The 117,131-nt window shown below is 36.9% G+C and overlaps 7 protein-coding genes across 13 annotated transcripts; 2 read left to right on the top strand and 5 right to left on the bottom strand.

Annotated features, from left to right (window-relative positions):
* The first annotated feature begins 20,562 nt into the window (after window positions 1-20,562).
* LOC109094701 (N-acetyltransferase 9-like) lies at window positions 20,563-22,500 on the top strand. 2 transcript variants are annotated; one of them, XM_019108417.2, is made up of 7 exons: window positions 20,563-20,622; window positions 20,837-20,923; window positions 21,012-21,121; window positions 21,242-21,382; window positions 21,459-21,518; window positions 21,617-21,711; window positions 21,797-22,500. In XM_019108417.2, coding segments are annotated over exons 1-7 (654 nt in total). In that variant the 5' UTR covers window positions 20,563-20,620; the 3' UTR covers window positions 21,956-22,500. The 2 variants fall into 2 exon arrangements, with proteins under 2 accessions (XP_018963962.1, XP_018963963.1); XM_019108418.2 differs by having other exon boundaries at window positions 20,615-20,757.
* A 221-nt stretch (window positions 22,501-22,721) lies between these two features.
* On the bottom strand, window positions 22,722-25,888 carry LOC109094702 (leucine-rich repeat-containing protein 59-like). The gene is made up of 8 exons (XM_042767916.1): window positions 25,630-25,888; window positions 25,326-25,450; window positions 25,114-25,173; window positions 24,838-24,996; window positions 24,628-24,732; window positions 24,422-24,494; window positions 24,013-24,201; window positions 22,722-23,290 (listed from the first exon to the last, which is right to left on the bottom strand). The coding sequence occupies exons 2-8, from the start codon at window positions 25,422-25,424 to the stop codon at window positions 23,034-23,036; spliced, it is 942 nt and encodes a 313-aa protein (XP_042623850.1). The 5' UTR covers window positions 25,425-25,450; window positions 25,630-25,888; the 3' UTR covers window positions 22,722-23,033.
* Window positions 25,889-27,379: 1,491 nt separating this feature from the next.
* LOC109094704 (E3 ubiquitin ligase RNF157) lies at window positions 27,380-42,168 on the bottom strand. 3 transcript variants are annotated; one of them, XM_019108423.2, is made up of 20 exons: window positions 41,633-42,168; window positions 40,267-40,385; window positions 39,281-39,369; window positions 37,914-38,060; window positions 37,633-37,750; window positions 37,431-37,497; window positions 37,284-37,327; window positions 36,873-36,920; window positions 36,646-36,717; window positions 36,267-36,426; window positions 35,907-36,019; window positions 34,742-34,977; window positions 34,430-34,538; window positions 33,935-34,043; window positions 33,656-33,837; window positions 32,766-32,831; window positions 32,631-32,679; window positions 31,767-31,886; window positions 30,285-30,319; window positions 29,651-29,787 (listed from the first exon to the last, which is right to left on the bottom strand). In XM_019108423.2, the coding sequence occupies exons 1-19, from the start codon at window positions 41,718-41,720 to the stop codon at window positions 30,285-30,287; spliced, it is 1,971 nt and encodes a 656-aa protein (XP_018963968.1). In that variant the 5' UTR covers window positions 41,721-42,168; the 3' UTR covers window positions 29,651-29,787. The 3 variants fall into 3 exon arrangements, 2 of the variants coding, with proteins under 2 accessions (XP_042623849.1, XP_018963968.1); XM_042767915.1 differs by lacking the exon at window positions 30,285-30,319 and having other exon boundaries at window positions 27,380-29,787; window positions 41,633-42,167; XR_002018624.2 differs by lacking the exons at window positions 29,651-29,787; window positions 30,285-30,319 and having other exon boundaries at window positions 31,794-31,886; window positions 33,661-33,837; window positions 41,633-42,167.
* A 1,867-nt stretch (window positions 42,169-44,035) lies between these two features.
* Window positions 44,036-47,848, top strand: LOC122134038 (serine/arginine-rich splicing factor 2-like). The gene is given in 3 exon segments (XM_042767913.1): window positions 44,036-44,547; window positions 45,354-45,401; window positions 45,403-47,848. Coding segments are annotated over 3 exon segments (660 nt in total). The 5' UTR covers window positions 44,036-44,191; the 3' UTR covers window positions 45,659-47,848.
* Window positions 47,170-52,513, bottom strand: habp2 (hyaluronan binding protein 2). Its single transcript, XM_042767914.1, has 13 exons — window positions 52,340-52,513; window positions 52,205-52,238; window positions 52,008-52,106; window positions 51,796-51,906; window positions 51,591-51,707; window positions 51,288-51,404; window positions 50,820-50,973; window positions 50,647-50,741; window positions 50,291-50,522; window positions 49,924-50,066; window positions 49,103-49,237; window positions 48,866-49,011; window positions 47,170-48,700 (listed from the first exon to the last, which is right to left on the bottom strand). The coding sequence occupies exons 1-13, from the start codon at window positions 52,439-52,441 to the stop codon at window positions 48,539-48,541; spliced, it is 1,647 nt and encodes a 548-aa protein (XP_042623848.1). The 5' UTR covers window positions 52,442-52,513; the 3' UTR covers window positions 47,170-48,538.
* Window positions 52,514-53,436: 923 nt separating this feature from the next.
* Window positions 53,437-103,739, bottom strand: LOC109094528 (dynamin-binding protein-like). 4 transcript variants are annotated; one of them, XM_042767911.1, is made up of 17 exons: window positions 103,630-103,739; window positions 86,232-86,389; window positions 86,024-86,146; window positions 80,819-83,044; window positions 63,231-63,427; window positions 63,043-63,142; window positions 62,810-62,957; window positions 60,694-60,711; window positions 59,250-59,449; window positions 58,950-59,080; window positions 58,758-58,862; window positions 58,469-58,600; window positions 57,794-58,126; window positions 57,525-57,707; window positions 56,189-56,387; window positions 55,455-56,095; window positions 53,437-54,606 (listed from the first exon to the last, which is right to left on the bottom strand). In XM_042767911.1, the coding sequence occupies exons 2-17, from the start codon at window positions 86,374-86,376 to the stop codon at window positions 54,421-54,423; spliced, it is 5,067 nt and encodes a 1,688-aa protein (XP_042623845.1). In that variant the 5' UTR covers window positions 86,377-86,389; window positions 103,630-103,739; the 3' UTR covers window positions 53,437-54,420. The 4 variants fall into 4 exon arrangements, with proteins under 4 accessions (XP_042623845.1, XP_018963966.2, XP_042623846.1 ...); XM_019108421.2 differs by having other exon boundaries at window positions 103,427-103,727; XM_042767912.1 differs by lacking the exon at window positions 60,694-60,711 and having other exon boundaries at window positions 103,427-103,727.
* Window positions 103,740-106,595: 2,856 nt separating this feature from the next.
* Window positions 106,596-116,731, bottom strand: LOC109094710 (carboxypeptidase N catalytic chain-like). Its single transcript, XM_042767910.1, has 9 exons — window positions 115,684-116,731; window positions 113,617-113,813; window positions 112,776-112,931; window positions 109,183-109,359; window positions 108,570-108,681; window positions 107,833-107,972; window positions 107,313-107,412; window positions 107,109-107,227; window positions 106,596-107,031 (listed from the first exon to the last, which is right to left on the bottom strand). Exons 1-9 carry the CDS (start codon window positions 115,916-115,918, stop codon window positions 106,915-106,917), a joined length of 1,353 nt encoding a protein of 450 aa, XP_042623844.1. The 5' UTR covers window positions 115,919-116,731; the 3' UTR covers window positions 106,596-106,914.
* Window positions 116,732-117,131: the final 400 nt, after the last annotated feature.

Genomic DNA, 117,131 nt, shown 5'->3' with positions numbered 1-117,131 from the left:
CTCCTTCAGGATTTTTTGGTAAACAGCAGAATTCATGGTTCCATTTATCACAGCAAGTCTTCCAGGTGCTGAAGCAGCAAAACAGCCCCAGACCATCACACTACCACCACCATATTTTAATGTTGGTATGATGTTCTTTTTAACAGGGGGGCAAGCACTTCTTCACACAGGACCATGTAGTTTTGGAATTTGTTTTCCCTTAATAATAAAAACCTTAATTTAAAAACTATTTATCTTCAACTAATATTAAATTTGTTTGATGATCTGAAACATTAAAGTGTGACAAACATGCAAAAAAAAAAAAAAGAAATCAGGAAGGGGGCCTACACTTTTTCAAACCACATATATATATATATATATGTGTGTGTGTGTGTGTGTGTGTGTGTGTGTGTGTGTGTGTGTGTGTGTGTGTGTGTGTGTGTGTGTGGTGAACTATCCCTTTAAATATAATTAAATGAAAATCGGTTTATATAAATTCAAATCTTAACTCTGAAAAACTGTAAAAAAAGGATGCCAGAAATAATATATCATTTCTAGCAACAGTAGTGTGCCTTAGTTCACATTTGTTTAAATGTTCATGCCATTTGTGATGTAAAACAGCATTTATAAGGCCTGTCACTTGTCATAATATTCCACATGGCAACTCAAGCTTCCCTGTCATGTAGCAGACATTTATATTATGATGTCGTGACAAGAGAAAGTTGACATTCCGTGGCATGTCTCATGACTACAGGGTTCAAGTAAAGCGTTAACTTCATTTTCATTTTCCAGCTCTGCCACAGGATCTAATTATCATCAACATTGCTTCAGGCCATTGCTGCAGTTTCTGGGGGCTTTCATAAAACTCCATCTCATTTCAGTCGACCCTCAATAAGCTGGCACGGTGGGTAGACTGCACCGAAGTAAGAGCTGTTGTCAGTGAGTCTATAATTAACGTGGGTTGAGGCAATGCAGCTGAATTAGCAGAGCTTATGATAGCCTAGAGTGTGAAAGGAGCACAGCAGAGCACAAAAATCCATTTCACACATCGCTCATCCGCTCCTAAAAGCAAAAGCATCACCTCTCCCCTCCGCGGCCTCATGATCGCTCGTATGATCCTTTCAGACCTCATGGTATGAAGACAAATTGCACTGCATGCTCATGGATTCTTTCACACGTTAGTATTACAGGTTCATATGGAGGTTTCAGTTGTTCATAGATGGGTGATGATCTTGTTGAAAGTGATTTTGGTTAACATAGGTCATTACCGCATGGTGTATGCGACACCCCCACAACTATACGGTGGCCTCCTTATGAGCCATGTTATATTATATTATGATTAAGTTTGCATGTCTAGATTGATTTTTTTTTTCTGGACAAAAGCCAACAGAACTCCATTCTAGGGGAGCCCTAAGAGGCCATGCATTTTTTTTTTCTTCTTCTTATTTTGCAGTGATCACATCCTAGCAAAAATGTGTTTTGTCATAATCTTGAGTATTTTCAAACAAGAGAAATAAAACTGACCACATGGTCAAGAATCACTATATTGTCTATAATTATAAAGTTGTAGTTAGTTTGGACATTTGGTAGTGGTCTGTTACTGACAGACATAGAGCCATTTCAGCTTGAGGGAGTCCCTGATCAAAATTAGATTTTTTTATTTTTTATCAAATAAACTTGGTAAGCGTATTAAAAAAAAAAAAAAAAAGTTTTGTGTAAATTTCACACCAAATTGTTTTAGAACTCTACACAGAAAGAGAGAGACTTGAAGTTAAACTATTCAAAAGAGAGCTAAATTGCAAACACCAAATACAAATGCTCATGTATGACATCACCATTTGTGGGCGGAGCCTGACCGCATGGTTTACAGGGAGCCCTGAAGATTTGCCGTATACTTCTTGTCATTTTTCAACTTGTCATTGCAATATCCAGGGCATTTTATTTTATTGACATCTTCCTACAGGCTTCCTTTTGCCAGCTGTGAATTCAGAGGTTTCTAAACTAGTCTTATTATCATTTTAAATTAATTCACAAATTCATTTTTAAATGAGTTCATGGACATACATCAGAAAAATATCCCTAAAGCATTGTAAGTGAGGTACCTTGCAAGCATCACTAATATGTTTTTATCTAAAGGGCACTTCGCAGTATTACCAGCCTCTACATTAAAATCCTGAATGGAGGCTGCACTTCTGTTAGAGGGAAAGAAGTGACAGGGCATATTTGTCAAAATGAGTTTCCTTTTGTCCCTGATAATTAAGAGACACTAAGGATATACTTTTGTTTGAATCACACATAGCTCAGGATGACAGGCCCGCACTCAGGCACCCATCACCTCTCATCACTGCAACTCTCACTGTGCCACACATGGACAAAGAGAACTAACCAATAAAACAGCATTACACAATGCAAATTTGTTTTGAATCATTATTTCGATCAAAGCAGATGTTACAAATAGATGTTATGTTGGATGTTAAGAACCAAAATGAAAACGAAACATTTATTGTACTTCTATATACAAAGTGGGGTCCAAATATTTAAGACATTTTTTTTTTTTCAAAGTATATATCAATAATCAATCCAAGCAAATGTATTACGCTGATAAGGATCATTCTCAAATCATTCCAGATCACATGATAATCCACATGATAATCAGGTTTTACCCAACTAGTGGAGTTCATGCAGCTTGTGTGCTGCTATTAAAGCAAAAAAATTAAGACATTCTGAAATTCATTTTAATTTTTCTATTCTCTCAAATTGTTATGTTGATAATTTAAGGCAACTGGTGAATTGGGTAAACTTTTTTAATCGATTTTTTTATAGATATCACCACAACTCCCTAGTTAATTAATCATTACATTATATTTACATTTAGTCATTTAGCAGATGCTTTTATGCAAATGTATAAAATGCAAAAGACTTACAAATGAGGACAATGGCAGCAATCAAAATCAACAAGAGAGCAATGATATGCAGGTGCTATAACAAGTCTCAGTTAGCTTAATGCAGAAAACGTAGCAAGGTTTATTATGTACTGCACACTGCATAATAGACCTATTTTTTACTAGTGGTCTCAGACATTTGGACCCCACTGTGTAGGTGGCCCACTATAGCTATCTGTAGTTTTTAAATATGAGCAATGTCCTCTCATAATCTGTTCTGGAGGGTGAAAGCAGCAGTGAGGGCTTCAGGCAGTGTTGCCATGGAGAAATATCATCCCAGCCCATCCTTGAAATCCACTGACCTGGCAAGCAACAGGTATCAGCTGGACCTGATGGTTTAATCAGGGATTAATCCAGATATAAACTGTCTTCACATTTGTACCAGGTCTGCGATGCTCACACGTATGAGGTTAGAGGTCACATGCTGCTTGTAAACTAATTTCTCGGGAGACCCAAACACTGGCTAGATTCAGACAGAAATGCAATTATCATGCTTTTATGGACAACACATGAATATGCGATCAGTCATAAATTGATGTTTTTGTTTTTTGTTTTTTAACATGGATGACATCATCTTTTATATAACTAATGTGGCCCAAACCCCCTTTTGTACACGTCATGAATGAAGTACTAAAGCAATCACAGTGTTCAAACTGAGCTTGTCGTTAGTTTGGTTGATATTCAGTCACTGTGCCACAGGTAGTAAACCCATCGAGGTCTTTAATCCCGTCAGTTGCCGTGTTTAATTAGAGTTTCTCTCATCATCTAGGGAATATCACAGTAAATCTCAACACTTTTTAGAGTCATCAGCAAAGCTCACAGTGGGATCATAATTACGGTTGTTGACTCACTACTGGGCCCCAGATGATGTGCATCATTAACAATCTGTTATGACACCACTCTGGCCTGTTTCTGAAGCTGATTTGATAATTGATTTGCACTTTCTTCTTGTGATCAATTTCATATCACTGGCTAAAATGGACTGTTGTTCATTAACAACAAAAGAACAACAAACGATTATAAGCAAATGCAATTTAAATCCAATTTAAAATGCCACAGAGATGCATAACAAATGCATAACAGGCTGAGAGACAGAAATGCTAGCAGCATAATCCAGATCAATGGTCTCTTTGTAATAATACAGATTGTTTAACCTTCATCTGTTTTTTTACCTTTTGATTCGAGCAGCCAAAACCATTGTCATGCCATCAAACAAATACACAGAAAGAGTTGACTTTGCGTTGCGCTATCTGCAGACTCTCCAGCTAACAGCAGAGGCAGCAAGGTGACATCTGGTATCTTTGCACGCAGCCATGTTGACCGCGCTGGACGCCAACCAGTTTGAGGGGCTTCTGGGCACAACACTGAAAAATATTCTATTTTCAGCCCAGAATCACATTTATCAAAATCCCAAAATCTAAGAGTTTCCAAACCTTTGATACAAGCGGTCTGCTTTCTGGGTCAGTATTGAGGGTTATAAAACAGTTAGTTTAACTGGTGTTTTTTTTTGTTGTTTTTTGTTTTTATGTATTTTAATTTCTTCATTTTGTGGTCTTTACCATGATGTTTGACATGTTATATATTTTTATTAATAAATGTATTAATAAATGTAAATTTGCTTTATTTTTAAATTATATTCTATTTATATTTAATTAGACATTAACTGAATTAATTCAAATAAAATTCTATTTAACTTAATACATTATATTATAACTCAATTCAATTATATTTCAAGTAACAAAAAAGTTTTTATTGGTTTTTAGTTTCATTACATACAGTATATAATATATAATATAACATAATATATATATATATATATATATATATATATATATATATATATATATATATATATATATATATATATACATATATAATGAAATATTAACATACAGTACTATGTATACAATAAAAAAGGGTTTTTTTTGGGGGGGGGTTGTTTTTTGATGACAGACTACATAGAAAAGAAAAGTACTTTCTAAAATGTTTCTAGTTTCAAAGAGTTTAAGTTCTCATAAGCAACTATGTTTCTTCTTTCAGAACTTCTATGGAGAAAAGGATTGTTCTTGTGAATATCCTGATTAAATCACCACACATTTGAAGGTTTAAGTGCACATAGTCTTCGCCGGGACTAGGAAAGCAATTGTACGAAACTGTAAATCTTTTGTTTGATGTTGCTTTGACTTTTTGTTGCGGGTGTGTGTCTCTCTGTCTGTCCAGCAGGTTTTTGAAGGTGGAATGGGTATCGTGATTTACAGATAGCGTGTCTCGGCGGCAGAAAGGGTGATGGTCTCCATTCGTCTGTTTCCTTTTGAGTGTCAGCCCAATCAAGAATGGGATTGGCTGTCATGGCTGCCAGGCTGAAGGATGAGGGGAGACTGGCATGGGAGTTCACATCAGACATGTGACTGATGGACTGACTGACTGACTGACTTAATGAGTGAAAGCCAGGTTAGATATTTGAAACATACGCGTCTGTGTCTTAAGAGGTGCCTAACAACCTCCCATCTGTAAAAACACTCCTCTCTAGAGCCTTTGATACAGCAGACATCTATTGAAACACACATACCGACAAGAGCTGTTTGTTTTATAGTGAAATGAAACCAGGTTCATTGTGCTTTCCAGAAGCATCTCCTACATTCAGTTTGTGCTTGACCTGAAGCAAATCCCCAGAAGAGAGCAGATGGCTCCTTTTCTGATGTGTGTGAGAGACTGCCCAGGGACCACAGTCTGAGGTATCAACAACACACACACACACAGTACTCATCTCATCCATACCCACACTCATAACACTTCACTCGAGTGGCTGACTGATGGATGCAAGATTCAGAATGACAGAGAGTCTCCGTAGGTTTTTCTTAAGCAAAAGCAGTAGAGGACAAGGAGAAGGAAATATACATAGAGAAAGACGATAGAGACTGCACTCCCAGTGTGAGCAGAATTAGGTCCGGTCTCAATAGTTGACAGATCCTGGGAAAGAAGCTTATCTAAGAAAACTGAGATGGTGTGGAAGCCCTGGAGATAACATGTCAGGTTTACGCAGAAAAACTCTTGCTACACCTCACCTAAGGGTCACTCTGCGGCCCAGTCAGTCTCAGGTAAATAGCGCTTTAGAGCACTATAGAGATTGTTTGAATCACTACAAGTAATCAAACACCCCTGATTTTGACAAAAATTCAATGTTAAATTTATCTTATGCCGTAAAGTTTGAGTCTGTGCTATGAATCACTAGTCTGTTATGACCTTAAACTTCTTTCATATGCAGCGTAGAACCATTACCACACATTTTAAAGGAATAGTTCATCCAAAAAAATATATTCTGTGATTACCTACTCACTCACATCTTTCCAAACCCATATTCTGTTATATTTACTGTGGCTGAAGAATTCTTTTGCATGCAGTGACAGCTCACAGTAATCTGTCAACATCCTAAAACGACAAAAACACACCATAAAAATACAATAAAAGTAGACTCTTGAGCTACATTTTGAGCCTTCTGAAGCCATATGATAGCTTTGTGTAATGCAAGTCATTATTTACTGAAAATTGCAACATTGGCTCATTGGAAAATGTACCTCTATCTTTTTTTTTTTTTTTTTTGCAAAAATCCAAAAATGTACCAATGAATATAATTGCCTGCAGTTTCCATTTTCCAAATTAACACTAGTGGCAGTAAAACACCAACATAATTTATTCCTTTTACACAAATTATGATTACTGAGGCAGATTATCCATTTAATAAAGATAAATTTTCAGACAGTTCATTGCACAAATCTGTCACAATTTGTAAACTAATACATTTCAACCTTTGCATCACTGACCTTTGCTCACTGGATATTTCATTTCTAAACTGTGTCTGTGAGTGAGTGTGTGTGTGTTTTGTACTCTTTGTAAGCTTTAAAGTGTCACCCCATCCTTGATGTCTGTGTTTTTACTGCAGTGTGGCTAAATTATTGATTTTATTTCTCGTATTTGCGGAGATACCTGTGTCTATATTAGGGATTTCCTGGAGCGTCATCAGTTCTATTACTTCTATGAGGCATATGTGGAGTTTCTGCGTGATAGCACCCTCCGGCTTCCAGTATGAACGAAGCAGACAATACATCCATCCTATTTTGGCTAAAAATAGGGAAAATAATACTTCTCTCAAAATAAATTTTTAACTGTTATTTAGTGTTAAATTATTGCAGTTGGGTTGGGTAGGTTTTATTGTGAATTTATGTTAATTTGTTGTGGTTTGTATTTATCTATTTCCATATACTTTAAACTTTTAATAGCTTTATATTATATTTAACTTTATACTTTTAATATATTGTTCAATTTAATTGGTATCATAAAAAAAAAAAAAAAATCAATAAAAAAAATTATACCCAACCCTTGTGGAAAACCAATGGAAAAGCCCTACTGGGTTTTTGCAGAGGAAATCAGGGTTGTGCCAACTTCCTTTATTTTAATCGATTTAAGAGCTATGGTGATAAGAAAATTTTGGTGTGTGTGTATATATATGTATATATATATATATATATATACACACACACACACACACACACACACACACACACACACACACACACACACACACACACACACACACACACACACACACACACACACACACACACACACACACACACACACACACACACACACAGGCTACTTACATATGCATTTTTGGAACCTGACAAATGTGGTCATTGTAAGCTGTTGTTTTAAGGTACAATTCTAATTTGGCTCTTATGTTATTGATTTCTTTCCTGTTTGTGACCTTTTGCTTATTGGTTTGAATTTGTTCCCTTGTGGTTATTGACTGTTTGGATATCAATCTTTGACCTATTCTGTATTTTGGGCAATACCTACACATTTTTAAGAAAATTCTGAAAATATATCTACAGTACATCCTTGTCTCCAGAGTTCTCCTTAAAAAGCACAAATACAAACAGACTTTAGTTAGCATGAATAAATGAAGCTCCAATTCTACCAGAACAGATAATGTCTAAACATATCAAAATCTTGCACTCTGACGTTTGAGAATAATGCACACCTCTCGTCCTTTCGGCCCATTTTCATAAATGCACACAGCTCCAAGCCTCCTTTCCCCCTACGGCACGGCCATCAATCTTCACTGACATCCTATTAACTCACAACAGACACCAATATCCACAGATAGGTTGCGTTGGCTATGTCTATCCCATTTATTTATTTATTTTCCCATCAATCTTTCACAATATGTAGGATGAAACGTTTAACTGTGGCCCAAAAATAGCCACAGATGTGGAGGAACTAATACATCTGCTAACATGTTATTTCTTTTTTCTCCCTCCTTCTGAAACCGACTCTATATTCTCACTTTACTAGTAGCGTCTCTGCATGCGTCTGACATATGCCATTGTTTGTGTCACTTACAATTCGAAACCAATCAATGGAGCTGACACTTAAAAATATGGATCGAACAGTTAGGCTACCATTGATCTTGGATATTCTGGTTGGACTTTGCAGTTTTCTTCGACAGACTATTTACCCTTAGGAAACTCACAGCGAAACCTGCCAACTTGTGTGAGAGGCACATACTAAACCACACATCAAAATGACGAATCGTCTAAATAATAACACTGATCAAAGAGCTGCTGCACCGTCATCAGTGCTCTGATGAAAGACTCTTGCGATCCCTCCAGGGGAGCAGTAAAGCTGAAAAGCTCTGGATGTCAATGTGCCCTGATGTCTGGTCGATGGGGAGCCAGGATGGCAGGAACAGTTATCAGACATGGATGTGGCATTATCAGTTCAGCAGGCGCTGCTTCCTCAGATTGATCCATCTTAACGAACTCATCACACCCCTGCAGAGAGACGCCCTGATTACATCTGCACGCCACACGGAAGGAGAGAGCCTGCAGAGTTATGGACTGCCCATCACGCATACATGCGCATGATGTACATAACACAGTTTCTTAAACCACACTGTTGCGATACGGATCAACCGACAACCATGCAATGACATTGAAAACCAAAAGTAAAAATTCTGTCATTATTATTCACCCTCATTACATTCCAAACCTGTTTTCTTTTGCTCTAAACACAAACAAAAATCATTGCTTTCACAATGAACAAACGGAAGTTTATGTTGTTTCTCATTGAAAACCTATGGTTCAGGTTAGACATCAATAACATCAAAAATCACTGGTTTTCAAGTGTCTCGTAATCAAATATTGTGATATCAGAGACACAGGTCACATATGTTATTATAACGCAAATTAAGTAATGTGAATTACTGCTACTACAAAAAAAAATACAGTAAAAACATTTATAGTGTGAAATATTACAATGTCTTTCCAAAATCCTTCAGAAATGATTCTATTTTGCTAAATTGGTGCTCATGAAACATTTTATATAATTAGTGTTTCTGCTTAATATTTTTGTGATAACTATTTTTTCAGGATTCTTTGATGAGTAGAAACTTTAAAGAACATAATTTATTTGACATTTTTGTAACAATGTACACGTCTTTATTGTCTCTTTTGATTAATTTGATGTATCTTTACTGAATAAACGTATTATTGTTATTTATTGTTAAAAATGTTAAAACGATTTTTTGTTGTTGTTTTTTTAAGAGCTTGACCTTGAGGAGACATTCTGAATTGTTATTGTATGGGAAAAGAATTATGTGAAGATGTGTTTTATACAGGTTTGGAAAAACATCAAAGTATATTGGCACATAATAACATATTCCAGCAGAGTTTGTCTGTCTTTAGTTGCTGTCACTTGTTATAGTTCAGTGGATTGAAGGGTGTTAGCTTTCAAAGGTTTGCTATTTGAAGAGCGAGTGTGTCCTCAAACAATAGAAAATGTTGAAAAAAGGCAAAAAAAAAGTGGTGACAAGTCTCTTTCATCCTCTTTCATCCCATCAACATTTAGCATCTATTTCTGTAAACTGGCCCAGACAAACAAGCATCCTCAATTCAGTAAGTAGACAAATATGAAATAACCATCCATAAGTAAAGACTGCGGTATTTGTTAATGACATGACAATGTACACACACACCAATGCCATGCTACTTACAGGTTACTTAGATTTTTTTCCTACTGGGTGTCAAATTAAAAGCACCATAAAAGCACATCACAAATAAAGACTCAGAGATGCATTCACTGCTGGTGAGTGAATGCATCAAGCACATCAGTTAAATATATTTCTAGTCTACATCCCACTTTAATTAGGTTTCATTCAATCAATAAAGATTTAACTGAAATAAAGTTAAGTTGTACCCTATCTATATCTTGCCACAAAAAAAATAGGTCATCATTAGTAATTCCTAAAAACACTGTTTGTGCATTTGAGCCAAAACCATTAGGCCCTTCTGAAAGCAATCTGACAGAAGAAGACTAGAGTTGAGTTCAGAGCTTGACAGGTGCACTAGAGCTCGGGTGCACTGATAATTGCTCTCCAGATGAGAGTGAAACCTTCCTTTAGCATCATTAATCAGCTGAATACATTACAATCAAACCAGGATAATTAAGAAGCTAAATTAATTAGAGCAGAAATGGATGCATAAGTGCAAAATATTGCTTTTCCGCTTCCAGGGCCCCCCTTTTCAAAATCGTGCTGCCATTAATGAAGCAATGAGAGTCGTTAAACTTCATGCCTATATTTGCCTCTGACCTGGTTTTAATGAACATGTTTATGAGGCCGTCATGCTGCTTGAACGCTTGGTGGAGTGGCAGATATGACTGGGACTTTAATCCTATTCAGTCAAGTGAGGATATAGCAGTAGCTACTGAATTATTAAATCATGAGACAGGTAAACCTTTTTACACTCTAAATCATGAGTCCTTCTCTTTTAGGGCTGACACAAAAAGCTCTGTTCCAAAACCTAGTGAGCTGCTTATATAGGTAGCTGCCTTCTAAGACAGCATCTGAAATAAAAACTTGTGACCAGCTTACAAAACTTTACATAGTAGGGCTGTCAAATGATTAATCACAATTAATCGCATCCAAAATAAAAATTAAATAGTTATATGTGAAATATAGTATATTTATATATTAAATATATAAAATATTATTAAAATATTTTTATTAATATGAAATATAAGTTTATTTATAATCAACATTTATTTATTGTTTTGCTTAATCTGTCTTTTTAAATTTATTAGTATATCTAAGATGCCTAAATTTTGGAACAGCCTATGCATCAGGAGGACAAATCACAATGTCGTAAAGAAAATTGTTCACCTCAAAATAAAAATTTACTGACATTTTATTTACCCTTACTCACAAATTTGTTTCTTCATCAGAATATAAATTTAGCATGACATCACTTGCTTACCAATGGATCCTCTGCAGTGAATGGGTGCCTTCAGAATGAGTGTTTAAACAGCTGATTAAAGCCTAATCCACTAGTAATTAATCAAATTCAAGTCGATCATCTATCATCTTGTGATGTGAAAAGCTATGTGTTTGTAATAAATAAGTTCATCATTAAGATGTTTTAAACCATTGAGCCTTCTATCCATAATATTGCATTCTCTGTTAAAACAGACGGCTCATCTGAATCAGGAGAGAAATATAAACAGATCAAGCACCGCTGACAAGCGAAAACAGTCCAAAACTGTTCTAAACAAATATGCTGGTGGATTTTGATGTGAGAATTTTTCACTGGAAGATGTGTTATTATGGATGATGGACTCGTATTCTGGCAAGAAATTATGGTTTAAAGTTAAAATGCCTAAATGATGCTTTGTTTCTTGAAAGCACACAGCTTTTGACTGGCAACTGATTGACTGGAGTCATGTTGATTAGTTGTGGATTATTGTGATGTTTTTATCAGCTGTTTGGACTCTCATTCTGATGGCACCCATCTACAAACTTGTCTACATCTTGGATGCCCTAAGGGTGAGAAATTTTCTGCAAATTTTCATTTTTGGATGATTCCTTTATAATGTCTCCTTGAACAACAGCACACTATAACTTTTGGAACAAAGAAACACCTCTATATACCATATAAATAAATAATTCAATCAGTCCATCATATGAGGAACAAAAGGGATTGGCATTGTCATAGAGCATCAGTCTTAAGTTCTGTGACCGTAAATGGCCTGCAAGCACTGTCCTCATACTCCTCTTTGGTGTCAATCAGATGGCACTCATCAGAAGAAAAGGTTGAATCTCAAATCCAGAAGCTGGTCCATGTCAGGTTGTAATTGTTGTCCAAGACATGGACTGCCAGTTCTGTCAGAACTGCTCAGCTTCCTGGCGGAAACAGGAAAAGGACTTACAAGAGACTCTTTCTCAACTTTCTTTCAACTTGTGTGGAAACATTTCCTCGATTAAATGAAAAGATCAGACTCGAATGTACAACTCATTAACAAATTGGATCCACCAATTCATTTGAGAGATCTGATATAAAAGAGAAATCCGTTAACAAACCAGACACTAGTTTTAATTACAGTAGCTTCAGTTAATTACAATGATCCAGTTGATCCAGTTTACAAGATTTGGTCTAAATGATTTGTTCATGAAACAATTATTTGATTCAATAATTCCTTTGTCAACGGTCTCCTCTGTGTCTCCAAACACCTATGCTGTGTATGCTCTTTTGTGTCATCCGCACCACAAGGATGTGCTGTTTTATTTAAAATCAAAGCTAAATACATGTAGAAACAGCGCATGCTTGTGGCGCGGATGACACAGGAGTGCATACACAGCATACGGTGATATGAAGAGACACAGAGGAGACTATGACAAAGGAATTATTGAATAAAGTCGTAATTTATGTTTTCTTCACTTACAAAAAGTATTCTCGTCGCTTTATATAACGCAGATTGCACATGGCAGATGGAGTATTCTGACGCCGACTTTCATACCTTTTATGGACCTTGACACTGTTATTTACTTGGCAGTCTATGGGACAGTCTCAAGCCTCCAGGTTTTCATCCAAAATATCTTAATTGTGTTCTGAAGACGAACTGAGCTTTTACGGGTTTGGAACGACATGGGGGTAAGTGATTAATGACAAAATTTTCAATTTGGGGTGGAGTATCCCTTTCAGTCATCTTTAGACAGGTATTTTATCATTTTTATTTTATTTGTCTACAAACTGTGCCCAATATGTGTCCAGATCAAGTATTTCCCTATGACGCACTGAGTATAATCGTTGTATATAAATAATTAAACAGCATTAACTGTGACAAAAACTGAACTTTAAGGAGTTTAATCCCGGAAAAATGCAGTCACTGTTCTGTAACCACCCATCTAATAAGCGTTTCTCCTCATTGGTCTTTTGTTGTCTTGCCTCTGGGCTACAATGTCTCCTCCTGCTATTTTAATTATGCAGAGAATTCTGCATCTTTGGGTCATAATCATAATTATCTTTTACATATCTTATTAAATGGACCTCATTTCCCCAGAACTAAGCCTCAGCCCTCTATTGACAATCCCTTATGATGAACCATGCAATGAATAATGCATGAATAGTTCACAAAAAGTTATCTTTTTGTTTTCTTCAGTGTTTCAATATCATACACTTTTGGCTTTGTATCATAACAAGAAAGAAACCTAAAAAATCACATTGTGGTATAAAAACATGTTTCAGTGGCAAGAATATATTTATATATATATATAAACAACCAGTTTCACATACTTTTTCCTGTGACTGTATCATATCAAGGTAATGTCTGGAGTTTTACAAGTTCCAGTTTAATTTTCTTCATCATTGATTAAATTTAAAGTGGTGCAATTTAATTACTGCAAGTTATCATTTTGATTAATTTTTTTTTTTTAAAGGTAGTTCTATTTTACAGTTTCAATTTAGTGAGGAAAATTAAATCAATCAGCTCTGACTCCGGTGAGAAGAGTCATTTGAGGTGATTTTCAGCCAAAATGGTTGTGAATAACATGCCCAGGATGGAGCTGAGTTATGTCAAAGTAAAAAAAAAAAAAAAAAAAAAAAAAACACTTTAAAATATTTTCACTGCACAGGTATGATTGACTGGAATGCTTTGAGTATGTAAGTGGAATATAACTAATTGCACCTGGCATTAAACTACAGCTACAGCAAGAATATATGAATGAACGGTTGTGGTCAGATCGTCCACTTCACCTCTCTGTCCTGCCCATGTGTGACGGAGACAGCTCTTTCACATGCACTGCATTATTGTACCCAGCATGAGGACATTTTCACAAGTGTATTTTTCTCCCTGATTATGGCTCTTTATTACCTCTAATTAGCTGTGTTTTTGGGGAGTGTCCTCCAAAAGACACGTCAGGCAACCCAAAGACAAACTACGCCTGGCATATTATCCTGAAAGAGGCTATGGTCCACCACTGATATTGTGATCCTGGGTGAACAGTGTGATCACTAAGACCCCTCTCCCTCACCACCATCTGTCCTTTTCTCAGAGGTCACCCAATCACAGTCACTGTAAGTGGTTGGCATTTGAGACTAGTGTATAACGCAATCAGTGACTAACTCTTATGGTTATAGACTTAAAGCTGAAGTGTCTCATTTTCAAACCACGAATGGTTTTCTTGGACTACCATTCAAAAATTAGTGGTCAGTAAGATTTTTAATCTTTTTTTTATATATAAGAAATGAACTTTAATTAATTAATTAATTACATTTAATATACCAGAACTGACAAATAATAATAATAATAATAAGAAGAATAAAATTGTTCTTGAGCACCAAATCACCCTATTAAAACTCATCATGTGACACTGAAGACTGGAGAAATGACCTCTGATAATTCAGCTTTGCATTACAGATATAAATTATATATTAAAATATAAAAAAACAGAAAGCAGTTATTTGAAAATGTAATATTTAACAATATTTCTGTCTGTACTTTATTTTTTGATCTAAAACATACAGCCTCGGTAAGCATTAAAAATAATAATATAATCTAAAAAAAAATCTTACAGACTCCGAACATTTGAATGGTAGTGTGTATAGAGTGGAACATCACAGTGGATAATTTGGACATGCAAAATGTAACAAAACAAATAACTTTGAAAAATATTCAACTTTGCAAGAAATGCTCAGAAATGTTCCATAAGTTTTCGTGAATGGACAGTGGTTATCATGTTTAGTGCGTGATGAATATGTGTCCAGCATATGTGGTCTTTGAGATCACTGTGTGATTTGGAAACGCTCTGTGGGATCAGTGAGTGGCCAAGTTGTGTCCACGATGTGTGTGTATGTGTGGGTCTTGCAACAGGCTGTGAGAGTGTCACTGTCCCCTCAGTAATTCAGGCCTTCCAGCTGAGATCAGCTCTAATAAACCATCTGCCACGTCATCCTGCTGCATTCCCACTACGCCATCACAGTTCCTCAGTACCTCAGAAAAACTCCCCTAAACGCAGTACACTCAGCCCTGCTATACAGGTTTCCCAATAGAGATGGCATAAATGACAATATTGAAAAATATCAGAGTATGAACTAGTTGAGATGGAACAGCGGAGTTTAAAGAATGACTCATGATTCTTTAATTAAAGTGACCATGCAATCTGACATTATGTTCATTAATTAATATTTAAACATGTACCTTCATATCTCAAGGACAAATGCAGAATGAAAGTGAATACTGTCTGTGAATGAATGAACAACTTAAGTCAAGCAATGTCTACTGTTTTAACACTTTGAACTGAATTTAAAAAGAAGCCAAGAGCGTGATATCACATTCTGCTGTTAATATTCGGGGTCAGATGTACTGTAATTTTATATTAGGTTCAAAGCCTGTGACGGCATTTAATGGCTCAAAACTTTTTGCACTGTACTTCTTAAAGTTGATTAAATAAATTAAAAGTCATCTAAACCTGAACCTCCCTGCTACCTGATGTTAGCTCCATGGCAGGTTCAGTACACATGTTTAATATATTAAGATTGTTAGAATACGTTGTAAAGTGTTCTTAATTTATCTACAAATGAGTTATCTATTTCTGCTGTCCCCAGAAATTTAATTAAGTTTATAATTGCATATAGTATATTAAGGGTTTAACACTGTTTAACACAAGTTAGAGGCTTACACCCAAAACCTTGAAACTTTGATGTTCTGAAATTCTTGCACATCTTGTTTGTTATTTTAATTATGATGCCAAATATTGAATGTGGAACATATTTAAATAAATGCAAATATAGTTTGTGGAACATTCGAAGACTAGAAACTTTATTACATGTATGAGAAATTTTGTACTCTAATACATTGAGATTAATTTTATGTGGGGAAAAATACCCAACTCATGCCATTGGAATTATGGAAACTATTGCAACAAGAATCAGATATGCAATAATAAAATACAAGTGTAATTATGTTCAGTTGTTCTCTGAGAAGGTTCGCAATAGTTTTAGGCTATTAAACTTTAATGGATTCATTTGTATTTTTGTCAACAGTGGCAAAATTAATTAAATATTTCACAAAGTTTCTTTTGGCTTTTAAATGAATGTTGTGGTATAACATAACATTTTCCAGCTTAAATTAAACATACAAGGGAACATATCATGAGTAAAAATCAATTAATAGTAGAACCATTATATTTCACTTTTAAATCAAGCCTGATTTCTTGCTGTAATTTTGCTGTTGTGCATGAAGCTCCAGCAAACATTTCTGGATTGTGACTCTTTCTGGAAGTCGTGGCCTAATGGTTAGAGAGATTGACTCCTAACCCTAAGGTTGTGGGTTTGAGTCTTGGGCCGGCAATACCAAGACTGAGGTGCCCTTGAGCAAGGCACCGAATCCCCAACTGCTCCCCGGGCGCCGCAGCATAAATGGCTGCCCACTGCTCCGGGTGTGTGTGTGTGTGTGTGTGTGTGTTCACTGCTGTGTGTGTGCACTTGGATGGGTTAAATGCAGAGCACGAATTCTGAGTATGGGTCACCATACTTGGCTGTATGTCACGTGACTTTTTTAACTTTTTTTAACTTTTTTATATTTCCCTCACAGAATTGAATAGGCGGGCTCTGTAAGTGACAGATGTCACAAAAGCACTCAGCTAGTCCTTACAATGGTTTTGGTTCTACCTTTGGACAGGATTTAGATATACAAAGTTCAAAGCAGCCAATGGAACAGTGGAGCATGTCTGAAAAACAACCGAGCTATAGCAGGATGTGTTGAATTTATGCATCAGAATTGTAGAAAATAAATCCTGAAATTACAACAGCAGCTTTTCATAAATATAATAACTTCCAAAAGTTTGAGGACCACATTTCATACCAATTTACCTTACATTTATTCCTTTATATGGCTTCAGGGCAAAAAAATGAGTAGTGCATTTTTTTTTTTTTTTTTTTTTTTTTTTTGCATGATGTAAAATGGGAACAAGAAGAAATGAGAAAATTACAATTCACATCAGAGTATGTTAAAATTTGCATTCATCTCCTGATGGAATAAACTGAGGGGAGATTTCAGGGCATGGTTTCAAGTACTTGTCCCAGCAAAGAGGCTAATAAAGGTTAGATGTGATAAATCTTAATTATCTTATTATTCAGTGTTGTTCTTGTTTTCTTATATGGGAAAGAAAAGTGTTTCGAAGTACTCCAGGGCTAGTTGTCATACTTTTTAATCATATTGCTCAGGGTAGGTTTATTTTTTAAATGAAATTTCTAGACAGGTTTGTACCATTAAGTCTTGACTTCATAAAAGTTATTGAACATTTCCTGCAAAAAAAAAATAAATAAAAAAAAAAAACTTTGTGACAACATGCCCTACTAAGATTTTACTGTAAAAGGTTAATCAGCTAAAATTTAATATTTAACTAATTAACAGAAATTGTAAAAAGCAATATTTCATATATCAACTTATTGTAGCAAGTGAAATTGAATTGAATTGAAAACTTGCCTTAATATTAAAAATAAATAATAAAATAAATAAATAAAAATATAAAAAAGAATGCAATCTTAATGATCAGGAAAAATGCAATAAATTAATCACAAGTGAGAATGAAGACATTTGATAATGCTAAAAAAAAGATTTCTATTCCAAATAAATGCTGCTTATACATATTAAATAATGTAAAAGAGATAAAGCAGCACAACTATTTTCAACAATAATATACAAAATACGATAATAATACAAAATGTTTCTTGAGCACCAAATTAACATATTAGAGTGATTTCTGAAGGATCATGTGACACTAAAGACTGAAGTTAAATTAATCTATGCCATCATAAGAATAAATTACATTTTAAAACAATATAAAGCATTAAGAAGTTATTTTTAAACTATAAAATATTTCACAATATTTGTATTTTTACTTATTTGTGATCAAATAAATGCAAATGAGCATAAGAAAACTTTTGAACAGTAGTGTATTTTAAATGTATAGTCAACTCTTGAGTAAATGTTTGCAGTTGTGTAGAGCAAAAATATATTATTGCAATTTTAGTTTGGAGGAAAGAGTTCACAAAATTATCCTTATTTAAATTTAATTTTTTTTTACTAATATATGGCCCTTTGCTGTGTAGCCTTGTTCTCTCCATACCAGTTTCTATGTGACAATAATACAATAAAATCTCTTGTATGCATGTTTCACCCAATTTATAGTTTGATATAAAAGGTCCATGCACATAAATAAGAATAACCGATGTGTTGCTATCCTGCTGTGGCACCCTACTTACTGTCGCAGGTAATGATAGCGTCTGTGGGAAAACTGACATGTTTAAATTGAATAAAATCATCTTTTGCCTGCTGTTAGACACAAGAATGCCTGTATCACAGATGCTCATGTATTATTGCTTATAAACCCGTCACAATAAATGACACAACTTCAGCAGATTTCTGAAATCACAAGAGAGGACAGTCATCAATCATAACTCTCCATTCAAATATTCAGTTGATTTCCTGCAGCGTAACAGGGCATGTCGGGAAGGATCATTAAGTTGAGAAATATTAATTATAAAAATAATCACCTCATGGTTTTTTTTTTCTTTTTTTTTTCTTTTTTTTTGAGGAAAAAATTAATCTTTCCCTTAGCTCCTGCTAAGCTCAGCTGTCTACCTGTTGACTGTCTTTGTGTTTATTTGTATCTACACAGACACATCAATAAGATAGAGAGCAATGATAGAAAGACGGATCGTCTTGTCTCACAGGCGGCTCCCGTAGGACCCCACATACTTATGGCCTCTTCACTGTCACTTAATTCATTACCGCAGAGGAAGCCAGACCGAGGGAACTCCATTAGTCTAATTTTAGAGAAGAGGAAAGATAGACGCTTTCCCTTTCATTAGCACTGACTGATGGCTCGTCACCTTGCACCGCGGATGACTGGCATGAGAGCGATGACAGAAACATGGTGGCGAACACGCCACTTGTCCATAAAGAGTGTCACTTTAGATAGGGGGGAAGGGAAATACATATGATGAGCTGGTCACTTTAAGAACAGACCTGCCCTGCTCACTCAGATACATGACAAACTGCCCTTTTCAAAATGAAATTAACCTCCAGCACTGCTCGCCTGGGTGCCTTATCTGAGGACCACAAAAAGATGATCCAGTGAAAAAGTGATATATAATCAGAATAAATAATACTGTGCAGAAGGAGTAGAATAATAATAATAAAAAGGTAGGCTTATAATGTCAAATCCGATTACCTGGATTCTGAGTTCCAGGAGAGTGACACCTACAAGTAGTCCACCACAATGATCTTTTTTATATGTATATATATATATATATATATATATATATATATATATATATATATATATATTAACTGTGTTAATTATTATTACTTATTTTATATGAATATTATTTAATACAATTATTAAAATATTACTACAATTTTAATACATGTTTCTGACAAACATAAATTGACATACAAAACTAAAAAAAATAGAACAACCTGTTTTTTCCCCATATAAACTAATAAAATATAAATTAAAAATGTCTGAAAACATATATCAGTGGGCTTAAATGTTACACTTACCTACCATAAAGTACTGCATACAATGCAATATATTCCAAGTCATTTGAAGCCATGTAATGGATTTGTACATCTGATACACATAAGAACCAGTGATGTTGACATCTATAATATAGCAAGAACTTTTCAGGTTGCATGCACTGTAGAAGGAGAAGAAATTGTGCACAAATGTAATTGCTTCTTGTCTGTTACATCAAGAATGATTAAATATGCCAGATCTGAAAACAATCATGTAACGTCAAGCAAACTGGAAATTAATTTTTTTTTTTTTTTTTTTTTTTTTTTTTTTTTTTTTTTTTGCCTCATTCACTTATGAGAAAATAGTTGCAAAATAATTACTCCTTTTTTGTTTCATGAAAGAAAGAAAAACATGAAAGCAACAAGAGGGAGAGAAAATAGCTTTTTTGTAGAGCTGCACAATTTGGTAAATAAATAAACACTGCACTTGAACTGCCATATAAGAAGGAGAGTGTACAGATAACGTATAAACAGATGGAACTTCAGGGCCTACAGACAGACATACATCTTTTATTTCAACTGCATTAATAAATATTAAATGCACCAATCAAATTTGTTCATTGAAGTGTTATATAATATACATAGATATACACGTATTATATTTATATACAGTGTTGCTTTTGATTGGTTTGTCTGAATTTCTTTTAAAATCTTTTACAATTTTAAAATTATCATTATGAATGAAGTGTGATCTTTAAACGAAAGGCTGTAGTCCTGCGCCCTCTCGCGTTCCAGAATACCAACGCGCATGCTGATGACGTAGTTCGCCTGCGCCGCTGTTTATGTGAGTTGAATTCATTGAAACTCGTAATATTGTGATACGATTTGTTTAGTATATCGCGGCACGTTGAATGTTTACGTAAATTAAACAGATGGACATAAATTGAGAGACCATTCTGTATTCAAGTTCGATTCTGAGGTATGATGGTGACATAAATGCTACACTGCTAGTTAGAAGATTTAGATAACTGTGTGCCTTAAAACACTTTATTTTACAGGCTGCTTATAATGAGGATAAATGAAGATACATTACTGGAGGGGGAGAAGGTTGTATTAGTACCTTACAATGCAGATCATGTTCCCAGGTATTAATAAGTGGATTGAGTATATCATTTTGTGTCTGCGGGGTTGTAGTCTCAATTCGCTTTAACCTAATCTAACACTCGTTTTCAGGTATCACCAATGGATGTGCTCTCCAGAACTGCAGAAGCTGACTGCATCAGAGCCCCTGACACTGGAGCAGGAATATGACATGCAAAGAAGCTGGAGAGAAGATGATGACAGTGAGTTTCCACCTTTCACACGAACATGTGTCCATGTTAGTGTCCTGCTGACATTCAAGCACAAGCTCGAAATTATCTGTTTCTGTGTTCAGTTTAGTGAAGTGTGATTTTCTCCTTCAGAGTGCACCTTCATCATCTTGGATAAACAGAAATGGGCAGATCCGAGTATACCGGAGCAAGAGTGCATGGTTGGAGATGTAAACATTTTCCTGACAGACCCCAGCGATGCTTCCCTGGCTGAACTGGAGATCATGATTGCAGGTTATAGAGGTTGCAGTGCATTTTAATTCATTCAGATTGGCTTGAGTATGTCAGTAACATCAGATCATTTTTTTAGTGCCCTGCTACAGAGGAAAGGGACTTGGGAAAGAAGTGACACGTATGATGATGTGCTACGGTAAGACAAAGCTGATGATTAAAGATCATCTATTATTAGTAGTGACTACTCCCTATATGTAGTGTTTGTTTTTTGTTTTTTGGAATTTGCCTCACCAGGTATCCATAAACTTGGAATTCAAAAGTTTGAAGTCAAGATCGGTTTGGATAACAAAATCAGCATTGCCATGTTCAAGAATTTCCACTTCAAAGAGGTGAGAATGAATAAAACGACTTCATTCAATAATTGTTTTAGTTCACAAGTAAAAATGTGTTGTTGTTTTTTTGCTGTCTCTGCAGCTCTCCATCAGTGAGGTCTTTCGGGAGGTCACGCTTGGGGTCACCATGAACGAGGCTTTACAGAAGCATGTTTTTGGAAACATGGATTTCATGCTGCAGAGGGAGTATGGGAAGGCACGGGACATCCGACAGGCACTGTTCACACCGTCATCTCTGTGATAATAGTTTGTAGAAGACTATATGTAAAGAGAAAAGTCTTGCAGTGCTTCTCAATATGAAATATTAATCACTCACTGTCACAGAAAGCTGAGGTACCTCTAGTAGTAATTTTTGTCACAATCTCATGTGACAAATTATTTCTGAATTTTTCTAATTCAGAATTAAATGTGATGACTCAACCACACATTCAGTACTGTGTTGTTAGAAATATTATTATCGTATTGTGATTTTAACCTCTTTAGGCATGGAAACTACTATAAACGGACTCCAATTTAGACTTTTTAATTCTCTGTATATTATTTGCATACTGCATGTTTTAAAGAAATAATATATGTGAAGAAAACAGATATTGATTATATTTGTTGCTTATATCGTTGTAAATCTTTGTGAAAATACACAAGATACTAATCAGTTAGTCTTTTATGTATTTGTGTTGTAGTAAATTTATGGCATTTCTCATCCTCGCAACAATACCAACAACAAAATATAGTCTTGAAAACACATTTGTTGTGCATTGATGCTAACAATAAAAAAAATATATATTGTTTTATGATCTCAATGATATGTTTCTTTAAAAAGGAATTCCAAAATTAATTAATTTAATGTCCTGGCAAGCTAACAGTATAGAAGCTTTCAAAGTTTTAGGTAAAAACGTACCTGAGCAAATACAGAGAGCAGTTATTGCAGAAACTTATTATCAGATTCCTTTAAGGTTCAATTTTGCTTTAACCAACTGTAGCACGGGGACAGCAAACATGAGCTAATCTAAAGTTGATCAAATCTTTTATTATAAGATGTTGTGAAACACTATTACATAAGACTCCAAAGGTCACAAATGTTATTATTCATCAACTGTTTCTTGAAGTCCATTTTCCTTTCCCCGGCAGTTTAAAGACATACAAGCAGGATTTTCATTCACAGACGGGTCCATATTGATCACATGGATTATAATTTGTTTTTTTTTAAAGATGCAGCAACGGAAGAAACAATTCCATAGGAATTTCTGCAGACAGGTCTGTGACTTGGTCCCAGCGCGTATCCTGAGAGGCTCAGATCCGTATCATTATCAGACACAGTTTTATGTTCTTAGATCAGACATTTTCTGAATGACCTGCTGCACAACCTCCAGACCCTGAGCCCACCTCACAGTCTCCTCGAAGTGCACGTTGAGTGGAACACAGAACGCCTCCTTCCTCAGTTCAGTCAACTGACAAACTGCTATTACGCTTGCCGCTCCCACAATTAGCAGGAGAAGGAGTTTTAGGAGCAGAGAGAAGAACAGGGAGCAGATGGATCGCTTGGCTTTGGGCACACACTCTGACGCTGTCTTTTTACCTATAGTGAAGTGTAGAACTTAAACTCAAAACATCAACATTGAAACACGCTGTACATATTACATGTACAGCACATATAACATATGGTATAAAACATATATCAACCTGACATTTACAACAGTTCAAAAGTTTGGGGTCAGTATGATTTTTTAAAAAAAAGAAAGAAATTAGTACTTTTGTTTAGAAAGGATGCATTAAATTGATCAAAAGTGACAGTAAAGACATGTATAATTTTATTACTATACCAAAAAAATCTATTTCAAATAAGTGCTCTTCTTTTTTTGAACGTCTATTCATCAAATAATTCTGAAAAGATCACTGCTTCCGCAAAAATATTAAGAAGCAAAACTGTTTTCAACACTGATAATAAGAAATGTTCTTGAGCACTAAATCATACTTTATTTCTGCAGGATCATGTGACACTGAATATTGGAGTAATGGCTTCTGCAAATTCAGCTTTGCCGTCACAGAAATAAATGAAGTTTTAAAGTACATTAAAATAGAAAACTGATATTTTAAATTGTAATAATATTTCACAATATTAATGAATTTTTGAACATCGTTGATAAGCATAAGAGAACATAAAAAAAATATATTAAAATCCAAACTTTTGAACGATACTGTAGATCAAAATACTTTAACATTTTATGAATATAAAGTAATGTAAAGAGTATACGGTGTAATGAAGTAATTAATTGTCAGTTCATGTCAGATAAACTGTACCTTGATTTTGAGCAGCTTTCTTTTTCTTCTCTTTCTTCTTTTTCTGTTGTTTTTGTGAAGCAGAAGTAGCCATCTGAGCTTGATACTCCTTTCTCTTCCTCTCTTTCTCTTCTGCTTTTTTCTTTTTTTGTGCTTCCTTTTCCCTGGCCTCCTTTTCCCTCTGCTTGGCTTCTTTTTTCTTTTCAAGTTCTGTAATGGATTAAAACATATTCTAAAATTAATACATAAAATGAATGCAAATAAATATTTCGGTACTATGTCTAGGTCACTCATATAAGTAAGCCAAAAAGAAATTCCAGTCTAATTTAAAGTTCTAAATTCTGAACTTAAGGTTTTGCTCAGTTAGTAATGCTCATAATATTATTTGCAATAGCTGTAATGCAAGCTGTAGATGTTTTGGGCTTTCTACCTCTCTCTTTCAACAATCGATGTTCTCGTTCCTTTTCTGCTTCTTCCTGTAGTACCTTCATGTGCTGGAGGACCTGAACATAGACAATTTTTTTTTTAATTGTTCATTTTTTTATTGTTTCAAAACTTTGACTATGTGGTAAATAAGCTTATTTATACAGTACAAAACTGCTCTTTGACACTTCTGTTTCAGACCACTCAACTCACCCTGGATGCGCACTGTTTGCACTGCTTCTCATCCAAGCAATCGCCTGCAGCCTTGGCCAGTGTTGGCTCCAATGGGTTATCCTTCAGATCCAGCCATTTCAGACTCTACAACAAACAAATGCCTTCAATTACCGACTGCTACTGATAACAGAGCAAACACTGTTGTTCTAATATTAGAGGATGTTTGCAGGCGTGAGATCCTAAACCCACCTTGAGCTGTGAAAAGCCGACGGGAAGCTTTTTCAGTTTGTTGTTGTATAAATCCAAGTGCTGGAGATTACCGAGTTGCCCAATTTCTTCTGGTAAGCAGACGAGCTGGTTCTTGCTCAGGTCAATTTTGATAAGGTGAGTCAAGCTACAGAATTCAGGCTGGTAAAGTAACAAAAAGAGTACTAAAACATTAAAGAAACTACAAATTACAGCAAATCTGATTTGGTCCCGAATCTGTTTTTTTTTTGTTTTTTTTGTTTTTACAGTTGTACTTACAGTCAGAGCCGTTAGATTATTACAGGACAGATCCAAAACCGTTGCCTTTGGAAATGCTGCCTGCACAGAAATCATTTATTTATTTATTTTCAATGTTTTCTCACATTTTGCCGAATGTTAGGCTAAATAAAAACAGTTGGGAAAAAAAGGTAAACAAACCCAAGGTACACTCAAGATAATTGTAAAGTGAACAAATATGCCGCCACACTTACCAGATCCTTGACTGGCACTTCTGTAAGATTACTGAGACTTAAATCAAGCTCGTTGCCATCAATTTTGTCTTTAATGTTTTCAACTTTGCCTTTAATCATGTTGATGTGCTGCTCCTCACTGGACACTGAATAAAAATACCCAAAGATTAGCAATCAAAGCCACCAACGCATTAAAATGAAAACAAGTTTTGACAGCTAACAGTTAGATGGTTTGGACAACGTAAGAGCGTTTTCATTGATAAAGTTGACTTCAAAAAGCAGCGTTCTGATATTATGTCGAATTGTAAGGAATGAAAGTTCTTACGTTGTTACAGGTGGTAAAAATAGTCCAGACCCACTGCAGAGGAGTAAGTTAGCGTTAGTTGAGTGCAGTGACTGCACTGAAAATCCACGTCACTGCTCGCGCTTGCCAGGACAAAGCCGCTACAAAGCAACCCTGCAAACATTAGCCGAAAAATGCGTAACGGCTAAAGCTAACGCTTCCGGTCTGGCAGTAATACGTGGGAAAGGAGACCAGAGGCCGTTTTTTTTTAATGGATGTCAATGGAGGAGAGGCTTTACTACGCTGAATAAACAGCTTTTTAAAGGAAACGGCTTATCATTTAATGAATCGACAGCCTATCTGCTAATCTTCAATATGTTTTAAACTAAACAACACTTTTGGATTGATCTATTTTTAAAGTTTACCACGAAAAAAAAATGCCGTTTTATAAGAGAAGTCACTGACTATTTGCGACAGATGGGATTCAGCTTACGGCACTTCTCATTCATTCCTATGGTATCCGTAAACGGCGATTGAGTGTAGCACAACTCTTGACTTAAAAAAAAAAAAAAAAATTACAAGGCTGTAATTTGATTGGTAACTAATGGGCACGTGATCAAAGTTAGCCGTTACCAGAGCTCTCTAAAGCTCTGGCCTTTACGCTTAATACAAAAACCCCCTCATCTCCTTATTCGCTTGGTAAGTCTGACGTCACGTGTCACCTCTTCCGTCCAAACGCTTTCAGATACCACGAGAAAACAACAAAAGGTGCTAATATGTTATATAATACTACCAAACAATTTATAATCCTAACCTTTAACTCCATACCGAAATCCCAGATAGTCAGACAATGAAAATGTAAATAAAAATAAATAAATATAAAAAATATTTGTGTTTGGGATGCTGTGAGCATGGAGACTGCTGTAGTGTACACCGTAAGTTTGAAAACGTTTAGCTTAAATGTTTAATATGAATAAACAGTGTTCATAAACGACTGCTGCTGGCTAAATTATCTTAATTTATATATTCCTTATAATTAAAAATAATTACTATTAATTCAGAAATAACTGAATTTCCTGTTTAACACTTACCATGGACATCCATAGAAGAGGTACAAAACATGAGATTTTTCAGTCTGCAGAAAAAGGTTGATAGACAGACAGACAGACGGAAGGTAGGTGGATAGAAGAGGAATGTAGATAGATAGATAGATAGATAGATAGATAGATAGATAGATAGATAGATAGATAGATAGATAGATAGATAGATAGATGGATAGATAGATAGATAGATGGATAGATAGATAGATAGATGTGTGGTAGGGGCAATCTTTGACTGGCTTTTACATCTCTTTTCAGTTAATTTAATTTAATTTGTATTTTATTTGATTATTATTATTATTATTTTTGATGAATGTACGGTACATGTTCTTCACAGTGCTCTGTCACATTTTCTTCACGGAAAGACCAGTTTTGACTAATTTTAGGTCATCATATAACCCACCTGTAAAATTAATATCCTATTCATATATTACCACCTGTAAAATTATGTTGGTTATTAATAAAATACAAAGTAGATTTAGTATTTTACTAAGCTAACTGGTGGATTATATAATTTCACGAAATATACAGACTCTAAGATGATATCCCATAATGTCTATCACAATATTTTTTTACAGCAAATATCTGGCAACTACACTTGAACAGTACATTTGAAAGAAAAAGAGAGTAAAATGAGAAATGAGAGAGTTAAAAAGATACTTTTTTTTTTTTTACAGTGCTCCAAACAAATCTTGTTTTTAAGAAAAAGTTTATTGTGTTTTTGACATTTTGTAATCTTCATTCTACAAAAGTGAATTGATGCAGCCCATTCCTCACATAGGTTTAACTAAGAGTCAGTCCTCCTGGTGCAGAAAGAGGACAGAACAAAAGCAATACAGATAACAAAACTGGTGAAAACCCCTTGAATTTGTCCATGCTCTAGGCATTTTTCTCTCTGCAGGTAAATGTGACATTCTGCTGTAAAACATTCAATGCATGGCTAAGTTTATCTGTAAAGCCTGCAGTCAACAACGTGCTATTATGCGGCTGTATTGCTTGTCTTGTGACTCAGTACCTGTTGCTTACATAGTGTGCAAGCTCAGTGTGGAAGGGCTACACATATAGTGCAAATGTAAAGGTGGAGGATGTCTATTTTCTGACTGCAACTACCATGCGCTTACCACATGCACCGCATATCTGCTCTCAAGGGAAAATCTACTAGTGCATGTGTAATGTATACAATCCCATTTGGAGAAATTTCACACCATTCATATACTACAGTAAACAACACATTGAACAGACTATTACAACAATAACAAGAGCTAAGCTAACATAAAAAAAATAAACATTTTCCACACAAAGGAAAAGCTCTGTTGGTTCTCAAAGTACAACAGACATTTTAAGAGAGTTATTATCACTATTTGATTGTACTGTGAATCCTTTTTTCATTCAGATAGTCCAGACAAGTGCTAATGAATCAAAAAACATAAGGGATGATCATAATGGGATAGCTCAACCAAAAATATAAAATTATTTTAATTTACTCACCTTCATATCATCGTTCCAAACCTGTATGACCTTTTTACTTCTGTAGAACACAATGAAAGTCAATGGGGTCATTTTGGGAAAATTCATTTTTGGTTGAACTATCCCTTTTAGGGATTGAAAAGAGAACACACAGATCAGTAGAAGATTTTCGTAAAGTAAAATAGCCACTAACGTACTATTGGTAAAAACAAAGTGCAAGTTTAAACACTATGAATTCGGTTTGGCAGAACTGTTGAGAAACTGAAAGTTGCTGATTGTTTTTCAAGTTAGTGGCACAATTTTTAAAGTCTTTCCTTCATTTTCAATGTATAATGACTGCTGGAGCTAAGTAAACACTTTCAGTTAAGGATCCCTATAGGAAAGTGCAACACTTTTCAAAAGGAATACATAACAAAAATTACTTTTAAGAGTTTAAGAACTTGTATACCAAAATGCCTGGCATAGCGATCCACATCGGTCCAACAATACACTTCTGAAGAGCTACTTCAGCTTTGCTTCAAGTCTTGGGTACAAATTGACTAACTGTAACATATGCTAAATTGTACCTTAGACATGAAATAAATTAACAATTTTTTTAATCAACACACAAAAAGTAGCTTTATGACATTTAACATACCATCAACAGTAGCAATCTGAGTTACGACCACAGGTGGACGTCACAGGCAAGTTTTCCCAGACATTTCCATTTCCTATGAAAATGTTTGATAATGCTTGGTAGTAAGCAGTTCAGTAGCATCTCCGTGGCCAGACGCGTAATGCTAGTTAGGCAGCTCAGTAGCTTTGTGTCTTTGTAACATGCAGGGCTGTACGTAGAGCTCAAAGTGAGCTGCAGCAAACTGACCAGGGCAGAACATGAGCAAAAATGTGTTATTGCTCTAAAGTTAATATCGTGAAGAGCTGATTGTTCTAATGTCAGTTCTGAAAATTCATCTCACTCTTTTCCATCGCATTCTTTATATCATTGTATCTTGGGTATTGTGGGCAGATTTACAATAGTACAAGTTGATCTGCTGATCTGATGTTGATTGAGATCAGCAGGATTTGATTATTAACTTCAAAAAGCATAGTTGCACAGCCTTGACATGAAGTTTGACTGCTCTCTAAGAGATAAACACTGAAATGCTGCTTGGATCAGAGGTTAGAGTCTTCATCATGGCCTTGTTTTCTAGCCTTTCAGCAGGAGAGCTTACTTGAGTCATCTCTTCATTTGTACGCATGAGGAGGTGGAGCGTTGGCGTAAACGTGGTGCTTTACACAAGTGCCAACACTAAAAGAGCGCTTAAAAACATGACATCTATCACAATGGAGAAGAGAAACCACACAGTCAGTTCTCCCTGGTTTGCATTTAGGATTTGATCCATGAGTAATTGGTGTGGGCACAAGTTTGGGTGGAGGTGGCATGAAGAAAGAGGCAGATATTCCTCTCAGGATTTGAGTAGATATGACTGGGTGGACTGAGGATTTCACACAGCTAGGGGTCCATGATGACATTTGTTCTTTGGGTTTGCCGCCTCATTGGTGACCCCTTGCTGCTCCAGGTTGATGTTGCTGGTGGACGCATGGTGAGTCAAAGGATCCCGTCCAGGATGATAGACGTCGAAGTATAACAGACCTGACAGGATGGATGAGTCCATGTGAGAAGGCATAAAGAAGAGAAAGTAAGAAGGTATGACCATTGGGTAAAATAAAGATGGAAATGTGGAAACGTGATTAAGAAAAAAAATGAAATAAAGAAGAAACTAAAAGAATATCTTGCTGGACCCTTTCCCCCAAATTGGACCATGTATTGGAGATCAATGTTAAAACAACTTTCTTCAGGAACAGAATGTTTTTGCTTCAAACTTTTTGTTTGTCGGTTGGCCAAAATGTCCATCATGCAAATCAATACACTTTTATCCATTGTTCTCCAAGATTTCTGTGAACTGAAATATCCCGCATTGAATATTCACCATGCATCCTAAGTAAATGATGAAAAGGCTCTTTTAATCCACAGAGGTCAAAAGGCAGATCCATAATGAATCCCACTGATGATAACAGTGAATGGCAAAAGACTAAAACGCCTTTGTGAATCCATGACCTCTGTGCATTGTCTTTTAACTTGCTCCGTACCTATTCCTCAATGTGAACAGGACACGAGTCCTCATCTGTCCATTCCACAGACATCCAGGAAGATAGAGAGAAAGAGAGATGGGAAATGATGGAAGGAAAAACAGAGACAGAAAAGAGAGAGAACACAGCACATTTACAGCACATCAAGAGAATCAACCAACCATCCACAGAAAATGAAAGAGAGGAGAAGCTTGGTGCTTAGAGATAATGAGAGAAGATGATAGGGGCCTTCTGAAGCAAAAAACTGCACTTTCACTGGAAACTTTTATCTTTAATGTCTGGGATGTTCAATTCTGAAGTGCCAATTCAAATAAGTGATTTTCATTTTCACCCTAAAAGCAAGACTTGAAGGGGCATTTTACTTATAGTGACCGCAAACAGTATATGGAAACTTAAGTAGCACTTAAAAATGTATGAATGTCATTACATAAAATATCAAACCACATGGCATACTTTTCAAGCAAAACATTTCACAAAAATTCAGGGTTTCTAAACTGACTTTCAAGGACTCCCCCCAAGGGGCCACAAACAATCAGTGAAAAGTAGTCTAAAGCATGTAAAAATATAAGTAAATGTATATTATGTTATATAATATACATATTATAATATATTTTATTATATTATAAATACGTTTAAATGTTTAAAGTTTAAATTTACTGAATTTGACCGTTCATTTGCAAAACATGAGATTAATCACAATTGTTTTATTCTATTGAAAAATAAAACGAAATAAAAAAGTAAATATTTAGCAAACAGCATTTTACACACGTTGATAATATTATTTACAATACAAATGGGTCCATATACACAGAATTTTTTACATTTTATAAAGGGGGTCCCTTGAAAGCGGATCATCATATCTAAGGTCTGTGATATCAAAAAACGCTAATCTAAATTTTGACACTTTTAAGTGTAGCTTATGTGTCCAAATACTTTTTGGGCCGATAGTATATTTTGGACTGTGTAGTAATGATGATGAATAGAAATATGATGATGATGATGACGAATCATATTTTACTATCATGTGAAAAGCTTAAATTTTTGTCCTTCCAGAGAGAATGCTTTCTCTGGATGACAGTAACCAAGAGTTGGAGATTAACAGAATATGCTGGCAAAAGAGGGAAGATGAGCTGAAAAATGAAGGGATGAACGTAGAAATGAAGGGAGATGCAAAGCTACTTTGAGCTGGCAGACACTGAACATGAACTTAGCTATTAGTATGACCCAGAGAGAAAGAAACAAGTCATACATGATATTAACTCACACATACACATGAACACACACAAAAGAGTAGGGTTAAAGGGCATAGCCGCTGTACCAATTAATGCTACACAAAAATTACAGCAAGGTAAAAGGTCGTGCATGAGCAGTGAAAGCCAATAGTGTTTTAGAGCCAGTTGCTGTTTTAAATGGGACACCTTGAAACCGCCTCACCTAATCCCTTACAATCAGAAAGTCCATGTTCGAGAGGTTGCCACTCACCAGCGAATCGGCCGTCAGGAGGCTGCTCATTGTCCAGGCCTGTCATACAGTGGGTGTCAGACTGCCCCTGATTGTTATTGTCAAACTCTGGACAAGGCACCTCACTCCTCCTGCGCCCACCTGCAAGCGAGGTCAGAGGTCAAACAAGAGCAGCCGAGGCAGGGCAGAGCAGCCGAGTGGAGCGCAGCAGTGAGGGGTCAGAGCGATGGGGTGCAGGATGCTACTCGGCAGCCATTTAGTGATGACTGCGGTTGATGGATGCATACATACTCAGGTGAGAGCGAGCGGATGCAATCGCCATGTGCATGAAAATACAACTGATAAAAACTTTGACATTCATTTCTTCACATTAGTAAGCATACAATACATTAAATAAGAAACAGATGAAAAATGGTCTATGCAAAATGGCAATTAGTTACAATAAAAAAAGAAAACAAAAGCAAAACTGCAATCCCGTATACAGCTTTTTCATCAAGCTATTTGTTTAATTAACAATTAGTTGCTCAAAAAATTGTATAGCATTACATAGCATTGTATAGTGCACAATTGTTATAAAAAATAAAATAAATAATAAAATAATAAGTAGAAAGCTGGATACTCATTAAAACTCTATATAATGCCAAATATGCTTGTATATGGGCTGATTAAATAAAACATGAAAATCAAACTACATTCGCAATGTGAAATTTATATTTGTAGTGAGCAACCTTTGGCTCACCTGCAAACACAAGTTATTCATCAAGTAGTGTGTAGGCAGATTTAGAAGCTCTTGTAGATGAAGTACCACCTACATTGCGGTGTTTTCTCTTTAATCTAGTGTACAGTGTCGTGATAAGTACTGCCAATAGCTAAGGTTACAATTACCATGTTCTTTGGTGGGAGATGCACAGTCTTCCTCAGTCACATCATTTCCCTAAGACAGAAATCACAGAGCTGAGCAAATAATAAATAAAAAAGAAATAGCTGGGTTTAAGATGTTTGGCTGTTTGAATGTTTCACCTCTGAATCCTGTTCTTCAAGAATGGCAGCCACAAAGTTATGCCCTTTTGCCTCATTGGGGATTTCCTGTGGACACATGTAAATATGGTCTCTATAAATATGTGTAAATATGAACACAATATATCATTTGCACGAACAGCTCTTGGCATAAATTTATAAATGTTTGTGCAATGGTGACAGTAGAAAGTTTTGGTTACAGTGTTCTGATAATTTTCGACCAATTATTGTTGACCAATCATTTTTCTTTTTTTAATTATTATTTATATTTAAAAAAAAAAACATTTAATAGAGATTGCATTTACAAAGAGCAATTTCCAGCCAATGAAACAGGCAAGGCAAATATATTTATAAAGCACATTTTGTACAAAATGTTTTACATAATGCGGATTTTTAAATCATAAAATAAACATAAAATATGAATAAGAAATAGTTTGAAGTTCAGCATAACTATTATGTCTTTATTGTGTTTTTTTTTTCCTGATTGTGACATTTATTTTTTTTTAAACTAATTTCAAAATTGAAATACACATGCTCAACCAACTGTAGGTTCAACAACAACAACAACAAAAAAAACTCTAGAAAAGACTGAAACATTCACTCAGCAAACATAAACTGAACCTCCTCTACAATTGGTTGAGCACCTGCTTTTCAATTGTGAAAATAGTAAAAAAAAAAAAAAAAAAAAAAAGGTCACAATCAGAAAAAAGTCCACAATAAAGGCAAAATAACAACTCTAGAAAAGACTGCAACACTCACTCTACAAACATAAATGTAACTTTATTTTTTTATTCCTGTTTTCAGGTGGTAAAAACTATAATATCAACATAAACTAAAGCATAACAAGCAAAAGTAATGAATTGTCCTGCTTCTAGGCCTTCTAACTGCCTTACCTCACCCTCATGCTGGAAAGGTGCTCGACTCTCTGCTGGGGTCTCTGCGGACTCCTCTCCCTCAGCACCAGCCATGTAGGATCCAGACATTGAAGAGAGTGTGTCGGTGCTAATCTGAGAGTGCTGACTATGAGAAGACGCCATTGACATCACAGACTGGGCCAGGCTGCTGCTTACTGGGTCTAAACAGCACAGGAAGTGAACAGGAAGACAAACAAATGTAAATGAGTGAGCTCTGGTGTGTGTTTCAGTGAGTTAGATTTAGCTGTAATGCTGTACCCTCTGGGGAGGTGATTGTGGAGGAGAGAGGGGTCCCGTTGCAAGAGGACTGGTCTATGGCCCCGGAGGATGACAGAGTGATGTTGTCACTTTCAGGAGTCACTCCAGACTGGACATTGTATAATATATACACAAATGAAATATTATTACAATTCTGTGCATTCATATTAAGAAGAAACTTTTTTGAACATCAAATCAGCATATTAGATTGATTTCTAAAGACTAAATGAAGAGTAAATGCTGCTGAAAATTAAGCTTTGCTATCACAGGAATAAATGACATTTTAAAATATATTAAAATTGAAAATGTTTATTTTAAATTGTAATAATATTTTATAGTATTAGCGTTTTATTGTATTTTTGGTTTTAAAAATATTCAAAAACTCTTACTTACCCCTAAAATTTTGAATGGAAAAATTATGACAAATGCAAATATATGAAAAGTGCATAAAATAATATGTATAAAAAAAATGTATAAATACTGTAATGCATATACCTCTTGCTGTTCTACATGCAGCTTTCTTCTGCACGTTTGCACTTCAGACTCACTGCATGACTTCTCGTCCTCCTCCTCAGGCAGCACTGAAGAACTCTGGGAGAGGGATCTAGAGAGTTCCCAGAATACACGATTAGCAACGACTCGTTTATCTGCCTGCTTCCTAAGCCCATAATTTAACCTTTAAAAAAAGCTGTAAATTGACAGAAAAGTTTTTTAATAACACCCAGGAAATGTTCTGTAGACATTACTGTAATTACAGTAATACTGAAAATACTACACCATTCAATCCTTCAGTTAGGGTTCACTCACTTAGAGCCACTCTTCTTGTGTTTTACATTCTGACTGGAGTTGACAGAGTGTTCTAGTGGAGAGAGGGAGCGCGTGGGCGTGTGGTGGCTATCACTGCCATATGTGGGCACAGATCCAGAAACATGGCCCCTTGTGAGGCCCTGAAGTGGAGGAGCAGATGGCGACGGGTTCAGGGGCCCATTCAAGGCCTCCAACAGGGACACAGCTTCATAGCCGGGTGGGATGTGCTCTGATGCCTGTAGTAAACATACATGTGGCTGTGAACAACAGTACAGTTTAGAAGCATTACAACATTTTCACTTTTAGTATGAATAGATGGTGAGTACAGATCATTTGTATGTTTTTCATTAAATTGTGCACCTAACTTAACTTAGTGTCCGAATACTTAAACCATTAACCCTAATGTATCATGTTTAATATGCAAAGTCCACCTAAATTATCAACATGATCAAAACTTTGCTGATAAACTTAAGTTTATCATTTAAACCGAATCATGTTGTGTGAATATCAAACATGATACATCAGGCTTTTGAGGAACGTTTATTTGTATATCTCTCAATCATCACTGTATGGCATTACATTATGTTTTGCCCCCCCCCCCCCCCCCCAATAAAAAGAACTACAGAGCTTTGATCATAAAAATTTTAATATTATTTAAATATCATGTTACTAAGACATATTATTGAGGGATATAGAGGGGCAACTGATATTTATTTGCATTTTAAGTAACTAGTCTTCTGTTATAAAGATGTCACTGATTTACATTACAGCCATTACTGTCATCTCACTGTAAATTGCATATTTTTGCTCAGTTTGTGCCTCTTAATACGTGTTTTTTTTTCTCCTCAAGTATGATATCATTTTTAAGGTTCAACAAAACAGTTTAATTTTTTTAAAAATCAGATTTTCTGACTATTATTTCATATGTCAGGCTTTACAGGGTTAAAGTTAATGCTCCTAACAAAGTTGTATGTATTCATCTTACATTTGGCTCTAGGAAAGTATTTATATTGGACCCCTGATGAGCTATTTTCATTTTTTGACATTGACATTTGGGTCTCAGAAAAGCTTCTTTAAATGTATGAATACGTTTTATTTAGCTTTAAATATATTTATTCTGAATAAAGTTTTGTATGAGCATTTTGAAACAAACATAGTGTGTTACCGAGTGCTCCTCTGAATCTGACGTCTGTGAGGTGATAACAGGGTTGAATCCAGTAGGTGTGAGTGGGCTCAGTTTTTTCCTCATCGCTCGAATTTGAAGGAGGGCACGAAACGCTATAGGAATTAATTAAAGGATAAATTTTAAATGAGTCAAATATTTTATCTGTGTCAAAACCAAAAACAGCATCAACTACTGTCTGTATGTCCAATGTTTTATTCAATGAAATACCCATTACAACTTTCATGTATGATACACTATAAACACAAATATAGTCTAGGTTTAGAATTAAATTTTCATAAATATAATAATCTCAATCATAGAGTCCTGTTGAATTAGTTCAGTACAGGGGTTGGTGCTTACGCAGTCGACAGATGGGGCAACAGTTGGCCTGGTAACGCAGTGTGTCTGCGCAGGCATTGCACAGGCACAGGTGTCTGCAGGGCAGGATAAGTGTGTCCCGCACGTCCGATAAACACACCACACATTCAGCGCTGTTGTCACTAATCTCATCTTCAGCCACCTGTAAATGTGAGCGTGTCATTTTTTATAATTTGATTCTAATTAGTGAATGAAAGCTTAAAAATAACAGATGTTATTGATATGGAGAGAGTAGTAACAACTATATCACAGGGAAGAATAAAGCTGATTAAACAATTGACTATATTAATCATTTTGGTAATTTAAATCATTCTACTGTCCTTGAATCTGATTGTTTTTGTGAATGAAGATGATGACTTACCTTTGATTCTTGACTATTGTATTTGTTCTCTATACCGTAGATCTCCTGCAGAAGGTAACTGACACCATCCACCTAAGATAAAATCAAGCTATGCTTAAGAGGTTTATTGAAAATTTGCCACAATCAAAGATTTTTATATTACAAAAGCCATTTAATATGAGTCGACCATCTTGTAAGCTGTAAGATAGCTATAAGTTTTTTTACATAAATAATAAGAGGGCCCTTACCACTTGTTTCTGTTTCAGAGGTTTTACACAGTAACTTCCATCCATGTGCTAGGAGAAAAACATAGCAGCATTATATAATCACTAATTGTCACAAGTAAATGTATTTTTGCTAGACAAACTAAACTGGTTTTAATTATGCCAATAATATTATTTAATATGACTGAATCAATCTGATTACATTAGCAACAAAGATCATTTTAGTGTTAGATCAGGTAGAAATAGTACTACCTCACTTTTTTATAAAAATACAATTTCACAATATAGCTCACAATTTTACTGTTTTTGAAATTTTAGAGATTTCTTCCAAAAAACATTTTTTAAAAATCTTACCAACCCTGACCTTTTGAACGTTTACATTCAAAACATTTCTTTTTTTTTTTTTTTTTTTTTTTTTTTACACAAAAATCATACCTTTTCAAAGGTTGCAAGAAGAACATGGGAGTGTCCCAAGTGTTCTGCACAACAACAAAAACATGGATCAATATATTTATATATATATATTTTTTCATACATATTTCTACATATATATTATAATATATCCTATTACATTAAACTCACCATCTCCCTCATCCACTACTGCTTGTATAACCATGGGGTAGATGTCTTTATCCATGTCAAACAAAAGCTGTGTAACAATAAACCACATTAGCAGATTTAACCAAAGTGCTCTAAGGACATGCATTCACTCTGGCCTATTTTAACCTGCATAACCTGATAAAAACACATAGACACAAAAGGTCACAGCTAGCAGATGTGTTACCTCCTCATCTGCCCACTCTGATAAGTTGACGTAATGAGAGGGCAGACAGAACTGTTGGCAGACGCCGCGTTTGAAATGCACCGTCTCTGACTGCAGAGAGCTGTCCTGCGGCAAGTATCTATCAACAACACACAATGAACAGAGCAATATAACCCAACCTTTGATGTCATTTCCCAACTTGCTGCTCTCTGATCAATTGGTAAAGGCTGAGTTTGAAGTGTTTTATTAATAAATAATCACACAAAGAATACTCAAAGTGTGTGCTTAAGTGCTTAACTTACATTGGCACACCATTGTGAAACTCTTCAATTGCTTGGTAGTATACAGTGATGGCAACTTGTGTGTCGGCATCAAAGGTAAACTCAATATTATAGCAGCTGTGGCTTTTCCCAACTTCCTGTCCAGGCAGCTTCATGTCTTCACTACATCTGCAGTCAAAATTACAAACTTAAAACTCAAAAAAATGTTAATACACAGAACGATAAATAATATTTAATAAATGTATAATACGTTTTGTTCACAAGTGACTATAAAAAGAGTATAAAAACAAATATCTGAATATTTCTAAAAATATAACATTTTTGTGGCTTTCGGCCTATGTCTTTTAGCTTTTGAATCTCAATGCTACTGCACACCTAAAAAAAATGATTTAAAAATTAACCTTTAATTGAAATATGCATTTAAAGTTAACTTTTTTTCTCATCTGGAAAAACTGATGGCTCCCCTGTTGAAAAAAACTGCATATGCAGTTTAGGTATGTTTTGAAGCATGGCAGCTGGTTTAAGCTGGTTTACGTTGGTCCTTAGTTGGTCATGAGCTGGTTTTAAGCTGGTTATGAGCTGGTCCTGAGCAGGAGCTAGTTGCTTAGGACCAGCTTAGGACCAGCATATGGCCAGCTTAAACCAGCTCATAACCATCTTATAACCAGCTCAGGAACATCTTAAAACCAGCTCAACCCAGCTGCCATGCTTCAAAACATACCTAACCAGCATATGCTTTATATATGCATATGCATATGCTTTTTTTTTTCAACAGGGTCATCCCACACTACACAGATTTTCATCTAATAAATGCTCTATAAAATTAGATACAAAATACAAGAAGCAACCAACAAGTAAGTTTAAAATTATGGTTCATGGCTGTAAAAGCTAGCTAATAAAAAAGGAACAATTTCTTCAACATGTTCCACCCAAATGTGCTGTTTTAACAAATACATCCATACAGGAACTCATCACATGATTTCTTTAAAGGGATACTCCACCCCAAAATAAAATTTTTGTCATTAATCACTTACCCCCATGTCGTTCTCCATCACCGTATGCTGTGTATGCTCTTCTGTATCATCCGCGCCACAAGGATGCGCTGTTTTATTTTAAATCAAAGCTAAATACTCATAGAAACAGTGTATCCTTGTGGTGCGGATGACACAGAAGACACTGTTATTTACTTGGCAGTCTATGGGACAGTCTCAAACCTCCAGGTTTTCATCCAAAATATCTCAAATTGTGTTCCAAAGACGAACAGAGCTTTTACGGGTTTGGAACGACGTGGGGGTGAGTGATTAATGACAACATTTTCATTTTGGGGTGGAGTATCCCTTTAAGAGCTCTGTCAGGTGCAGTAAAGATATTTGCGAGGAAAATCTCACCTGACAAGTCGCAGAGTGTCTTTACGGATGTTGATGAGACTGCGGAGGGTCTTGACCGGCTCATTAGGAGGGGGAGCATTGTACGGGAACTACAATCACAAGGGTAAGGAGTCAGAGTAAAGTTATCGATTAGCACTTTGTCCTGTTTTATCAGCTCACATATCTGATCACATATGATCTCTTAAAAACCTGAAAAATTATCTGGACACAAAGCCACATTACAATGAAGGTCATGTACACTGATCTCTGAACAAGTTGTTGTGCTGATTCATGCATGTGTGTGTGTTTGCCATGTAAAAGTGCAATGCACAGGCATGCCCATGTGCCAGAGAGGCATCAAGAGTATGTTTGCTTGTGGGTCAACACTGGGTGAGTCTGTCGCCACCCATCCCCCTCCCTGGAGTTCAGATTGAACGTGGATCTCTGTTTTACTTGCGGTAAGCAGTCGCTTAAATCCACAGCATCACTAGCCTGTCTGCTGAGAAACAGGCCTAGCAACCAATGCATACAGTGTAAATAAAAGACCCACCACATACAGAAATACACGTATGATTTCATAAAAGCACACAAACACAGCACACATACAAACATGTACATAAGAACAGCTATACAGTTACATGTGACATTTGGTCATGTATAATCCTGTGAATTATAGAAGCTTCCACCAACATACAGTAATTCACATTAAACTAACCTAAATATCCAGTTAAAGTAACAGTTCTAAGCAGAGCTCATAGTGGAGTCAGGATTAATAATAATATATAAAAATATTTTAAAATCACTGTTGTTAAAATATCTGTGATTAATATGCAATGAAATAAAGTGAGTCATGAGGCATATTGTTGTGGATCATTTCTGGAAATGAGATATCACACAAGGTAAAATCAATGAACAGATCAAAATCAGTGGATTCATGACCTCCTTTAAAAATCAGTCAAAATGGCTGCATCTAATCTATGTTACCAGGAAATGGAAAGCCATCTTACCACTACTGGTCTGTTGCCTAGGAAGTTGAGGTCAGTATTTTCACCAAAGAGGTAGCCTTCAGGATGAGTTGAATCAAACTTCTCTCCTCCCATTATAAAATGGCTAGCAAAATAACTCCCTGCATGACAACGAACAAAACAAATGTTACAGATATTGAACAATTCAAAATGTATTTGTCACAAACACCTATACGTGCACATCTAGTCACATGTAGAGTGTTCCACAGAGTTCATAATTTGAATTCTGCACATTAGCTTGATTGTAAATGTGCTGAACCCAAAAAAGGTTTTATTCAAAATATGCTTTATGGTTACATCATGTGGTAAAAACAACTGAACTGGTTTTAAGTATAAAAAATATTATTTCACTATTTCAACTGAATTACACCAAGTAATTTTAATGTCAGATCAGGTAGAAATAGCACACAATTTAATTTTTAGTGATAAACATACTACTAAATGGTGTAGAGAAAGGATACACAGATGTAAAAACCTCCATTCCTCCAAAGTGATGTTTGGGCTCAAGATAAATGAAAGGTTTGAAATGAAAATGAAGACAGATCTACTGTAGCAGACTGGAGAACCAATAGATTAAAGAAAGACAAGCTCAAGGGCAGACAGAGGGAAGACAAGGGTAGATAGATGAACAAGCTTGAAACTGGAGCAGGAGGTAGCAAGAATCAGGCACAAGTCCCAAGCTGCACATATCTGGTTACTTGTGGTTAACACATTGACATTCATCTACATGTCTTCTCAAATTTCTAAAGATTTATAAAACAATCATTATAAAACTAACGAGATGAGTTCAGCATTTTCTAAAAATACAGGAAAATACTCTTATCTAAGAATTTACATAGTAAATTAAGTTAGCAAAATCCATGTAAACCACATGGTCACAATTAATTCCTATTACACAGAGTGGACACTCTTATTTTAGGTCAGTTTAATGCTGAGTACAAAATCATCCAAGACATTTACTCTAATTAAAGTGTATTTCGGTAGACTGTAGACACAGCACCACTGGAATAATGGGCCCCATATCAATATAAAGGCAGCATATAGGCCTACTGTGCCTTTCAGAGACAGACTTGCTGACCAAGAAACAGTGGGTGGTGGCTCAGGCTCTCTGGAGTTCAAATGTACAGAAGGACCTTCTCAATTTCAATTACAAGAAGAAGCAAGAAAAATACTTAACTGAATTGTACAAGCAAATTTTATTGTACACATTTTTTCCAATAATTATAAAATAGTATACAATCTAAACAAGCATGGATTTATCTATTATTTCTTTAGATAGATTTTTATTAATATAATATAAAAGGAACAAGAACTATATTTTATTATAATAATATAATATAATTCTTACCGGATTTGGGTGGGTATCTGTAAACAGAACTGGATGGTATATCAACCTCCTCCACTCCTGCATTCTGACGGCTTGTCAAAGCTCCCATTTCTAATAGCTGAAATAATTTTAAAATAAATTAAATAACACTGAATGATTGCAATCCTACTACTGCTGCTGCGTCTTCTTAAGTCCGAGCATCTCCTTCTTCACGCAGAAGTCCTTTTTTGCTCTGCGCTTTATTATTTTTGGCCATGCGCAGGATTAGTTGATGCTCTTAATGCCCTGTAAGCTCCGCACAGAGTCCCTCGTTGTTTTGTCTGCAGACACAAGCTGCCTTTGCGTCCTGCAAACTGTAGCCCTGTTATAAGGCTGTCTCTGCCTCAGTGGTCGGCATCCTTGGCTAAGGTGCGAGGCGGGGTGAGGTGCTCTCTATATGACACAGTTTCTCGGTATGTTTATCATCATCATCCCTGTACCCTCTGTTCTCCGAGCGCTTGAGCGATGGGATGCAGATACGTCTCAGTGATGTAGAAACAGAATAAGAGGATAGAACTGCAGTGGGTGTTAACCATTGTCTGTGAATGGGCGGGGCTTAGGGGCCCGGATGTTGTTTCTTATTAATATATAATTATATGCATATATAAAAACACAACGACAAGAGAAATGCTCTTTCATTGTATATATAATGAACCACATTTTATTAAATATAACTGTTTTATGTATATGAAACATTCCTGTAAATAATAATCAAATATCATTAGGCCTATATCACATCCACCCACTTTTTTTCAGTAATTTTCTGTCAGCTGTTAACAGTGTTACTATGGTAAAAACTATTTGTGGCAAATGCACATGTTACCTGTTACCTTTCTTTGCGCTGATGAGGATAAACCAAATCACAGATGTTTGCGTTTAAACGATAAGGATTTTTAAAAATCGTTTTATAGAAATTGCTTTGACGGATTTTAATTTATATATCATGTACCAATCACTCTAATTAATACATTTAAAAAAGTTATATGTTTAAGTCTACAAAGGTGTCCAGAAAAACAAAACCGTACTGAGATTTGAATGGAGCTCAATGGAATATTAAGCTCTCTGAGCCGCCAGGCGCCCCCTGCCGGAAGTATAAATTATGTCTCAGTAGAAAAGCATTTCAGCTAGAAAGATTTGCTGCTCAGTGATCAGTGCTGTGTTACTGTCCTCAGAAGCGCTATTGGCCACCCCTGACGTCAGGCTTAAATCCAGACTTGGGGTTTTTGCGCAGTACAAACACATCCTGCCTCGCCAAACGTGACCTTCCCCGAATTTTCGGATGTGATTCACTGCAGTGCAGTAAGGGAACCTCAACTGGTGTTCATTCAGTGGCCCTTGTGTCACTCAGCTCTGTTTTAATTTAAACTGAAATGTATTATTTTCAATATTATTCGCATTTGCCACTGTATAAAAAACATTTCACAGACAATACAGTAGCAGTTCAGTAGCAGCCTGCATGTGTGCTGCTTCAAGAGAGCAACTCTGCTGTTTCATTTTCTTTGGTTTCTTCATTTTGTTTTATTATCATTATCAATTAATCATTTATTTATTATTTGATCATTTATATCAGTTGTCAATTAATCATTTGTGTCATTATATTTTATATGTTTCTTTTTATTTTACTTGAGGCCCTGTTCTGTGTTCTTGAAATGCTTGCTATTGTTCGTTTAATCTTATGACTGTGGGGTTTCATGGAATATGTTTCTGTGTTCACAAAGAGACAAACGGAAATATCACAGTTTGAAGGCTCTGTAGGATGTCATTTGGAAGCAGTTTGATATAACAACACATGCTGGCCAGACTGAACATTGAAACATATGCAACTAATATACAATAAGCTCGACTCATTTGTTATTATCATCATCATAATCTTTCAATCTTATAGATGCCATAGACCCGCAAATATAATTTAAAATCCAAAATTTAAAAGGCATAGTCTCTTCGATGAAGACTCAATTTTTACTGTGAAAAATTAATATTATAAATGTCTAAAATATTATTTATGTTACATCATTATAGTAGGCTACCGTATGGTTTATTATTTATTTAGGCCTACTCATTTATTTACTTATCTATTTTATTTTTTATTTTATTATTCATTTTTACGTTTTTTTATACACAGTTTCCCCCTAAACTTTTCCATGGATATATAAAACTATATATAGTTTCTTTCATTGGACTGCTTACTTAAATTTGGATTCTATTTCGAAAATTTGGGTTGAATGAGCATGACGACGTCAAATAAATGATCTTGTTTGTTACAATATTTTTCAAGCAAACTGGTGCTGAAGGAGATTGTGAGCTCAGGTAACCTGTAGTGTCGTTTAGACACCAGAAGTGGCAGTATTTTCTCTCCTTGCAAAGAAAATAAAAGCCACCTCCACCGACCACGAACATCCGGTTACCGCCATTTTAGAGCGTGATCTGCTCTCGGTGTGCTTCTTTGGACGCTCCCGAATGGTTCGATATTTTTCCTGAAAATCTCGCAAGTAGCTCTTTTAATTTTCGCACAACATACTGCAGCAGGGTTTGTGATTCGAGATGAGTTACGGCAGACCTCCGCCCGACGTCGAGGGCATGACATCTTTAAAAGTCGACAATCTGACGTACCGCACGTCCCCTGAAACGCTGCGGCGGGTTTTCGAGAAGTACGGCCGAGTCGGGGACGTCTATATCCCGAGAGACCGGTACACAAAAGAGAGCCGCGGGTTCGCCTTTGTCCGTTTTCATGATAAGCGGGACGCGGAGGATGCAATGGACGCCATGGACGGCGCGCTGCTGGACGGCCGCGAACTGCGCGTGCAAATGGCGCGATACGGGCGCCCGCCAGATTCACATTACAGCCGCCGCGGAGGCCCGCCGAGGAGATACGGGGGACATGGACGGAGAAGCCGAAGGTAAGGCCCACATACGCAATCTCTTTTAATATTTTCATTTTAAACTACTTCAATTTAACGTTACCGTTCAAAGTTCACATCTGAGGCCCGTAAATTTGAGGCCCTCAGGCCTCAAGGTAGCAAAACCACACGTGCTAAAATCATTGTTTTGCTTTTAAACGCGACGTTTTATCGCCGTAAACAACTTAATTCATTGAGTTTGTTTTAAACAGTTTCCCGTTTTAGTATCATTCCGTCGTATCTGTGGCGCAAGTTAGTTACAAAATCGCTCAACGTTGTGAACGAACCAAAATAACGTTAGCAGTTCGTGATCGAATGAATCTTTTGAGTCGATTCTTTTGAATGGACTGTAACGTTTGAGTTTGAAAACCAGCCCCATTCCTAGCGGTTTTATTACGACATTCTATTTAATATAATAATAATAATAATAATAATAATAATAAAAATATTTAGAGGCCATGTGATAACCTAACATTTAAATTGGTATGTTTTTTTTTTAACCTAATTATTTGAAAGAACCGGTTCTTGGAAATTAATCCAACTTGCCATCATTGTGCTACGAGTTTTTGTGGTTTGAATGCGATAACGTGTGGTAATTATACTTGAATAACTGGTTTTGGTTGAAAACGATAAACCTTAAATGTGCATGCAAACAGACGCGTTTTTGTGTATGTTCACATTTAAACGTGTATAAACTACTCACCTTTTAAAGACTGTTTGGTGTTTTGTAATGCTGTAACAACGTGCTGCTTGTTTCTCTGCTCAAACAATCCTCATACTAATTTGTGCATGTAATTCGTTTTTAGCCGTAGTCCTCGGCGCAGGAGGCACAGCAGGTCTCGATCCAGGAGCAGAACGTTCCCGCAGCAGGTCCCGCTACAGCCGATCCAGGTCCTACTCCCGTTCCCGATCTAGGTCCCGTTCCCGCTCCAAAACCCGCACACCACGCAGAAGCAAGTCCAAATCGGCTTCCAGGTCCCGTTCAAGGTCTAAGTCCAAGTCTCGCTCCAGGAGCCATACTCCCAGATCAAACAAAGGATCCAAATCACGGTCCAGATCGAGAAGCAGACCCAAATCTCCAGAGGATACTGGAGCCACTGCTGAATCCTGAGCTGAAACATAGGTGAGCCTAATGCTTTGTATGAAGATACATTCCAAATTTTCTTGCAACTGGGGTAAATTTATAGTCATCCAAGAATTGTAAGGACAAGTGCATCTTTTGTTTTATATATACATTTAATACTAACAGGGATATAGTTAATATCCCTGTTAGTCATTAACTTTTGATTTAATTAAAATTGATTAAAGCAGACCAACTAATGACCCCATTATAACTCAAGCCCAAAGTGATGTAAAGTGAATACTTGCGTGGCTCACTGATCACTTAATGGCTGCTTAATTTTATATTTAATGTTTTCCCCCTCTACTTTCCTCTTCCACCAAGTCCTTCAAGACATCTGCAGATATAGTAGATGCATTATCGTAAAGGAGGTTTCAGGTATTACCCAAGTTTAGTTTGGGGCTGTTATTCACAGCATTTGTCTGGTTTCTCCATTTCTGCATGACTTAAGGGTTTATTTTTAATTCACATCCTAAACCTCACAATGGATGTTTGATTTGGAGCTGTCGTGGGTATGATACCGTAAGTATGTTTGTTTTGAAACGTGTACCAGCCAAAATCCATTGATTTCATCTAAATGTGGAATTCTTTCCTCCAAGCTGCTGATTCCTGTTTGCAAAAGGAGTTTGGGGCAGTTTGAGAGCAGTTAGTGTGTGATCCGACCATTGGCTGCCTGCTGCTGATTGGCGGTTGCTATGGAGCAGGTCGGTCTCATTGAGTGTTGAGGTGGTGTTGAGGTACGTCTTCAGGACAATGGACTGAGACCTTTTCATCATCCTTGTCACAAACTCATGTCTATCGTGGCATAGGCAAAAGCGGGACGGATATGGGGTGTGTTCTCAGAGCTAGTTTAAGCTGTCAGGCTGCTGGGTGTCTGATTTTAAACAGGCCTGTAATTTGTTCTAACTGCCAATAAATTATACCTCAGCTTGCTGACACTTAAAGTGGCTATGAGAAATCAATTTCACCCCCAGGTTTGTTGGTTCTCTACCCATGAGGTTTCTTGCAGAACAAACATCAGGTACATGAGGTTTCTTGCAGAACAAAAATGAGGTCCATAGATTAATTTTAAATATGCAAGTTACTCGTTATGTATGGAAAGTGCCTGTTTGTTCTGTATAACTGAGGACCAGTTATCGAGCGTTGCGTAGTATGCAATGCCTCGTTTTATGACGATTACTGTAGAACTCCCTCTGCTTTGCTGTTTGAAACTAACTAACTTCTTCTTTTCTTCTAGATGATGTCAGCTGGTTGAATCTTCGAGGATCGCACCGAACAGATGTCCATCTGAGGATACTCAAATTATCCATATATCAGACCGAAAGGTTATTGTAATTTGGTCTAAATCTTTTAAATGACTAGTTTTTCTTTGTTGCCCGCAGTTGTTTTTGTCTCATACATTTGAATTTCATGTGATATTAAATGATCTTTATGCCTAAATTGGGCTACTAGGTGAAATCACTTCTCTTCATTTTTGGTAGTTTGTTTTTTGTTTTTGAAACTCCCAGACTAAAGTAAGTTCATTTTAATCAGTTTTTTTGTTCTTAATAAACACTTATTAATGGACAATTTTGGATGATGTGAATATTTCTTTGACCTTAAAGGACTGGGTAGAGACTGAAATTTGGCCACTAAAAAAAACCTTCATATGTAAAACCGTGACATCATAAAGCTTGCTAACTGAGCAGGTGCTGTTATGGTTTAAATGGAAAATTTCACACCATGATTCTAATATTCTCTCTTGTGTATTTTCTATGCACTAGGCGCAGTTGCGTAGCAGTTGAGTTTTGCTGGTTAGCTGTTAAGGTGGCGTGTTGCGGTGCAGAGTGCTTGGCTGTTTCCAGTATTCTCCTGATTGCTCCTGTGTAACGCCTTGATTTGATTTTCTTTAAATTTTGGCTGCAGCATTTATTCTTTTTGCAGAAAGATCCTGTGCAAGTCCTTTTGTGAAAACCTATTATAAGGCCGATATCTGAGCTTATTTCACATCTCCGGAAGAGTTCTATCATTTGTGACATGCTCACTTGGTCATAATTTCCATGTGAATAAAGGTTTTCTTTCTCAGAGCATGGCCGATTTGATGTATACCGAATTGTTTTTTTCAGTGTCTCTTATGTTTGGTGTTATGAAGCAAATTAAACCTTCATTAATCGGAAATAAATTGTGTGTTGATACAAAGTATTGGTATGGTGTGGCGTCATTCATGGATTCACACTCAATGGCTTTTGGTGAGACTTTAAAATCGGAAGTTTTATTCTAAAAGTAAATGAGTCAAGACTTCCTAAACATTTTTATTTTAATATCTGTACAAACACTGATTTATTAACAACTTAATGACTTTGAAAATGTTACACAAGTCTTAAAACAAAAGGCACAATAAATCAGTAATGAGCTAATAAGGTCAGTATGAAGTTAATTTCACCCTATGTTTTTCCTAAATGCATACAGATCATACTGTTAAGAGTTTATCTATGCATATTTATTTTTTTAATCAAAGGTATGGGTCTGCTGGTTAAAAAGGCTTCAATCATTATGTCTGCATATAAACTGCCCCAGCAATTATACCAAAATCCAATGCATAACTGATGCATAGAACCAACCCCCCATACTACAATTTTTTTGGCAGTCCATTACACTCAGACAGGGAAAAGAAAAGTCACTACTTTCATTTGATTTTGACCTTAATATGAACATGAATCACAAAAGTGACATTATTAAAGGGCTAATCCCCCAAAAAACTATTTTTAATTGGTCTGCTGCCTAATGATATATACACACATATTGAATTTTGTTTTTATCAGGTAAAACCTCTTTCAGCTTTTAGGTTATGATATTAACTATCATTGAACTCAAACCTTTTGAGTAGCCATCCTAAACTGCACGCATCTTTTCATTGATCCAGTCAATGAACTTGGTGACACGGGCGTAGATACCGGGCCTGTTCTTCTTACCACAGCTGTCACCCCAACTAACCACACCATAGATGTAATGTGTCTCATCCTTCTGACAAACCAGGGGTCCACCAGAGTCACCCTATAAAAAGTAAAAAAATATATATATATATTTATATATATATTTTAAAAAATTGCATACTGCACCATCAATTTGCACAATCATTTTAAATAATAGTTTGTGTTTGATGTAAATTAATAGAAATTTCACTGAAAGACAAAAAACTCATTTGAGACTGGAACACACCTGACAAGAGTCAGTCTTTCCCTGCATATATCCAGCACACATCATAGAATCATCCAGTCTGTTCCCGTAGACATTACGAGACTTGCAACGCTTCTGAGAGATTAAGAGAACTTTGGCATCCAGCAGCTGAGGAGAGACGGCATGCTCTGGAAGAAAGAGTAATAGACAGATATTCTCAGAGGCAGGTGTTGCTATGGTGAATGTCTACAGTGAAAAAATTGAATATGGAAACCACACCTTTCTCAGTGGCTCCATAGCCTGATATGGTGCAAATTGTTCCATCAGGGAATGAATCGGTGGGAAGACATGCTGCCCTAACGGACCTGGTCTCATTGGCGCACCGTCCATTTATTGCCTTCAATTTCAGCAGGGCTGGCATAGATGAGAAACAAGCACTGTGAGTTGGACATAAGTTGTCACATAACTGGTTTAAAAAAAGATGTTAATACTACTGTAGGCTGTTCACAATGCGATCACTATTACTTAAATTTTTAATAATACACACACCACAAGAAGGATAATGACAGAGTTATAATTCTAATCACTTACAGGTTTTCTTTTTCTTTTTCTTTAAGCTGATGAACGATAAAAAACACTGACAGCCAGAATCCATCCACAGCATGACATAACTGCAGCACACACTTATGATAAACTGAAAATTATTGTGTGTTGGTGTGGACACTAGTTATAGTTATCACTCTTAATCCTGAATGTTTTTTGTTTTGTTTTGTTTTGTTTTGTTTTTATCAAAATGTTATAACGTGCTATTGTGTTCATCCAATCAAGGATATTGAGATCACAAATAATAAAATTAAAATGGGATTTACCAATGTAAATCCTAAAATCTCAAAACTTAAATTATTTCCTAAGTGAAGTTGGTTAGTTTTCTTTTACCCTAACAGCTAGAATGATGGATGGAATGATAGAATGCTAGGATGGATGGATTATAGAATGATTGATATGGCAAGTTAGAATGACAGAATGGTAGACAGACTAAAATAAAACAAGACAGACAGACAGATAGATAGATATGTTCACTTAAATACTGAATCACTGACCTATATCATTATACAGGGCTTCAGCAGTCTCTGTATAGTTCTCATGAACAATGATTTTCTCCACCTCAAGAAACTGTTTTGCAGGATCATCTTTCTCCAGGTTCACACCACCCATCTCCACCCTTACCTCCTCGTTCTCATCACTGCCATGATCATGCAAACCATGCAAACATAGTTTATCAAACTGATATTTGTTGCATATGAATTTTCAAAAGCAAAATACTGTAAAAAGCAAGTACAAAATCATCAATAATATTCAATATAATTTAATGGAATTTGTAACTTAAAGATAACATAAAATAAAAGTAAGAGTTTTCTGATTGAACATTACATAGACCTAATGCAACACCACCATCCCCTAACTCACATGCAGTGGGCAGCAGTCAGGACCCAGCAGGAGTCAATAAGGGTTCCTCCACAGTTGTGGCTGAATGATCCTTTAGAGCCCTTGGGACGGACCTGAAATGAGACCTGCCAGGGATGGGCTGCAGGCAGAGACTTCTTCCCACCAAATATCCTTGGGGCTATCATACTAGCCTGAGTCTTTCCACAGTCAGAAAAGTGCAGTTTTGCAGGGGCTGTGGAGGGTTTTACTGGTTCTGTGAGAGTTTGGTAAATGAGTATATGGTGCAGTTAACACAGACTGCTAGAGCAGGCTGAATAACATATGTTTCTGTTTTTGCATTTATATAAGAGAGAAAAAAGTAGAAGGAAAATGTGTGCCTGGTTCAGAGCATGGCTTGGCATTACAGTAGTCCCACCGGAGATTCCCCTTGTCATTCAAAAAGCACCAGGGCTCCCGGTCTCCATCCGGATTCTTAATTGACAAAGATAATTCTTAAGGCAACATGTTATACCACAAATCATTGTGAGATTTACTAAAACCAAATTCTAACCTGCAGTAATTGTGGGCTCCAATGGTTTCATTCCCTTCAAACTCCTTGAAGGGAATACGATAGTAGTTCCATGGTAAACATTCAATTTCTTCCACTGTCTGACTGACAAAACCTATGTATGATTCCCCATTTCCCTCATAACAATCATTTGGACCTGAATACAAAATGACATAGCATGAGTTTTCGACATAATTACATCTGTTAGTGCAATTGTCACTAAAAACATCAAAACTTTGCCAATAATGGAAGACTAATATATGAAAAATATGTCTTATGAGCAGTTATGTTGTTTGGCAACACTGAAGTTTGCCGTTTACATGAAATCTGTCCCGACAAACACGGTTTGGAAAATCGTTATGTGATGTACAGGCACGTTATTTAAATAGGCCATTTGGGAAAAAGTTAGTGTAGCTTCAAAATACCATTTGGTTTGGCATAAAATTAATGAAAAAAAAAAAAGTTTATTACCAACTTGGCAGAACCTCCCACTGTAATTTTCAGGACATTTGCATGTGAAACTGGCTCTGGTACGGCCTTTAACACACTTTCCTCCATTCAGGCATGGACTCGGGTCACAAGCAGAGGCTAATATTGCAAACATAAGTATAAAAGCAATTAAAAAGACAAACTTAGAAAATAAGTAGTAATTCACTATAAAACTTTTTTAATGAACTCATTCATAATAATCACTAAACTTGCATCTTTACTACTGAAAGAAACACTTTGAAAGTTATTTGCTTTATTTCAGATATGGGAGACAGGGACGCTCACCTTTCTTGCACGTAGGGGCCATGTAGGGGGGGCGGCATTTGCATTCATAAAATGGGGCTTCTTGAATTCTGACACAGTCACCATAACCGCAATTCACTTTTTTACAAACATTCCTCTCTAGAAGATCCCAACATGAAAACTCAAGAACGATACACACTCATACTGATTAATAATTATTTTTAGGTATCGCTTATTAAGATCTCACCATCCTGGCACTTTTTGCCAATGTAAGGCTCTTTACAGATGCATTTGAAGCCGCCACTCTCTAGGACCTCGCATACTCCATTGTTCTGGCATGGGTTTGGGTCACACACTTCTACAGAAGTATTGAACATGATCAGCGTACATATGTTTGTGAGCGCCAACTGAACCCCTTTAATACATTTGCACTGTCTGTTTAAGTACTTAAGTTCTTGCCTGGTTCATCAAAGAAGGAAAAAATCCAATCAATGCTTTCATTAATTTCAGCTGAGGATATTTCCTCTGTGGTGTCATTAACAGTGTAGTCATATATTTCTGTCAAGGGGGCAAGAGAGTTATAATAATGACGTGCATGTGCTAATAAACTTGTAAACACATAAACAGACACCAACCAAAATGTTAAGACTTCTCACCATCAAATAAAGTTAAAATGTCATCCAAAAGACCCTGAAACATTTGACACATTTTCATTCAAATCGCAGCGTAATATCACTCAATTAAACATATATGTTGAAGCTATTTCGAAGCAGTTTCACATGTATACATACCGGTGCAGCTTGGACTGGCAAAGTGAGCCCAGAAAGACCCATCAGAAGCAGAATCACTGGTAACATGATTTCAGGAGTAAAAGATGCATAATCAAACACCATAAAAGTCCCTTGCCTATATTGTGGGCAGTAAATATGTTGACATGTATGTGGATGACTGGACTCATTTCTCTGCTTACTATCTAGCAATCATTACCTAGCAGCATTGATTTTCTGTGTTCTGGCCAGTGAGCCACACTAGATATGCATTAAAACAATATTGTGGTTCAGCTTAATTTTAATGTGAACTGTTGCCAGTGTGTGTGTGTGTGTGTGTGTGTGTGTGTGTGTGTATATATATATATATATATATATAAAATGAATGAATAAATTATGAATGGTATTAATATCAATAAATATTTACCATTTCGTTTTTACCCATGGCTTTATAATGTGAATTCCGCAATCTTGGCATTCAAGAAAAAAAACAAAGAAAGAAAAAAGAAGAAAAATAAACATCTCAATGATTTTGTGTGCAGTATTTGTACATTGATCCACAGTGTTATTGAAGAATCACAGATTTTAGGTCAGTTACCCAGCAGTGTTTACTCTTGAATAAGGTTGACGTAAAATGTCTTTGCTACTGTTTTAGAAAACAACTGACAGCAGTGAAAAAATGATTTCATCTTACATATATTTCAGTTTCGTTTAATGGAAATGATTGTTAATACAACAATAAAAATAGATTTTGTACTTTTCTAATATACTTTTGTATAATGAACGTGAACGTGTCATAACGTGTAGCCAAGTATGGTCTCCCATACATGGAATTTGTGCTCTGCATTTAACCCATCCAAGTGCAGACACACAGCAGTAAGTGGTGAACACACAAACACACATTTTAATTGTGAGCAGTTGGGGATTTGGTGGTTTGCTCAAAGGTCTCACCTCAGTCGTAGTATTGAAGGTGGGAGGGAGGGAGCGCTGTACATTCACTCCCCCTACCTACAATCCCCTGCTAGTACTCAGACCTTTCGGTTATAAGTCCAACTCTCTAACCATTAGGCCACGACTGATATAATTGATAGGCCATGACAAGACATAACAAACAACTGTTGTTCAACTGATTTCTTTTTTATTTAAAAGAGGAGAAATGGATCAGTTCATACTGGAGTGCAGAAGTTCATTCTCAGTAAATACAGCATGAGAGATAAATATTCAGAGTTCTGTTGGTGCAATGAGCTCACGGGTGCCTTGAACTCTCTCACAATGGCTCAAAACATCAATATTAACTTGGAAATGCATTCAAGTGCAAGTGGCAAACTTAATGCTGTCAAAAAATAAAAAGATTAAAAAAAAAAAACACTGTACCTTACAAAAAGTGTCTCTTGCATTTCATTCATATTTTCAGCAATATGATATGGTCACCAGTGATAATATGGTCATCATCTGGGAGCCACAATGGGGAATAAATCCAAACACTTCATATGAATTGTTTTGTTGACATTCACTGAAACCCAGCAAAATCTTTTTTTCTCTCTCTAGAGGTGCACTGTGATTGTCAGATGAAGGAAGGCAACATCTCAAAACACTCCACAATTAAACACTCTTATTTATGGGCATCACCATACTGCCGGTCCTGGAATATCAATCCCATCAGTCTACGTCCAGTGTGAATTGCACATGCCCAATACAATTCCTCCACTCCACTCCAACACATCAAAAGAGATCTATGCTTTCTACGGAGCATTTAAGTGCTAACACTATAAATGGAGTAACCAAGAACAACAGAACATGTCAGATCACTGAATCCAACACCAAACTGCCTCTCAGTCCAAACTATTTATTTTTTCACTCCCATTATTTTAAATTCCACATGCACCATCCTCTATGACCACTAGGAGTCAGGAGTTACATTCATTGACTGTAGTCAATATGGAGGGTATTTATTTTTTTTATCAGTAGCAATGACCAGTTTTTTCATCAGTGCATCTCCTCTATAGTTAAGGCACAATAACGTCCTTTTGTAGTGTTCTCTGTGTAATGAGTTGGCCTGTAGTGGTCTGGGGTAGTTGGGGATTGTTCTTGTACAAATGTCCAGCTCATGTGTACTCAGATTTGCGAATGTAGTTGGATGGGACGTAACCCTTCCGTCCTCCTGCCTCTCCCAGCCACCACTCCTGGTTGCCATTCATGTCATGGAACTCAAGGATTCGGACCTGCTGATTGGCTGAAATGCTGAGCTCATTTGCACACCGTGCACTGAAGGAGTAAAGAGCGTAATATATCTGAAAGAAAATATAAAGTAGGAAAATTAATAATCATTGACAAGAAGTTAAACCTGTTTAGTTATTCTATTATACATTAATATTATAAACCATATATATATATATATATATATATATATATATATATATATATATATATATATATATATATATATATATATATATATATATATATATATATAAAATTTTATGATAATTATTATTATTATTAATTCATATACCAAACTGTTGATTAACATGGTGGTGTATCAATATCAGGGAGTTACAGAAGGTTTTAAAATCAACATAAAATCAAAACTGAACCTAATTATAGGAAGAACCACACATCAAATAATGTGGTTTAATTATTTGGTTACACACAAATCATGTTTATGTTAAATTATATGTATTTTTATAATTTCATTATAAAAAAATCATTATTTAAAATTATTTCATTTCCTAATTACTATACGGTTCAAACTATTAATTTGTACATAATATCTTTAAAGATTAAATGGTGTAACAACTAACTAATAATAACTAATAACGAGAAGATTTTCAACATGACAAAACTGAACCTATTAATATGAAGTTAGCAAAGATGTTAAATGATAGTTTAATACATTTTATTATATTATATTAAACATTTATTACAAATTATATTTATTTTTGTAAATTGAATTTTTCTATTTAAAATAATTATTTAAAATAATTTCATTTATTTAATTGGCATAAAATTAATGCATGCAATGTCTTATTCTCATTTGTTACATATTGAAATTAAAATGGGTTGTGAATGTCATATCATGTTTAAAGTATGCAATCACTGAATTCTGGACTGATATAGTTCTGTTTGCAATATGACATACCTGCTGTCCATCTATCTCATGTTCAGGCTCTGGATCTGTATACTCCTCGGGAGGGTATTGTGGCATTCTCTGCTGTACCGAATAGTCTCCATTTTGTCTCTGCTGTGAGTCGTGGTACCTCGGAGATGGTTCATACCTGGAGTTCTTACTGGAGGGACAAGAATCTGTCTCAGAGAAGTCTGAAGGGTCTCTGTGATTGGTAGGAGTGTTTTTATCAGGGTCTAAAGAGTCTCTGTGATTGGTGGAATTTCTGTAGGAGGGCTCTGAGGGTTCCCTGTTATTTCGACAGGCTGTCTCGGACAGTTCTTTGTGATTGGGAGAGTTTCTGAAGGTAGGGTCAAGGGTATCCCTCTGACTTGTGGAAGAGTAGTTGGTTGAAGAAGCCTCTCTGTTTTTTCTCAGTGTGGTCTCTTGATTCGGGCGAGTGTGTGATTGCTGTGGAGGCATCGCTGTTGTGAAGCTGACAGTCGATGTCTCCTGGTTGAATGTCAGAGTACTGTTACTATTTGGCCGTGAGAACATGGGAGAGGATCCACCGTAGCCCGACTCATTTGATGATTGGCTCTCAATGGAAACATCCGACTGACTCCTGCGTGGATTGTAGGGCTTTAAGAAGGAGCTATACACAAAGCCCTTAGTAACTGAAGGAGAGAGAAAAAAAAAAGTGTGTTCAAGCCAAATGTATTTTAGGAAGTGCTGACACGTGCATCACACACAGATAATGGGATACAAACCTCCATTGTCTATTAGCCAGCGGTTCTGGCTGCCCATGGGGTCTTGCTGCTTAATGACGCCCACTATGTCTCCCTCCAGTATGGACACGTCCAAGTCCTGTGCTGCGTTGAAATTTCTCTCAGCCTGGTAGAGTTTCTCTGGCCCATATCTTGTCAGAAGCCCCGCTCGGTGCTCATCCGTCTGTAGCACGGAGTTTGGCTGCATAATCAGACAGAAATGAGGAACAGAAAGAGAGGAGAATGAATAACAGACAGAAATTTGTCTTTCCTAAACCTGCTGAAAAACATCCGTTTAAAGCAGCCTACAGTGGCTTAATTGTCTGGACTTTCAGACTGACTAGTTGCAAGGGGTTCAAAACAGCTTAAAATCTGGCCTGATCAGTTAACCACCATGGTTTAAGCTGTTTTTAATCTTGGAAGTTTAAGATTAAAGGAGATGTAAAACTAAATACCATTATTGCAAAGAACCACTGTTAGTATTATTTATATACCATTAGTGCTTATTAATATTTTGAATTACTTTCTATATTTATATTTTGAGTTTCAATTTTAACTTGTTTACATTTTAATAATTGTATGTACTTTTGTCTTTTTTTTAGTTTTTTAATATTTCTATTTAACTTTAATTAATTTTTTATTTCAGTTTTAGTATTTTTAGTACTTTATATAACTTATTTTATTTCAATTAGTAGCCAAGCCAATATTTCGATTTTTTAAAAAGTTTTTTTAAGCTTGTTTTTCATCTAATATTAATATTTTATTTTAACTTTATTTAAATTAATTGTCATTCTTATTTGTTTTACACTTTATTTTTTATAATAATTTTTTTTATTTTAGTATTTGTTTAGTAATTTTAGTAATTTAGTAATTTTAGCACTTATTTCAGTTAGTTGTCAAGGCAGTATATTTCTAATCTTCATTTAAGTTTTTTTTTTTAATCTAATACCTTAATTTTATTTTAGCTTAACTTCAATCAATGAAAATGATTTTTATCAGTTTTAGACAACATTGTTAAGAAAACCTGTCTGTGTATGGGGAAGTCATGGCCTAATGGTTAGAGAGTTTGACTCCTAACCCTAAGGTTGTGGGTTCGAGTCTCGGGCCACCAATACCACGACTGAGGTGCCCTTGAGCAAGGCTCCGAACCCCCAACTGCTCCCTGACCACTGCAGCATAAATGGCTGCCCACTGCTCCGAGTGTGTGTGTTCACTGCTGTGTGTGTGCACTTTGGATGGGTTAAATGCAGAGCACGGATTCTGAGTATGGGTCACCATACTTGGCTGTATGTCATGTCACTTTCACTGTTTTGAAACAGGCTGCATTAGGAAAACTCACAGGGCCTTGTTGTTTCTTTGGGTTCTGTTTCTCCAGAGTCTTCCTGTCAAAAGTCTTGCGTACAGTTGTTGTGGGAAGATTGTCGGGAAAGAAACTAAAGCTCTGAAGTAAATCCAACACACGAGTGTGCTCCTCCTGGAACAAGGACACCAGATTTCCTTCTGTACCACCCAAACCAGACAGCTAGAGAGATGTAAACACATAAAATAATTAAGAAGGCCGAAAACATCACAGGATCATTATAGAGCATGATAAAACTATGTCTTCACCTGCAGCAGTGGTGTAAGCTCTCCCAGCGTGAGTGCAATGAAGTCTCTCTGGGCCTGGGTGAAGCCCCTCACGCAGCTGGTGAACAGATCTTCGGCTGCGCGGTGGAACTTGGGCAGCTCATCCAGCAGCTGGGCGTTCAGAGCTTCGTAGTTATTTCTCGCCGTCTGCAGCTCCTCCTGCACACGCTTGTCCTTCAGCCTCTCTGCACGCTCCTTACAGTTGTCATAGTCCAGCAGCTTGTCTCTACGTTTCTGGATCAGTTTGTGGGGACCGGCGAACATATTGAGCAGCTGGGTGAGGGGAGTGATGACTAGGGCTTCTGTCCTCTCCTTCTGCTCAAAGACAGACATGCAGAAATGCATTAAGAAAGAGTCGAGACATAGTTCATGCCAATATCATGAATGGTGAAAAAAAATACAATAAGTGGACTACTAGGAAAACAAAACAAAATGTATGTATGGTTACTAACTGCCCCAAGTCAAAAGAGCCCTTCTCAGAGATTTGTTTCTGTTTGGCCCATTTTGTCACACACCAAATGTTAATCATAAGTCTATCACTTATAAATGTGTTTGAAAACACTTTACCAATGTTAACAGTGACCACTTAAAATGACTGATTGCTGCTTAATACGTTTTTCACTATGAAAGGTAATGTGAGGTGATTTTGATACTCACAAACTCTGTGAACTGTTTGTCGCTGATGCATCGATGAGCTCTTTGAAAACGTTCAGGTTCCATATGCTGTTGCCGTTCTGTGTAGATATCACAGAAACTGATGGCAGACAGCACCTTTACTGAGGCCGACTCCTATTGGATATAAAAGGGTCAGGCAAATTTAGTTCATATACTGAATCAAAAAGCAAATTTGCTCACAAAAAAAAAAAAAAAAAAAAAAAACTGACAAAATGAATGGAAGCACATGGGAAGATTAGTAAAGGACGTAGGCAAAGAATAATCTCAATACCCTTATATGCTGCAGATAGAGGGAGATGTCCCTGATGAAGGATTTGATGAGTCGCTCCTGGAGTCTGAATCTTTTCTCAGCATCCTCAAAAGCTTCATCTTTGATCTAAGAAGGAATGAAGAGCAGTTTGGTTAACACAACTGGATCTCTCAGTCCAGAAATGACGGTGTGGTAGTAGCCGTGCCAGTGTACCTGAGGTGAGATCCCAGTCAGGTGCTTTAAATGGCTGCTCACTCTGTTAGACTTCTTGATGATGGAGTGCATACTCAGCTTTGAGATCTTGTCAATGAGTCGGTCTTCATCGCCTTTGCGGTACTTCACCACTATAGACAACAGATGGTGCTGATGAGTTATGCATCACACTCACAGCCAAATAGCAGACATCCTAGCAATCTCACAGACAGATAGAATAATAGATAGAACGATATACAGAATGATAGATAGATAGAGTGACAAACAGATAGACAGACAGACAGATAAACAGTCACATACCAAGATCCTTTCTCCTTTTGAATTCGTTGATATTGACGTTGATCTCTTTAATGGACATCAAGGCCTCGGCGAGCTGCTTCCTGTCGTGGTGTGACTCAGGAGTGGTGTTTAGCAGTTCCATCAGGAGCAGGGGGTATCGCATCACTCTCTGCACTGGCTTTATCAAGAAGGAACCCAGATTAATATAGTTTGTCTTTCCCCTGTGACAGAACAAAAGGGCGAGAGAGGGAGATAAAGTGAAAAAAAAAAAAAGATTTAGACACTCATCAAGGTAACATTCTTCACCCTCCCCTGACAGTAGCCTGGGGTCACTGAACACACATATTGTTTTCATCCATCAGTTATCCACTGGCTCACTGTCAACCACTTTAAAAAGGGTTACGGTAGACACAGTAGGCTACTATAATAGTCTAACAAAGAGTGCACACTTTCTAACTGATGGGATGAGAACAGAGGAAATCCAAATCCAGAGCTGAAGCATAATTTGGATGTTGCGGAATAGGATATTTCAAAACTAATGAATCTGAATTAAGCATCATGAAGCAACAAGAGTATGTTTAAATAGCTGAGTCACTGCAATTACATTTTTTCGCCCATTGCCAAACAACACTGCTGTTATGAAGGCTCAGTTGCTTAAAATACCACATCATGAGCTCAGAGACTGTGTTAATATTTGTTCCACATGTCACCAGAAAGCATTAGATCAACTGCCAGAAATAAAGTATGAAATAGTTGAAAATATAAACCAGTTTTCCCATTGGTATCATATTCTGACTCAAAATCACTGTTTTGCACAACTTGCATCTAATTTATAGGACTGGAATCGGATCAAATAAAAGCAATTTCAGATTAATTTTGATTCCTAATTGTACAATTCTGATTTTTAAAACATACATCTGACCAGTGTTGTCTGATTCACAAACAAATGACTCTTATGAGCACTTTTTTAGTGAATCAAAAACATACCATGTGATCAGTGTAGTCCGATTCACAAAAAAAAAAAGACTTATTATATGGTTCTTTTCAGTGAATCAAAAACAGACAGTGTAACCTATGTAGTTTGATTCCCAGGAAAATAGTTTAAAATGGAATTTACCAATTCTGAATGAGTCTGAAAAACATTCCTGCATAATATACAGCATTAACAGAGAGATTTTCTTTCTGTATGTAAGAATATGTTATCTAAGTATAACTGAAATATACTCAAACGAATCAAGTTGAATCAGGAAATCTGATTCAGTACCTATCCCTACTCATTTGTGCAAATTTAAGTCAGAATATGACTCAGAATTGACAAGGAAATGATCACAAAACACACAGCACACACACAAGGCCTCCTGGTCACGCACGAACACAAGGAGAAAAGGGTTACGCAGGTTAATAAACGTTCAGCATGCTGTCAGGCGCTTCACATGCAGATGCTTTGGAGTTGCGTTAAACTTACCACTCACGGTATATCCCTCTGTCAGGATAGAGGAAGAAGGAGAGAGAGGAAAGAAGGGGAACAAAACACATTTTCGAGTTAAACCACCTCTGTCTCTTATTAGAAATAGGCTAATGAGATTATCACATATAATGTCCTTGTTTCTCAGCTTATTTTTAAAATAAAAGTTATGTCTTGCCATTATGCGGCAATGAACATGAATGCAGCGGGCAAAAGGGCAAGATGACAAACACTGAAAAACTATTTGTGCACTTGATTAATAAGCTGCCCGTTGCTGGGGCAACTCATGCCATGGGTGACCCGCTTCAGGCGAGCAGTAAGCCTCTGTGGGGCCTCCACTGGCCCCTCTCTGATCTCCCACAGAGAGCCAAAATGAAATGTCAGTCAGAGTCTAGTGCACTCAAGTGTGGAAGTACAAAAGTAATAAAAGACACCAGACATTACTCTTAAGGAGCTTTTTGGAGGATTTACTCCTCTTTTTATGGCTAGCTTCGTAACAGTAACATCCTGCCAGAGAATCAACATGTTAGCAATTTTTTCGACTGGATTCAGAGTCATTTGGTCTAAAGCTAAGCTGTAGTCTTGGCAAAGTGCACATTTATTTTTCAAATGTCTCGATACTCGGGAAAAACAGCTCCATGTTCCCACTACCTACTACGATTGAGTGAAAAACATCTCTGGAACTCCTGGGAAAATCGTCTGAATATTTCCTTGTATACTTTGCTTGATCTGGTAAAGCATTAAAGCAAACTAAACTCGGTGCTAGAAGGAAGTGGCATAGCTTGAAAGATGTAGATGGCAGTACAAATGTTTACAATTGAAACTAGTCAAGAATGAGGTAGCCACTGGCAAATAGTGCTTAAGTTCAAATAAAGCTTAAGATATAATACTAGAGGAACAGTATTAAGATATAATACTAGAGGACAGGAAGCGATTGATGAAAGAGTGAAACCAACAAAGTGGTGAAACTAGGTGAGGTGCATTCCTCTCCCTCCATTCGTGACTAATCCACAATAACAAAGATCTGAGAACTGAGAGACATAATGCTTCTCTGTAATGCAAATAGACTACCATTCAAAAGTTTGGGGTCGGTATGATTTTTCAATGTTTTCAAAAGAAGTCTCTTATGCTCACCAAGGCTGCATTTATTTGATCAAAAATACAGTAGAAGCAGTAATATTGCAAAATATTATTACAATTTAAAATAACTGTTTTCTATTTGAATATATTTTAAAATTTAATTCATTCCTGAATGTTCAGCAGCCATTACTCCAGTCTTCAGTGTCACATGAACCTTCAGAAATCATTCTAATATGCTGATTTACTGCTCAATAACATTTATTATTATTATTAATGTTGGAAAGAGTTGTGCTGCTTAGTATTTTTGTGAAAACAAAGGATCCTTTGATCAGCAGAACATTCAAAATAACATTTTTGTTTTCTCACAGGGTTAAAACAACATCTAATAAAACATGCTTCAGGGATAAAGGGTTTTGGCATAGAGAACATGTTGGAGGATCTTCACCTAGTATTAAAAACTTATTTTAGAGCGGCTATAGACAATCTGGTCTCATCGGTTGGAAAATTGATACAAATTTATTTTTCCAACATTGGGGCTAATTTCATGGAGTTTATTTGCTGTATATAGATCCAACTCTGTTTGCCATTTGTTATTAACATATGAACATATTACTGGTTATATAATACCATAAATAAAACTTGTTTCCTGTCTTGGAATGCCACCGATTCTTCTTCAGCGTCATCCTAAATCCAATCAGATGAGTCCATTTAAAGTAGAAGTAAAAAAATGGACTGGTTCTTTTAGATTTGGAGACTTATGATAGCACGAGTAAGTCAGCACACCCTGTAGCATTGTCTCTGTTGATGATGTATTACTATAAAATTCTATCTATGCCACATGACAGACGAGCCCAGATACCATTAAAACTGACAGGTCATGTGTAACATTAAATAACTCACAATTAGTGTCCAACACAATTTCTTCTCATACACCTACACACTGTTAAATATCATGACTGGCATCAACATGCTTAACTGGATCTGGACATGCGTTGGTAGTGGTGTCTGATTCATTTAAAACAGCAGTGAAAATTACCTGAGCTTCTCTAGACATTCCAACACTTGCTTCTGGATGTTCTCATCCTTCTCATAGGTCTCCAGTAAAGAGATGGCGTCGTCATGATTTTGGCAATAGATCTTGTAAACCTCCTCCAATTCACCTTTGTAGTCCAGGAACACTTGACCTGGAAAAAAAATGATTATGGCAAAACAGCAATATGGATACTGATCTGAATCTATAATGTGAGTTCAGCGATTTTTTGCTCCAACCTATTGAGTCAGTATCCTGGAGGGTCTTGTAAAGCCGACGGGAAAGGTCAATTACAGAGTTGATGTTTCCAAAGAGACCATCAAAATCAATACTCTGGACCTACAGGACATGTGGATATTTAAGATGAGGGTTTGAATGGTTCTCATCACGTAAATACATCATTCATGCTTGTTGAGTGTTTTCTTACCTGTTTTTTCTGCAGAGGGTGAATGATCTCCTTCACACACATCTGAAGATCCTTGATGTAGTCATGTTCTGTCTGCAGAAGCTCCTCGATGACCTTTAATCTTTTCTCCAGCATCCTTTGTTCAGGGTCTTCAGTGGTGGCCGCTGAAGCTGGGGATGATTCCAGAGACTTAGGCTGGGAGGCAAGCAGGGTCATCTCTACAGAGAGAGAAAGAACGAATGTCCTTGTCAACCTCAAACAACTTACAACTTTGTATGCCACTATCAGGCCAGCTTTTATTAGATTTTGAAGAACTTTGTTTTTGATCAAATATGGTGTGAAAAAGCAACATTAGCATGATATATAAAACAACTTTATGGCTGTTGCAGCCAATTAAAATTCAGCATATCAGTTACTATTGGGTGAAAATGGGCAAATAATTAATGTGCATGAGTCTTGCAGTTTTAAAATGTGTTCACCGCACTTTTCAGATAATTCGTATACCTCTAGATAGAATGAGGGATGGACGGATGGATGGATGCCACAATTCACTTTGATTATGCCAGTACAGACATAATTTCACACCAGTCTGAATGGATTACGCTCATTTATAAAACATGAGGAAGAACATGGGAGACATGAATTAAGCTGCTAGTAAGAATGGCAAAGAGAAGGCAGTTTGCTCTGCGTGTTGCCATTGGCTGTCGAAAGGATGTCATGGCTTGGGAGTTTAGTTTGACTGCTCTTTGATCTCTTCGGTCAGAACTGGCACTCAAATGGGTCTGTGGCAGGAGAGTGTGGGAGGGAGATCTGCTCCCACGCATGGGTGCCTTCCCACAATGCTGCCTGAGATAGTGCTTCATGGACATACAAAAGACTGTCAAAGCACACAGTGAGACATGGACCCTCCCAGGAAGCAGGGGAGGCATCTGAGATGGGGCTGGGACTTTACATAAGACAGTGACAGCTATGATAGGAAACCCCAACAAGTTTCAAAATAAACGAAAGACGCAAAATTCTAGGTGAATATGTAACTGTATTCAAGATGTGTCTGTGTGTGGTTGGGGGTGGGGGGGTGACACGAAGTTTCAATTTCGTGTTACAGTCAAAATGCGAAAAAGAGGGACTCATTTAGCTTGCCTCTGGCTTAATACTTCTTAGCCATCTGATGTGGTGACTCACACTGACATCACACTATAATAAATCTTTAATGTTGCTGATTCGGTAAAAACTGATAAGAGATTTGAGCACAAACCAAAAGGCCTTATAATTCTGTTGCACATTTGACCTCTGAAATGTTACAGCATAACAGAAACTGTTCATAACTGCATCTTTAGAACTTCTGTTCTGAGAGACAGGGTAACTGTGTATTAATACTTAATTATTAATATAATGTTAATATAATGAAAGCAATCATGCACAATACAACAAGGGACTTTAAATAATTATTATTAATTAACTAAAAACAATTAATAACTACTCATACTAATAATGTTAATTTTGGCATCTTCTCTATAGCTCTAGGCTTCTGTATGGTCTAACCTGTTGGCAAAAGTAAATAAACAAAACAGGATGTAATTTATAACTACCCTCTAATTTACAGTTATTTTCTCATTCTTTGTACACAGCCCATTAAAGTTTGGCCCATACTAACCAAAGTTTGGTCAATGCGGCATCATTCATCCATGCACTAATTGTTCTACTTCACAGTACACACACATTAGCACTATAATTCAATCTGTTGTGACCCACATCTACTTAACAAGCCCAGCGGCCTAAGTGTTATGGTATTAATTGTTTTGAAAGAGTTAATTTTCAAAGTACGTTCATTCATTCATAGAGTCGGAAACAAAAACAACTTCATTTTCAAAACTGAATCTAAGAATCAGTCATCGAAAAACAATGATGAACAGCTATCATGAATATTGGGGATTTATGGTGGTTATGACTGCACAAGACCAGGGAAGGAAATTCACTAATGAAGGTAATCCACTGTGAAAAGCACAGATTTATTTTACTCTTTCTTTGTCATGCTGAAACATTTACATTGTTCTGAAAATAAAAAACTAATAAAGCTCTATATGATTTTCAATAAGCTATAATTTTACTTAATTAAGCAGAAACCGTAAACCGTTTGTGGTTTATGGTTTTCTATAATGAAACCAAATCTCAAGAAATGAATCAGGTCTGTGTGTGTGAAATGTCTGTAAATGTATGAAACTGAGTGGAAGAGAAACTGAAATAGAGAGCAGAAAAAAAGGTTCAGTATGTGATATAGAACTGGAGCTGTGCTGGACTAGAACTAAGGTTTCATTTCAAGAATGTGTGTTCAAGTGTGCGTAGATTTCTGTATGTGTGCCATGGTCTGGTGAATGGCAGAGACGGTAATCTCGACCAAGCACACACACATACACAATGGCTTCTCTTTCTGTCTCTGTGGACATAAATGAGTGTGACATTATGTTTGGTCTGCTTCCAGGGTCGTGCTCCAGCCAGTAGTTCCCACAATAGCAAACCCAAGGTAGTCCAAAACACACTCACACACAAAAAAACAAATATGGAAACACTACACCCTAAATTTTTTTTAACTTGTTTTCCAACATAAATTGCAAATTAAATTACTTTTCATACATGTTTCTCAAAATTTTTATGACATTTGATATATGTATCAATATTTTTTTCATTTTCTATTTGAAAGCAGCACCTATCAGCTCTCGTAGTTATTTTGACATACTCAATATTCTCTAATTTTATATGATTAGCAAATATATACCAATAATATTGCTAATATTTAATGTATCACCCAGCCCTATTGGTGGGAATAAAATACATATATAACTACATATATATATATATAGAGAGAGAGAGAGAGAGAGAGAGAGAGATATAGAGAGAGAGAGAGAGAGAGAGAGAGAGCGAGAGAGAAACTAAAAACTGATATATATTCTGCTTTTTACTTAAATGATAATATCATTTATAATGAAAAATTTTGCAAAACAGAATCTAAATTCTCAGACTTTTGAGCTTCACTGTACCCTTCATAAGATATTTAATGGTTAAAATACGGCTCAGGAACACACCAAATGATCATAAATCCATCAATGTTTACGCTCCATAAACCACTACTGTTGAATCTGAAAAGACCTTAGTACAACCATGGACAACTAAACTACACATGCTGTTCATTCACAAAGCCAAGAGGCGTAAACTACTGTACACAGCTACACAACACTTCCTCTCTCATACAACATACTCCATGAACCTGACACCGAATTGCATTTCATACTGAACATTTCAATTCATCTACGCAGCAAAGACTTTTTATCTTCAGGCTTGTCTGTGTCGGCGATTCAGCAGCGCTCAAAGAAAGGACAGGGCCTCTAAGACGTCACCCACCTGTTACCCCCCAAACTCCTCATCTTCACTGCCACACACAAACACACACCAGAGGTCACAGGCGATGCATTCCTCTAAAGCCGAGTGGAATAGCTCTGTCCCACTGTATCAACAGGGAAGGCTCTCTCTGAAAGACACAAACTCTATTCTGTCCCAGCATTACCATCTGAATGCATGGGAACCTGCACCATTACAGACAACTGAGCAAGCACAGAGACAGTTACACGCTAAAACCTGGAGCTGGAGTTTTGATGTTGTTAAAAAAATTGCACTGATACTCTCATTTTGGGAGGTCTACTCCGTGTTTTTGGAGTGACCCGCTACTTGGGGCCTGGCCCCACCTCACTGGGCCTGAATTCCATCAAGATCTTGAGGATCTCTCAATGCCAAGGCTTCTTTGCCTTTCATCACTCTTAATCTGTTTCTGTTTAAAGTGGGAGTCTTTGTTCAGGTGTACCAGGGGAGCAGGTGGGCGCCCATTTTATTTTATGTGCATCAAGCTCCAGTGAATTCCAAACATGATTAGCGTTCAACTTATAATTAATGTATTTATTTACTTATCTAATATGACCCTTTAGCAATATAACACATATATGATGCTTTTTTTAAAACTGATTAAATTAAATCACTAGCAAATAACTATATAACTATGAATATAAAAAAAAAAATAATAATAGTACATTTCTACACACACAAACACACATAGAATAATTTTATAGAATTATTTATATAATTGTTTAATAAATAATTAATTTATATAATTATTGTATTTACTATTAATTTTATAGTATTCTAAAATAATATTAATTATTTTATAAAATAGTATTTATAATATTAATATAAATATTTTATATGTATTATTTTCTATAATAAACAATATTATATAGATCATTATATTATAGAAGTATTTGCCATATACATATTAGATTCATGCATTTTATATTATATTCACAATATAATACCTGCTGCAGATTTAGAAGCTTCCAAAAGGGATAGCAAAAACAATAAACAGAGATGTTTATCGATTAAGACAAATATACAAACATAGGAATATAAAATGGCCTCCCCGATATATTACTCTTTCAAAAAACTATCTACAAGGTCAAACGATTAAGTCATTTTGCAAGAACAAATGTTCTACAGAGAAAGCCAACCATTTTATGACTGAAAATGAAATGATAACATTCTTATTCATGTGAAACTCTTTTATGGTCTGACCGTGCTGAGCTGTTTTCATCCCTTTCTAGTCTAAGATCACATTAATTATCAGTTCTGTGTGTTCAAGACAAAGTTCACATAAGACCGCCCATTTACCATGGATACCCTTCACAACTGTCAAGAGAGTAAGTGTGAGAGCGAGACACACATAGTGTGTGAATGAAAGCAGCAAGTTGTTGCAAGCCACAAAAATCCAGTCTTTCAGACAGATTTATGGCACTAGTCAGAATTAAGAACGAAGTAAACAGCTTGGAAAATGACAGTATGTCGCATTCAAATCTTACAAGGCTTACAAGTACGATTGAAATCCTGCATGTACGTGGAATTAATGAAAAAAGAATTTCAAATACATTACATAAGAACAGAAACGGCTAAGACTTCTTCTAAAAAATGATTAGTTACACCACACACTTTCAGTCTCATTCTGGTGCAGAACCCTGCGTCACAGAAACCTGCATGTTTTTTTGTTCAGAAGGCTGCAGGTTCACATTCCAGTTCTCTGTTGTAGTCAGATGTCTGATTTGTGTGGGATGTGACACACCCGTAATAAACATGAGCAAGCATTCCATTAACCAACCCATATCCTCTCAGATGCATGCTTGTTTCAAAATTCCTTTCAAAAAACCTTACTTGGAAATTTAAATAAAGGACATTGTTTGCTGATAGGAGTGAGAACAAATTAAATTTTGTAGCGTTGCAAGTCTACGTCATTTTTAGCATATCTACAAAGTAGGGGTGTGACGAGACACTTATCCCACGAGACGAGACAAGACACGAGACTGGGTTCACGAGAATGAGACGAGATGAGATTTTTAGACTTTTTTTAAAAGAAAACCTCAATGATGTAATATATAGAGAAAAATAGTCTTTTATTCAACTGAAAAACACAAAATGCAAAAAATGTAGGAGCATTTTGAAATCAACTTGTGCTTTATGAAATTAAACTTCTATTATATATCTATATAATATAATATATCTGTTATATGCAGCAATAAACAACATGCAAACTAGAGCTGCACGATTCTGGATAAATTGAAAACCATGTTTTTATATATAAATTGGAGATCACGATTCTCTCACGATTCTGAAGAAAAAATATTAGAAAACTAAACAAAATAACAATTTACTAGTGGTTTTGACAATGTTCATTGATTAAGTCTTTAAAAATTGAACAAGTTTTTGCTGAGGTAAAGCTCCTCTGGATTTATCGCTAAAAAAAAATTCTCAAGTGGCTGATTTGCTTCATTCTAGCAGCGGCCCATCTGTGATAAAACGAACTTGGGCCGAAGGTTAATACACACAACTACACCGAGTGTCGACCTGCCGCACTTACGACAGCTTTCAGCCAAGATTGGCCCATAGAGAAAAAAACGTTTTTTAACCACCTGCGTACTACTCAGATTTGCTAAAATGGCGCTACGCTGATTTAGAGAGACATAGAGGTGAGGAATTGTTGAATAAAGTTATTTTAGTTTTCTTTGTGTACAAAAAGTATTCTCGTCGCTTCATAACATTACGGTTGAATCACTGATGGCAGATGGACTATTCTGACGATGCTTTTCATACTTTCCTGGACCGTGACAGTGTTACTTACTTGGCAGTCTATGGGACAGTCTCAAGCCTACCGGTTTTCATCCAAAATATCTTAAATTGTGTTCCGAAGACGAACAAAGCTTTTACGGGTTTGGAACGACATGGGGGTAAGTGATTAATGACAAAATTTTCATTTTGCAGTGGAGTAACCCTTTAAAACACTCTTTACATAAATCTATTATAGTAAATGTCATATTTTGCTACCTGTTCCCTTCAGCAAGTAGGAAATGTACAGAAATTGAATAAAGTTATCAAACACTAAATTCTAAATTAAATATAAATGAATCCTTAAAGCTACAAAATATTTTTTTCTCTTTTTTCTTTTGTTCTTTGATTAACAGACATCATAGCAGCTGGGTAATTAGAATATTTTTGCTGCTTTAAGAGCTGCCATTGCTGAACATGACGTGGATCTAACACGCGTAGTATTTTCTCACAACTCTTTACCTCTTAACGTATTTTTTTTGCGCACAAAAAGTATTCTCGTAGCTTTGTATAATTACAAATGAACCACTGATGTTACATGGACCATTTTAACGATGATCTTACTACGTTTCTGTGACTTGACTGTGGTAGTAACCTTGCTGTCTATGGAGGGTCAGAGAGCTCTCGGATTTCATCAAAATTATCTTAATTTATGTTCCAAAGATGAACGAAGATCTTACAGGTTTGAAATGACATGAGGGTGAGTAATTATTGACAATTTAATTTAATTTAAATTTAATGAGCTGAAGAGTTGAATCATATATTAGAGGAGGGAGACAGTGCTGGGCTACTCTATGACAGATCTGAAAACCACTGCATTTTTGAGACATGTTCTTAAAAGTGACTAACATATAACAAAAACTTACATGCATGCACAGTTTTAAGGCAGCTTTAATCTTCCTTTTGGTAACTTCATGACTTAACTGAAGACATTGACACTGCATGCTCGTAATTTCTTTTGCGCTTTAATATGAAATGATACACAGCACGCTGCCACATTGGTGCATGCAATTGAAGAGCACATGCTACGAGCACAATATAACATCTGACAGGACATTCTTTACAGACACATGGCCTGACAACATCTCATCTGACTGCAGTTCACTGTTGTTCAACTGAAGCTCCCTCGTCAACTGTACCTTTTCCGCACTCGTTTGACTAGCGCCTGATGCTGAGGTGAAGTTGGAGTGTGCGTATGAAAACAAATAAATGCAATTTTTGTCAAAAAAAAAAAACAAGACAGAGGCAGCAGTTGTAAGTGGGGTGGCCAAACCTAGCTCCACCCCTGAGTTAATAGTGTTAAATATTTTGAACGTGCTAAAAAGATTTTTTTTTTGCATGCGTTAACACATTAATTATGACAGCACTACAAATAAAATTATGAATTATATTGTAGTACATTTTACAAGTACTCTGAACAAAAAAGTGAAATCACTGACTCCTTTTAAGTCAGGATGCTTAGATCCTTAAAAATAAGAACTTTTGGTCTCAAAAGAACACAATGGACTGTTTTATTAATTTTACTAAGCAGCTGGAATACAGTTTGTTTGGCTACTGTGACATTTCAGTTGTCTTCTCTTTCACAGTATAATCATGAACACCTGCAGGTACCCTGTGCAACCTGTCTAGACTCATCACATGTAACATCATCAAAATCTCATTATTATTCTGGGTAATCTTGGTGTTATGCTTGAAAATCAGGTTCACAAAACCACTTCTTTCCCAAAGAACTCTTGATTCACAGAATCTGATATGATCACGCTCATGACTCAACATGCATATTGGTATAGTCATTTAGTTGTATATAATCCCCTTAACAGGCTGAGATTAGCATTACAGAGATCTGTCGTAATTGCATGCATTCTAACACTCTGTTTAAGCACAAATAGGAAGATGTGATATACAGCTCCACCGAGAGCCCTCCCTCTACAGTTACACAAAAAAGGAGCTTTTCTACTATCTTAGCTACTCATGCCACTGTCATTGACAGATCTGTGCTGTTCCAGTCTTGAAGGGTCTGTGTCTGAGTGCTGATAAACTAGAAGAATAGCACTTTGAGTACTTGGAGGAAAAATGACTCCCAGTCTCAACACATGGGTAAATATTCAGCCTCAAGTTAAAAATGCTGAGAGTCAAGGTCAAAACCAATGGTGTGTGGCACTGAGCTGTAATGTAGCATTTGTTTTTCAGGGTATGTGTAAGAGCTCCTGACCTACATGAACTAGCTAATTCCCTCCTCAGCCTGTGACTTAAGGCTTTTGTCTTCCAAGCTGGCCATTGACTTAATGCTGTACAAATGTTGTGTGAGGGTTGGTTGAAGGTTCCCAACTAATCCCCTTCCAGCCCACTGGCATGGGCAGCTGCACAAGGATTACAAAGACCAGCAACAGGCGACTAAATAAATAAAGGCACACCAACTCACTCACACACACACACTTATTTGCATATTATCAGCAGTGTTAGATAATTAGGCTGGTGATTGTTAGTACCAAATGACCTCTAAAAGCCAAAACAGAGGTACAAATTCTGTCAAGCATGAAACAGATGAACTCAGACTATGAGTCAGGCTGGGTCAGCCTGGGCATCCTCTACATGGTGCCCCAAACTCAATGGTAAGACGTCTTTGAAGGCTATATGGATTGGGGGGAGGGTTCTGGTACCAGGCACATCCTAGTCCCTCTTTTCCTCCTCCTCCTCCTCCACACAGAGGTGCTGATTGGAGCACTAGGCTACAGAGGATTACCCTGGGCTGAATTGACCACCTGCTCTGTGTCAGACTTGACACAAGCCAGACGAATCTACCACTGAGACACCCATGGCAAGCACCCATCACCAATCACTGACAACAATAACAAACACTGTCACCTCATGCTAAAAAGCACTGATGAGGCTGCTATAACTGAAGACCATTCATTCTTGACTGTCAGTAGCCCCTTTCACACTGCGATTCCGGAAAATACACGGGTAATGTGTCCCGGAAATCGTTCCCGGGTCGCTAGATTTAGCCCCTTTCACACTGCCAGTGATTACCCGGAATATGTGCGTGCGTTCACACACAACCCGTAAAGGTCCCGTAAAGACACATGACATCAGGATGTTGCGTGTAATGTACAAGTCGAAAACCCTAGGCACATTAACTTTCACTTAAGCTGGCGAATGATCTCAGCGTCAGCGCGGAAAGTGATCTCTAACTGATCTCTGCTTTGTTACAGTTTGCACATATTTTTTTTTTGTCGCGAACGCTGATCTGCCTTCAAAACACCTGGTAAAAGAGTCGCGAGATAATGTGCATCATCACTACGACACACCCTTTACGGCATTAGTTCTGGCTTTTGTTCACACAGAGCTCATTCCGCGACTGAACCCAGCAATGTTACTACGTCCCCAACCCGGGATCGATCCCGGAATCAATCCCGGGACGTGTTTGCGTTCACACAGAAGGCTATCCGGCAATGTTCCGGCAATTTTCCGGGTCCAATGTGCAGTGTGAAAGGGGCTAGTGAAACCTGAAGGAATAGACAAAATTTAAACAGTACAGATATAGACCTGGATCCAGTTTGTATTTCCACAGCATGAGGGTAAGTTCATACGAATTTCTGAATGAACCACTCATTTTAAAATCTTCCTGGTCTACTGACATTTGTTATGATATTTGCTTCAAACATTACAAAGCATATGATAACTTCTTTAACACTACAATAAGTAAATCCACTTCACCAGCTAATTACTCTTCAACAGTGATGCTATAGAAGTATACAGAGCTACCACAAAATCAGAAAAATTCTAAAGATAGTTTCTCTGATGCATAAAGTCTATAGAGTGGCCCCCAAAAATTTGGACAGTAACTGACGTACTGAAGATGTATGAATATCATTGCATTAAAAAACTAAATCACAAACCAAGAGGTAACTTGGTTCTTTTTTCAACAACTTTTTTGTCAATCAACTTTTCTTTCAACATTTATAAAGTTATAGAAGTATTAGTGGCAGCATTATGTTAGATCCAGGTACTGAGTCAGAGTAACCAGTTCATGAAATTAAATTAAACTAAATATGACTAAAAAACATCTAAATACTAAGAATCTTTTTGCAAATGTTTTGCTGGAAAAGATATAAAATAGAAATATTATATTAAAAATTGTTATATAATGTACTTTAAAACAAACACAGCTTAAATGTCTAAATGAGGCCAATGTAAAGTTCACGGAAAAAAGGGCCTGTAAAATCTAATGCAAAATGGTACTTCTTGGCTTTGAACATTTTGTTGTTTTTGTCTGAAGTCACGGTACCATAAAACACATAGTGGTTGTCAAACAAAAGAAAGTCTAAAAAGGAGAGGGAGGGAGGAAGAGAGAAAGAGAGACACAGAGGACAAGGGGGAGACAGACAACAAAACTTCTGAAAAGTAATTAAACCCGTTGGACCAGTTCCCCCCTCCCTGTAAGTTTCCAAGCTCACCTCTGAGGAAAAAAAAAACTGAAACTCAGCTCCACACTGACAGCTTCAATAGACAGTCTCAAAGACATGCATACCTATGCATTAAGATGGTGACTGCACAATCAGCACCTTTGGTATCTCCTGAATTGATTTGGAGATGTCCTAAAGCAGAGCTCCAAGACAAGATCAAAAGAGAGCTAAAAACATAAGTGATATCAATGTGGACATTTCTACAATTGTTAGTTGACAGTTTACAGCCATCTCAAGGTGTGTTTTGCCCCTACTCTAACCTCACAGATTTTTGTCATAGTACTGGATGTGCTACCATTTCTTATGTGCTTTACCTTGTTTCTTTTTCCTGTTGGTGGCAAACTCTGACTTCCTGAGAGAGCTTGGTGCTGTCTTCCTATAGAAGCTGTTCCTGTCAAGTGAACCCATGTAAACAGGCTTCCGTGTCTGGCCTTGACCTTCCAAATACAGTTTTCCTGAACCCGGGCGATCAATGTACTGGTCCTTGTTATCATAACTGAATTTAGCAGGATCCTCGTAAGACCGTCTCTCTTTCAGTGTCTGCTTTTGATAAACATCCTTTTCCCATTCCTCGCAGTGTCTCCCACTGTTGTGGTCAGTACTGCAACCCTCTTGTCTATGTTCTACTGAATTTGACCTTATCTCTCTGCAACGGTCTCTGCTTTTCTGGTCAAACTGATAACTCTCACAACCCTTGTCTTCATAGCAGTCTTTAAAACCACTATCATAACGTTCATCTTTCCAGTAGTTTCTATCATCCTTTTCTCTGTAATCACATTGGTCTCCCTCTCTGTACTGATAAGAGTCTCTTTCTTTAGGTTCAAAGCGATCCCTCTGCTCAGACTGGCTATTTTCTCTGTAATCATACCGGTCTCTCAGTTTGAGGTCATAGTGGTTACGTTTCTTACGTTCGTACCATTCCTTGTCATCTAGTTTAGAGGGGTCCCTTTCTCCTGTTCTTTCTCTACGGTCACAGTAGTCATCTTTCCTAAAGTCACTGCGGATCTTCTCCTTTTCTTTGTAGTCATAGCAATCTCCCTTTCTTTGTACATACCGGTCATAGTCTCTTCGATCGATTGAATCCCTCTCTCTATACCGGTAGTTGTCACCTCTCCTATGGCCTTCCTCACAGTAACTACGGTCATAGCGGTCCCCTTTTCTATCATCACTCTGGTCTTTCCCTCCACGATCATAGTGCTCATACTGGTAATTGTCTCTGGAGTCATAGTGGTCTGCTTCTCTATATCTGTACCTGTCCTTTTTCCTGGTGTCGTAATGTTCGTGATGTTTACTGTCATTGTACTGGTCTCTGTAGTCATAACGGTCATACTTATCCAACTCTTTATGGTCATAGTAATCCCGGCTCCTGCGGTCCCCATCTTTATAACTATTGTGCTCCTTATCATAGTAGTCCTGGTTATCAGGGTCAAAACTGTACGCATCCCGATCTCTGCGACTGTAAGGCTCTCGACCCTCACAGTACTCATCTGATTCCCAAGAGTGGTACCGGGCCACAAAGTCAGGACATTCTTTACTCCTTGGGCTCTGTGCAAAGTCTCTGTGGTCAGCGTAATCCAGTTCTTCCCGGTGCTGATAGAAACAGTGATTGCTGGTCCATTCCTGAGGGTTCCTCGGCTCTTGGTATGCTGCTTCTGGTGATTGATAGAAGAACTCTTGGGGAGGGACCTCTCGGTAAGGAACCTTGTCCCAGTCTTCATATTCCCAGCATTGTTGACGGTACCCATTGGCTTGTCCGAGGTAGGCCTGGTGCTCCCATTGTGCTGGTACAGTTGTGAAGTCCTGAGGGCACATGACTGACTGCTGCTGAAGTTGTTGCTGCTGTTGAAAATGCAGCATTTGTATGCATTTCTCCTTCTCCCAGCCCTCACTCACCAACTCTTCGACGCTCTTACCTCTCTTGGGAGGAGTCCTGTTGAAGTCCCAGGGCACTGGGGCAAATGGCATAGGGTGTCCTAAGACCACCTGTCCCTTCATAATGGCTGTGGGAGTCCACAAACAGGGCAAGCTGTGTTAGCTTCCCCAGATTTCACATTCCAGGTCCAGATGTAGAGAACTCCACCTGACAGACATGCTCAAACTCTCTGTCTCACTCTAACTCTCTTTCTCCGACAGCTGACTGAACAGGACTGTCTGGTTAAGACCTGAGAAACTCAATCTCTCTCTCTCTCTCTCCGCCTACCCAGCCAATAGGAGGAAGAGAGAGAAGGAGCTGGGGGAGGGAAGAAGCAACTGAGAGGAGGCAAAGGGGAGGCATTTAGGGTTAATCATTGAATGTAGTCACATGAATGGATTACAGGGAGGCTGTGATTGGCTGAAGTCTCTGTTTGCAGGAAAACACAGGCTGGACTTAACAAAAGAGGAGGGAGCATTATCCTCTTTATTCCTTAAACTTCTCAAGTGTTTTTAAACTTGGCATTATTCATGAGCAAAGTTGTATATGTCCCTTAAAGACTCTTTTTAGGCTGTTGTGCAACTAGAACAGGGATCTTGAAGCTGTACTTTTTCACAGTTTCTGTTTGTGTTTTTAAAGAAATTAAAGAGGTGTGTACATGCTTTCAAAAACAACATGACACACTGAATGTTCTGTCAAAAGCAGAATCAATGCTTTATCTGTTCTAACTTGCTCATCATACGTTTCAGAGAAGCAAGGTTCCCATGAATGTCATAATCTTCTTTCATGTTTCAACAAGCTGACCTGGGAAAGTTAGACACAGGCCGATTATTCCAGAGAGCACCGTTTACTTTCGAGTGTCTGCACACTGCACAATGGATCATTGTTATGGGCCGCCCCTGGTTTCATAGGCTAGGGCATCTTTTCATGCAAGGAAGAAAAATAAAAGTTATTCACGTGCTTCAGTATACTATATAATTCCCCTCTACACAAAAAAAGAATGTGTCAATGAATACAAATACTAATAATGTGAAAACATGGTAAAAAGAGAACAAGAAAAACTGTGCTGATGTTTTGCTACAAGTACTTAAGGTATTAAAATGCAAAATATTGCTCTAGTTAAGGCTAAAAAAAGAAAGAGAGAATAAGAGATTTTGTGGGTCTGACTGCTTCTCCTCTCCTCTTTATAAACATTGGTATTTTTACAATCAGTGTTTAAGATCTCACATTTCTTTACATGGGGCAGACCGAAACTGTGTGCATGTTGTTTTATACTTCAGAGACATCGGGAGCAACATTCCTCTTGTGTAATGGAGTTATTTTTCTTTGTTTACACAAGTACAACCCTTTGAAATGGCACAAAATTCACATTTAAAGATGGTGCACCTGTAGCAATTCATCAAAAAACATGTTTCAAACATTTCTATCTAAAATCTGCCAAACATAATCTGTTAACTATTTTAGGTTAGATTTTTAGATACTTTAGGGAGGTTTAAACATCACTGTGTAGTTAATGGCTCTTAAGGTCCTGGGACGGGGGAAAAACTTGAAAATCTAATTTAGGACACAGACAAACCTGTGGATGAAAAGCATTCAAGACAGTCACTGTCCCTCAGTAAGTGTCTGTTTCATACATTTTGATTAGTCCAAATCTATCAAAGAACACAACAGGACCAAAAAAGTAATTATAGCAACGAAGCATTCAGATGCATGCTTGTGACAGAGGTGAGGACACAGGTCTCGCATGCCACTCTTCATCGCTGTTATTAGAATAGCCCTCCATCCAATCCCTCACAGCCTTTCCAGCAGGCGACAGGATCATACAGCTCTTCAAAGAGTCTTCTGTTAACCTGAATAGGCTTCCGTGCATGAGACAGGCACAGAAAAGCTGGGAGCTGGAGATTAGATCCAGGAAACAAAAAAGCACGATGCTTTTTATGAGCACCCAAACAGATCCCAATTAGAACAAGTCTGTGGAAGGGGCAACAGAAGTCTAGAACAGGACACTCACTCATAGATACACATATAAATGAATCTGTTAGAAACAAAATCACAACTCTGTCTTTCCTCCAACAACATGGCTATGGAAAGAACTGTTCCCAGAAAGAGAATGATACATGAGAAACATGAGTCTTGTTCAGTCTTGTTTTTTGTCCCATTCAAGAAGAGATGATGAAATAAAAAGCTTGTCTCCTCCCTCCAGCAGAAACCGCTGTTCAGCGATTACTACTCCATAGCTGATAGGCTCTTGACTGACTCTCTGCACTGTAACAATAAATAACCATTGTTTCTACCCTCCCTGTTGAGAAACACACCCTGTTATGATAAATGTGGAGACACACACACACACACACACACACACACACACACACACACACACATGCACACACATATATCTACCTAAATTATTATTACAGAGAAACCCACAAGGAAATAATGCTACTTCCACAATTATGACACCCAATGACTCAATATGACGCACATTGCTATACTCATAAGCATTATAAGCCTAAATAATTTCACTGGGATTTTCTTGTTATCTGTTTACTGCTCAGTGTAAATACATTTTTATTAAAGTCCACAGTTATTTTGGTTGACTAGTTAGGAAAACAACTGTGATTTTTTTTTTTTTTTTGTTGTTGTTACAATTAGTAAACAGCAAAGAGATAAATATAATTATTAATAGGAATAAAGAAGTTTAAATTAAAGTCGATTAAACCACACACACAAACAGTGTTGCTCCGATCCACTTCAGTTAGTCCAAGACATACAGGCGTCACAGAAATCAAGTGATATTCACTAAGACTTGGGCAGTGCTCCAAACCAAAGATATGCATCACTATGTCTGATAATCAATTCTGGGAAGCCACTAACCATGTTTCCATCCACCTATTTTTATGCGCATTTTGGATAATTCGCATAAAAAAAATGCTGGATGGAAATACCAAGATGTGCATAAATTCGAAAAATGTGCATTAAAAACGTATGCGCACAACTGAGTAGGATAAACTTTTTATCCTATAAGAAAAAATTTGCATAAACTATGATGGAAACACATTTTTTACCGAATAAATTCCCCCATGTGCATTTAAAAAGTCATTTGACTTTGCGCTGAGAGACGGGATAACTTGACTAACCAGCAGACCGATCTCGTTCACAGCATCTATATGTTGTTTTGGTCGTTCTGAAATGCCTGAGGAAAGTCTGTCATTAAAGTATTTCTGTATAATTACTGTCTTACATGTCTGCGTTCCCAAACAGCATGCATCCACCTCTAAAAGCAATGACCGCATTTATTGTGTTACGGCTGCTCTCTCTGAAGCGCAAGTAATTTATTACATATGAAAATTATTATATGCACTGGCTCCTAGTTTTCTAAGAGATATTTAGTGCCAGTTTATCAGGAAGTGATGATTTTGTTCTCTTTGACTCGTTAGATGGAAACCATGCTTTATTCGGAAATGTTTTATGTGATATTCCAGTTTTGTGCATAAGTTAATCTGAATCTTTGGATGGAAACATAGCTACTGACCCATTGACCTATTATCAAATCCAAAACCTGATCCAAGTTTCAAACAGAATTCCTTGTTCCTTATACTTGATAACAGATGGCTGTGACTAGCAAGCAGGTTACACCTACTTTATCAAGCAAGATGTGTACACAGCTGTGTGCAAACAGTTTATGTGACATACATAATGGTGTCACGTGCTGTGAACTCAAAAACACCAAGCAAAAAATTTCACGGTCTTCACTAATTACAAAAGCAATCTCACATGAAAAGGAAAAAAAAAAGTTATTTGAAAACTTTATAATACCACATACTAAGAAATACACACACAACTCCTCTCCATCTCATCTCAAGTCTTACCTGGTGCATGTGTGGTTCTGGCTCTAAGAACATGGCCAAAAAGGACTCTGAAACGCACCACAGGCTGAACCAGAGAGCTCCAGAGTCTGGTTCTAAAACTGCTGCCCATGCTCTCTCAAAAACGACCGATTACTATGGTAATGTCCACTACTATATCAAAAAACAGGAGCAGAACTGAGACCGTGATCATGGGAGTAAAGAGACATGCAGAGATAAATGTAGGGATAGAGAGCAAGAGAAAGAGAGCAAGAACACTGGTGCAAAGAGGCCATATATTTCATATGTACATGGTAAAAGTGTAGTCAACAGCAACAGCATTCCATTCATAAGAAATATACCAATGTTAAAGCAATTATAAGGGTAATACCTTTTAAATTATAACTACACATACATCAGACAGTCTATTAGGGGCGAAACAGTTACTTTAGTATTTGTGCAATTAGTTTGTGCAAACACAAAATTTCCACCTAAGATGAGAGGTTTAACAAGATCTGGTACAGAGGGATCACATTGTTTTACTGTGCAGTGAATCATGGCCACAATGCCTCATGTCAGACTTTAACAAATGTGCAAAGACATGATACTCCCAGTGCCACCGTTTACTGACTTTCTCTAGTTTGAGAATCAAAGTGGTTTCTATCCTTTATGGAAAAGGTGCGCCTATCATGTGTTTAGCAATATGCCTAGGTGTGTTCTATTCCCTAGTTAGGTGTGAAGGTCAAGCATAGGCCATCTATGTAAAACCGCTGAATATTACATAACAGTGCTGAGAGAGCATTAGAACAACTGAGACTGATAATTCCTCTTTTAGATTGTAATATCGTTGACAACAACTTTGAGAAGATGTCATCAAACCAGAAAATGCATATTGATATAGATGACAAACTTCTTAGGAAATAAGTTATGTTGACAGACATGGTATGGAAAATTTCAACATAAATAAAAGTTGTACGTGTTGACACACCCAGTACAGTGAACTTTGTCTCGGATGACGTTTCAAAGGCATATCGAAAGCATTTATCAGGAACACCTACAACGTTTAAGATGTAATTTGACCTCAAAAGATTATAATGAATGAATGAATGAATATTAGATTTCAGATACTGAACGTAATCTGTATCTGTTGTAAAAACACAACACATATACTGATGTGAGAGTATTAGTGACTACCTTGTAGCTGCTGCTGTTCCAGGATCAGTGTCTCCATGGTGTATGTGCAGAATTCCAGATTCTCAAGAGCTTGTTGTCTCGAAGTCTCATCCTGCTCTTCTTCGAGCATGGCCTGCAGCTCCTGGGCTGTGTGAGAATACATATCAATGTCTCTTTCCACCTCTTCCAACCTTAAGAGTAACCTATATTGCTCCTGTTCCCCCTCTCTTTCTCTCTCCATTTCTTTCTCCATCTCCAGAACATCCTCTGCATCTTCCACCTCTTCAACAGTCTCTTTCTCTTCTGGCGAGTTATAGAATGGGTTGGAGGTAGGTGGAGGGGGACCTGGCATCACAGAGTTGGTGCGTGGGCATGGAGGAGGTGGGCGTGGCGCTGGACGTGCATGTCTGTAAGGCTGAGGAGCAATACGTCCATTGGTTTGAGGACAATGTGAGTTTGTAGGTGCAGGTGGCCTAAGGACCCGCGGTCTAGGAGGAGGTGGGCGTAGTGTTTTCCGTCTCTCCAGAGAGGAGGAGGCAGAACCAGAAGGAGAGGAAGTGGTGGGCGACAGACGTTCCATCAAGGAGTGGGAGGAGCCTTGGATTATGTCATGCTCATTGCTGTAGTCCATAATGGAGAAGTGGCGGGAAACTTTATTGCCCCTTCCACCACTAACCTCCTCCCATCTGCTCTGTTCTGTGAATCCATTGCCACGACCTGGTAAGCTTTGTTCGAACTCTATCAGCTGCTGAGAAAGCTTGGCTTCAAGATCTCCAGCTGACACAGCCAAAGTCCCCAATGTCTGAGATGTTGGTAACCCATTTGAACCCTGTTTCTGAGCCAATGCCCAGTGGTCGCTGCAGCCCCCAGACATTAGGTGTGCATCATTGACGCTTGCGTGTCGAGTTAACTTCTTCTGCCTGTTCTTCTCAGCAGAGATTTTACTTTTGAAGGGGCTTCTGCTGTCATGAGATGCATAGTTACCACTGTTTCTTGTCCATATGGAATTAGGTGAGGTTCTGGTGGGTGGATTCAGATTTTGTTTCCTTGTGATGGGTGCTGGGGGAGGTTCTCGTAAACTGGTGTGAGAACTGGTGCTATATTTTCGGTTGCTGAGGGCATGTAGACTTGGCCTAGGGGGCAGCTGGGGTCTACCCAAATTGGGGCTGCCCGTTCTGTTACTCTGGACTTCTCTGTGGGCTGAGCTACTTGCTCTGCGGGGTTGTGTGTGAGGGGGTGGGGGTCTTTCTTGTCTTCTTTCTTGTGACTGAACCTGTGATTGATGTAAAGTTGTTTCTCTCCCTTGAGAACTTTGATTGGAGTGCATGTAGTACACCTGCTCATCCTTTCTTTCCTCCTCCCGGCGCTCAAAGTAATCCAGGTCCCACACTGTGTGGTCTTCCTGAGTAGTCCACTCTTGCCCATATTCTGGCACTGTGCAATCTTGTTGAGGTGAGGGAAAATCGGGAGTGTAACACTGTTCTTCTCTCTCAGGTACACTAATTTCACAAATGAATGTCTCGGTTTGTGGGACAACCTGCAGCTGCCCTTGTATCTTGACAAATCGATGAGGGAAAACTCCTCTTCTGCCACGTATTTGTCCCTCCAACCAGCCATCCTCCAGCGTGGTGAGGATACGGATCCTATCACCAGCATCAAAGTCCAGCTCACCAGGTTCAAGGGCCCGGAATTCATAAAGCGCAATACCATATACAGCTCCCTCTTCCTCCTCCTCTTCTTCCTCATGCGGTTGTTGAATCTCCATTTCTGAATTTTCCTCATCCCTCTCTTCCTCATCCCTCTCTTCCTCCTCCCTCCTCTCTTCTTCCTCCATGCCGTAAGCTGGATACTGATGTAGGGTCTGAGGTTCAGGCTCCTCCAGAGGTGAGCGCAGGGGTCCAAGCAGCTCTACAAAGCCCTCAGGGAAAACTCCCGTCCTGCCGTCCAGTTCTCCCTGGAACCAGCCAGGTTCTGGCAGGCCTATGATGGTGATGACATCACCCTCTCGAAAGTCCAGCTCCTCATCCAGCTGGGCGTGAAGGCTCATAAGGGCACTGGCCTGGCCCAGCGCATGTGGGGGAAGCTCGGAGGCCTGGGCAGCTGCACTGCGCTCTGACAGCTGCCTGGATCGCCCGGAAAGCTCCAGCTCTTTAACGCAAGAGATGGGGAAGAGCCCGCGTGAGCCCCATGCATTATGCCCTCTTATCCACACAGCATCCACACTGCTTTCAGCAGCAACTACATCACCTAGCAAGAGAGAGAGAGTAGAAGAAGATAAGCATAAGGATAATAAGGATTGAAATTTCCTCAAAATAAATACTGGCAATAAGTTACAATAAAAAACAATTTGATGAAAATCGCTTGAATCTTTCAGCAACAACTACTGCAAATCTGTCCTGGCTGAATTCCCAGCATATGTAATGAGACCTTTGCAGCTTAATCAGAATGCAGCAGCCCTGCTTATATCTAGGGATGCACTGCAAAACTTCTCACTGCCCTCTAAATGAGTTTTTATTAGTTTTTTTTTCTATTATAAAAAAATATATATAATTCCTAAAAACAAGATAAATTTACTTAGCCTAGCTAGACTGTATCTTAAATTTATTTATGTATTTATGCAATGGCAGCATCTAGGCTACTTCATTTCAGTTCAGTAGGCTAAATTAAAATAAATCAATAAATTAATAATCATTTAAAAAAAGATAAGGGCTAGATAAACAGCATAAATAATATCAAGCATTTAAAATAAGGGTTTTTTTGTCTTACAGCACGGGCATTTATTTATTTTTTTACTTGTTTATACTTAAAAATAAGTACCTCTGGTGCAGTAATTAAAGACACATTCTCTGAAAACAAGTCTGAATACGCAATTCAATCTAAACACAATTCAATGCTATTGACACTTGAAGAAAAGAAAAAAAAAGATCCGAAAGATGACCATTTGCATGTGTTCACAAACCAACAATTGGACTGTCATCTTTGATTGACAACCACAGTGCCCTTCGTCACCCTCACCCAATAGTCCTTCCTCTTCTCTTTACTTTTCTCACACCCAAATAGTGTACATACCTACTACATATGAGAACATGAGGACTTCTGTCAAGCTTAAAATGATCATTAAGAAAATCTGTTGACTTATTTATATAAGGATTTAGGTGGACTATATATTGTATTAGCTGCATTAGTTTTATTTGTTTGAGATTATACTTATTTGTAAAACTAGCATATTTGTTTGCATCCTCGCTAAAGTATCTGCTAAATGTATTAATTGTAAATGAAAATTTAACTAGCAGGTGAGTTATTGTGTTGATGCATATATTTGCACCCAGGGCAAAAGACTACATTTATTTCTTTATGCTGTCCTTGTAAACACATTAGAGCTGTGTGAAGTTCTCTGACTTCTGACCTCAAGTCAGTAAAGTCACTGGTGTGGTCAGTTTTACTTAACAAACACACACACACACACACACACACACACACACACACACACACACACACACACACACACACACATCAACAGGAGCCAGAATGTTCATTAGGGTCACAAGGGCCAAATTCCACACAGTCGCGCTCCGCCTTCCATTGTGTTCAACACATAAACTAGAACAGCGTATATGATCCCCACAGACATGATGGGGAAAAAAAATTCTTCCAGTTGTGTTTTTCACATAAAAATAAAGGAAGTGTGTACTGGACAAATCAGAGTTTCCACATTAGATCAGGACTGGCTACATCTAATGCAATATACAACATAAACAGGCATGTAATATTCAAAACATCAAACACAAAGTACCATTTTCCAAATTAAATGAAAAGAAGAAAAAACCATTACAGATCAGATAGGAATAACAGACAAGTAATACAAAAATATTTTTTGTATTAACTTCTTAGGTTACGACTATCATTTATTCTACACAATATAAACAAACAACTAGTGACATCTAGTGGTGACTAATGCTATTTTCAATTCATGGTTTCCAGTAACATGACTGGATCGAAAACCTGGCGGGAAAAACATCCATAGAACTGCAGCACAAGCCTGTTTATTTTCCAATCCACAAATATTTAGCTCATCTCTCAAAAGGATAAAACAAAGATATGTGAACAAAACATCCATCTGCAATACATATAAAACACCTGCCGCAATATTTCAATTTAAAACTGTTTTCTTTGTAACAATTTGCTGTGGGAAAGCATTTAATGTGAAACTTTGAGCATTGTGTTTATATTCTGGGTTCATTTGCTTGCCTGCGCAAAGTATGCATCATCAATAAGGTTTATGCTGAACTTGACCTTTAAATATCACGGTCTTACTACATTACTACTTAAAGCAAACCTCATAAAAATAACTGGCAGTCAGCCTTGTTTCGCCCTCCATGTGGGTGTTCCTGTAAGGGTGTGATGTCACGTGAAAACTATAAATTGCATGTATAGTTCTCAAAATCTGGAAACTCTGATGATATAAGCTTATATTCTATATGTCAACCAAAACAGACCATAAATAAACTAGATAAACCAGGAATAAAGATGACTGATGACTAAGAGCTTCCACTTTGGATAAACATCTCTACTTGCTAAAACAGCAAACATAGCAATTAAACCTTATAAAGTGTGTTTTCTTCATTTCTGTGGCTACAGCAGAGGTGATCTACAATCTATGGGTCTACAGTCTACTGTATAAAATGAAATATACCTCTCATATATGACATTACGTCACTCTGAGCAAGCAGGATTTATGCTGAAGGAAAGAGAAAATGGCAGTACAAAGAGATTTAACTAGTCACCTACTTAAAGTTTTAACATTATGTACAGATTAGACGTCTTTTTGTTAAAGCAATATCTGTTTCAAAAATAAAAATTCCATTCGTTATTGATAAATAACCCCTCATGATCCAAACCTGCAAGATTTTCTTTCTTACGTGAAACACAAACGTCTTCTGGAAACCATATGATAGCTTTAGTTATGATAGCATAGTTTTTTTCCCACAATCTCCAAAAAATGCAGAATGTCCAAAAGTGTCATTATGGGGACTGTATTATGTTTTTGAATTGTTACATGAATAAAGAAAGTCATATAGGTTTGGAATAACATGAGGTTGAGTAAATAATCTGTTTAAAAGTGCAGTAAGCATCAGCATAATTTTCCCTTTGTTGTAGTATTATTAACCTTAATGGACCTGGATAAAACTCATGCATGTTTAACAACTAAGAGCATAATGTATGTACCTCTCTTTAGTGGTAAGTTTCCAGCATCCACAGAGTTAAAGTCATTGATGCACACATACAGATTCTCTCCTGTCTTGGTGTTTGGGATTGTAACGGGTTCCACAAAAGTGCTGGGAAACTGGCCTGAAGGCAGAAAGAATGAAAAGATATCAACACCGATATCACAGACAGAAGACTACATGTGATGTGAATCCTCACATGACTTTACCTGTGACTCCATCCTTAATTCCAAGCAGCCAAAATTCATCAACAACACTGAGCACTTCAATGACATCTCCAGTGAACAGAGGGAGTTCTTCAGAGACACTGGGAAGGAACTCAAACACGGCACGCACCACCGAACCAGCCTCCATGTTCACTCATCACCTGTGCATCACAAGCAAAGAGAGATTGATTAAACATGACACCTATACAACAAACATATTTTCAATATGGCTTCCCAATGAAATCTAGCTCATACCCAATATTGGGAGCATAGGAAAAGTTCATTTCAGTAATTCAACTCAAATTGTGAAACTTGTGTATTAAATAAATTCAATGCACACAGAATGTAGTTGAAGTCTTTGGTTCTTTTAACAAAAACCCACCAATTCATCTCAACAAATTAGAATACTTCATAAGACCAATAAAAAAAAATATTGTTGGCCTTCTGGAAAGTATGTTCATTTACTGTACATGTACTCAATACTTGGTAGGGGCTCCTTTTGCTTTAATTACTGCCTCAATTTGGCGTGGCATGGAGGTGATCAGTTTGTGGCACTGCTGAGGTGGTATGGAAGCCCAGGTTTCTTTGACAGTGGTCTTCAGCTCATCTGCATTTTTTGGTCTCTTGTTTCTCATTTTCCTCTTGACAATACTTCATAGATTCTCTATTGGGTTCAGGTCTGGTGAGTTTGCTGGCCAGTCAAGCACACCGACACCATGGTCATTTAACCAACTTTTGGTGCTTTTGGCAGTGTGGGCAGGTGCCAAATCCTGCTGGAAAATGGAATCAGTATCTTCAAAAAGCTGGTCAGCAGAAGGAAGCATGAAGTGCTCCAAAATTTCTTGGTAAACGGGTGCAGTGACTTTGGTTTTCAAAAAACACAATGGACCAACACCAGCAGATGACATTGGACCCCAAATCATCACAGACTGTGGAAACTTAACACTGGACTTCAAGCAACTTGGGCTATGAGCTTCTCCACCCTTCCTCCAGACTCTAGGACCTTGGTTTCCAAATGAAATACAAAACTTGCTCTCATCTGAAAAGAGGACTTTGGGCCACTGGGCAACAGTCCAGTTCTTCTTCTCCTTAGCCCAGGTAAGACACCTCTGATGTTGCCTGTGGTTCAGGAGTGGCTTAAGAAGAGGAATACGACAACTGTAGCCAAATTCCTTGACACGTCTGTGTGTGTTGGCTCTTGATGCCTTGACCCCAGCCTCAGTCCATTCCTTGTAAAGTTCACTCAAATTCTTGAATCAGTTTTGCTTGACAATCCTCATAAGGCTGCGGTTCTCTCAGTTGTGCATCTTTTTCTTCCACACTTTTTCCTTCCACTCAACTTTCTGTTAACATGCTTGGATACAGCACTCTGTGAACAGCCAGCTTCTTTGGCAATGAATGTTTGTGGCTTACCCTCCTTGTGAAGGGTGTCAATGATTTTCTTTTGGACAGCTGTCAGATCAGCAGTCTTCCCCATGATTGTGTAGCCTAGTGAACCAAACTGAGAGACCAAATTGAAGGCTCAGGAAACCTTTGCAGGTGTTTTGAGTTGATTAGCTGATTGGCATCTCACCATATTCTAATTTGTTGAGATAGTGAATTTGTGGCTTTTTGATAAATGTGAGCCAAAATCATCACAATTAAAAGAACCAAAGACTTAAACTACTTCAGTCTGTGTGCACTGCATTTATTTAATACAAGAGTTTCACAATTTGAGTTGAATTACTGAAATAAATGAACTTTTCCACAACACTTTTATTTATTGAGATGCACCTGTATTTGTTAGTTGGATGCCCATTCCTGTTAAAGATCTTCACTCATTACACATTTTGAAGTGATGAGCTCAAAACACGATGATGTCAGAACAGCTATTTTGGAAAAAAAGAATCCACATTCATTAGAATACCATGAAATCTATTTATTTTTGTAGTATGTGGTTCTTAAATGATCAAGATTTAGTTAGAAATAATATTTTCTCTCTCTTGGTCCAGTCGAACCAGCTGTTAGGATTTTTCCTTCCCTGGTTCATTTGCACTGGCCCTGAACATTTTTTTAATTTGTTTAACAAAGGCATTTACATAGGAGTTGCATTTTTTTTCGTTAATAAATATCTTTTTTATGATGAAAGTAAAAAGAGTTGTGACTGGCATTTGATCTTGATTTGAAAGTGTGTCCCTGTGTTTTCATCAAGACTACTGCTAAATCTTCAGCAACAAAGTGAAAGAAATCACATTTTATTCAATGTGCATTTAAAGTTTGAAAAGGATGAAATAAACACTGTACAGAAAAATAATGGCAGGAAAACAACTATCCTAACATACAGCGTTAGAAGTGTAGTCTGATTCATGAATAAATGACTCTCATGAGCTGGTTCTTTAAACGAATCATTACCTGTTTGAATCATTTTATTAATCCTTCCTTGAATTAACTAAATCAGTCTTACTCAATTACTGAACTGACTAGTTGTTTTTGACAACATTTAGTTAAAGATACACATTTACTTATGATTTTCTAAAATATTTCGTTTAAAAAATGAACACACAATGAAGTTCAAAAGTTTGGGGGCAATTTTTAAAGAAATTAATATTTTATTTAGCTAATTTTTTTAAGTGACAGTAAAGATATTTATAATGTTACAAACAATATTTTGTAAATAAATGCTGCTCTTCTGAACTTTTGATTAATCAAAGAATCCAGGAATAATGCGTAACTGTTTCTACAAAAATATTATTGCGTAACTCAATCATGTTTTTTCAAGATTAATAATAATAAGAACCATACCGACCCCAAACCTTTGAATAGTAGCATAAATAGTAAAGAATGCATCCTATGTGTACAAACACTAGCCTAAATCTTTTGCACCTCTGCTCATTCAACAGCAACTCCATGTGCAAGCAAACAGAAGTGACAGCATAAATTAATCCCTGATGAGAATGACTAAATAAATGTGTATAATTTAGGGCGACTGAATTCACCTCTCTCTGGACAACATTTCTTCAACCAGCTCAAATGTGTTTATACACCCTAAAAAACACATTAAGTCATCCACATGAGAGCAATAATGGGGTGGAGGCCTTGAGTGGGAGACTGTGCAGTCCAAAGATAATAGACCATGAAGAGTCATAAAGTTCTGTGTGCATGAAGTATACAAGTGTTTGTGACTCTGAAACAATGTGAATTCATATGAAAATATTTATAGGAAAGCATGTTTCTGCCAGAATTAGAAGTTAGATAGTTACAGTATTACTTCATTTAAAAAAAAATGGAGATTGATCTAGCACAATAATAAAGCCAAACCCAACTGAATGGAGAATTAAGTGCCACTGTGAGTGTGTGAATACGAGAGAGACAGAGAAAAATAGTGTGAAAAAGTGTGTCTCTCTCTCGGGACCTCTCGAGTGTCGGGGTGAGGGGTAACAGGTGACCCGACTGAAAGGTGACAGGGGTCACAGTAGGACTCGTCTAACTGCCAGGTGAAAGACTGTGTCTGAAAGTGACATTTTGCCCTCATGTTGCACACAGATGACTGCGTTTGAGTCAGGCATGTGTGATAAAAGTATTTAATATCTTAAAGTGATAGTTCACCCCAAAATTAAAATTCTGTCATTAATTACTCGCCCTCATGTCGTTCTAAACCCGTAAGATCTTCATTCATCTTCAGAACACAAATTAAGATATTTTTGATGAAATCCGAGAGTTTTCTGACCCTGCATAGACAGTAATGCAACTGAAATGTTCCCAGGCTCAGAAAGGTAGCAAGGACATTGTTAAAATAGTCCATGTGACAACAGTGGTTCAACTGTAATTTTATGAAGCTTCAAGAATAGTTTTTGTGTACAAAGAAAACTAAAATAAGGACTTCATTCAACAATTAAGTTCATTAGATGATCATGGGGCATAATGTTATGGTGCTTCGGAAGGCAGTCTAAAACATTAAAATGTGCCTTCATACTACATGCTGCCTGTTAAATGACTGATGGACTGGGAAGAGAGGCAGCTGCTTTTGATTTTGGACATAGCCAGTTTGTGTCAGTTACAGAAAGAATGTACTTACGCAACTCAAGAATATGAGGGAGTATCAAAGCTTTAAGCCTCACGAGAGAGGGTGAACCTTAAATATACCCTTAACATCACTGAGGGTGTTTAAATAACCATTATAATCAGCTAAAAACTGTTGGGTAAAACATATATGCATCCATTGTTTCTCTAAAAGATTTCGAGTATTTCTTGCTTTCACAAGGGGATAAGTGAAACCAGAACACTCATTTGGTAAAATGATTTCAGGCATTTTGCATTCTTCCCTATGTCCTATTCTGCTGTTCTGATCAGCACCCTCTGAAACAATGGAAAATTAGAGACTTGTTGACTCATAAATGGATTCCAGTCATCGGCACACTCTCTGCGCACCACTTCAATCAGCAGAATAAATAAGTTGTCAATGAAGGAAGAACCAACATGAACATGTTCAGACACGAGGGCAAAGCCACAGACACTGTGTGGCTGTGTGTGTAAGACAGTCTCTTTGCTTTACGATCTTCTAAGGGGGAAAAAAAAGAGATCCCAGAGCAAGATTCCAATGAGAGCTGGATATTTCAGTTCATGTGAGTCATCATGTCTTAACATCAGACAAAGAACTGGCATGCTGTTACAGTCTACCTGCAGCTATTTAAAGAAACTGAACAATCCACAAAGAGATTGCAAGATTTAATATGACACAGCTGTTTCACATATCCAATATGCTAAAATAAGTATCTAAGAAAATGCCTTTCATTTACAGTTTAAAGAAAATGTTTAACAGTAAGCTAATTTTTACTGTATATGTTTTATTTTTATAAACATTAATTAGTAGCAAATATATAATAAAATACTGTAATACATTCAGTAATACAGAAACAAGCAGACTAATATATGGTCCTATATATATGGTCCTGCCGGGAGGTGAGGAGGTCACAAAGACAGATTAGTACTCTAGTAAAAATCACTGGTTGACCAGGTATAAATTCATAATTCATTTGTTATCCAACAATTCCAAAGAAAATCTGTTCAACAGCTGAATCCAATTATGCTTACTCAATCATTGCATGTTTATCTTGGCTGCAGGCTGAACACATTAAATGCATTCTGTTCTAAAAAACAACTAATATTTGAGCAGTTAGACAAAAATCTTCTCTTGACGATCACCATTTCTCTGCCTTGGCCAGATTAGATCGATCAGGCTTGATTTATCACAAAAAAAGGCCAATATTAAAATTCTATACTATTTTATCATATAAATTATTAACATTAAAAATGTAAATGCCTCAAGTGAATTTAGGGATCACAACATTATAATGTACAGAATAAAAATGGTGGTTCATTCTGAGATTTGCCCAAGATTATATTTAACAGTCTTATTAAATAATTGTATGTCAGCAAAGTTAATCTAAATGTAAAAACAGGAAATGAGCATGCACAATTAAATATAGAATACTGGCTGATACGATAAACAAACTTACAAAAAATCTCTACTTTCCTACAGCAATCCATCCAGTCCATCTCCCCAATAAAAGCTGATTCTAATTCTCAAACCATGAATAATAAGAAATCATGCCCTGCAGAATCAATGCTGAAATTGTTTTAATGACAATCACATGTCAGTGCTAGGAAAAGTTCATTTGAATTTTAAGGTCATGGAGAACATTAAACAGAAATGATGAGTAAATCTCAGGCTAATAAAGATGAATGAACAAAGCAAACTCGTGAAAGAAAGAGAGGGTCTCTGTATTTGTGTGTGAGTGAGACACTTGGCACTGGAGTGACAGTGGGGGTAAAACGACAGACAGCTTTGTAAACACTCACTCTACAGTCTTTCAAAAGGGTCACACACACTCTCTCTCACACACAAACACCCAAACAGCTGGCGTTAAAGACAAAGAAGCAACTGTGCATCAGACGAAAGATTCAGCATTGAGGATTAATGTGACATAACATCGCTGTTGTTTATCTGTGTTTGTGATACCTTCACACTAGATCACACCTACTAATACAATGTATTTCTCTTTGCTGCTCATCTCTGAAAAAACTGACTTAGGTATAAATCGTTGGAAGAAAAGCTCTTTTTCATGATAAGGTTTTTCTCCTAACCAGCTGTGACCACAAGACAAGACATCAGAGTGAAATCTCACTATTCAAAAATCCTGCTCCACATAAACTGCATATTAAAGACGACATGATGTGTCAAATGTTACTAACATTCTAAGATTTCCAAAGAATATTATTATCCCCATGACAAATTGCTTGCTACGGTATGTGTTCATTTGTATTTTGCTGCACTGTAAAATCTCTAACTTGCAAATTGTTAACTCAGTTTAATGTTTTAAGTCAAGTGGACAAAATGTTAAGTTTACACATAAAAACAAGTTAACTGAATGTTTACTACTATTTCGTCCAATGGATATAAACAAGAAAGTTGAGAAATGTCATAAACTTACTGTCATAACCTCAGCTCCCTGAGAGCCCTCGCAATTGGGAACTCCTCCCCTTCTCCGAAAATCTTGAAACCTTATAGGATAATGCCAGTACAATAAACTGACCAACTGTTGCTAATTATGCAAATCGCATGCAAATACTGACAAGTATATACTGTTAATAAATTGAATTTTACGGGAACTTGGTCTTCATTACATTTATTTTTCCGCTTCTATTTTGTGTTTTACTTCTTTATGTATTTATTCATGTTCAGTGACAACTGTCATTTATTAATGTATTCAGCTAATAACTGTTAAAGTACTGTAATGCTACAATTTCACGTTATTTAAAAAAATAAAAGTACCTAATTGAAATTACATGTAAAACCCTAATAGATGCCACAATATATTACAAAAGCATGCAGATAGAAGAGTAAAAACAATATTAATAGATAACATATAGAAATAATATTAATAATACTAATATTAATTGTAAGGGAAACAGGTCAATTTAGCTCAAAGGGAATCATTTAAGATTTTAAAGGGAATTCGAACAGAATCACTGTTTCACGGCTGATCACTGAAACGGCCAGCGATTCACTGAACGAGCCGTATAACATCAAATCTGCGCTGGATATTAATATCCAAAGTATAGTGAAAACACTATTAATTAGCACAGTAACAAGATCGGCAGTTTTAAGACATTAACTTGTGAGCACAAAACACAAGATACTTCTCTTTTCAATATAAATAAGGCTTTATTAGATAAATCTAAGACATATAAACTAATCTAACACATAAGCACACGCACTCACACATTCACACAAGTTGCAGGAGGATAGAATGTTAGGAAAGAGTGAGTTTAAGAGAATGAAAATGTGAAATCCCAAGTTTACAGCAATACGTGAAATTGCATAGACATGAACAAACACTAATCACTTAATTAACCCTCGCACTGAGTTTCTCAATGAGGTTAAAATTATATTAGATAACACCAGTACAGATGTGAGTCTGGAGGTTACTTGCGTTGCCTGTTTAACGGGGTTCCCTTTGTTGTCGCTGAAAAGGGGGTTTCCCGAAGTTGCTGATTGGCTGGAAGTTCAGTAGTCGTTGAAGTGACGTCTTGGGAAGCCCGTGGTTGGGCGTTGGCTGAAGATGCGGAGTTGTGGGCTGGCTGAAGTTGAACGGGCACTCGAGGTCAGACTCGGAGATACGGCGTTACAAAACTTAACTCAGAACACGAAACTCTCAAACGGAAAAGAAAAGAAGTAAAGTTTGACGAGACTAGGTGGTGTTTCTTCTCATCGTGGCTAAGTAGCAGCAGGCGTGCAGGCCGAAGCACGCTGGAACGGCGCTCGAAGAACGCTAAAAGTGATGACAAAGCATGACTAAAAGCTAAACTGCAAGCAAAGCTAAAAGCCGGCATGACTGATAGCAAAAGCTTGACAAAAGCTAAAAGCTAAAAGCGAAATTTAATGGTGTCCTGAGTATTTAAACTGGCCTTTTGGCCACACCTCAAATGTTGTCTTGACCAATTAGATATTGTCTTTCCTCAGGGTGTTGCATTGTCTGTCCCACCCATTCATAAATCATATGTTATCTTATCAAGCTCGTGGTCCGAATTTTCCCGCTCTTGCAGGGTATAATTTGGACATGATTCCTATAACAAGAATATGATACATTTGACAAATAACTGATGGTCAGAAACGTTTCAAGCAAGAATATTTCAAACACACACATACTAAACATGAATATGATCCCTTAAGCTATTCAAGAGTTATTTAAAAAGACATACACCATAAGTGATTAGAAACATTAAAATCAAATGTGTTGGTTACATAAATGATATGGAGTTGAGCAATGGACTGATATCCATTTAGAAGTCTTTTTTGAGTTCATTTTGGTGCATATATGCATTGGAAGGCATTCTCTGTGCCATTCTGGGGAGTAAGGATATGTCCTGTGGAGACCAGAGGGGTTAACAGGTCTCCTTAGGAATTTCAGTCTGGTTTTGCTAGGTGGGGGGAAGTCAATCCAACGATCTTGTTTAATCTCATGGCTTTACATGTGAGGTTTAGACTGTCCATTTCTTCGATTACTTGCCCCAAATTAGACAATCTCTTCTTCGAATTGAAATTGTCAATAATTGTTCCAATGGTGTTAATGTTGATAGCTGTTCTCTGAAAGAGTTGGTTGGTTATCAGATTGTGGTGCTGGGAGTTGATTTACAACATCCTGCCTTTCTGTGGAATTCGGCTCATGTTTCAACCAGGCTCCCGATCGAATCTTTAATTTGTCTGGTTCACGCTACATAATTAAATAAATACACTAATAATAATGAAAATAAACTATTATCATATCAAATAAACTATTATCTAATCCCTAAATCATGTAGCCCTAAAATCGCGTCTCTTCAGAAGACTTTTTGGTAGATTTTTCCTTTAAGTGTTGTGTTAATAGTTTAAATAGTTTGCTTATTGATCCAGCACATTTGTTGCATTATGGATGTGGCACAAGTAATAGATGGAACAAGATTAAAGTATAAAGTAACAGTAAAGTTTAGCTTCTTTTAAATTATATGCAAGATTTGTTATGACTTTTGATTTAAGACTCGGCTTGTTGTAGAAATTTACTTTTTTTTTTTCTGGCACTTAAATTTAAGAGCATTTTTGTAGTAAATGTTGTTGCATGTCAATTAAAATAAATGTAGGCAAGAGTTTTTTCAGTTTACTTCAGGAATACACAAGTTGTGACAACTCATTTTTTTAAGAGTTTGACTTGTAGTTCACTCAACTTAAAACAGTAGTTTTAGTGAACTTTCATACATGATTTGGCACAACTTAAGTTGAATAAACTCAAAAATACTTTGCAGCTGGTTGCTTTATTTTTTAAACTTAACTCAACTTTTTATTTTTACAGTGATAAAAGCAGCAAAATAAATCAATGCAGATGTAAAGGTAGAATTTGTTTTATTATTATTTCTGAGGGAATAGAGGACAAATGTTGAAAAATAGGAGGCCTTGATGTCATCAGTTGAAAAACAAAGTTATTTAAGAGCCATTTTTGATTTATTATTATGAAAACTTGTATAACCTTCAGAACATGGAATGCCATACTTTTTTGTTAAATATTTACTTGAAGAAGACCCTATAATTTACTAAACATTTTAATAATTTGAGAACACATTCTCTCATAACAATTAATGGTCAAATGACATGCAGGTTAACAAATATTCAATTTTTAAAAATATTTTATGATTTATTTTCATTGTTTGGTTTTATAATTATTTATTAATTTTAATTCTGCATTTTTATGATTTAAATAATTATTAGCTTTTCATCAACTCACAACCCCCCTGCAGTTCCCTCATGAACCCACAAAGGTTTGCAAACTCCAGTTTGGGAAACCCTACTTCAGGAATAATGAATCATCTCATGAAAACCAGGAAAATGTATTAAGAAAGTAAATTTTAAGGTCAATTTTCATTTCATGTTGACTTTAATATAAAATATATTCTGACTGACTGTGATTTAACTGTCACTCAACATTTTCACTTTCATTGTGGACAAATTACCTGCTGGAAACCTGTAGCGTGACGCCAAGTTTAAAACCCCAGCTAAAGCCCACTCACACATTTGTCTTTGCCCTGGTGTACAGGAAGTGTTCATATATCATCCCTTTCCAAACTCTGACAAAGCATTTACATCTCTGTCCTTTCTCTTTAGGTATGATTCGCTGTCATGAGTAGCTGTGATCCAACCCTGGATGGAGTCTAAAAGTGAAAACATCCTTTCCTTGGCCGTAAATCAACCGTCTTCCTCATCCCTCTCCAGATCCAAGACAGTCCCTTAAAAAATCTAACTATCCATTTCCCCTTTTCCCGATTCTCCTGCAGTGTTCACTCTCTGGAACTAGATCTGCTGACCGCCTGCTTTTATTTATTGAAAAGGTCAGATTTCATGCCAACAATAGGAGGGGATATGCGTGGTTCGCTCCCTGCCCCTCTCTGCTATTGCAACACACATTCAGGACTGGAAGCTTCCATATTGTGGCATGGTTCTGCTGCTTTTTATATTACTGTTGGGTGTTTACAGCACTGGCATTGTGCATGCCCACAGTCAGGCATATGACCATTGCATCCATTTAAATGCATTCATTTCAAAACAGCCCTAAATGAGGATCATTCTAGATGAGCTCAAACTAATGTGGCCCCTGTCTCAGCATGGGAGAAAATGCAGCAGATTTTGAACAGATCATGGTTGTGGGTGGTAATAAAGTCATGCAATAAAAACAAGAAGCTGTAAGGCTAATACAATGCCAATGAAAGAGGATATCCATTACGGGATGTGGGCTGTGTCTGAAACTGCCAGTCAGTCAATTACTTAACAGAAAGGGTTTTTGTACGAAGGTACCTCCTAAAAGTGGTTTGCATGGTTTTCCAGACACCATAACATCACATCTAATGATCAAGAACCAATTCAAGTAAGCTTTAGAGATAACCATGCAAATATTTAATGAAATGTTTTCTCAGTAAAATTGCAATCATTAACTAATAAAAATGAAACAAAACACACAACCATGATCCGACCCAAAATTATGTGATAATGTGAATCTTGGCAGGATAATCCCTTATTTTGCAACCTACTAGGGATGTAACAATTCACTCATCTCACGATTTGATTTGATTCGATTCACAATTTTGATTTCACGATTCGATTCACAATTTTTTTAACAAAATGAGATTTAAGACAAATTATAAATTAAATGTGTCCTTTTATTATTGCTTGGACAAAATGCTGCACGATTCTTTGTGAAACTGAAATATAACACTATAATAATATACTCATATAGCTCTTGCATATTTTTGCTCTTTTGTTGGTTTTGATTGCTTCTATTGTCCTCATTTGTAAGTCGCTTGGGATAAAAGCATCTGCTAAATAACAAAATTCAAATATAATGTAAAAGTAAATGACAAAACTACACTGAAATTTTAAAACAAGCCCCAAATCAAATAAATAACTAACATAAAACAAATATCTTCATAAACAAAATAAGCCTTTGTTCTTGCTCTTTCCATTTTAAATTAGAGGCAACCACTGCATTTTAATCATGATCCAAACAAATATGCTGCAAACATGCAACATGAGCAGTTTTTAATCTAAATTAGATTGTATAATTTTGAAATTTGAAGCAAAAACAGAATGATTGGAATTCAGTTTTGTGAAACTATACATTAAAAATATCTGCATGAAACAGAAACAGCAGACGAGCTGAATGAGACCCAGATTAACTCTCTGCCAGCAGATGGTGCTTAAAGCGTTTCCTTGGTTTCCCCTGTAAACAAAGCAGTGCTGCACTTATGAACTTTAATATGCATTATTACACGGCTCTGTGGAATACTTGATTCTGATTGGTAAGTCGCGACATTCCAAGGTATGTTATCCCTCAATAACAACCGGTAAAAGCTAATAACAAAGGCTAATCTGGGTAACAGCAGTCGGCACTGTACTCTTACTTGAACTATTTTTTCTTGGTGGAAGGAACTTTGCATTTGTTTAGCTAATAAAATACTAAAACTCGATTCAAAATGGTGTACAATAATTTAATTATGTCACTTGTATCGCAGACTCGCTCTCCTTTCATACAGATGCAGCTGCTGCCATTTTGCTACGATTGTTTTGTACGCTGTAATGGATTATAAGAGAACTGATAAACTGGTTAGGTTTTATATTCAAATGGAAAAATTGTTTTATAAAGTATATGCGTTCATATGTGCTTCACTTTCACTGGAGGAAACAGCTGTGGTGTGATGAGGAGTGAATGCAGCAAAAACTTAGGCTACAGTAGATGGGGAACCGATTGCGTACCCCATGATATTTTGTAAACTGTCTTTATGACAAAGAACTGCACAGATGAAGATATTATAAAAATCTATCGATAAACACACACCTTGTCCTCTGTTTCTCGCTCTGCGCCGCTGCAGACTGAAAAAGAATGCGCTGAAAGACAGGGAGGAGCCGATCGAAGTCAGCAGCCATTTTCATATGAAATTTAAAGGGGACTTGGGCAATCACAAATTTGTGTACAGTTTATGGAACTAATCGCAAAATTTTAGGGAGGCTGAGTAGCTATTATGACACATATATAGACTCAAAAAATTACAAGTCACAATGTAAGAAAACATTGTTTCAAGGCAAAGACATTTTCAACTCCTCAGTTCTACATGATTCTATTCCCTAATTCAAAGTAATAGCCCAAAAATGACATAATTTAGGTGAAATTATAGACTGCTCTTTTCCATCCCATTACAATGAACAGGAATAAAGCTTTCAAGCATCAAACAGGACTCAAAAGCACCACGGAAATATCTTAAAAATTGGTCCATAAGACTCCTGTCCTGTACATTCTTCTGAAGCTCTAAAAAACAATGTGAGAGAAAAAGACTAAAATTTAAGTTTTAATCCAAGGAAAACTTGACATGAGTGAAGTAAACACTGTCTGATTAATGAACAAACAATTTTCTTTTAATCAAACAGGTGATATGGTTCACAAAACTGGTCTGAAGCTTTGGCTTAATTATTAAAGCAGTATTCATATATGTCATTCACACTTTTTTAAACTTCATTTTTCTCAATGCTTCAGCTTTGCTTCTCATTTAAGACAAAAGAGATAAAGCTCTCACTTTCTTGAATTTTTTTTTTTTTTTTTTTGTACGGCTCTTCTCAGAGCACCCAAATTTCCTCATTCCATCACTTTCTCTGGGTGCCATGTTTCTAGGCTGACAAGGATGGGAGATGTATTTTTGGCAGGTCCGAGTGGAGTTTTATGGGGAAATCCAAGGTTCACAAGAGACCATGCATGGGGAACATTCCCTACACAAACACTGTGTCTTGAGAAGCACAGCCCAGATGTACACGGTTACTATGGAGACCCAGAGGTTTGCAGGCCATGTGTGAAGCCTCTGTTATACTTTCCGTGTCTGCGAGTCCGCTAGTGTCCGCTATGGTGCGCGTGACGAAAAAATCATCATCAGAGAGTGCGCGCGGAGGCTCTGAGCGGACGACCGCGTGCCTCCCATTTTTTATGACCGCGCGGACAAGTGTGCACGGTCAGTAGGCATCAAAAGCACAACTGCACATGTGCAGGCAGTGTGAAGAAGCCCATTGCTACTCGAACCTGTGCAATCCGTCAATAAAAGAATATAAAGACTGCCAGATGTGCAATAATTCTGAGCAATTGTTTGTTCACATGTTTGTTGCAGAGCGGACCATCAGCGTATGCTTTCGGAAGTATAAATGGAAGAAGTCCGCGTCCGCGCTGTCCATGTACACATCCGGATTGCTCATGTGGAAAGTATAACACAGGCTTGAGAGAGGACTTTCAGAAATGCCACATTCTCCCAGACACACCTCCCCCCGACAAACACAACCTTGAGAGGCTGTTCTTTATTTACAGGCTATGCAGAAAACAATCTCCTACAGAGCATCTAATGAGACTACTGGACTACGGCCCACCACTGAGGCTTAAAGAAGCTCAAATGTTTGGCAAAGAGGAATGGTTTTTCCACAGAACATTCAAGAAAAAGCAAGACATAACTATCAGACATTTATCAAGGGAGTCTTTTGAGAGAATGTCACCTAAAATTGCCACCAGGAAGCCACTTTTCTAACCGCAATGTTTCCTGTTACCGTTTATGAAGTTCAGAGCAATTTGCATTAGTGAAATAAGGATCTGAAACAAGTTAATATTATTTTACATGATTGACTTAGGGTCACTGTTTAAAAGAAGAAAAAAATACTCAGAAGGATAAAAGATGTTAGTTGGCCCTAGGGGTGTGAATCTTTGGATAAATAACTCATCAGTTCAATTCACATGTTTTCGATTTAAGAATTTAATTTATTGATTAAATTATATTAAATTTTATTCATAGGTTTTTGATTTGATTCAAGAATTATTCGTTTTTATTATTATTATTTCCCGATTGGATTTGGATTAAATTCAAATTACAATTTACAGGTTTTTCATTCGATTAAAAACAATTTGATTCAACTCACAATGGAATTTATTTTGATTCAGTTCTATTGACCATTCATAGGTTTTCAACTGGGTTCAAGAACGATTTTGCAAATTCTGAATTATTTGATTCTATTTGCAATGAAATTCAAATCAATTTACGCATATAACTAATTAAATTTTTTTATATATGTTTATATTTTTAAATATTGAATGGAACCTTATTGAATCATGACTTTTAGCATCATAAACCCGTTAATGGTTTAACAAATGATCAAACGCTCAAACAAATGCTTTATGATTCCAAAAACTATGCTTCAAGAACAATGCATACAAATCAGCAGAATTTGTAACTAGAATCGTGAGTGAATCATGAAATTTTAGGCAACACAAACACCCCGTCATTTTAGGCAACAAAAAGTGTCATTTAGATCCATGTGAAGCTGGCTATGGATAGAACAGTGATATAAACTATAATCTGGTTCTTACAAACACAAAAGAAGATCATCCACGGGCCACAACTCATTGTCTTTTCAAAAACCATAAAGAAGGGCCTTAAAACAACACAGACATAGACTATCCAAATGACACACATCTCAGATTCATTTAAACTGTGCTTGCCTTCTATCACCTCTGGTGCGGTGTTGCAAATAGCACGTACAAGTCATATGACTTGGCCCCACATGACTTCTATTCTGTACCCTAATCTGACAAGTTCAACTCTTCCTTGGGTCAAATTGAGGAGGCCATGTGCAATATGAGGTCCCAAATTACACAAGGTCCCAAGAACACGGCTGGTGTTCTAGACAAATGGCAGTCATCAGTTGTTGCATGATTCATAGTATCTGCTGAATTTGAATGGTGCACATGACATCAAACAAACTAATATCAATTACAGTATATGGGCTGAGAGATGCATTGCAAGCTTACTGTTGAGTCCAAGAGTCTCAGGAGACAATGATGCTGTCTCACACGGACAATGCCAAATCTCTATTCCCTGATAGTTTTAGATGAAATTTTTCCAACGTCACTTGTGGCTGGAAAAGAATGCCAAGAATGTTCCCAACTTTCTTTTCTCTGGACTACAGTGGAGTGGAGTGAAGTCTCTACATGTTATGAACATACCCTGCACTCTTCAGCAAATCTAATCAAAATGACATCTGGTGATGGGGACAGGTCAAAATCAGCTTGTGTAAAATCACAAATATTATTTTGAGAGGCAAGAGACATTTTACAGGACAACTGTAGTGCATCAATGCATTAGCTGTCATGTTTCAGATACAAGCCACTTCTTATAATATCAACATAAAACTCGAATGACAAGCGTAGACAGGGAATACTACAGCTGACTATTTTTATAATTCAAACACTCCACGTGCAACAAGGAACGTAGTCTCATGTTGGTTTTCTACAACCAGATCTACACACTGATGGCAAATTTTTAATATACTGTATTCAATATATATTCAAAGGAGCACCAAAAATAACTGCTACAAGAACAGCTTATTCATATACTGATCTCTATCTCTCTATATTTATAAATTTGTATGTAAAATTTTGTGTATAATAATATTTATTGATAAATTCCTGTATAAAATTTTGTTATACATACATTGTTCTATAATATGTTATACATGCAATTTTATATATAATACCTTGATTATTTTACATTTCATTCTAAGTCCAATTACTTGCAATACCAGAAAAATGGCTACAGAATTTAATACCTGTGCGATATGCAAAATATGGTTAATTTCTCAACATTATAAGATAATGATCTTATAGTGATCTGTTCATTGCACTATGTTTTATTTACTTTTATTTGCAGTGATGATGATGATGATTTTCAATGAATGAGGCTGAAAATCTGTTTGAAATCATCCTGTAGTCTCAAATTCATTCACTGACATTGATGCTTGTCAACACGTATTAGTCATTACAATAATAAATAACTGAAACATTATTTATATATCTGATGATGCTGACCCATAGTGAGTCGTTGGCAAGGAAACTGAAAAAAGGGAGCAGAATACTCAGACTGATTTAAAATAATTATTTAATAATGTTTTTTAATCAGTTTTGTAGCCTGGTTTGTCCTGTTAGTGAATATTTTTTAACATCAGGATGTCAACATCTATGAAAAACACCAAAGAAAAAAAGCCTAAACCGGTTGCACGGGTACTAACTGTATCAGAGGTCTGAATGACAAACAGCTAGGGTTGCAAAGGGGTGGAAAATTGGACCTCCTGAACGAATTGGACCTCCTGAACGAATACACCCCCTTCACTAAACTACTCAATATTTTGTGTATCACGCTCAGCTTTTTGGTCATTAACGACTTTTAACGAATCGCCTGATCGAAGGTTCAAACAGTGACTCTCTTATAACTTATAAAAAAAAGAGATTCCGACACATACTGTAACAGTGTAACCTGTTGAAAGAGCCACAGGACGAATCGATTCAAAAGATTCGAATCACTAAAAAGAAGCGAAATCCACACTACTAGCGGATAACCTAATCGTGTTTTTATGAAGGAAAAAGGAAACGGATAAAAATGCTAGACGATGCTGGGCAAATACATGCCACGATATTCCCTCAGCACCGCTATGTATTATAAATAAAAAACACTCTAACATATTCAAACAGAAGACATGGCTGTTAAACCTGAACCAGTCGCGGTAACCGAGGCTACCTACGAGCTAAATACAGAATTAAATACAAGATTCCACTTAACGTTACCTGTGTGATCACAAATGCCCGGTTAGACTGCGTTGCTGAAAAGGCTCAACTACAAACCGACAGCAAGGAAACTTTCACTATCCAGTGGATGCTCGTGCGCGTTTCCCTTCTGCCATTAGCTTTGTATCGTTCAATGTTGTTTAGAAATTAAACCTAAGATGAGGGCAACAGGCGTTTCTCCCGCCTGTCATTACTTGGCTCACACGTTGCAGTTGATCCGATCCCGATGGTCATGTACGCCAAGGCGGGATCAGCTGTCATCCCAGCAGGCTGATCCTTACCTCCCTCTAGATGACATCAACATCAACACACCACCCTCTGCTGACACCCACCCCAAATGCAGGGCTGCCTTTAACGTGCCTGAAGAAAAAAATCCCACTAAAGCTGTAACACATGAGGGAAATAATCCAGTGACATTACAGTCTAGTACAATCTGAAAAAATAAATAACGTTGTTGATATTTTATTCCACTGACTGTGTCATAGCCTAATAAAGGCAAACTGAAGTCAAACGGGATGTAATTTTATGTGATCTTATTGTGTGATATTAATAGTTTAGATTTGAATAATGATGTACTGTAGGTTGCAAAAGCTTTTAAATTTAACTAAACTTTTTAACAAAATATTACGAGTGTTTGTTCATCTCTGGGCACTCATGTCATGAAAACTTTTAGAAAATAAACTAAAATACTAAAATACACACTTTTCACACTGAGAATTTGTCCGATAACTTTTGTGGACATACATGCACCTCAGGAGAATTCTGTAATTTTTGTAAATTGTATGAAAGTCATGAACATTTGCTATATCTACCACATCTCAAATGATTTATTGTGTTTAGTAAATTACACTTTAGCATATTTTTTTAAATAAACATTTAAATAAAGTATACAATTTAAAAACTTTGCATAATTTGACAAAATTACAGCAAATGCACTAAAAAATAATTTTATTTACTTGAAACACTTTAATAGGGCAAAATTGTTTGTTGCATTGGAAATTACTTTTGTTTGGTGGAAAAATATTTTCACAAAATTAATAATGAAATTTTATTGAAATGTTATATTATTCTTTGTGTCGGCAGTCTGTCTTGGGGCATGTGTATGTGACAAAAAGCATGGAAAAAGTAGCAATAAAACGTTTCATATAAATATGATATAACAAAAAGAAAAATGTTTTACCAGTTTCAATAAAATCAATCCTTGGAATCTAAAAGTACCCAAAGTTGAAGAAACACCATTATTTTGTCGAATGTTCAGATACAGAGGTTAAAACTATCTGATTATGGTTTCAAGGCTCTCTGACTATGAGATATTCTGCATTTGATGATAGTTGGGGAAAGGACAGCTTTATTACTTTGTGTAGTCTCAGTGTCAATATTATTGTTACAAGGGAACATAATGTTTTAAGTGCTTTCAGAAGTAAGGTTATTTTTGCTGTGTCTGCATTATAGCCATGACTTCCTTACATACAGAAACAATGAAAGGAAGCTGCCTGTGAGGCCCTTGTTTGTAAGGTAGTGCAGAATTGTTACGTCAGATCTTGACCTGTAAATAACACACCCATTATTCTGTGCACAATCTAGTCATCTCCAATTCCTGTCGCCTGACTGGGATCACTTGACTCAGATTCCCTTATAAATTCAGTAACAAAGCTGAAGCCGAGTGGGCATCTACTAGACTAGAGTGAGGGCAGATAATAACAGCTGCTGTGTGGGTTTCATTGTCACATTCAGCTCTGTGTTGTAAGCCGCTCTGACACAACATGCCCATGCCTTCTGAGAAAATGCCAGATCTGTCATATCCTGGAAGCATGAAAAACTTCTGTTGTCCTCTCCTACTGTGACATTTTCATTGAGAAAGACCATGTGAGCTTGAGCTTTTTGTTGCCATTCATTCTTTGTTGATCTATTCATGAACTTGGTGTCACTGATGCATTCTCATTTACAATGAAATCCCGTCACTTCATTTTATGACTTTTTGGACAGTATATTCATGGACTGTAAATGACAGAACATTGATCTTCTGATTTGAAGCAAATCACTAATGGTTGGTATGAATCATAATTTTTCTTGGCACACTTTTTACACAAAATTCCCTTAATTTTCACTCTCACTGACAGCGCAGCTCTCCAAACATCATTATTCTTATTTATGAGAGATTTAGTATGGTTCATATTTTCCAGCTGCAGAGGCTCCTAGTCCTCGTGCGCAACATTCCTGGAGTACATTTTTCCTGTTTTTCAGATGCCATTGTTATTCTGTTTGTGTTTAATAACCAGGAAGAACACAGGAAAATATTAGCATTGTTTACTTCATGTAAATATTTCCATCTTAAAGTAAATGCATTCACTGCAGAATTGAAAACATGAAATGATCAGTTATTATATATATATTGAGTCTGTCTTTGAATCTTCTTGTACTATTCAAGAAAATCATACTGGATACTATATTTAATGCATTTTCTGGTATTAAAATAAATAAATTATACTTGTTTAGGCTACTGGTTTTATAAGAACTTTTTTGGCGAGCACAGTTTCATTTTGATGTTTTTCCTGTTAAAACGGAAAGTTGGAGTATCAAAGGGAATTTTAGCTCTACATAATGTTATGTCATGCTTCTTTTTGTTTCTGTTTTCTGTTATACTCAACACTTTTGAGCAGAGTAATAGCAGTGGCCTTACTGTACCACTACAGCACTGACCCCTAGTGTTCCTTTCACTTCAGTAAGCATGAGTCTGCCTACAATTGAGAATTTTATAATAATGAGATTCTTTCTTAAATATGCACTGAATATATTAATTGGAAAACACCAATGGTTGCTGATTTTAAAACATCATTGCTGATTCTGCTACATCAGCACTTTACATAGTACCTTTACACAAGGATGTACTCGAGTTAGCCTGAACTGCTTTATGGTATTCAATTTAAATTAGAGTTTAGGATGTCCACAGATTATTTCAGTAAATCTTTACTTTGCATGCAAATTGCAAACTAAAATATGCTATCACTTTAACACTTTAAAATTAAAATTTTAAATAATACAGTTTTACAAAATTCACACATGCTCATTACATTACACATTAAACGTGTTCATATTCCTAAAAACAACAATTGTCCAAAGAATAGATGAAAAGACCAATCTTATTATCTTTAAAATGATAAAATGTTTATTTTATTATTAATCACATGAGATAATTAATCTTATACTGATTGATCTCTTATCATATTCAGACATATCACAGACCGAGAAATATGTTATCAAGCTGTTATAAGACATGTACTGTATTTAAGCTCCACAAGAACATGAGAGCAAAATATGGATTTCACAATGACAAACACACGTTTATGCATTTATACAAACAACAAAGAATCTACATAATATAGTAAAATGAGGTTCTTCACAGTGAGAGTCCATGCTTCCCTTTGTTGTTCTTCGGTTTAAAAAGCAAAGACATGTTTTGTCTATGTTGAGGGAAGAGTTCTTGCTCTTTATCTTGGGCCAAGGTTGGTCGGAGGAATTTTAGCCGTTGATGAACCTTTCTTGTTGGAATAAGATTTAACATTCAAGTTTGTCCCTTTTGGTTGAACTTTCAAATAGAAAGGTAACTGGTAAGAAGAACAAAAAAAAATGTTATTGAAAAAAAGTCACTAATGAATAGTGTATTTGGGTTGTTGTTTATCACCTGTACAGCTTCAGCCGGTCCCACTGTTACCATGCTGGTAAAGGGTTGGTATCCTATTGCAGAAGCCGTCACTGTGTAGGTACCCGGCAAGAGCAGACGGAAATAGTCTCCATCCGTTCCTGAAACAGCATCAGATACATTAAAAGAAAGTATTCAAGCATGCACTTACTAAAAATAAGCTTTTAAATGTAGAAAAATGCTCACCGCTGGTGATATCATGGTTTATGCCTGCCACAGAGATCACGGCATTGCTAATTGGGTTGTTGTTCTCATCATAGACCATGCCTTTAATCCCATGGTGCACCTGGAGGACAGGAGACAGTACAGATATGTATCAATTAAGCTTTTGGTTACAGTCAGGCACTGCACTCAAAGTGGTAAACTGATTCCATTCATTACTTTAAATGTGCTGGCGAACAGTGTAAAAATATTTCTTGAATTCAGAGTGAGACACGTGAAGCTCCATATCTAATTTCACATTATAAGTATCTAGGAACATGTTCATTACTTGTTAGTGCCATGGAGAACTAATTTGTCCTTCTTACCTGTGTTTGCTAGAATACTGGCTTCCTTTTTCTTGCTTTTGAATGCAAAGCTCTCTCTCAATTTGCTACATGTTTTGAATGCAGAAAGGTGCGTTTGAACTTCTACTTGTTTCATTAAAGGCAGAGAGAGCTGAGACTAAGGCAGTGAAACGTCAAATGTGAGAAGAGGAGTTCCTCACTTGCTCCATGTAGTACACCAGAGCCTCTCTGTTGGCAAGCCACTCACTGGCTAGAGCTGTCGCTGGAGGAAACTTGTCACAGCTGAGCTCCAGAGTAATCTCAAAGCAGTTTGTATGGAGGTAGTTGAAGTCCTGCATCCCTCAAATACATGAAGTAAAAATTATTCTTAAAGCACACATTAAAAATGTATTACATACAGCACAGTGTTGGCAAGGGTCAGAAATGAACCAATGTTGGGGTCAAAAATGGCACCAAAAATATTCACTTATTTTATAGATCAAACACTTCATAATATGTTGTTAGAAAAATATATTGTTAAATTTATATTTTCAAAAAAAAAAAAAAAAAAAACCTTTCACTCATGAAAAACCTTCATGTCTGCACAAAATACGAACAAGAATTTTGTGTGTGCACGACAAACCATTCACATGCTCATGCTTGACCATTTTCTGCTGTATTTTTTTCTTATGCACATGCCAAAGTTTTTAAGTTTCATTTAAGTTTTGTAATATAACGTCATAAATGTTAATGTAAGATTCATTTTAAAATCAATTTAAATATTGCCCCAAGAAGTTAATTTCTGACTGGCACACGTACTGGTGAAAATCTTGTTTTAAGATAAAAATGCTTGTAATTCCCAAATTTCAACTAAATTACAAGGCTTCTTGATGAGACAAAACCACAAGTCTTGTTGAAGTAATTGAATGAGAGCTGTGGTATGTAAAATATAACCCACCCTTGGACAGAGAGTACCAGCTGGCTCCATTTGTGATTCCTTCATCAAAGTAATCACCGCAGTTCCAGCCCTTATGCATCCAGCTGTGGGCATAGGAGTACGTCTTTGCCAACTACACACACATAGTGCACAAACACAAAAATCTGTAAATATTCACCAGAGAATTGGGGGGAAAAACAATAGCCAATTCTTCATTAGTTGAAGTGTGTGATTTCGGCTCAATTACTGTGCTGGGTTGTCAGTCTAAATTGATCTCATTTGGATGGTATTACTGGGATTTTGGACACATTTCAGCAAAGACATCTTAAACTAATCTTTTTTCTTTTCTTTTTTTTTTTAGAGCAAGCATCACGAAATGAAAGTGCATGATAATGACTGATACACACCTGCCCTTGGTCAAACTAACAAATAAGCCCCGCCCCCAAACAACACACCATTGGTTGAGTCTGTGTTGCCTTTGTAATGGTTTGATAGTGCCTCAGAATCACAGTTATTACACATTTTCAGGGAAATAAACAAAAATGGCATACTTTTGCTAATTGCTTCTGGACATTAAACTTTTTAGAAAAGTAGAAAATTATACACTTAACATTACAATTAAAAAATAGCATACCTTTCTGAATATTTTATCATCAGGGGTAGCTGAGGATATTGTTTTGCCTCTTATTCGGGGCTCACGAGACTTATCAAAAGGGTAGTTGGCGACTACAGCTCCACCGTGGAGGTTAGCCGACAGAACAAAGTTGTAATTCTGCATCCATTTTATCACCGCTAAAGTCTCTGGCTCAACCTGCAAGAACCAAGAATACAGGGGAAAAAACGTTCAGATGAGAAAACATGCATGCTGGGTGCATTATTTCAGGCTTTGTTTTAAGTTTTTGTACCATGACACTCCGACAGTGTTCCTACGGCCTTTGTGGAATATTCTTCCAGCTCTGTTATCTGAGAAATCTGACATGTGGTAATGTGTCCCACAAGAGGTGATGGGGAAATAAACCTCTACCTGGCCCTATTGTATTAAGTGAGATCAATCTGGCCGGCTCCTTGGAGATTGCTGCTGGGTATTGATCCCGTTCATGCTCTGTTTTGAGGAGATGCTGTATTTATTATGCATGGATCTGTATATATAAACATCCAAGGGTCTTTGACCTCAACTGTTATTGATGAGTCAGGTTTCATGCTGTGAACTCGCACAGATGTTTTTCGCCCTGTTAGCTCTGTGCAGTGCGAAGCCCACGCTGGGGTCAGAGGGTCACGAGCAGGGTTTGATGTGAGAGTGACAGCTCTTGACTCACAGAGAAATTATTGGAACGTGTCATACTCCTCTGACTGCAGTTCTTCTTTTGTTGTCCTGAGGGATGTCTGGCTGCCAGTAGACACATACTTCTCCAAAGCTGGAGTTCTCATTTTAGACTGAGGAAAATAAAGAGTTGTTCCTGGAAAGAGCTGTTTAAATGACGCACTCCAAAGGTCTGGCAATTATTTCATTTTATTACATAAAATCAAATAATAATAATAATAATTAATATTCTGTATTATTTCTCTGCCAATTCCAAATAAGCATATTTGTGAATTAATTTGTACTAAAGGTCAGATTTTACTGCTTTCACTGAACCACAAGATTTTCTTTGAAACATTCCTAAATCGTAATAGATTCTCACAGATTAGACTGACTTTATATTACTCAGCAAGTTGTGAAAGGGTAACCAAAATATTCAGAGCTCATGAAGACTAACAGTAGTACAGGCTTAAAAGTCCATTTACAAAATCCAAGGCTCTCTATTTTGTGAAAGGTGGGCCTGTTGGCGGTTGATAGATAGCAGAACGAGAGCTGGGTGTATTACTGACAGACTAATGGAAAGCTTAATTTTGCTGCCCAACTGTAAAAACAAAAACGTTTTTCTTCGCAATGCAGGATACTGGCTTTTATCCTGTATTTCACTTTAGAATGTAACAGTGACTTACTGTGTGCATGTATATTGTTAGAGCAGTAAAAAAAGTCACCCCATGAAAATGTATACAGAAAGTTCCTGTAGCTCCACTTGTAGAATGTGATGTTAGCAACACCAATGTCATGGGCAGAACGAGCCACAGATAACTTAATCTGGGATTCATTCTCAGACTTTCACAAAGTTCTACACATTCCTCATTACTTGTTTTTTAATTATTAAATATTTTGGATAATTTTAGATTTTTATCCTTTTTTTCTTAGTGTCATTCCACAGATTTTTCTCCAAAATCAGTCTGATAATAGGTTTGATTTCCCAAGGAAGTAATTTAACAATATCGATTTTGCTTCCTCTTAAAGATTTCATCTCCAATAATGTTTTTTTTTTTTTTTTTTTTTGCCTATATTTTGATTGAACACTATAGAAATAGACAGAATTAATATTGCCAAATGATGAGATGGTTTCAAAAGAACCTTTAATTATTTTTGGAATCAGACTAAACTGGTTGTAATTTGTGTTTTTGATTCCCTAAAAAGAACTGGTTCATAAAAGTCATGTGATTCAGGAATCCGACTACACTGGTTGCACTGTATGTTTCTTTACTAAAAAGAATCATTTTATGAATTAATTCGGTTTTAGCATTATGTTGAAAAAAATTGTGCAACTTAATATTTTTGTGGAAACTATGGCATTTTTTTGTCAATTTAACACATACTTGCTGAATAAAAGTATTAATTTATTTTTTAAAAAAGCTTTTCATTCATTTCATTAAAAAAACAAAAAAACATACAGACCCCAAACTTTTGACCAGTTGTGTACATACACACGTGGTCAGAATTGTTGGTACCCACGGTAAATACAGTATGATCAAAGAAGGCTATGAAAATAAATCTGCATTGTTAATCCTTTTGATCTTCTATTAAAAAAAAAAAAACACAAAAATCTAACCTTTCATTGGATAATAAGAATTTAAAATGGGGGGAAATATAATTATGAAATAAATGTTTTTCTCTAATACACATTGGACACAATTAACGGCACCCTTTTATTCAATACCTTTTGAAACCTCCATTTGCCAAAATAACAGTTTTCTCCTATAATGCCTAATGAGGTTAGAGAACACCTGACAAGAGATCAGAGACCATTCCTTCATCCAGAATCTCTCCAGATCCTTCAGATTCCCAGCTCCATGCTGGTGCCCCACTCCTTGTCTATAGGGTTCAGGTCAGAGGACTGGAATGGCCATAGCAGAAGCTTGGTTTAGTGCCCAGTGACCCATTTTTGTGTTATTTTTAAGGTTTGTTTTTGGATTATTGTCCTGTTAGAAGATCCAAACATGGCCCATTATAAGATTTCTAACAGAGTCTGTCACTTTTTGATTTTTTATCTGTTGGTATTTGACAGAATCAAAGAAGCCATGTACAGTATCTAAACAAGATGTCCAGGACCTCCAGCAGAAATATAGGCCCACAACATTAAATACAGGGGTACTTTTTATCCCTGTGCTCACCAAACCCATATTGAGTGTTTGCTGCTAAAAAGCTAATTTTTTAGTTACATCTGACCATAGAAGCCCATCCCTTTTGAAGTTCCAGTCGTCTCTGACAACTGTATATGCTGGGGATTGTTTTTTGGATGAGAGCAGTTTCTTTCTTGATTTTTTTTTCTTCTTGAAACCCTCCCAAACAACATGTGGTGTAGGTGCTGTTTGATTTTTTTTTTTTTTTTTTTAAGGTTTCTGACCCCGAGACTTAAAGTCACTTTCTAATTTGTGAAGCTCAATAATCTTTTTCTGGACACCAGAAATATATTCTTTGGTTTTTCTCATTGTGATGGATGATTAAGGGAATATGAACTTTGTTTTCCCTCCTATTTATATTCCTGTGAAACAAGAAGCCATGGCTGGATAATTCAATGTCCATTATCACCCTGGTGTGCTCAAAATTGTAAATATGAATAGGAATATACTTCACAGGTATTTTACTCATAAGAATTTCTAGGGGTACCAATAATTGTGTCCAACGTAGAAAAACATTTATTTCATAATGAGATTTTCCCCCATTTTCAATTGTTTTACTTCAATGAAAGGTTAGATTTTTTTAATTTTGTGTATCGTATTGTCTAAACATCTTTCTGCACTTTCAAATCACTACACAAGTTGCATAACTAATTGCTTGGCTGACCCCTCCCACTCATTTCATTCTAAACAGACAGTGTCTCCTCTCCTATAGCAGTTTATGTGACACTTGATGCCCACCTGTAGTTCCCAGTTGTCTGGTAGTGGCAGGTGGTGGTTTTGGCCGTTCTGCTTCTCATAGTAGTACATAAGAGCATTCAGATCTGGGAAGTTGCGGTTCAGGTCTACCTCCTTTGAGTTTCCACGTCCCACTAAGTAGCCGTTGAACTCTGGACCCTGTAAATCAGAAAAAAGAGCAAATAATCTCCCGTCTTTTAAGTAAACTTTGGGGAAGGATATCACCTTTTAACATTCTCATTATATCGGGTGTGAAACTTATATATAAATTAAACTTACAACTTATAAACTTACATTTATATAGGTACTATGTAAGCGAGTTGGAGCATGTTAAATAAGTCCTGTCTTAATTGAGGTGGTTTTCTCTGCTAGTTTATGTCTGGTCCAGTGAGAAGCTTGATAATTGGGTGTGTGTGGCCACATTCAGCCACCATTTACTGCTGGACATATAATTAATCTCGAGTCTGTATTACTGTAATTTTGCATTCTAGATGTGTGAACGTAGTACAGTAGGTGTTTGGATGCTTTGTTCAAGAAAAAAAAATACTTTGTGTGTATTTTTGTGTGCATTGTTTTATATTTGGATGTTATTTTTTTGTGAGTGCTTATGGTGTAATTAGTCTCAAAAGAAAGCCAGCAATGCACTCTGGGATATGGCTGATTCCTTCATAACAAACTGGGGGCCACTAGAGACTTACAATACTCCCACGCCACAGCTGCCACACTGAATAAATAAGTTTATACATATGCATGGTCGCGTTCGCACAGTTGGTCATGCATTTAGAGCTGTGGTGTTTTAGTACACTTGTTTTACAATTTAGATTAATTACTAAGGGCTGTATACCTGCCTGGCTGCAACCTCATATCCATCGGGGTTCATCGAAGGAAGGATGTGGATCCGTGTGTCGTGGATGAGGTGCGTGATTCGCTCATTTCCTGCCCGGTATTCCTCGCACAAGAACTGGGCTAAGTAGATGAGCAGCTCCCTGCCGAGCACCTCATTCCCATGCATGTTCCCTACGTACTTGAACTCGGGCTCCACTGAAAAACACAGGTCAGGTGACCACCAGTCAGGAAGTCATGAGGTCATAGGGTCACATCCGTGAATAACATGCAAGCAAACATGATCTATGCATGCAAATGAAGCAGTTCAGAAGATGCAACCACATAAATTGCCTACTAAATATTTAAACAGATTATAACTTCTCAGTTTCATTCCAGCAGGAGAAACTGTGCTTTTTTAATATAATGAAATCAAATGGAGATGTTGTCCCTGAAAGCACCATAAAAGTAGTTCAAACAACTTATACATTACATTCTTTTAGACATATAAGAAGGAACAGAAAATATTTATTCACAGAAAATTATGGAACGGCATGAGATTGAGTAAATTATGACACAATTTTCTTTTTTTAGATGATCTATCCCTTTAAAACAAATGAAATGTTTCTACATTGTGCACCAGTGGGGTGCGTTTGAGTAAGATGACACCATAAATGCTAGTTTCAAATATGAATGAATTCAAATTCATAATTTTCCTTTACAAATGCTTTCTGAGTGTTTAACACCGCTGCAGGCCACTCTCATCGAAATTCCTGTCTCACAGCCAGTTGTCAGCTCATTATTCACAATTATCTCTTCTAACAAGTACCAGCAGATTTCTGTTTGTTCTTTTTTGATGCGGAAGTGAGTGACAGAGAGATTGCAGATCTAATTAGCCACTGTTTGCAGGCAAACTCATCACGGTCTTCCCATTAATCATCAATTAATTAAATTATCAATGCTGTGCCTCTTCTCAAAGAGACACTTAAGGAGTGACCTCAACATTTACACATGAAGTGCAAACACTATTTGGAATCTAAAGGGTCAGGTCACAACAACTTTGCCTTCTCTGCTGTACCGGTTCCTGTTTTTGTATTCCATCAGGAACATGTATACATCCTGCAATTCTCTCAGAGGTTTTACCTTTGTATGCATGTTGCCAAGAGAAGCAGATCTTTACATCTGATGGTAAAGATTCATTTGCTTTCATGAGCTGATTTATTAACTCCTTTTGTTGATGGATCTTAACTACTTCCAGTAGCTGAGAGCGGAATGTGTTTTGAATTTGAGTGAACAAAGAAACAAGGTCTACAGACTGAAACAAAAATTTATTGAAAATTTTATTTTATTTATTTATTTATTTTTACTGCAGCAGATGCTTTTTTGCATCTCGTTAGATATATTGGAGTTCTGAGATATCGTTCATGAAAATAAAGACAACTGTTGACGTACAAAATGAATGTGGATAGCATAGCCTAGATAGTGAATGTGTGAACAGGTTGAGAGATTTTTCTCTTCTGGAAATCTAGATGAGACACATGTAAGATTAATGAGGTCCTGTTTGCAATAGAATCATCTGAGAAGCAGAAGTGTCCATTTGCTCTCTGATTCTAGGAGAAACAATTGAGCTGTTAAAGAGTCCGATTTTTCTATCCTGAGGGAAATTTCTTGCTTTAGATCAATGATAAGACTGATGTTAGCTCCTGCGGCTGCCTGCAACAGTTATATATACACTCACCACATCTTCAGGCATGCACTCCCCCTTAAACCCATTACTGTCCATTCCAGGATGCATGTTACCGTATGTGAGTGTTTGAGGAGCAACAAGATAAATCAAGTTGATGTTCAACTTTGGCTGGCCAGACAAACCAGTGAATAACCCGCCAAAGCTTTATTTCAACAATTCTGTTAAGTGCTGTTCTCAGAAAACAGCCCAAATTCTACAATCAAACTCTAATTATTACTTCACCAATCAGCTCTGGCAGTCCTACAGCTTCAGTAGGAACATTTTTCAAACATGCCTGAGTTTGCTTGAGCTATATGCATGAGGAATTTAATGCCTTGGCACAAGAGTAAAGAAAAGACTCACATGCTTCATGGATGCCAGGATTATCACTGAACTCCAGGACATATAGGTGCCGTCCCTCTACGCTGCGACCGATGCTGTAGATGCGAGTGATGTAGGGGCAATCGCTTTGGACGGCAAAAAGAGCCCTCACCATCTCCTCATAAGCATGGTGCTGGAAATCAGATGCCCTGGTCAGCGAAGCCTCAAGCCCCAGAAGCAGCACCCCAATCCAGATCAGAGAGCTGCTTGACAGCATGGTCCCAGACTGCTCCGCAAACAGAGCGCCACTTCTTTTCCTCACTCTCTTTCTCAATCCTGCTCTCCCTGTTTGCCTCCTCCCTCTGGACCTCCTCTCACTCCCACTTAGAAGAGCAAGTAAGGACGGCCCCTCCTGACTCTCTCTCTATCTCTCTCTCTCTCTCTCCTGATTCCTTCACTCATACCATTTGTGTGTGTTTAATCAATTGACATCACATATGACACCTCAACTTTGGCTTTACGCTCCTCGCACACTAAACCTCCCCCTCTTGTGTTTTTTCCGGCAGCGCTATTTGAGCATTTCATTCCTGATCTGTGGTTTGTCTGAGTAGCTTTTAAGAACATGATTACTGGTGACTTAACTAAATGGGAATAAAAGCAAACAGGAAAGGGACGAACTGGAGGCTTTATTTGGGGGGAAAGCGATGCGATTAGCATTTACTCAACCACTTTCACTCCAACACTAGCTCATTCATTAACTCAGAGTAAACACACTCAGAGACCTAGAGGTTAGAGCTTCTACAGGGCATTCTGGGAAAACAGACCATGGGGGACTAAAGGTTTCAAGTGAGCACTGTGGCCCCCTGAGGCCCTCAACCCACCTCTAGTATAAACCCCAGGAGCTGCTGTCAGTCACGCTCACTACAACTTGCATGTGAGTAGGGCAGTTGTTGCTTTGTTACTGAATTTATATTCATTCTCAATAGCACCACCGATGGAACTGTAACACCTATTGCATTGACCAAACAAGCAGGATGTATACTCAACTGCCCATGTGTTTGTGTACTGACTTCCTTTGCTTTTGCCAGACTAGCCATTTGGCTTAAAAGTCACCATGAAATCAAAATGCACATTTCTTTCTTTTTTTTATTTTAATGGAATTCTGTACTATTTGTTATAAATTATTTTCCTGTGCACATAATTTTTTTTTATTAATTAACTTCACATTGCTCTTGCAACAACATCTCTTTTTTGATGATGTGCACCGTGTCTCTCTCTCTCTCTCTCTCTCTCTCTCTCTCTCTCTATATATATATATATATATATACACGTACACACTTTAAGATTTGGATGTGACATAAATTTTGTGTTTTGCAAAGTTTGCTGCTTCAGTATTTGTAGATTATTTTTAAGTTTTAAAAGCTTTTATTGGCAAAAATATATATATATTTACAATATTTACAGTTGACCCTTGTTCTTTATCTCTCTGC

Source organism: Cyprinus carpio, chromosome A12 (genome assembly GCF_018340385.1).
Source record: "Cyprinus carpio isolate SPL01 chromosome A12, ASM1834038v1, whole genome shotgun sequence".
Classification (NCBI taxonomy): domain Eukaryota; kingdom Metazoa; phylum Chordata; class Actinopteri; order Cypriniformes; family Cyprinidae; genus Cyprinus; species Cyprinus carpio.
This window is presented reverse-complemented; position numbering and strand designations above follow the sequence as displayed.

Bases quoted from the DNA above. Each gene is read 5' to 3' on its own strand.
- LOC109094701 (XM_019108417.2), top strand. The intron at 20,924-21,011 runs GTATTAATAAGT...ACTCGTTTTCAG, and splicing joins AATGCAGATCATGTTCCCAG to GTATCACCAATGGATGTGCT. The intron at 21,712-21,796 runs GTGAGAATGAAT...CTGTCTCTGCAG, and splicing joins AGAATTTCCACTTCAAAGAG to CTCTCCATCAGTGAGGTCTT.
- LOC109094702 (XM_042767916.1), bottom strand. From the start codon at position 25,424: ATGATTAAAGGCAAAGTTGAAAACATTAAAGACAAAATTGATGGCAAC. The intron at 25,174-25,325 runs GTAAGTGTGGCG...ATTTCTGTGCAG, and splicing joins AAGTGCCAGTCAAGGATCTG to GCAGCATTTCCAAAGGCAAC. The intron at 24,733-24,837 runs GTGGGTTTAGGA...TGTTTGTTGTAG, and splicing joins TCGGCTTTTCACAGCTCAAG to AGTCTGAAATGGCTGGATCT.
- LOC109094704 (XM_042767915.1), bottom strand. From the start codon at position 41,720: ATGGGAGCTTTGACAAGCCGTCAGAATGCAGGAGTGGAGGAGGTTGAT. The intron at 37,751-37,913 runs GTAAGTTAAGCA...TGTTGTTGATAG, and splicing joins TTTCACAATGGTGTGCCAAT to ATACTTGCCGCAGGACAGCT. The intron at 32,680-32,765 runs GTGAAACATTCA...TTTCTGTCTTAG, and splicing joins TTGAAGAACAGGATTCAGAG to GGAAATGATGTGACTGAGGA.
- habp2 (XM_042767914.1), bottom strand. From the start codon at position 52,441: ATGGTGTTTGATTATGCATCTTTTACTCCTGAAATCATGTTACCAGTG. The intron at 52,107-52,204 runs GTGAGAAGTCTT...CCCCCTTGACAG, and splicing joins CATTTTAACTTTATTTGATG to AAATATATGACTACACTGTT. The intron at 49,238-49,923 runs GTCAGTGATTCA...CATCTATGCCAG, and splicing joins AGCCCTGTATAATGATATAG to CCCTGCTGAAATTGAAGGCA.
- LOC109094528 (XM_042767911.1), bottom strand. From the start codon at position 86,376: ATGGAGGCTGGTTCGGTGGTGCGTGCCGTGTTTGAGTTCCTTCCCAGT. The intron at 63,428-80,818 runs GTAGTCACTAAT...CTCTCTCTGTAG, and splicing joins GGAACAGCAGCAGCTACAAG to AGATGACCCTGCTTGCCTCC. The intron at 57,708-57,793 runs GTGAAGACATAG...ACATCTCTCTAG, and splicing joins AGCTTACACCACTGCTGCAG to CTGTCTGGTTTGGGTGGTAC.
- LOC109094710 (XM_042767910.1), bottom strand. From the start codon at position 115,918: ATGCTGTCAAGCAGCTCTCTGATCTGGATTGGGGTGCTGCTTCTGGGG. The intron at 113,814-115,683 runs GTGAGTCTTTTC...TGTGTTTTTCAG, and splicing joins TCCTGGCATCCATGAAGCAT to TGGAGCCCGAGTTCAAGTAC. The intron at 108,682-109,182 runs GTATGCTATTTT...ATGTGTGTGTAG, and splicing joins ATGATAAAATATTCAGAAAG to TTGGCAAAGACGTACTCCTA.